The sequence below is a fragment of the Neofelis nebulosa genome, chromosome 4, assembly GCF_028018385.1.
Source record: "Neofelis nebulosa isolate mNeoNeb1 chromosome 4, mNeoNeb1.pri, whole genome shotgun sequence".
NCBI classification, from domain to species: Eukaryota; Metazoa; Chordata; class Mammalia; order Carnivora; family Felidae; genus Neofelis; species Neofelis nebulosa.
This window is the reverse complement of record NC_080785.1, coordinates 108,493,404-108,633,289: the sequence shown is the minus strand read 5'-3', so window position 1 is coordinate 108,633,289 and position 139,886 is coordinate 108,493,404. Positions and strand designations below refer to the sequence as shown.

The window sequence follows — 139,886 nt, the reverse complement described above, 5'->3', positions numbered from 1 at the left end:
CGAAGGGTGGGGTGCAGACAGGGCAGCCCCCCTCGGTACTGCAGATGCCTGCCATGGGGGGAGGAAAGTGCCGCCCAGGACATTGAGTGGGACATGGCTGCAAGAGCCTGTTGGGAGCCTGTCTGGCGGCCAGCGGGCAGCTGGCATTACCGCCAGAAGGCTCTGGTCATCCTGCCTCTACGAATCCATGCCCAGGGACTGAGGGGAGCAGTGTGCACGGAGGCACAGGTGTAGCACATTCGAGGAAGGCAGTGCCTCCCCAGGCCCCAGGGACAGCCTGTGACTGGGCTAAGCCGAGCACAGCTATCCTACGCCCTTTTGCTGGGGATCTGGTTAAGCGTCAAGCAGGTGGCCCAGTTCCAGCCAATGACAGGGAGAGAAGCCTGGCTTTAGCAGGACCGTCCCTTCCTGGAAGGTCAGTGCCCCTCCATTCTGTGAATGCAGGTTTGTAAGGGTGTGATGACCGGCACCAGAGCAGCTGCCCTGTAGCAAGGCGGAGGCGAGGCTGAGGGAAGAGCTGTTGGCAGACCACCCACGGTGGGAAGAGAGGCAGGGCGGCCCCGCCTGAGGGGATCGCGGATCTTGGCTGGCTCTGCACCCACCCACCTCTAGGCAGTGATGGGGGAGCGAACACTGATCACCGAAAGCCGCAGTTAAGGCAGGGCTTTCATTCCCTGTACCCGACAGCATTTCTGATGGACACAGACCCTTGCTTAGGGACCGTGTCTCCTTTCGAGTGACATTCCCTTAGGACCTTCGAGTCTCCATACAGTGGAGACTCTTCGAGTTTGAGCCCAGGGAATGTCACAAAGGGATGGGGCTGAATAAATTTTGTGACTAGACACAGAACCACACACCAGTGTTTGCAGGGCCATTTGCAGCTCCAGGCTGTCCCTGCCCGAGGCTGTCCCTCCAGGGCACAGCGCTAGACGCCCTCACCGCCCTCACTGCCCTCACCGTTTGGGAAGCGATCCAGGCGCGTTCGCAGAGGCCTGGGGCTACAGTCTCGCAAACATAAAGTGCCAGGAAGGTGTAGAAGCATTAACATTCGCAGAATTCTGCCAACACGCCGTGCCTGGAGCTGAGTGCACCACATAAGCTGCCTCCCATCCCATCACAGTGTCACAGCACCACAGTGTCACAGCATCAGTGTCACAGCGTCACAGAGCACGGGGAGCAGCCGCCAGCAGCTGCTCATCTTCCAGATGGAGCAAAGGCTCAAAGAACCTCAAGTGCAGGTGCGTCAGCCAGCTCGCTTCCTGGCCAGCGCCCGAGGCCGCACATGCAAGAGCTGCTGTCTGAGGCCCTCAAGAGGCTGTTGGGTGGCTCCCTGACACAGAATTGTCCCAGGGACCGACGGTAAGACATCGCAGACTCCATCGCAGACGGTAAGACATCGCAGACGGTAAGACATCGCAGACCCTGCGCAGGTCCAGCCTCAGGCCCTGCTGGGCCGCGTCCCGGCCCATTTGCTGTGACACCCCTCCCCACACACACTCGGCATGGCTGGAGCCCGGTACAGGAGGGGCTTTTCACCCTCTGTGTCCAGGCCCACCTGGCTCCCTGCCACTGACATCGGGTGAAACCCCAGCTTGGCCGGCCGGCTTCTAGGTCCTCTAGAAAGACCCTTCTGTGGAACCCCGGAGATCACAGGAAGTCACACACCTCGTCAAAGAGCAACCTGGACTTACTAATGTTTCATTCCACCCAGCAACTTCTGTCCAAGATCCCGTTCTGCAACAGCATGGTGCTTGGCCGGCTGGGACTCTAGAAGACCCCATGTCACCCGGACCTTCCTGTCCCTGCCGTCCCTTCCCAGACACCACACAGCAAGGAGGGGACAGTGCACAGCAGGGAGGGGAGGGGACAGTGCACAGTAGAGGGGACAGTGCACAGCAGGGAGGGGAGGGGACAGTGCACAGCAGAGAGGGGAAGGGACACCACACAGCAGGGAGGGGACAGCCCATAGCAGGGAGTGGACAGCCCATAGTAGGGAGTGGACACTGCACAGCAGGGAGGGGAGGGGACACTGCACAGCAGGGAGGGGACAGCACACAATAGAGGGGGATACTGCACAGCAGGGAGAGGACAGAACACAGCAGGGGAGGGAGGGGGACAGTGCAAGGTAAGGAAGCCCCTTGTCTGAGGGGGAGTCAACCCGTGAGGTGATGTTTGTTCACTACAGATTCCATTCTGTAAATAAAGTTGCATCAATGTGGGTTTCATTTGTCCAGTGCAATATTCTCAAAAACTTAAATTTGCTGCCAACGTTTAAATACAGGCACTTTCCCAGGCAAATCTGGATTTCTGATGGCATTTCTGTAACTGTAGGTCTTGGGGAGGCCACTGCTTGGGCAGGGTGTGTGGTGTGGAGGCCCATGTCTGGCAATGTGGGGCATGTAGGGAACATGGGGTCACCTGCCCTTGCAGCATGCCCTGCCCAAGCTGGGCACTGCAGGGTCCAGCACTGTCCATACCGCAGGACCGTGGACATTCATTCCCCTGCCCACCCTGCTGTGTTCATTCCCTGTTCCTGGGGGTACAGGCTGGGGAGGGATGCTGGGAGGGTCTGTGGCAGTGGTCCAATACTCTGGCTGGCCGCAAGCTGACACTGGCCTCCAGCTGACCTTGCCTCTCACTGTGGGAGGTGCACACCCCTCAGACGTATCAGGGCCCGCAGATGCCACATGTTGTCAGCACCCAACCCTGACAGGAGGGGCTCTGACCTGCGCAGCCCCCTCCACCCTCAAGGCTGAGTGTCTGGGGGACATGGGTGGGGCTCAAGTCATGGGGTGGGAGTCTGCCTCACAGACCCCTTGGGAACATCCCAGACCAGGCCCTGCTCAGAGCTTCTGCAGTTCTCCCTTATCCTGCAAAATCACCCCAGGACCCAGGTACCGTAGGGGTCCCTGTTCTTACAAATGAGGAAACTTTCCCCAGCCCACGGTGCCAGCCGGGGGCCCACCTCCCCACCCCACTGGGCTGCTTCCTGCCCGATTTCAGGGCCCAGACCCCACTACAAAAGTCTCCTACGGGTGTCATGCTGCTGTCAGTCACACTGGCTTAAAAGACTTGCCTGGGAAAGTCATGGTTCTGCCTGAGAAGCTCCAGGAAGCTGCCTGCCCCTCCAGACCCAGCCTTGGGAGAACAAAGCTCACACAGAGCCTGTCCCCCTTTTCCCCACAACTACCACCCACCCCCTGCTTGCGAGGAGGCCACAGGACACATCACTAGGGCTCATGTCTATACCCAAACATGGAGGAGAGGGGGGGTCTCTTGCTGATTGTCTCCCCCACGTTCCAGGCAGTGTTTCTGGCGCCCTGGCCTGGGCTCTGCAGGAAGACAGACTGCCCAGTGTTCTCCGACTCGGGGGCATGTCCAACTGGTTCTTCTGGTCCTCATGGTAGGCCTGGGACTGGCACTGGGGATCCTTTTCCTCAGGAATATGTGGGCAACTGGCCCAGGGTTGCCCACTGTGGGTATAGCCGCCGAGGCCCCACGAACACAGGGGCCAGGCTGCAGCTGGACACGTGGCAGGGCTCCCACTGCCCTCCAGAGAGCTGGGACGGGCTCAGGGACCTCAGTCTCTGACTCTCAGGGGCCTACAGTGGTCTCAGCCTGCTGGCTGAGCAAGTACTCTAGAGACCCCTCCTGGCGAGTCTGCGCCATGGGTGTCAGGATAGGCAGTGACAGGGCCAGTGACAGGCACAGCTGCCTCTTGGCCCAGATGCCTCCTTCCAGGGGCACAGCACCACCTGACGTCTGCTCTGCTGAACCCATTGCCCTGTGTGCCCCAAGGAACCACGCTCGTGGCTCTGGGATGACCCTCACCAGATTCAAGGGCATCTGGGTCTGGCTCCTCGTGGCATCCATTGCCATCTCTCTGAGGGGCCAAGAGGTAGGATTTTGGGGAGGTGGGGACACCCTTACCTGCTGAGGGGCAGGGAGGGCAGCAGCCCTGGAGATTGAGGTCCACCTGGGCAGGTGTGGGCCACCTTGCCAGAGAGCTGCCTTCAGCAGACTGCCTGGGGCTTCTGCACCTACTGAGCCCAGCAGGCAGCTGCTGAAATATTCTGCCCACTGCCACCAGGTTGGTCAGGGCAGAGGGCAAAGGGGGCCTGCTTAGGGTCAAGGCTGACAACAGGCATGGGGACAAGGCCGTGGGGCGGTGTCCACGCCCTCTGCACAGTGGTGTGGGGATTAGCTGCCCAGTGATTCTGGGGAGGGGACAGGACTAGTCCATGTGGCCTCCAGTCCTCAGATGTGCCAGGGCTGGTGGTCAGCACGCTGGGGGGCAGGAAACCACAGTGGAGAGCCCCACACACATGGAGGGGTAGGGAAGAGCCTGGCCCGCACAGGCCAGAGCGGGGATAGGGGATCCCTGGCGGACTTTCATCTGAAGAGGGGTCAGACCTGCGTTTCCTACGCTCCGGGGGGTAGGGGTGGGGTGGGGGTAGGGCGGTGCTGCGCCCCGGTAGGCAGGAGAGAAGGTGGGGACCAGACCCTCGCCTGGCCTAGGCAGACCCCCCAGGGAGCTGGATGCTCAGGGCTCCCCTCCCCTCCTCTGGGGGTGGGGTGTGGGTGTGTCCCTTCGGCCAATCAGCCGCAGGATTGGTCCGTGGGCGTGCGCAAGACCTCATTCGGGCCAATGAGAGCCGAGCCCAGGGGACGGGGGCGGGGCGGGAGAAGAAGTGAGGTGAGCTGTGGAAGAGCCGGGTGGTAGGTGGCAGGTAGAGGGCGGGGAGGTAGGTGGGAGGTAGGGGGCGGGGAGGTGGGGGGACCGTCTGCCGGGTGGAGGGCCCAGGGCCATCCCCCCCAAGTGACAAATACTTGTTTCCTTCCGGGCTTGTAAACCGTAAACTGCCTCCAAACTGTCAAAACTTGCCTCTAAAGGTCAGGAGGTCATTCTTGGGTTTTGGGCCTGCAAGGTCCAGGATGGAACTCGTTCTGGATGCTGGATGGTGCGCAGCGCCCCCCGCCCGCGGAGTGAACTTGTCAAGCCCCGTGGCACCTGCCAGGCCGTGCTAAAATTAGCAGGGGCTCCTAAGTGATTAGGGTTAGGGATGGTGGGTGGACAGAATGCCAGGCTCTCCCACCAATGGCCAGTGCGGTCACCCCGAAGAAAACCTTGACAAGATCGATCCCTTTCCTAAAATAGAGGGAAAGCGCCTTCACTACACCCAAGTGTGACGGGTCACTGACCCACCAGTCCCTGGCTCTGAGCCACTGTTTTTTCTGTGTGTGCGAGGCAGTGGCACTCGTTCCAGGTTTGGATGGGGCAGGGCTTCTGGACCAGCTGCCCTTCTCCTGTGCACAGCACCTGGGAAGAGGCTCCGGGTCCTCTGGCTCTCTCCTCCTGGAGGCAGGGGTGGACAAGGCCCCCACCTTTCTAGTCTGTCGGACTTGCACTGACTGCCCTCTCTAGCTTGCACTCTGACCAGCGTGCATCCTTCCCCAGAGCCCGTTCCTGGGGCCACCTCCTTGCATTCTGGGTGTCCAGTGTGGCAGGAAGAGGGTCCCAAAGTCCCCACACCAGTCAGTCCTGCGGAGCCAGACTCCCAGCCTTCCTATGCACCACCAGTTGCCCCATGTCACTGCTTCCTCTTTAGATGCGGAGGTGACACCAAATGGCTCAGTACTGGACTCCACATGAGGATCTGACCTGTCCAGAGAAGAAGGTCCTGGAAAGGCTGGACCTCAGAGACAATGGCTTATGAGGGACATACTTAGAGCCTTTGGTGTCTCGAGGGTGGTCCTAAAGAGGAGTGGATAAACATAGTTTCTGCTTAAGGGTTCTTAAAAACAACAACAGTGCAGAGCTGGCTGACAATGGGCTCCCCCCCTTAATGGGGAGAGACAGCAGGATATGTGACAGAGCAGGGTCACAGGAAACCCTTCTCATCCCTTGATCACTCAGAAAGCGGAGGCAACAGCACTATTTCATTTTCTTCTTAATTTATCTCTAGGAAATAATCTGACATGTTTAGTGATAGAGGTTCTAGGATCAAAAGTGGCACACACAAACAAAAAGTGGCACGTGACCCACATATCCAAGTACAGGGAACCAGTTCAATCAGTTATGCTACATTCAGGAGTCACGGAAGATGGTAGGACTGATCTGCCTTTGCTGGCGTGGAAAGATGCCTGTGACACGCTCTCTAAAAAGAATGTGCTGGCTCCGAGAGGGCCTCCAACCAGCCCTCCTCTGTCATTTGCCCCCTGTGCAGTCCCCACTGATGCTGAGTAGGCCTAGCCTGTGTAAGTACAAGGATATTGCAGAAATGGCAGTGTGAGTTTTGAGGCGAGGCTGTCAGAGACACGGTGGCTTCCGCCTCACTCTCTTTCTTGGATTCTTCGCCCTTCACAAGCTTGGCCAGTGCCAGCCTGGGAGGACAGGCAGGTCCTAAGGGGAGGTCTCCTGAGAAGAACTGAGTCCAGGCTCTGAAGGTTCACAGTCAAATTGTTCAACTTGGCTGACCCCGTATCCCCATGGGATAGAAAACAGGGCCAGAGCACCCAGCATGAGGGGCACCTGTGCGGGGTCTCTCTGCACTGATGCAATGAGGCCTGGAGGTCAGCACAGTGTTGCAAGTGTTTGCTTACCGCGGGGTAGACTGGCTGTGCCCTCGTGTGAGGGCCGGCCCGGGCCCAGGGGAGGGAGGGTGTCAGGCACAGAGCAAGGTGGAGTTGAGCCTAGATGCCGCAGAACATAAGGGGTCATGACACCGAGCCCCCAGCAGCCTCCACACACCGCCTGCTGTCCCACATGCTTTATGTGGACCACAAATGACCTGTGAACTCAGGGCTGGCACTTTTTACGTGGAGAAACCGAGGCCCATGGGAAAGGTCCCCAGGTCAGCCTGACCCCAGGTGTGCTGGAAGGTCAGTCAAGGCCAAGCACACACCAGGGGTCAGCAAATAGCCTCTGGAGCTGCTTCCAGGCTGGAAATGTTCAGAGACCTCAGCTTCAGCTGGCAGGTGAAGCGTCACAGCCTCCGAGGTCTGCAGTGCCCAGGGCTTGCTTCTGACAGCAGGTGGGGCTGGGGCAGGAGGCCTGGGCAGAAAGGGGCAGAGTGAGAGTGAGGGAGAGGAAGGGTTCTGCACATTGGTAGGCAGAGTGATGGATCCTCTAGGACCCCTTGTGGGGGAGGCAGGGTAGTGCTGGGGTAGAACAGGACTGTGAGGACTGACTGCCTGAAGACTGACTGCCATTCTCTGCCTGTAGGACTTGGGCAAGTCACTTAATTTCCTGAGCTTCAGTTTCCCTATCAGTAAAGTGGAGATAACAATTTCCTTCCCTCACAGGGCTGTTGACAGGACAGGACAGTGCAGATAAGATTCTTGGCTATCCACGCTATTCGATAACTTGTAGCTATTTTTGCTACCAGAGGTTGCTTTAGCCCCCGGGTCAGAGTTTAGAACACAGGCCATCCCATACTCTAGGTCTATGTGGGTCTAAAGCCAATCTTCTGTCCCTGTGCCTGCCGATTATTTTGTAGTGTTCTAAGGAGACAGGCAGGGAGCACAGTCTTTTTGATACCCGCCTTGCCCTAAATCAACGAGGCTTATCGTCTGAAAAGAGAATGATTGGGGGACACCACAAATAATGGTGGAGAGAAAGAGAGAGAGAGAGAGAGAGAGAGAGGAACCATTGGCTCAGGTGTGATCATGTGCCATTTGGCGTCACATACAACTTGTATTGCAAGACATCACTCATTTTTCTTTTTTTAAAAAAAATTTTTTAACGTTTATTTATTTTTGAGACGGAGAGAGACAGAGCATGAGTGGGGGGAGGGTCAGAGAGAGAGGGAGACACAGAATCGGAAGCAGGCTCCAGGCTCCGAGCTGTCAGCACAGAGCCCGACGCAGGGCTCGAACTTGTGAACCACGAGATCATGACCCGAGCGGAAGCCGGACACTCAACTGACTGAGCCACCCAGGCGCCCCTCATTTTCAAATTAAAATTGTTAGAAGTGTTTGCTCGTCTTGCAGAACCCTCACAGAATAAGTTACTCGCAATCCAAGATTCTGCTGTATTTTGGAACTGGGGAGCCTGATCAGACAGTTACAGCAGCCAAGGGAGTGCTAGAGAAGGGAGAGGTTGCTGATGGCTTGTGAGTGAGCAGTGTGCACAAACCAGCCGCCACACCTGATCCCTGTCATGGCATGGGGACAGAGCCCATGTCCCGAGAGCAGCTGGCTGACTGAGGCTGTGTGTACACTTTGCTTGCTCTGGGTTTCCTGAGGGCCTAGTGCACACCTTGTCTTTGTTTCACCTCCAGCCCCAGCAGCTTCCCTGGCCACATGTAGCAGAGGACTTAGAGAGATACACAACGCCAGTTCAATGTTTTTGTTTTTTGTGTGTTTGTTTGTTTTTAAATCCAGATATTTAAGGAATTCTCTGTCAGGTCAGGTTTCTCTGATGCAGAAACATCAGAACAGAAACTTCTCCAGTGACCACACACAAATGCAGACTTTGAAAAACATTAAAAAATAAATACAGACTTTGCAGAAAATAGTTTGGAAAAGTCACTATACAAATGGACAACTGCAGTCCTCAACAAGCAAGAAAACCAATCCTTATGGGGGAGAATCTAGTGTCCAGAGCTGCCACACTATACTACTCAAATGCCAAGGCCTCGGGGCACCCGGGGGGCTCATTTGGTTAAGCTTCCGACTTCAGCTCAGGTCATGATCTCGTGGTTGGTGGGTTGGAGCCCCGCATCGGGCTCTGTGCTGACAGCTCGGAACCTGGAGACTGTTAGGATCCTGTGTGTCTCCCTCTTTCTCTGTCCCTCCCCTGCTTTCTCTCTCTCTCTCTCTCTCTCTCTCTCTCAAAAATAAGTAAACATTTAAAAAAACTGAATGCCAAGCTCTCAACAACAACAAAATTACAAAGAATACAAAGAAACAGGAAAATACGGCGCATTCATAGGAGAAAAAGAATTTAATAGACATTATCCTTGAGGAAACATTGAAATTACCAAAGACATTCAATTAAATACATTCAATGAGCTGAAGGAAACCACAGACAAAGAGCTAATGGGAATTAGGAAAATGATGTATGAATAGATAGAGAATGACAATAATAAGTAGAAGTTATATAAAGGAACCACACAGAAATTCTGGAGCTGAAAAGTACAATAGCTGAAATGAAAAACATAAAATGCTAGAGGGGTTCAACAGCAGATGTGAGCAGGCAGAAGACAGAGTCAGTGACCCCGAAGGGAAGACAGAGGCTATCCAGTGTGCTCGACAGAAAGGGAAAAGAGTGACAGAAAATGAACAGAACCCGAGGAAACTTCAGGGTGCCATGAAACACATCAGCATGAGTATTGCAGGAGTCCCAGAAGGTGATGAGAGACGGAAAGGGGCAGAAAAAGTATTTGGAAAAAACACAGGGAAACAACTTCCCAGACATAATGAAATACATGAATATACACATTCAAGAAGCCTCAAACCATAAAATTCTTTTTTTTTATTTTTTTTTAATGTTTATTTATTTTTGAGACAGAGAGAGACAGAGCATGAACGGGGGAGGGGCAGAGAGAGAGGGAGACACAGAATCGGAAGCAGGCTCCAGGCTCTGAGCCATCAGCCCAGAGCCCGACACGGGGCTCGAACTCACAGACCGCAAGATCGTGACCTGAGCTGAAGTCAGACGCTTAACTGACTAAGCCACCCAGGCGCCCCTCAAACCATAAAATTCTTAGAGGAAAACGTATGTGCAAATCATGACCTTGTGTTTGGCAATGATTTTTCTTAAATATGACCCCCAAAATAGGTAAATTTGACTTTATCAGAGTTAAAATCTTGTACATGAAAGCCCGCTGTCAGGACAGTGAGATGACACCTACGGGCTCTGTCTGATGAGGGTCTGATATGCAGGGTTTAGTACAAAGAACTCTCACAACTCAGCGACAAAGAGACAAACGACCCAGTTGAAAAACGGGCAAAGGATGTGAACAGACACTTCTCCAGAGAAGACAGACCAGTGGACAGAAAGCACATGAGAAAATGCTCAACGTCAGTAACATTTAGGAAACGCGGACCAAACCACAGTGAGATGCCACGTGAAGCCTTCGCGGGCGGCTAGATTACACATCAAAAGGACGTGTGGCTGGGGTTGTGGAGAGAGTGAGACCACACACACTGCTGGTGGCCCTGTGAACTGGTTCAGCTGCTGTGGAAAACACGGGCCGCCCAGCGATCGCAGGCCTGGGTACACTCCCCGCAGAACCCAAACGAGGGACTCAGACACCTATGCGCCAGTATCTGTCACCATGCTATTACCACGGCCGGAAGGCAAACGAGCAAACAGAACACGCGGGCACACACACTGTTCAGTCATGAGACACGATCCGGTCCTGACACGCGCCCAATGGGTGGCGCCCAATGGCTGTGCTCAGTGACCTAAGCCAGACCCAAGGACACATGGTAGGTGACCCCGCTGACGTTAGATACGGCACATTCATAGTGACAGTAAGCAGATCGTGGCTCCCAGGGGAATGTGGGAGGAGGGATGAGGTCTTCCTGACTTTCTCGCTGGGACAACGGAAGGGTTTTGGAAGAAATGGTGACAGTTCCACAATATCAGGAATGTAATCAGTGCCACGGAGTTGTACATGTAAAAAGTGGTTCAAGTAGTGAATTTTATGTTTTACCACAATAAAAAAGGAGAGAATTGGGGGTACCTGGCTGGCTCAGTCGGTAGAGCACGTGACTCTTGATCTCAGGGTGGAGAGCTCAAGCCCTATGTTGGACGTGGAACCTACTTGGAAAGAGAGAGAGACTGACAGCCACGCTGCTTATTTTACAGTAAAATCATGTCTCTTCCTTCCCAGACGGGTCAGCACTCAAGCATGCACTCCGCAGGTGCCTCGCACTGGGGGTGTGAGCAGGGCAGGGAAGTCAGCGTCTTCTGGACCCCCTGGACTGGACATAAGCCTGAAGTGTGTTTTGAGAGGGCCGCTTCAGTTTGTCTGTCTTAACAAAGAGCCTCGGCCCTACGGCAAAGACTCATTTGATGGTAAGGCCCTGTCACCATGACCTTAGATGCTACTAAGCCACCAGGGGGAGGGTTAAGGTTAGGGGTTAGGGGCTAGGGTTAGAGTTAGGGTTAGGGGTTAGGGTTACAGCTGAGGTTAGGGTTAGGGTTAGGGGTTAGGGTTAGGGTTATGGAAGAAGGAAGAAAGTAGATGTGAAAACCATACCTGAGCGAGAGCCTGGTTGCTGTTACTGTCTGTGAGCCTGCAGGTGGTACGTCTACTTAGGTTTTGAGGAACTTTTTTGTGAAAGCCTGATGAGTGTGACCTGAAAATTCCGTTGCTCTCTCAAGCCACAGAATTACCCGTGGGCCTTAAACTTTGTCGTAGAGAAGTAGGGTGTGAAGGGGTTTTTTTCTTGGAATGTTGGCTCACAGACGGATCCCCCCAAGTGTGAGGCTTCTGCCACTGCTTTTTCTCCACAGGGAGCAACCTGAGTCCCTGGAGACACGTGTCCCCACCCGCCCATCTTCTGTGTTCTCTATCTTTCCCTCTTTCAATGTGGATATTTGCTGAAGACACCTGCCTGTGCTCCCCTCACCCACAAGTGTGGAAGAACACAAGCTTCCATGGCTCCCAGACCACCGGTTCACCCTCACTGGTGCGTGCAAGCAGTGGAGATGCCCACACTGGCCCCTGCTATGGGGACTGCGCGTGATTTGGTGTCATTGCCTTTGTAGGAGATGAGTGTGCATTCCATGGTGAAGAACATAGGCATTCGTGGACATGCTGTGGCCGGGTGTCTGGACCGTGGAAGAGGCTGCCAGGTATGGGCCACAATGCACCATGGTAACAGCAACAGGCACGTGGCTGGCCTGCGTTCTATATTCCCAGCCTCCCTGGCAGTGACTCTTATCTGTGAAATTTGAGCAGAAATGATCTGTCCATTTGTGGGTCAGGCATTTCAGAAGTGAATGGTGCTTCCAGGGTCTTTCTAAACTTTATGTGGGCTACTCGGGCAGGGAGATGAGGAAGAGGCCCCAGTGGCTGGCTAACACCTGCACCTGGTTATTAGGGGAGTGAAAGATACAAGTCCACGGAGTTGACATATTTCCTGTTTTGGCGAATCGGCTACAGCAATTAAGCGTGGCCTAATTAATACCCAGAATGATAGCATCAGTGAACAAAAACAGAGATCAGAAAGGGCCTTGGATCACTTTGTAGTTACCATTACCGAGTACCTAATGTGTGCTCTGTCTGAGGTTACGGAAGTGACTCATGTTCAGTTCTGTAGCTGCGAACAATCTGGCAGAAGAAATAAGCAAATAACCAGCTCAAGCTGACGCTGGCAGAGCACGGCGTCTTTCGGGGGTGTGGAGGGGACTGACAGGGCTCTGGACAGGGCCTCTCATGTCTCCTTCCTACAGCCCTTGTGTGTGGGTGGAAAATGGCAGGTAGAGAGTGACATTCCCTGCACAGGGGCCAGCAGACAATGCCAGAAGCATTTGGAGAAACACAGACACTCACAGCGGCTTGAACTTAACACACACCCAGCAAGTGGGGCTGTTGTAAATGGCACTTGGGCTGAACAGGAAGTTTGAGTTTGGTTACTGACCCTTTATAAATGAATAACCATGAGCGTTCTGAACACAAAACGTATGGCTAATAGCCAAAGCAGTGCTCAAAGGGACATTTCATACCCTTACAAGAGTCAGTGAGCTAAGCATGCGCCTCAGGATGCTAAAAACCTTAACATGCAGAAAACAAAGTAAGCCTAAAGAAAATTAGAATTAAAAATTCAATAATGGTAAAAGCAGAAATGACTGATACAGAAAACACAAAAACAAAACCAACAGTAAAGTTGATCTGCAAACCCCAAACCCTTGGAAAAGGACAATAAAATAGCAAAGTCTTGGTAATCTGATCAAGGATAAAATAAAGGCATCCACAGGCAACTTTAGACATGAGAAAGGGAACTCGAAAAGTTTTCTGACTTATAGGTAAGGCTTCCTTCAGGGGCGCCTGGGGGGCTCGGTCAGTTAAGCATCTGGCTCTTGATTTTGGCTCAAGTCACAATCCCAAGGTCATGGGATTGAGCCCCACATCAGGCTGTGTGCTGACAGCACGGAGCCTGCTTGGGATTTTCTCTGTCTCTCTCTCTCTCTGCTCCTTCCCTGCTTGCACACACTATCTCAAAATAAATAAATAAACTTAAAAAAAAAAAAGAAACAAAAGGCAAAACCAAAGACCAATGGTGTCCAGGGCCTGGGAGAGGAAGGGGGTGCTGACAGCCAGGAGCAGGGGCCAAGGGAACTATTTGGGAGACAGAATCTCTGGACGGTATCCTCATGGTGATGCCGGTTACCTGTGTTCATTTGACAAAAGTCATCAGACTGCACACTTAAAAAGGTAAATTTTACAGTCTGCATATCATCTCCAAGAGCAGCAGATGAGGCCAGGGGAGCAGGGGTGCAGCCAGAGGAGAGGAGATACAGGGCCCTAGAGACAGCCTGCCTGCCTGCCTGCACGGCAGGGCTCTCCCCGGGAGGGCCTGGGACCTGCGCCTCATGGTCCCAGCTTCCCCAGGCCTCAGGCAAGCACACGTCCTCGTGGGTTTGTCTGTGTGCCTGTGAAGCCGGCGATGCTCCCCGCCCAGACCTGCGCAGAGGCAGCCCAGCGTTCCGCAGGACTGTCGTCGCCTGGACGACAGCTGAGTCGCCCTGCCCTGGCCAGCTCTGCCCGAGTCAGAGCCATCCTCATCCCCGGGGGCAAGGAGGCCCTGGGTCACTAGGCACGGCTCCTGCCACGTCCCGCTCCTCTTTCTCTGGCTCACAACCACACGTCACTTGGACAGCATCGCTATGAGAAGCCGCTGAAAGGACAGGGAGACCCCATCCATCCTGGGCCCCAGCACCAGGGGACACCCCAGCCCTTCGCAGGTTCGCACGGCTCAGCAGCTACCCCACAGTCAAAGGCCAGAGTGGCCTGGGAGCCATCTCTGCAACCGGGTCATGGGCCCTGGCTCTGGCCAGAAGGGTGGGCCTCTCCTGGGTCATGAGTGGGGCTGCCCATGCTCTCAGGGGTGGGGGCTCACGCTCTTTCCGGCCACCACTGCCCAGCCCCCTTCTTCTTGTCCAGGGAGCCTCTGTTTCGCCCAAGAGCCCGCTGACAATGCACCCGGTGCTGGGGGACGGACCAGCCTTCTGTTACACACCCTCCTTTGTGAGATGTCCAGAGGTGTGCAGAGAGAGGCCTCGGGGGACGATACACGGGCAGAAGTCCTGCCCTTCTTGTTTTTGGAGCATCTCTGGGCATGTTGGACCGAGGCGCTGTGGCCTGCAGGCCAAGATAGTCAGTGGAGCTGACCCAGAGCCTGGCGTCTGGCTGGCACTGTGCTGGGCTGCGAACCACCTACTCCGGACTGTTCATTATATGAGATTCTGAACCCTGCAGACAAGTTCAGTGTTGGCTGGTGCGGCCTGAAGGACTCTCAGTGTTTACACCGGCCGCATGTGGGAAGCAAGGCGTGGGGCTCAAACCTGTAGTTACTTTCAACACGGCAGGCTCAAGAAAAGCCCAGGGAGTAGAGGCAGGAGCTGGACTGGACTCCCTTCCAGGTTATGGCTTTCCGGGAAAACTGACCTGAGCAGAGAGGGTGAGCAGATCGGCCTTCCTGAGACCTGACCCTCTGATCTGCCTGGGCCATGTCTGAGAGCCCGTGGCTGTGGCTGGGGCTCCCCGCACACTGCCCCCTCGCTCTGGCCCTGTCAGCTGCAGACATGGGGGGTGGGGTGCACTATGTCTGGAAGGACCGAGGGAAACGCTGTCTTCGCCCCTCTGACTTGTTCCGGGAGTAACTGCTCCACTGGCCAAACTCGGGAGGACGCTGCTCCCCACGGAGTGTCCTGATTACGGTGCTTGAATTGCACTCGTGACCTGTGCAGCAGCCTTGGAAACATGTTGGGGAACTGACTCCCAACATGAGGGGCCTACACCACTTGTTTTAAGTGGAAAAAAGGATGCCCACCTGAAAACTCCATCTAAATCTCCAAATGTCACTAAAACTCTGTGTAACAGTCCACCTAGGAGTTCTGCACAGTAGCAAGCATGTAAAGCACGAAGTACCTACTTCCTTAACCCTCAGCTCTCAACTGTGGCTGTTTGTGTGGAGCTGCTGCAGACCTGTCCTGTCTGTAATACACTGTGTGGGGCCTGCCGAGATCCCCATCCATCTGTGAAGTCAGCCCACCCGGAAATACCGGCGACATCGTGCACGCCTAGGACCGGCAGACTGGGGACATTTATTCACATTTCGTTAGTGGTTTATCTGAAATTCAAATTTAACTGGGCGTTCTGAACTTTCGTCTGCTAAGCCTGGCCGCCCTCGCCTCCACATGCCGGACCCCGGCCAGCGGAGGACTGCTACAGGGGTACCGCATCTGTCCCTCCAGAGGGATGATGGAGGAACTCATGACGCTGTTCACGCTCCAGAGCTCCTAGCGGGATCAGACCCGAATCTGCGTCCACCCAGTCTTACCCTCTGAGTGTGTTCTCAGAAGCTTCATCGAAGGCCCCCACCCACCCCTGCTGCCCAAGGGAGCCACCACCCACGTGGTCTGGGACCAAGGCTCTGGGGGAGGGGTCAGTGCACCTGAGTGGCCGCTGAGAGGTGGTACGATCACCAAACAGAAGAAGCGGCTGGCTCGGGGCTCTGGATTTAAAAGGAAGCATCAGAGGAAGAGGTTGCCCGGCAGCATTGGTCTCCTGCAGCCAAAGGTGGGCGGAGCTGGAGGGCAGGTGCCGCACGCACTGTAGGGCCCAGAGGAGGCTGCAGGGTGCAGCGGGGTGCCGGCAGGTGGCGGCATCTTCTGATTCGCATGGTGCTGATACTCCGTGGCTCATCTCAGGTGTGTCAACGTGGCATCGAGCAAGGAGTTGAGGGGAGGCACACGTGACTGGTCTTCTCAGCGTGTGGCTAGATGGTGTGAGGATTGCCGGGAGCCCTCTGGGCTCACAGAACAGCTTTGTCGTAGAAGGAGGCTCTCTCACGTGAAGACCAAGCAGAAGTCTCAAAGAGAAAGGTGAGCCCTCATCAGAAACTTCTTTGGCCTCACCTCCTGGCCACACCGAGGGCCACGTGTCAGGGTGGCCCAGCCGGGGAGGCGGTGGACCCACCAAGGAGAGGAGGGGAAGGAAATATGCCCGAGGAGCTGTGAGCCCCGCTGACATGTACCGGCAGGTTCAGGGTCAAGGGAGACACCATGCGCAGGAGGAGAGAGACTGTGCTGACACGGGTGTTCTCAGTGGTGCAGGACTTAGCACCCTGGCAAGGGTCACGAGAGACGGCTCAGTGCGTTGCTGAGGGTAGCTCTTGGAAGTTTGAGAAAAGCAATACTCACTTTAAGTGCTTGAATTTATATTGAAGATTGTGGAGCAAGTGGTCAGAAGAGGAGAAATGGGTCCATCACCACTGTTCTGCTCCATGAGATTAAAAACCCACATGCTGGCCATGCTCTTGGGAGGGCAGGGAGGACAGTCTATTTGCCAAGATGGTAGGAGACATGCCGATGCGGGGACACGAGCCGAGAGGCTCACTGGGAGCTGTCCTCCCTAGACCAGGGCTGGATGCCCAGCCAGTGGCGGTGGGGGGTGACAGATCCCTTAATAGCAGAGACCAGAAGTAAAATGCACATAATCACAGTGCTGGGCGACAAGGTCAGACTCACTGCCCGGGGGCTTAGTCTACAGGGCTCTGAGGAGAAAGCTAACAGGGTGTTGTATCCTTAGGGTCAAGAAAGGATGAGCACAAGGCTGAGGTCGGCCACCCTGGTGGAGAGTCCCAACAGAAAGGCATAGCTTCCAAACCTGGGCAAGTGAGTTCCCAGGTCCAGAACTCGCCGACTGAAGGGGAACTGAGTGCCCATGAGGAAGGAGCCTGTGACGCCACAGCAGGTGCACGTGATAGGGATCCGTGGCTATTTGCCAGTGTATGTCAGAGGTGCTGTAGGCTCGGTTCCAGAGCACCGCAATAAAGTGAGCCAGACAAGCGTTTTGGTTTCCTAGTGTGCACAAAAGTCGTGTTGAAACTACACTGTGGTCTATTCTGCATGCATCAGCATTATGTCTTACAAAACAGCGTTCACGCCTTAATTTAAAAGCACTTTATCACTAAAATGTGCTAACCATCCTCCGAGCTTCCGGTGAGTCGTCATCTTTTTGCTGGCGGGGAGTCTGCCCAAGGCTGGCGGCTGCAGACGGATCAGGGTGGTGGCAGCTGAAGGCCGGGGTGGCCGTGACTACTGCTCAGAATAAGACAACAGGGAAGTTCGCTGCACTGATGGTCTCTTCCTTTCACCAAAGTTTTCTCTTTGGCGTGTGGTGCCGTTTGACAGCGTTTTACCCACAGAACTTCTTTCAAAACTGCTCAGACCCTGCCGCAGCCCCCTCCACGAAGTCCACGTGATATCCTGGGTCCTCTGTTGTCGTTCCCACAATCGTCAGGGCATCTCCACCAGGAATGGACCCCACGTCCAGTAACCACGAGATGCAGCAGTTCAGGTCCACCCTCAGGCTCCACTTCTGATGCCGGTTCTCCTGCTGCTCCTGCCACCCTGCAGTGACTTCCTCCCCGAAGCCCTGAACCCCTCAGAGCCCTCCCTCAGGCTGGAATCAACTCCTTCCACACTCCTGTTCATGCTGAGGTTTTGACCTCTTGCCACAAATCACGGAAGTTCCTAATGGCATCCAGAACGGTGAATCTTTCCCAGAGGCTTTCAGTTGACTTTGCCCAGATCCATCAGAGGGATCACCACCTACGGCAGCTGTGGCCACACGAAATGTACTTCCAAACGATAAGACTCGAAAGTGGAAATGACTCCTCGAACCCGGGCTGAGGAATGGATGCCGTGTCAGGGCATGGAAACATCCATGAGTGCTCCTGGGTGACCAGGCACATCGTCAGTGAATGGTAATATTTTGAAAGGAATCTTTTTTCTCTGAGCCATTGTGGGCTCATCAGTGGGCCTAAAATCATCTGGTAAACCATGTTGTGAGCAGATGTGCTGTCTTTTTTTAAAATTTTTTTTCTTATTACATTTCTTTATTTTTGAGAGGCAGAGACAGAGCACAAGTGGGGGGGTGGGCAGAGAGAGGAGGAGACAGAATCTGAAGCGGGCTCCAGGCTCTGAGCTGTCAGCATAGAGCCTGACATGAGGCTTGAACTCACCAACCGTGAGATCATGACCTGAGCCAAAGTCGGACACTTAACAACTGAGCCACCCAGGCGCCCCATGTGCTGTCTTATCCAGGCTTCAGGCAGAGCAGAGTTAACATAATTCCCAAGGGCACTGGGATCTTCAGAGCAGTCACTGAGCACTGGCTTCAGCTTTGAGTCACCAGCCGTTAGCCCCTCACAGGGGTCAGTCTGTCCTTTGAAGCCAGGCACTGACTTCTCTCTGGCTATGAAAGTCCACGATGGCACCTTCCAGAAGGAGGCTGCTCCATCTACACGGAGATTCTGTGGGTCAGTGGAGCCACCTTCGAGAATTCTCTTGGCCGGACCTCCTGGATGACGGGTGGCAGCTTCTACATCAGCACCTGCTGCCTCGCCCTGCACTCGGATGTCGTGGAGACACTTTCTCCCCTTAATCCCACCAGCCAGCCTCTGCTGGCTCCAGACTTTTCTTCTGCAGCTCCCCCACCCTCGGCCTTCACAGAATCGAAGGGTCAGGGCCTTGCTCTGGATTGTGCTTTGGCTGAAGGGTATATGTTGTGGCCGGTCTGATCTTCTCTCCAGACCTTTCAAACTGTCAAGACTATTTCACCTTCTTATGGTCCGTGTGTTCACTGGAGTAGCACTTGCGATGTCCTTCAAGAACTCTTCCTTTGTGTTCACAGTTTAGCTAATGTTTGGTGCAGGAGGCCCAGCTTTCGGACTGTCTCAGCTCCCAACATGCCTTTCTCGCTGGGCTGAGTCCTTTCTAGCTTTTTTTAAAGTTTATTTATTTATTTTGAGAGAGAGAGTGTGTGAGCACATGCCAGCAGGGGAGGGGCAGAGAGAGGAGACAGAGAATCCCCAGCAGGCTCATCACTGTCAGCACAGAGCCTGACACGGGGCTCAAACTCATGAACCGTGAGATCATGACCTGAGCCGAGATCAAGAGTCAGATGCTTAACCGACTGAGCCACCAGGTGCCCCGTAGCTTTTGATTTAAAGTGAGAGATATGTGACTCTTCCTTGAGCAAGCAGAGGCCCTTGTAGGGTTGTTAATTGACCCGACTTCAATACTGTTGTGTCTCAGGGAACAGGGAGCCCCGAGGAGAGGGAGAGAGACACTGGTCAGTGGAGTGGTCAGAACACATTTAGTGGTCAGGTTTGCCTTCTTGCATGGGCGTGGTTCATGGCACCCCAAAGCAATGATGATACTAACATCAAACATCACTGAACACAGATCACCACAACAAATACAACAAAAAAGTTTGAAATATGAGAATTACCAGAATGGGAACAGGGACATGAAGTGAGCAAATGCTGTTGGAAAAATTGTGCCAGGAGACTTACTCAACACAGAACTGCCACAAACCTTCACTCTGTAAAGAACACAATTATCGGGGCGCCTGGGTGGCGCAGTCGGTTAAGCGTCCGACTTCAGCCAGGTCACGATCTCGCGGTCCGTGAGTTCGAGCCCCGCGTCAGGCTCTGGGCTGATGGCTCGGAGCCTGGAGCCTGTTTCCGATTCTGTGTCTCCCTCTCTCTCTGCCCTTCCCCTGTTCATGCTCTGTCTCTCTCTGTCCCAAAAATAAATAAAAAACTTGAAAAAAAAATTTAAAAAAAAAAAAAAAAAAAAAAAAAAAAAAAAGAACACAATTATCTGTGAAGTTTAACAAAGCAAGGTGTGCCTGTTCTTAAAGACACTGGGTAAGAGTGATACTGGGATATTTTGATGACTATTTCATGGCAGTTGACACTGATATCTAGGGTCCCAAAGTGCTATCATGTCTCCCCCATTAGCCTAGGAGCACATTGGGGTGAGGTGGCCTCTGTCCAACTCACACAGGATCTGCTGGTTCCCCAGCCACCCAGTGCTCCCTTCCCTGGATCCTGAATGTAGAGTTGGAATAGATTTACGTAGCTGCTGCCAGAACCCGCACAGTGGTTCCTTGGCCTACAGAAGAAGCACATTTGTAACAGGGAAGGCCGGGTGCAAGCCTCTGAATGCACACACACTCACACACGTGCACACACAACACTTTCACACACACACTTGCACACAGACCCATGCACACTAACCCACACACTGGCACATATGTACAATCCCACACAAGCACACACATGTGTGCACACACTTGCACATTAATGCACACTCATGCATGTGCACGTGCACGCATACACACGCACGTGCACACTCTCACAATGCACTCCTGCATGCACACTCGTGCGTGGAACATGCACACTCATGCATACACTGGCACACGTACACTCCCACACACCACACACTTACACAGACATACACACACACACACACACACACACACACACCTGCCAGCCAAAAGAAAAGCATCAATACTGAGAAGAATGACAGAAATCGTTGCCGTTCTTAGAGACATGGGGGTTCAGGGTGGTGGGTCACATCTGTCACTGTTAAATTCTCCAGTCTGGTCCCCATAAGGACTGGTGGGACTGGGGCGGAGGACGGCAACCCGCACATACTCAGAGGGGAGCCTGGTTGCAGCTGGTGTGCTGGAGGCAGGACTCCTGGGGCCGAGCAGTGCCATTCACAGCAAGCAGCTACCAGCCTGGCAAACACACTGTTAGGGCCTGTGTCCCCCACCCCCCGGGGCTCATATACTGAAGCTGTCCCCCAACGATGTTGGGAGGTGAGTAGAGTTAGGTGGTCACGAAGCTGGGCCCCGTGAAGCGGTGGGAGCTCGTGTTCTCCCCACCAGCACCTCGAGGTGGCCAGGACCCGGCTCTGCTGGTGCCTCCATGTCAGACCCCCAGCCTTTGGAACTGACGGGAAGGAGTGTCTACGGTATTTCATTATGGCAGCCTGAGCGGACTAGGACATCTGGTTTTTCAATACCCCTCAGGAAGGAAGAGCAGGATCAGTGAGCCTACTTTCACAGTCTTGCCCCAAAGTGATGTGACTTCTCCCCTGTCGATCACAGTTCAGCACCATGAGGCCCAGGCTGTCTGGACACTCCACGGAACCGACGCCTGGCATTGGTGACAGTGGGCAGGACGCCAGGCAGGACGCACCGAGAGCAGGAAGGGGTAAGAACTACAGTGTCCCATGGGGCGCCTGGGTGGCTCAGTAGGTTGGGCATCCGACTTTGGTTCAGGCCATGATCTCACAGTCCGTGAGTTGGAGCCCCGCGTCAGGCTCTGTGCTGACAGCTCAGATCCTGGAGCCTGTTTCAGATTCTGTGTCTCCCTCTTTCTCTCTCCTCCCCCACTAATGCTCTGTCTCTCTCTTCTCAAAAGTAAATAAATGTTAAAAAAAATTTTTTTAAATAAGAAAAAAAAAAGAACTACGGTGTCCTGGTGAGACACACGCTCTCTGGGAAAGATCCAGGGACCTGCCATGTCAGTGAAGTGTGTGGGGGCCCGGTGTTCTGGGACAAGCCAGGACAATCACTTTAAAGTAAGTGACAAGTGGTCGTGCCTTCTCTGTCACCGGACAAGGTGCGTGTTTGATAGAGGCCGCTCTGGATTTTGGAGGCAGCATATGGTGCACTTAGCAATACTGTTCCACCGTATCGATCAGATAAAACAGAAGGCTGATAGTTCAAGTGGAGCCAGAGAAGGAAAGGGCTCTGTGTCTGGTCTGGACCCTGACACCACTTGACCTGGCAGGCTTGACTCAGATGTTACGTATGCAGAATGTGCTAGACCCTGAGGGGAGCATCACAGACCAGTGCCCTGGGCTGTGGACCAAGCCCCTGCCGTCTGCCGCTGAGGACCAGACACCACGTGAAGAGCAGCTCCTGGCGTGCCAGCGGCCCTGGTAGAGATGGAGCATCCGACTGTGGGACACCGGGTGCCCATGTGGCCAGAACTGCCTATCAGGAGCTCAGGGCCATCGGACCCACTGAGTCACTAGAGCAGGCCGGGCCAGCAACAGTCTGTCATTAGATGGAATCAGGCCCTCGCGGGCCCAGAGGGCACAGGTCAGCTGCAGGAACAGGTGGTCCACACCCTCCCGTCACCTCCCACTCTTGCACGGATGCCCCCATGCCCCTCCCTCTGCTCACACACATATGGCCTCACAGCAGGGACTGGAGGAGCTCAGAAACCCACCCCACACGTGGTTCACGGACAGGTCGGTTTGGTGTGTTGGTGCGTTTGTGTGTGAGTGGCAGCGGGACCACTCAGGGGTGGCCCCGAAAGACAGGGGTGAGGCGAGCCCTCTCACTGGTCAGCGATTTGGATGTCGCACCCATTTATTCACCTTATGTGGAGAGAGGCGGCCCGAGGGAAAGACGTGTGTAGGCCCACAGGCAGGGGTGAGTAGTGGCCCAAAGGAGCAGGACCGAGGGCTGAGCGCCACGAATGGTGTGGGAAGGAGGGACACAGACATGTCTGCAGGCACGGGCACGTGTGTGGGGTCTAACGGCTGCTACCGAGGAGGCGGCTCCCAGGGTCAGCTCAGTGTGGACACGACGACCGCTCACAAGGGAGCCTGGAGGCAGAGACGGACGGCATGTGTCCCCCGCACAGCTCAGGGAGATGGTGAGTACCATTTATGGTCTCAAATGACATGGGGGCTGTAGTGCTCACTAGGCATCCACCTGCCGACTCCCCAGCATCCTGTACTGGGATGGAGTGGGCTTGAAATGAGGGGCTCCATCTGAGCCATGTAAGGGTCCGAAGGTCATGCACTGCATTGGTGCCTCCCCCTGGCACCCCCCCATGCCCCGCTGCTGTGAGTGATGGAAATGTCCAGATTATCCAAGGACTCACCCCAGGGGTACGAAAGGCTGGCCCCTTTCCCTCCGTGGCCCCCAGGGGTCAGGCTGCAGCTTCGGGCCAGCTGAGCCCACGTCGCTGCCTGGCTCCACCCGGCTCCTGCTCTGCGTCTCACTTCCACACAGGCTCCATGGATGGCACGCCTATTTAAGCCGCCATCCCCAGAACCCCCATCTCAGCCTCTGAGTCTGGAAACAGACACAAAGTGCTGTTCCTTCGTTCAGCACCCGGCCTGGCATCAGTGGCTCACAACCAGGCCGACAGCAAATGAGGGATGACACCCTGACACCCTCTTGGGAGAAGGGCGGACACAGGACACCCTGAGCCAGGACCCAGCCCATGTGTTATACTTGATTTCCGTCCTGGTAGTGAATTCTGGACAAGCAATCCTGTAAGTTGCCAGAGTGAGTACCGAGACAGTGAGTGACACATGGCAGGAGACCACTGCACGCCAGAGACACAGGGTCCCTGGGTCAGGGCCTGGACAGCAGAGACTGCCGCGGTCCCCTGCACCTCGGCCCCAGCTGTCCGCCAGAGGGGCTGCTGCTGCTGTCCGCCACCGTAGAGGGCCTGGTTCACGCCATCCCTGCTTATCCGCGCTTGTGCAAGGGGACTCTGGAGCCGATACGGGCTCCCAGAGGGGAAGCCTCATTTCCTTTCTCTTTCTTTGCTGTTATAGCGCTTCAAAAACCTTTTGTAATAGAGATTTTCAAGTTTCAAACGTGCACAAAGGTAGAGAGAGTAGTGTAATGAGCCCAACGTGTACCCATCACCCACTGTCAACATTCGGCAGCATTCGGTGGTCACGTATTTTTACACGGGTTTTAAACTACATTCTCCCACAGGTAGGGTGTGGGAAGGCCAGACTGGCCTGTTTACCTGGCTCCCCCACCAGGGCGTGAACACCCTGCAAGGACACAGGCCACAGCTTTTGTGTTTGCTGCCGCATTCCCCGGACCACAGGGAATGACCTCTGCAGGTGACACTCAAGCCACTTCTGAGCGCCCTGGCATCCGGGGGAGGAAGCAGACAGGTCTCCTTGGGGCTGGGGGCTCCAACGTTGTGGCCTCTCTCTAGGTGCTCTTCCTAATTCCATGGCCTGGCTGTTAGGTTGATGACACCAGTCCTGACGCCTGCCCTGAGCCCCTAACCACAGCACCAACTAGCTCCTTTGCAACCTTGTTTAGGGGCTGGCAGACATCTCTCACTTTGCTCTGTGCTGGACTGGCTTCTCTGCACTCAGCCTGCATTCTAACCCCTGCTACCCTGGACACCAGGGCCAGAAGGCTGAGAACTACATTCCTCAGACTCTCTGTCAGCCAGGCTTCTCCTGGTGACCGGCCACCACGGGCCACAGTCCTGGATATTTGGAAGGTCTGTGGCAGTTGGCCCTCCAGCTTTGACAGACAGGAGTGCTTGCAGGCCTGGATGCATGACCCAGCCTCATGAGTGTGAGGGCCACAGTGGCAGCAGAAGCTTCCAGGCCCTGGGATGGTAACACGGGGGCGACGGCGACCCCTGGCTCTGCTCCTTCCCCACCCTTCCAGCACCTTCCGCACTCAATTCCCTGAAACTAAACCTTTCTGCTTAGGATTCCCAGCGTGGGCTCAGTTTCTCCCGAACCCCAATACCTCTGTCCTGAGCCATCATCTTCTCTCAACTTGATCATGGCAAAACCCCTGGCCGTTCTATTTCCATCCTTGCCCCATAAAATCTCTTTTCCACTTGACACCTAGAGTCGTCTTTGAGATGTACAAATTGAGTAATGTAACTACCTGATCAAACACCTCATAGGATCCAGGCTAGGAGACCAGGAGTCTGGAGACCCAGGAGATCAGGATAAGAGGAGACCCAGGAGGCCAGGAAACCCAGGAGACCCAGGACCAGGACACAGGAGACCAGGAGACTTAGGAGACCAGGAAACTCAGGAGACCAGGAAACTCAGGAGACCAGGAGAGCAGAAGACCAGGACACCAGGAAACCAGGAGACCCAAGACACCAGGACACCAGGGGACCTAGGAGATCAGGAGACCCAGGAGATCAGGACACCAGGAAACTAGGAGACCTAGGAGAACGGGACACCAGGAGACCACGACACCAGGACACCAGGACACTAGGAGACTCAGGAGACCAGAAGACCAGGACACTGGGAGACCCAGCAGGCCTGGGAGCATGGGGGAGGAACTAGCTGGAACTAATGTGGGGAGGGCTCTCTTTCCTCTATGGTTGTAAGCAGACAAGCCTAGGGAGGCCGAGAGGCACAGCAGCTTGTCTGTCCGCTCTGAGGCCAAGAGCTCACCTCCCTCAGGGGAGGGTGGCTGTGATGACCAGCAGCTGGCCAGAGGGGTGGACAGGGTGGAGGGCTCCATCCGGCAGGGCCTGGGAGGTACCAGGGCACTACGAGGGGCCAGAGGTAAGGAGGAGCTTGGCCACTGAGCATCCTATGGAGGTAGAGACACGAATAGGGCCATGGAGACGTAGGAGGTCGAACCAGGGATGGGAGAGCTGGAAAGTTCAGGGTCAGATCACCCAGCTACACGCTCTGCCACAGCTTCCCTGGGACATGGGTCAGTGGCCACCTCCTCTTGTTCTCGACTTGGGCAGGTCATGGATTCCTGTCCTAGCCCGTGGGCACACACCACAGACCCAGGAGACCATGGAGAACCCGGAGCCTGAGCTGACGGTGGGGTCCGGGGAAAGCTGATGATGTTTGCATTTCTCTTGGGGAGGAGGGGTAGGAATTTAAAATATACAGACAAGTGTACAGAGGAATATAAGGAAACCCTTCAAGAGGGTGGGGCCCAGGCCTGGAACAGGTGTTAGGAGGGGAGTCCGGGGTGAGTCTCCTGACTATTGGACTGTCTTCTGAAGTCTGCTAGTTTCCTAAAAAGATCAAGTTTGTCTGGGTGTCTGTTGAGTGAGGCTGATGCCCAGCTATGTGGACCCAGAGGCCATTTGCAAAGCTCCCCATTGGCACATGGACCCTATGGTGCCCAGGGGTTTCAGGGAAAGGGTGGGTGTGGAAAGGTGGTGGCCACCCCTGCCTGGGGAAGCACCCTGCCTTATTGTCCTGGGACCGCGGGGGCTCACTCCATGCCCTAGGCCTGCCACCCTGCTGGCCCCTAAGGATGCATGAGGTGGGACTGTGAGGGATCAAGGGGGGCAGGGGGTGGGGGCTCCCAGGAACGGAGGCTGCTTGGGCCTCACCACACAGGAGGTTGGATTCCAGAGGATGCGGCTGAGAGTTTAGCACACTCTGCGTGGGGCAGAACCGGAAGCTGGTTATTGGGAACCCGAGTCCTGCCTGCTGACATTTGCTCACATTGTTGTTACAGTTTCTAAGTAATTAACAGGGGTGCCTCAGTCAGTGGTTGACTATGGGATTGTGTGTGTGTGTGTGTGTGTGTGTGTCAGGGTCATTAGGGGAACACCCAGCATTTCTCTGTAGCCAACTGAAGTCCCCGCCAGTAGTGGGCCTGCTGTGCACCATGTTAACAGGCATCCATCATTCATTTTTATTAACTTTTTATTTGCAACTTCATGCACTTGTGTTTTTCACGCTGTGCTCAGGAACACCATGCCTAAAGGTAAGCGTGGGGGCCGCATGGGCCAGAGACGGGGAGAGGGCTGGTGCCCCCCCAGGCACACCTGCCCTAATGTACGTGGTGAGACTGGCTTCTCACCCTGTGCTCCGTGAAGGGGCCGGGGGCCCAGCAGCTAGTGCGACGCTGCTCCAGGCCATCCGGAGGGGAGGGGGGAGGGGGGCAGGAGGCCGGGGGTCACGTGCTGGGTCCTCTCTGAGCTTGTCTGTGGGTAAATTATGTCATTCATGGGCAGGGGCGACAGGACACAGGATGGGGATCCTGTGTCCCCTGGAAAAGACTGTGTCATGGGTGGTTTCGATTCCTTCCCTCATCTGTCCACTTGCAAGTGCACTGTGGAAGCAGGACTATTCCGGAAAGGACTATTCTGGAAAGGCTATGCGCCCGAGGCTCTGGCCCTGCTCAGACAAGCTAGCCCCCATGAGTCAACCACTTTACCTAGCACTCTACAGAGCGGGGGCCTGAAGCCCGGAGGGGTTTTAAGTGGGGAAGGACACCCTGTAAGGCATGGGAAGAGCAGGTTTGAGACAGAGGCCAGGCCCCAGGAGCCCAGAGCCCCCTCAGCAGAAAGGCAGGGCTGGGAGGAGGAGGCCACTGTTGGGTGTGGAGACGGGGTCCTTCACTTCCACGTGCCCAGGTCAGCTCCATCTTTCGGAGCAGCAAAGGGGGTTTAACTGTCACCCACCCTTCTCCTGCCCTGGGACAAAGCACAGGCCTGCTGTGTCCCTACAAGCAGGAAGCACACAAACCCAGTTCTGTTGCCACTGACCCATGGGGCAGTCAGTGACCTGTCTGGGCAGGGCCGCAGCACAGCTGGACACATGGGCCCTTCCCTTCTCGGACAGCGGTGTCAAGAGCAACTGCGTCTACAAAGACTGCGCCTCCGACAGGGGCTCCTGGCTCCCCAAGTCCCATCTGATTTACCTCTGGCCACACCTTGGAGTAGTCTCCACACCCACCCTATGTGGCTGTGCTGCTATTGTCCCCTTAGGCAGACCCGGTGGGCAAGGCCCAGAGCCTCCAGGGAGCCTCTGCGGGCTCTGTCCTTGCTGGGGCCACCTCTGGGCCACCACTTAAGAGGGAATAGTTGCCCACAGCCACACCTCCAAGATCTACCCTGTGTGACTTCAGCAACAAACCTAGCCTGTGTCTGCAGAGCCCCAGTTAGGGGCAGAACCAGCTGGGAGAACCATCTCTCAACCACGGGGGACTAGCCAGCAGACCCGGCCCAGCAGTGACCTGAGAGCAAGGACCCATCGTTGGGGTTCTTCCCTCTTGCTAACCCAGTGACACTCCTCCTGCCTGTGGCTGAGCTCCAGTCAGGGGAAACCAACATGGTGCCACCCTGGCTGGCCCGGCAGGTGCAGCCCGGTGCCGGGGCAGCCAAGGGACAGAGTGGGGCTGAGCGAGATGCACAGAGAATGAGTATGTGGATGAGAAGGGTTGGTGCTCAAGAGAAGGTCCAGGAGGACTTCGGTGGGGGGAGTTCTCTGAGGAGTGTAGGGGCCCAGGTGAGGGTTCCTCCATCACAGTGCCGCACACAGGGCCCCTCCTTTACCTTCCTGCTGCAGGAGGCTCTCGCTCAGGTCTCTGTGCCTCCAGTGCCCTTCACCAAAGCTCTGCCGTCTGGTGTCAGTGTGCAGCTGGGCTGTGGGCACCACGAAATTCCCTGGAAAGTTCCCATGGCTGGTGGGACCCCCAGCACAGCACCCAGCCCAGTGCCTGAGCCCACAGCCGCCCCCGCAAGGAGCCTGCTCACGGGCCCAGGCCTGAGCACACCAGCCCCGTCCCTGTCCTTGGGACCATCAGGACTCCCTGGCATCAACAGCTAGAGAAGGAGGAGCCAGAGTGGCTTCCTCAGATGTCAGAGAGAAACCTGGGCCAGGAGCTCAACTCTTGGAGAAAGGAGACCCTGGGCCCCCAAGAAATAAAACATGAACATTTTACCAAAGGTGAAAAAGAAGATCTGAGTCGGGGGGATGGGGGAAGGCATCCAAATTCTAGGGCAAAAGGCTCACGTTTCCCCAAGGCAAAGCACTGCCAGTGTCTTTCATGAAGCTGAGTCCTGAGTCTCTCGAAAAGGCAAGGCAGGCGGAGCCATGTGAAACAAGAGTGGCCACACAGAGAGTTTCCTCGGAGCAGAAGCAAACGGAAAAGTGGGTCCTTGTCAGGCAGGTGGAATTGCTGGGAGTTCAGTGCCATCAGGGCTTATCCAGATACCAACAGGGAGAAGCCAGCAGCTACTGGCTGAGAGGGACCTGCTTTCAAGCAGGCGTACCCCCAGCCCCCACACTGGCTCTCAGGGGCCTCCTGCCCACAGGGAACCTTGTCCCCCTGCCCAGGGTCTTGTCACCTCCACACACTGGCCCCTCGCCCGGCACACCTGTTTGGGGGTCACCTGGAGCTTTCTGTCCTGAGTGTCTGGTCTGTCTGCAGCCTCCAAGAGGCCCGGGGCAGGGTGGGGGTGGGGTCGGGCATCTCCTCGGCTCCTGCTGGAGACGCGGACACAGGGGGCAAGAGGGCCAGAGTGGGGCAGTCTCGCTCATCCTACTTCTGAGCTCTCAGAAGGGCAAAGCGCCCTGGCAGCTGGAGGGCCTGAATTCAGGGAGCTCAGCTCTACAGACTATCAGGAGCTTTCGAATTCGAATATGGATATTCCTACCCCCAGAGTGAGGGTGTGAGCAGGCTGGCCTTTCAGAGGTGATTAGGGCTGGATGGGGTCCTGAGGGTGGGGCCCCATGACAGGAAGACACAGAGCTCTCTGGGTCTCCAGCACATGGGTGGCCGTGGAGGAAGACGCCCTCCCCAGGACCTGGCACTGCTGGTGCCCTGATCTGGGACCGGAGTCCCCAGAACAGTGAGAAACCCCTCAGTGTGTGGCATCTTGTTATGGATGCCCCAGCTAAGATGCCCGAAAAGTGCTCCCCGAAGCCACCACACAGAGTTACCTGCATGTGCTGTGGAGAGCCCCTCCTTCCTGCCAATGGGCTTGCCCATGGAGCGTGTGAGATCAGGTTCCCAGGGCCCACTGGCAGGCCACAGAAGTGGTGGCCGCCAAGAGATGGAGCGAAAGGCATGCGTCTGCCATGATGGGGCTCCAGGCGGCCACGGGCGGGGGGTGGGGGGTGGGGGGGCGGTGACACCTGCGGGCACAGAGCCACAGTGAGAGCTCCAGAAACTGGTTCCTGGGCTGGCATGTGTGCAGGGAAGCCACTGGCAATGGTACTGAGGCCACACACTCATGCAGATTACAGAGGGATGATAATAGAGAAGTTTCGAAAGGTCAACACAGGCGAGAGGACTGCTTGTGAGCAGAAAGCTCCCCTCCCGGGAGCCTGAGCGCAGGCACAGCCCCAGCTGGACTGCTGGGGACACCACAGTGCGGCTCACTGCTTCAGGACAGGTGTGGGCTTGGGCGGGGGCGGGGGGGGAGGCACTTCCAAGGGGCCTGACAGCAAAACCTCAGACCCTTAAGAAAACCCCAAAGCCAGCCTACCCTCTCCCACCACACAAGAGCTGGGTCTTCCACCAGGACACATGGAGGGGCCATGGACCTCGCAGCCCCTGCCCCCTGCCCTATCCCCAGCACCCGGCTAACGGAACCCACAAGAACGCGGGGACAGGTGGGGAGTCGCGATACACAAGCCATCTTTACAATGTTGGTATTTTGTTCTTCACACCTTTTTGCGTTAACTTAGATTCTTTAGAATTTGCATGAAAATATTAGTTACTTTGACGAGCCATGTTTTTGGTGCCCCTCTGCACTCAGCCTGGGGCTCTGGCGTCAGCCCTGGCTCCTGCTCAGGGACCAGCAGCCCCTCATGTGGGGAGAACTGTGTCCCCTGGCTTAGACAGGCAGGGCCAGGACTGGCCCCTGAGTCTGAGGACAGACGGGCTCCCTGCAGGTCTCAGAGTGGGCCCCGGGCCCCGGGCCCCAGGCCCCGTGTCTCTGCTTGTGCAGAAAACACCACCTCCCATCTCTGCAGGCAGCCCCCCAGCTCCACTCTGGGCAGGATTTCTCATCCAAGCTCCTGCCGGAACCCCAGTGGACAGGCTGGGTTAGGGCCTCGACCTGCCGCACTGCCTGCGGCTGCAGGCGCCCTGGCTCAGCTGGTTGTTTTTCTCCTATCATCGTCAGCCCTGCCAGGAGCAGAACCTGCCTGTGTTTGTGCTGACCTCGTCACGTCACAGAACTGAAGACATGTGAGGAGGAGGCTGTGCCAGATCGCCTGCCTCCCGGCCTCCCCCACCCCCCACAGCCCCCTTGCAGCCTGACCCCCGACTCGGGGCTGCAGGCGCACTCCCCCGCCCTGGCACAAGCTCTCTCTTCTCGCGCGTGGCCTGGGCACGGGGCTGACTTCAAGGACGTCTGCATTTCTCTTCGTTTTGGAAAAAGTAACTGTTCCCTGCGCCTCGCCAGGAGCAACAGTGCTCCTTCTGGAGGGATTCCCGTGAAGAAGCAGGGTGTCCAGGGCCTGTCTCGGAGCCTGCTGAGTGCTGGCTCTGCCCACTGAGTCCCCAGACTCCACTGGGGCTCTAAAGTCCCCGGACCCACCCCCCTCCAGACCTCTGGGCAGTCTAACTTGCGAGTCACAGGGCTGGAGCCTGATGCAGCGGGAGGGGCCTGGTCTGCTGGGAGGACGGGGCAGACTGGGCTCCCTCAGGGGTGGGGCGGGCAAGGCTTGCCTGTGCCGGTCACAACCAACACTTCCCAAGAGCCGACCGAAGGGGTGCATTACCTTTTCCTTCTTGGTGGCCTCCATCCTGGCTTTGTCGTCCAGCATGTGTGCAGGGGCCAGCCCGCGGGAGCTGGGACCCCCCGGTGCCCCCCAACACCTTCCGGAGCAGAAATACCCCCAGGCCTCTGCCTGCCAGGGAAGAATCCGAAGGGAGGATGCGGGCCACCTTTCAGCGGGTTCTGGCTCGAGGATCAGGCACAGAGTTTCCTCCTTCTCATTGCTGTGCAGCCTTCCCCTCGGGGCTGCAGCCCGGAGCCTTCCCTGTAGAGGCCCGCCAGGCCATTGCGGGAGGTGATGCCAGCGCCGGGCAGCTTCCTCTGCAGGCCGTGCTGAGCTGAGGTGCCCTCCAGACACGCTTGGCAGTGGGGCGCTCCCCTCATGTGGCCGGAGGACAGCCCTCCAGCAATTAGGCTCTAGGTGACCGTGTCCCCCTCACACCCCAACCTGCTTTCGGCCCGTACTTCCTGCTCCACCAGGTGTGGAGTGGGGAGTCCCCCCACAGGCCTTCTGTGCTCCCCGAGAGGGCCCGCACTGCCATGGCAACCAGGAGCAGCTCGCGCCCTCGGCCTCCGCTGGGCTGACAGTCCTGTCATTAGACCTGCCATGCAGAAAACTGGGGCTGATGGCAACAGGCCTCCATCCCCATCACCATGGTGACAGCCCAGCCACACTTGGCCACCTGTGCAGTTCCCAGGGCAGACTTGAGGGGTCTTCTAAGCCCACATCCTAAGGAGCAGAGGGGACAGACGGGGAGCAGTCAGCTTGGCCATCGGCACCGCCACCCGCCCGGCCACGGAGCTCTGTGACCACTTCCCCTGCCTACGGTGAAATGGCCTGAGCAGCGGGCCCAGCCACAAGGAGGCCACGGACCCTGGATGCTCAGCTGGGATGCACGCACCCCCACCCCCACCACAGGAGTCAGCCCTGGGATGGGAGCAGGAGGCCAGGGCGCTGGAGCTGCCCCTGCTGCTGGCTCAGGGCGCTCACCTAACCACCGGGGGCCAACTGTGAAACACCAGGGACACCCGGCTGGCATTTCTGGCCTCAGCCTCCGAGGTCTGGTGTGTTTTACACTTGCAGTGTTCCTGTTAGGACTGGCACACTGCCAGGACTCACGTGGCCGGTGGCTACGGGGTGGGACAGTGGGAACAGAGCAAAGAGGGGCCAGGACCCAGCCCTGGGCCGCTAGCACTGGAGTCCAGCAAAGGGAGCGAGGAGGAGTGGCCAGTGGTGCTCTCCAGATGGGTGTGTGGCTGTAACGATTTAAACCAGCGCCTCTCCGTCATCATCTGGGCAGTTTCGGTTTTTCCCGATGTGGGTGTTTGTACTGCACCAGGGTCAACACATGCACATACTTCTTCAGGGTGGTTCCGGGAGGCTGAACTGCTAGGTCCAATGCTGTGCGCACTTTACATTTGGGTACATGAGACAGCACTGCCCCCCAATGGCCTCACCAATCCCTTAACCCTTCCACGGTCATTAGGAGCTTGGCTACACACTGGCCCATCCTTGAGATGATAAACCTCGATAATTTTGTGCTGATCTGTTATCTCGTCATTTAAACTGCCAAGTTTAATGTCTTATTAGTGGTTATTTGCCTTATTTTTTTGTCTTATTAGCGGTTATATGCATCTTTCTCTAAGGATGATTGGTTTATATTTTTAAACTATTTTGTTATCGAATTATCTTTTACCTTTCAATTTCTATAAAGAATTTTTATGTTCTATCTGTAATACCTACTAATCCTTTGTTAGATGTGCTGTGCTATCTCCCACAATGTATTGCTAGGTTTAGACTTGGTCAATGGTGTCTTCTGTTACACAGAAGTGTTTCCTTTTTATGAATTTCAGTCTTTGCTTTCTTGTTCTGAGGTCCGTGTCTTGTTAAAAAAGACAAGGCGGGGCGCCTGGGTGGCTCAGTCGGTTGAGCGTCTGACTTCAGCTCAGGTCATGATCTTGGGGTTCGTGGGTTCGAGTCCCACATCAGGCTCTGCGCTGACTGCTCAGAGCCTGGATCTTGCTTCGGATTCTATGTCTCCCTCTCTCTCTGCCCCTCCCATGCTTGCACTCTGTCTGTGTCCCCGAAATAAATGAACACTGTGGGAGATGTAGGAGAAAAACATTGAAGGAAAAGACTTCAAAAGGGAAAGGCTGGAGCAGGTGCAAGGCCTTAGGACATGTTTACACAGCAGCTGCAGCTCGGAAGTTCTTGAGCCATTAATTAGCATTGTCCAGGGTGGGATTCTCCTTCAGCCCAACCCTGCCTGGAGTCAGAAAGAACAATTATCTAGAAATTCAACCTTTAAAAGCAAAACCATTAAGTTGATTACTACACTTGCTTAGCTGACTTTATGCACGTACTCTTTAGCAATTTCCCTAATAAAAGAGGCTTCATTCTCAGTCGGGGCCTCTTTCTGAGGACCTTCACTTAACTCCATTTTGCTTGCGGACTCTTCTTTTGCGATCCTGGCCACATCCCTCCAACATCTGGCACAGCGGGCAGGGTACAGCTTGGCAAAGTCTTTGAGACTACTTTCAGTTTTACAGTCTCGAAGGACCAAAGCGGAGCGGTAGGACAGGTAAGTCCCGGCTTTGGGATAGTGAAGTATGGGAAACTCCCAGTCTCATGATCATGAAGCTTCCTCTAAATCACTTTGTACTTTATCACAAAGTTCAGGAGTAAAAGTAAAAAGGGGAACTTCTGATGAGCTCTGGTACCTGGTTAAAAAACATTGCTATCGGTTTACCCCTTCTGGAAAAAAATCTTTTAAACCTTAAACAATGGAGATTGACTATGAAAACGCTTAGACACGCTCATCAAAATGGAGACATCATTTCCTTAAAAGTCTGGTCTTTATGCTCCTTAATTGAGATGGCTTTACAGACTTCACAGTCTGACTCAGAACAAGATGCAGGTTCACCTAAATTAAAAACTCATCAAGAAGGAGACGAGTCAGATTTTACATCCGATAGTTTTGAGGACCAGCCTCCTGCTGAGGGAATCAAGACTATAGCACCTGAGGAAAATACTTTGCCAGAATGGCCTCTGCCGCCACCCACAAATGATAATTTGGAGGCTACTGTCCCCCCTTATAATAAAGTATACCCTCCCCCTCCTTTACCTGAGGATACAAGAATTCCTACTCATATTAAACGAAAAACTGCCCGTCCAGTTACTTTCGATCCTTTTTCTAATAACCGGCCCCACATATTAGTTCCTTCCAAGGAGCACGAGGGCCCTATCATTACACCTCTGATGTGAGGGTTGATGAAGGCTAAAGAGGAAGGAGATTTAGAATTGATACAACCGGCATCAGAAATATTTCCGGTTACTCCGAACGCTTTCCCACCAAAATGCATAATATCCTAATGGAGGCTATAATGCTGAATATTCTCAGATCCCCATAAAAATCTTGACAGATCTTAAAATGGCTTGTGCCCAGTATGGCACTGACTCTCCTTATAGGCAGGCCTTACTTTCAGCGTTTGCTGACACCGAACGCTTGATCCCTAAAGATTGGGAAATGTTGGCTAGAACTGTATTATCCTGTGCTGAATATTTGCAATTTATGACTTGGTGGGAAGATCAAGCTAAGATTCAAGGGGAAAGAAACCTTCACGATAATATTCCTATCGACAAAGAACAACTTTTCGGGCAAGGAGAATATTCTCAACTAAGAGATCAATGTGGTATGAGCGATCAAGGGATACTACAACAAGTACAAAATTGTTGTAAGATGGCCCGGCCACGTATAGCCACTCCAGGCGAGGTTACCCCCTCATTTGTAGATGTTAAACAGGGAAATACTGAGCCTTATGCTGACTTTGTAGCAAGATTAAGAGATGTTTTGGCTAAAACAATTCCTCAAGAGGGCCTAAGGGATTTGTTGCTTCCCATTGTGGCCTACGATAATGCTAATTCCGAATGCCAACAAGCTCTTCGTCCTGTAAGAGCAGCTGCTGGGTCCATAGCTGACTATGTGAGCACATGTGCTGATATTGGTACCCCACTTTACAATATGAACCTCCTTGCCACCGCTATAAACGGGACAGGCCCTTTTAAACCTAGTATCAAATGCTTTGGTGGTGGAAAAATTGGCCCTATGAAAAAAGACTGTCGAAAAATGAAGGCCAAATTTAAAAATGACAGGCATAATGATAATACCAGTACTAATAATCTACCCAAATCAATACCTCTTACTGCTTTATGCCTTCGTTGTAAAAAAGGATATCATCGGGCCAATCAGTGCCGTTCCAAATTTCACAAAGATGGGCATCCTCTTCCATCTCCTGATATTGATCAAAATCAGGAAAACTTCTCCCCGGGCCTAGCTCAGGGCCCAACAAACAAAATGAGCCTTTATCAGCAATGTGTCTCAACATCGCACCCGACAGTTTGTGGCTTTACTGGTAACTGCTGTACTTGGGATTGTAGCTATTACAGCTACAGCAGCAACAGCCGGTTTTGCACTGCATCAGACTGTACAAACCACCCACTTTGTACAAAACTGGCGTCAAGATTCAGAAAGGCTGTGGAACAGCCAAAGGCTGATTGATAGCTGAATAGAGAGCCAATTATCTCACTTGCAACAAGCTGTTCTTTTTCTAGATCAATTGATTAGTTTACAACAACAGGTAAATCTTCAACGTGATTGGAACATAACCACCTTTTGTGTGACCCCCCACGTATATAATCAGTCTAAGATATCATGGGACCTGATGCGTCGACACCTTCTTACTCAAGGCAACACCTCTGCTGATATAGCTCATTTGCAAAAGTACATCTATGAAACATTCAAAAATAAACTTGAGATGATTTCTGGTGCTCCTTCTCTGAGATAACTAATCGAATCTTGGAATTGAATCCAACGCATTATATAAAACCCTTAAGCTTTTATGCGATTGGTATTTTTATATTAAGCTTTGTCTTATTACTTTGCATATACCTAGTCTGGAGAAGAGGACAGCAAGGAAGCCGAGACTATGCCTCACGAGCCGAGCCTCCCGTCTTTGCCCTCCAGCTTCACCAAAGGAAAGGAAAAGGGGGAGATGTGGGAAGTGCGGGAGAGAAGCATCAAAGGAAAGGGCTTCAAAAGTGAATGGCTGGAGAAGGTGCAAGGCCTTAGGACATGTTTACACAGCTGAACACGGCTGAGGCTCTGAGGCTGAGGCTGCCTAGAGACATTAACGTTGTCTAGCTGGATCCTCCTTCACACCTGACCCTTCCTAGTGTTATAGAAACCAATTAACTCGAAATTCAACCTTGAAGAGCAAAACCATTAAGTTGATTACTACACTTGCTTAGCTGACTTTATGCACGCAGTCTTTAGCAATTATCCTAATAAAAGAGGCTTCAGTCTGGAGCCCAGGCCTCATTCCAACTCCTGTAAGAGAGCCTTCACTTAATTGCATTTTGCTTGCAGACTCTTCTTTTGTGACTCCAGCCATACTCCTTCCAACAAAACATTAAAAAAAAATTTTTTTTAAGAGCGTTTCCCCAAAGCTTTATCAAAAGATGTTCACTGCATCATTTCTTAGGATAGGAAAAGGAAAGGGGAGAGGGAGGGAGAGGGGGAGGGGAGGGGAGGGAAGAAAATTGCTACAAACAGCTTAAGTGTTCAGGAAAGGTACGGATTCAGTAGATTATGATACAGCTGTGAAGTAATCTACAAAGTAGTTTTTAAAAACTGTGTGCATGAAGTGTTTGTAACATTGCAAATGCTTGGAATAAGGTTAAATGAGAAAGATCCTCAGTAAACTTGTATCTTAAGCAGGACCTAAATCACCTCGGCTAAGCCCTGGAGTGCAGGCCATTCCTACTGTTCTCTTCCGTGGGTCCCTTATCCAGTGACCTTTCCAGCTAACCACAGCTGGGCCATGGGCAGAAAGCTGCCCAGGGAAAGCCAATTTATCTACAGAATGGCCAGCAGGGAAGATAGTGATGAACTGAATCATGCAGAACTTTCCTTGGCGGAATTGAGGAGCAGAGAGAAAAGAGCAGCTGGACACAGGAGAGAGGTTAAAAGGGCGTTGAGTCCCCAATGCCATGAAGCGGTGCATCAGTTGTCTATCGTGGTATTGTAAGGGTTAAATTGTAGTGTAGGGCTAATGCTTAGCTTGAAAAATTACAGCTTTGTGTTGACACTGAAGGTTAAGAGATAACAGCCTTGCTTTGTTCTGGTAAACCACGTCTCATACCCTTATAAATTAGGCTTCACCAATTAAGAAAACAAAAGTTCAAAGAAAAGAGCATCAGAGGCAGGGTCAAGGAGATCCACTGGTTGCAACTTAGAGGCAGAAAGTCTAAAGTAAACACCTCATTAGGCAACTGTTTCTAACTCATCTGGAACCTGTTTCTTTGTTCTGTTCCCAGGTGATGATAAAACGATGTGATCGGTTATAAAAACTCTGTACCCAGGCTGTTCGGGGCCGCACTCTTATCAAGAGTGTTGGTCCTGATCCGTCGGCCTTGCCTCTCATTGTAATAAACTTTGTTGTGACTGTCACTGGTGCCTGTAGCATTCTGTTTCAGGAGTCGTGTGGATGCAACAGTATAACACACCATCCCCAAACTTGGTGTCTTAAAACAGCAATAAAAATTTACCTTGTTCACACACGAAAAAAGAAAAACGTTTCCATCCAAAATTGGAAAAATGTTTTCTCACATTTCCTACTAATATTTTTCTTTTCTTTTCTTTTCTTTTCTTTTCTTTTCTTTTCTTTTCATGTTTAGTGCTTTGTTCCTTCTGGAATTTATGCATGGTGTGAGGTAGGTGTCTAGTATCTGTCAGGTAGGCGATCGTTTTCCCACTGATCTGTAATGTTGACGGCACCCCGCTCACACACTCTGTCATATTTCTCTTCTGTAAGGGAATGGCTTGGCTCTGGCCACCGTGCAGGTGCACCCATAGGCCACGAGGCCACGTGTGGAACCACAGCTAACCTGAGCCTGGCAGATAGACTTTGCGCTCCTCCGGAACTGAGGACAGATGAGTGAGGACCTGCTCAGAGGCCACTCCCCGCTCTCTTCTCCATCTGCCTGGGAGGTGGTCAGGAGGGTTTCCCCCAGTCTCTCGTTCTGAGACGTGAGGCTTTCTGCCCATGTCCTTCAGGTGTGGCTGCTGTCTAGCTAGCATGGCCCGCAGGGGAGACGCCATGACTTGAGGTGCAGACACCTGTTCCCTTCAGTTTGGATGTTGTCCTTTCTAGTGCACAGGACAAGAATGGGGAGTGGCATCTTGGGGTGCTTTTTTCTGTGCCAGTAACAAATTGTCTGAATGTAAAAGTGGCTCTGGGGACCCTGCCTGATGTGGCCTCAGCTCTGTCAGTCCGCCCACCTGGCAATCCGTCTGTGGTCCGTGGTCACAACATCCCGGCAGAGGAAGGGTTAAGTCTCTGGTGCTGGTTGCCCTTGGGCAGAGAGCAGCCCTTTGTCCTTACCTGACCTGTGTGTCTAGAAAAGAAATAGTGTTGCAGTTTCCTACCCCTTGCAGGCATTTTGAATACTTCTTGAGAAATGAAGTGGGGAGTTGGCTAATTTAATATATGATCCAAGCCAGGCACGCCAGTGTCACCCTAGGACCCGCCCAAAAGAAACAATTGATAGAAGCCTACACTCGGACGTTCCTGGGACCTCAGGCTCCTGGCGCCCATTCCTCCCTGAGAGAGTACTCCCGGGTGGCCACTCCTCCCCGGCGCCCAATCCTCCCCTGAGAGAGTTCTCCCCGTTGCCGGCTCCTCCCTGGTGGCTGCTCCTCCCCAGAGAGAGTCCTCTCCGGCGCCCGCTCCTTCCCAGGAGAGTCCTCCCAGGAGCATACTCCTCTCCGAGAGTCCTCCCTGGCGCACTATCCTCCCCAAGAAAGTCCTCCCCGCGGGCAATCCTCCCGGAAGAGTCCTCCCAGGTGCCCGCTCCTCCCCAGTTTCCCTTTTGCTGCCGCCAGACCTCTATCCTCCCGTCTCACTCGCCCTAACACAGGTCATCATGCTCCCCGCACGAGGCTCTCCTGGCTGCTGTAACTTTAATCTCTCGACGTCCGGTAGGGCAAGTATCCCTTTGCCCTACATTTCACAGCCCTTTCAAATTGAGCACAAACCTTCGAATCTACTCATGCTACATCATAAAACAATGCGCTGAGTTTGTGGATCCGGGGACTCATTTTAGAGAGGAGACATCTCTGTCCCCAAGGGGAGGCTCCTCGTTCGGAAACACAGCGGGCTCCAGGTCCACTCTGTGCCCTTCAGGAGGTCGTTTTCCTCATCAGATCTCACCCATTTCCTGCTAGATTTATTGCGAAAGAAAAGCGATGTATTTATTAGAAGGGTAATTATTTCACTACTACCGGTTAAAACTGTGCTATGCACAAAGCACTGCTGTGTTCAGTGTGCCATCTGGGGAGCCGACCTGGGGACAGCAGGCAGGGCTGACATCATTGCCACTTTCAAATGAAGTCACTGAGGCTGGGGAGGTTGAGGGATGGGGTGCAAAGGGGCAGGACCTGCCCGCTTGTTCGCGGGCTCCTGCTGCTCTCTGTCACACGCACGCGCACACGCGCACAGACACGCACACGCATTTCTCTTCCAAGTTCAACCGTAAGTTTGCTTAGAAACTGCTCTGGGCTCTCGGACTTTCTACAAACCCCAGGCCTTCTCCTGAGGGTCTCAGTCATGGGCTTTGTTCTGATTGGACGGCCTACCCCTGGAAGGCCTGCACTGATTGGCTGAGGCCTGGGTCACGTGGCCATCTGCAAGCCAATTGCTGAGGAAACATGGATGGACTTGTATTGATTGGCTGGGCGCCCACGTGTCACAGTGGAAGGGCTGGGGGGCGGTTCAGAGGGGGCTGGGGGGTGCTCAGCGTGGGGGGAGGGCTGAAAGGCAGTCAGAGGGGGACTCTGGGGGAGGAGTTGCTCCCTGGGGGTGGGGGGCTGGGGGACACGCTAATGGGGGCTCAGGGGAGGGGTGTCAACGGGGGGGGGGGGCGGGGAGAGCTTGTGGTAGCACTCAGAGGGTTGCTCAGGAAGGAGGCGAGCTGGGGGGCTCAAGGGTGCCCAGCGGGAGCAGGGAGGGTGGGTAGCAGTGGGGGCAGCGGGGGGGAGCCAAGAGCCAGGTCTGGTGAGGAGGGCTGGGCCTGCTAGTCAGGAGGGGCTCAGGGGGACTGTGGGACAGGGCTTGGGGTCTTGGTGCACCACCCAAAAGGGGGTTCTAGGAGCTCAGTGAGGGACTCACATGGGGCCTCTGGAGAGCTAAATGGAATGGGGCTTCAGTGGGGGCCGGGGCTAGAGGGTGGGGTTCAGGAGGGACTCAGCGGGGGCGGTGGGCCGGGATAGGGTCTCAGGGGCCCCTCAGGGGGTTGGGGTCAGCATCAACCTCACTCCAGCTTTCAGATTCTACCTCATGACGCTTCGTGATGACTCCCATTCTGCTTTTTGCACTTGGGAGTCCTGCAGACCAGGCTGCTGTGGGGCCCACACTCCCCTCTTGCAGGGCTCCCCCTCCACCTTTCCTTATTACAGATTTTCTCTACATTCCGCACAGGGAGGCCTCACGGTGGTCAGGGCGCCATCCTCAGGAGGTCGAGGCCCCAGCCTAAATGGCCATGTGTCCAGCGTGGGCTACACACCCATTCCTGGCCCCTGAGCTGGGGAGGGGTGTCTCCAGGTACAAATAGAGCTCCTGGGAAGCCCCTGCAAGGGGGGCAGTTCTAAGGGGGCCTGTCCCCCTCCTGATACAGAGGGGGCACCTTTCACGTGGGCTAGTCTCCCACTTAGAAGAGTAAAAGGAGGGGGACAGTGGGCTTGCATCTGCTGTCTTTCAAGTGCCACTGGCTCAAAATGGTCGTCAGTTGGCACATTTAGGAGTGACACAACCTGAAGGCCATAGGCGGCCTGATCACACCTGTGGCACCTTCAGGGCTCCTTTCCTGTGTGGGCTGCAGAGGCTCACCTTACATGCACAGTGAAGACAGCCCGGACAAGGCGGTCCGGAGGCCAAGGCTGCTGCCTGACCAGGATCATGCGCCTGGTGGCTTTTATCCAGCTTCGTGGGGGTTCCACTGTGCAGCTAAACCGGGTAACTTATGGGAAGGTGGGTGGGCACCTGCCTGCCCAGCAGGAACTCAGGCCCTGGCCTCTTGCCATGGGCACATTGCTCCAGTTCTGTTTGCAGGGAGCTCTTCCCCTAGGGCCCAGTGCATGAGGGAGAGTCTGGACTTCAGAGAGCTTTACTCCCTGCAGGTGCTCAGGGACATCAGCGTCCCTTCCCTGTATCTATCCCCGAGGTTTTAGATTTACAGAGCAGTACAAAGAATTCCTGGATAAAACTTCATCCTGACTCCTTAAATTTACCTTGTGTGCTTTACCCTTCATATATATATATATATACGTATATATATATATATATATACATATACGTATATATACGTATATATATATACATACGTATATGTATATACATATACATATATATATATATATATATATATATATATTGAACCTTTCAAGACTAAAGTGCAGACATGATGTCCCTTTACCCTAAGAACTTGTGTGTGTTTTCCCCCAAACCAAGAATTCTCTTACACAACCACAATGATCAAAATCAGGGAATTAAAACAGATACAATAGTATTCTCCAATCTAATGACCTCACTCAGATTTCTGCCTGGCAAATCTCTGCATCCTACAGTCTGCAGGATGCCTTGAACCCATGACAGTCACTCCTGTTTGTCATAAGTGATAACAATACACATAACCATCAAGGTTGTCACTCGTTAAACATCTGTGGCTAGAGTTTGTCATATAAACCTCGCCATTCCCAGCAACATACCTATGGAAAGGGATATGTTCCCAGTTTTACAAATGAAAACAAGAGAGAGACTCAGAGAGGTTAAGAGTTTGGTGGCAGAGCCGGGCTGAATCCAAGTTGGGTGACAGCTGGGGGTGACGCAGTGGAAGGTGGGCTTGCTTTTCAGTGAGACAGATGATGAGGTTGGGGGGCTTGGGAGCCAGGCTTCCTGGGGGGAGAGGGGCCGGGCTGTGTTTGTTGTGTGTTTAGTGTTGACATGTGCCTAGAGATTTCCTTAACCCAAGTCATTCTGTGTCTGCAAGGCGATAGTAACGTCTTCCTCTGTTTCGTGAGGATAGAACAAGGGAGTGCACGGAGAGCACTTGGTGTGAGGCCAGCTGTGGGACACCTGCTGTTATGTGTCAAGTGAATACATGTAAGCCTGTGCCAACCAAGAACTGTCCCCCTGGTCCTTTTGAACAACTTTCAGCGTCAAAGAAAAGGGGAGCCAGGGTTTTCTTCAGAAACAGCTGTGCCCCCTAGAGGACCACAGTGTCAGCACAGCATCTTGAGACTGTCGTGTGCCCGCATCAGCAGGTGACTGGCCTGGTGTTGGCCAATGTCTGTCCTTGGCATTTTGTACCCAGACGGGGGGATGGGGAAGAGCCCCTTCCACGATCTGCATAGGGAAGAGAGCCAGTGAGGAAGGTGCTGAGTGAGGGGCAGGTGGTGAGACCTTCCTTTAGACACAGAGACAGCCTTCTCCACTGCTTGCCAGGGCACATTTGCCAATGGCTGGAGACATTTGGGGTTGCCAAGTGATGGATGGAGTGCTACCAATCTCTAGTGGGTCCGAGGCCCAACATGCTACCTACGCTGCACAGGATGGCCCCTGACACCTAGGAAAATCCCCCAGCATCCAACCACAACATGAATACTGCTGAGCATGTGTAGAGTGATGCTGTCGCTTTGTCACAAGTGCCGTCTCTGTCCCATCATCTCAGACCCAGCTGCTTGTAGCGTAGCGATGATGTAAGTTTGCCATCAGCTTCCAAAGACCAAGGGCCTTTTAGGTGGCCTGCAAGATGATTACAAAATACCATTTAATAAACAAGAAACTGGCCGATGTGGCACCCTCGTGGAACCGCGCCTCACCCATCCCCACCCATCCACAAAGCGTTATGTCGACAACTCAAGCAAAATGAGGTCTTCTAAGTCACTGCACCACTCTGCTGCTCCCTAAGTGTGGGGCGGATTTTCTGCTGTTTTGACGTTTCCTCTCTGTCAGCGGTCTGCCGCCTATATCAGTGCCCAGAGAGTGGGCAGGCCCGAGGAGCACGTAGCCCTGCAGGTTTGTGGTGACGGGTCCTGTGTGACCAGGGGCAGGAGGAAAACGTGACAAGGACGTGTTCAGAACCAATCCTCTGAAATGAGAGGCGTGCCTTCACATCCCTGCAGGAGCCTCGAGAAGAAAACTTTCCTGCCCTTCACTCGAAAGGAGGTTGGATTTACACACTGACAGGAAGGCAGTCCTCCCGTAAATCACAGTCCTTTCTAGGGTCCACAGAGCACTGGCTGCGGGTGCCGTTCCCAGGAGCTGCCCAGGAAGGCTCAGCACAGTCTGGGAGGGAGGGAGAGAGGGCCTGTGTATGGGAGGACTCAGGACACCCAGGACTGAAAGGACAAGCTGGAGGGGACACGACACTTCATGAGATAAGGGGAGGCCCACGAGGGACAGGGCGGCCGGGGAGCGGACGGGGCACGCCCACAGGGAGAGGGCGGGACACCCCCACAGGGAGAGGGTGGCCCTACACAGGCCGGAGGGGGCGGGGCAGAAGTTCTGCGCTTGCGCCTGCCCCGCGCCGCTTGCCTGCGCCCTCATCCCTCAGCCTTCGTGTTTCCGGCCGTGCTTATCTGCATCCGGGGCACGAAATCCCTCCGCCGGGACTGGGGCGGTGGCACCCGGCCGGAACCGGAAGCGAACCCTGCGCCAGGCGGGGAAGCCGGCGTCTGACCCGTCAGCAGCCGGCGGCGGTCGTCGGGGGCGGCAGCCGCGCTGCTCGGTGCGAGCCGGTCCCGCGGCCGGGCGGGCGGTCCGAGGGCGCGGCGCCATGAAGCTGTACAGCCTCAGTGTCCTGTACAAAGGCGAGCCCAAGGCGGTGCTGCTCAAAGCCGCGTACGACGTGTCCTCCTTCAGCTTCTTCCAGAGGTCCAGGTGAGCGGCCCGGGCGGGGAGGCCAAGGGGGCGGGGTGGGGGTGGGAGGCCTGGGGAGCGGGGGAGGACGGGGGGAGGCCCGGAGGGCGGGGGTGGGCGGCGGGGCCCGGCCTCCTTGGGAGGAGCGCAACGATGGCCTCTTCCTCGGTCTGGGGACTGTGCCTTCGAGGAATCATCTTCGTTTCGCTGGATAAAAGACTTATGCTATTCTAGAACATTATTCCCGTGCTCGCTGTTTTACGTATTCTTGTCGTTATAAAATTATCAGGGGCCTTGGAAAAAGTGCAGATTCCCAGGTTCACACCCAGACGTCCCGAACTAGAGGGTTGGGGCCCAGAGGTCTGTATTCCAACCTAGGCAGCTTGGGCGCCACACCTTGGGAGCCGCTTAGGCTATCTGATGGGCTTTCCCAGCGATTCCGTGGGAAGGTTATTGGTATAATCTGCGTACTCCGTTTTGTCAACGGAGTCACTGAGGCCGGGAGAAACCAGCCAGGACTCACTGTATGCTGCTTCCAGTGGAGCCCTGATGGGGCCAAAGGGTCTGCGCTGAGGATTTGGAAGGAAGCGTGGGATGTGTAGGCCTATAGGCTTCTCCTGTTTCTGGACGCTTTAGTAGCAGGAAACTGTGTTGAAGACACAGCAGACACTTGCAGCCCATCGTGGGCGGGCTGGGTGACTCAGGCACAGAAGGGGAAGGACCCTCCAGGGTCCATGTCTGTGGCCACACGGTCCCCGGGGCTAGTGGACGCTATTGTCTGGACTCGGAATTCAACAGTTCCTGTTCCTGATGAGAGGGCTTTGCTGGTAGAATCTAAAACCGTTCTGTTGTTGTTTTGTAAAATGTTCGGCTTGTTTTGGGTCCTTAGTGAAGCACCTTCTTGATACTCGGTTTCCTTTACTGTGGTCTCCATTCTCTGCTTGTCTGTGATGTTCGGTGCCAGCTTGGCCAAGTGGTTCCTTTTTTTTCTCCCGGCCCTTGTCTACGGAGGGTCCTCAGAGATTTCAGTGTGGGACTGTGACCTCACTGGTGAGGGCTCCTGGACCGGTTTCTGGTGGCGAGCACAGCTGCAGCACTCTAGGCACATCCTCTTAAGGCAGTGGATGATCTAGCTTTTTCCCATCCTTCCTGCCTCACGATGACCAGACCCCAGGTTGTGAAACCTTCAGATGGTTCCCCTGTTTTTCTGCCTCTGTGTGCAGACTTTTGCGAGAGTGTAACTTCTCCTCTGTCTGGTGACAGTCCTGCTATGAGCTCTGTCTCTGGTTGGTTTTATTGCAAGGACTTCCTTGTTTGGAGACGTCTTTTCTGTGGGATTGTTTCCATCCTATCACTCTCTCAGGGTGATGGAGCAAGTGCTGCTGTGCGCCAGGCATGGTGCTGTGCACTCGTGTGACCATCATAGCGAATCTGGATTTCCTAGTTGAGGCACAGTGCCGCAGGTAACTTGCTTGGAGGTCACACATCTCGCACATGGTGGAGCTGGGGTCCCAGCTGAGGACGTCCACCGCAGGGTCGGAGATCCTCACGCCACATGGCCCCCTGCATGGCAGTCCCAGTCACAGGCTTCCTGTTGGCCCCTGTCCCTCTGGCTGCACTGTTGTCACCTGTGATTCTTCCATTCCGGCCGCATCTCTCTGTCCGACGGCCCTGGTACAAGTCATTTCCTGGTCTCGGCCAAGCCGTTGTCTCCGAGTAGCCTGGATGACGTACCTCAGATGAGCCAGCGCACCCTAGGCCGGGTTCTGTGCCCTCGGCCGTGTCCACGGCGTGTGTGCATCCTGCCTCAATGTCTGGCGTGTGCGGCAGCCCACCTGGTTGCGTGTCTGCTGCCTCCTGCTTCTCCCTGTGTCCGAGGGCCTCTGCTGACCACAGCGTCAGCATCCTGGAAGCCTGCAGTAGGTGCCCCAGAGGTCTGGAAGTGGGTTGTCTGGCGCGCTAGGAGCAGCAGGTGTGGTGTGAACGGTCAGGGCAATTAGTAACAAAACCACGTTTATCGCTTGTCGCCGAGGCCCGGAAGGCAACGAGTGAAGCCAAGAAACACTAGCTCCTTAGTGTCCAAGCTCAGAGGTCACCTTCCATTGTGCCAGTGACAAGGTGACAGGAGGAGGTAATCTGTGTTATGTTTCTTAGTGTTCAGGAGTTCATGACCTTCACGAGTCAGCTGATCGTGGAGCGCTCGGCCAAGGGCAGCAGAGCTTCAGTCAAAGAACAAGGTAAGAGGACCGCCCCCTCCCTGGTGTGCACCCCATCACGCCTCAGGCAGCCCGTGGCTCTCTGCACACTGCCGGCCTGCCCTTCTTCCCTCCTCTTCCTTCTGCTTGCACACGATGCTGAGCCCACTACTGCCATCTGAGCCGCCCAAGTCAGTGTGCCCCTGTAGCTCACACCTGTTTCAGGTGAGGGTCTGACTCTTGGAGCTGTACACGGCCTTCCTGAATCCTTCTCTTTCCCTCCAGAGCTGGACACATCTCAAAAAAGGATTTGCAACCAGCCCTGTTGAGGTAATACCACGCCCTGTGCTCCTTAGGTTTTGGACCAGGAATCCGAAAACTCATCCTGTTTTTCTCTTGGCCAGTATTTTTACTTGTTCACAATTCAGGTTTCCCGTGAGAGTCTTCAGGCTTTTATCGTAGAGGCATATGTTGTACAGACCGATCAGGAAAGACAGACGTGTCGTATAGACACATCACGTGAACCTCACTGGGCGGAGACGCCCGTCACACGGTGCTGCCCTGGTCTTGTGACCTGGAGGCCCGGTCACCATCCTGGTGGTGCGTCTGTTCTGCATGAGATCCTGGTACCTTTCACGACGCAGGAGTGAAATTGGATCGTGAACATGGAAATGGTCTGGTTTCCTCAGGCCATGTCTGCCTTCCCAGTTTTCTTAGAAATGTTCCATCTGCACTGGTCCAGCGTCTCCAGTTCTGCGGATGCATACATTTCGGTTCGCGTTTGAACCTTTCGGTTCGCGTTTGTCTGGGAGTGCAGACAAAGCCTGGAGAGTGTCGGTGATGGTCCTGTCCCCCACCCCGCTCTCCTTTATCTCTGCCCTTTCTTGATTGCAGAGCTCACGATCTCACCTTCTCCCCTTTTGTTGTTTTTGTTTGTTTGTGCCAGGGTCCGGTGCTTGAGTGTCTTAAGGACAAGAAGCTTCTTATTTGTCAGCTGTTGCCTTCACATCCCTTTTACTGTGGGGTGTGGTTAGCTGCATCGTCTTCGAATCCTTTGTAAAATGACAAAAATTCATATCCTAGTTAATGAATGTTTTGCAGAAGCTCTTGTACAGACTGTACCTTTGGATAACTTGATGGCTTTGGCACAGGAATCCATAGGCAGCAGGGACTCATGTTTTTGTAGATGGACCTTCTCTCCGCTGTCCTCCCCTCTCTTCTCCCTCCCTTACGCCCTCCAGTCCAGCACAGAACACAACAGGCCAGGATTCCCGTAATGAGGAACCTGAGGCCCCGAGAGGTGATTTCCTGATTCGAGGACACTTTTATAGGAATGTTTAAATTTTTTTTATATTTATTTTTGAGAGACAGCAAGAGAGCACGTGCATGAGTGTGAGAGGGGCAGAGAGAGAGGGAGACACAGGGTCCGAAGCAGGCTCCAGGCTCTGAGCTATCAGCACAGAGCCCAACAGGGGGATTGAACCCACAAACCGCGAGGTTATGACCTGAACTGAAGTCAGATGCTTAACCGACTGAGCCACCCAGGTGCCTCTCTTTTTTTTTAAGTTTATTTATTTTAAGAGCGAGAGGGAGAGCAGGGGATAGGCAGAGGGAGACACAGAATCTGAAGCAGTCTCCAGGCTCTAAGCTGTCAGCACACAGCCGGACGTGGGGCTCAAACCCACAAGCTGTGAGATCATGACCTGAGCCGAAGTCTGACACTCAATTGACTGAGCGCCCCAGGCAAGCACATTGGGATTTTTTTAAGAAATTGGAGGCTATTTGTCTCTTCCGGGGTCTCTTCAGCTTGGAAACAGAATGGAGCCTGAGACATGCAGTTCCCTGAGTTGCGGGCAGGCCTGATCTAGAGCTCAGGATGGAACTTAGAAACACACCTGGGACCGTGTTGCCTGGGATGTTTTCTGCTCCCCTGGCTTTGCACACTGGGCCCCTGGGCCTTGGCTCGTCCTAAAGCAGACATTGGGTCATGCTGGTTGCAGAGCTCCGTTATGCACTGTTCGTGCAAGCTTCATTGATCCAGAAGGCAAGGGCTCAGCATTGTGATGCTTTGATGATCAGGGCTGAAAACGTCTTAAGGGCCTCAAGTTACCACATGCGTGTCTGACTTCTCCTCAGAATATCTGTGCCACGTCTACGTGCGAAACGACAGCCTTGCAGGAGTGGTCATTGCTGACAGTGAATATCCGTCCCGGGTGGCCTTTACCTTGCTGGAGAAGGTGAGTTTGCAGTGTGGCTGGACTGGGCTCGGATCGACAAGTGGGGTCAGTGCCCGAGTTACAGGGGATGAAGTAGTGTGTCCCTAATCAACCCATTTGCAGCCGTTTTTTCTTGGCCCTAAACCAAGAGACAGTCTGGCATCCCTTCCCAGTTCTTTCCCTGGCACTGATTTCTGTCTGTCATCCCTCCCATGTCTGGGCTCATGTCCCCAAGTGCCACCTTGACTCACCCTGTCTGCCTCAGCATCACAGCCTACTCCTGGGATGGGCTCTAGGGCCAGCTCTGGCTGTGTTCTTGCCCCTGCCAGTCCTCTGGCCACTCTCTTCCTGCCTCTGCCCTCAGCAATGGTGATTGTGGCTCCTCTGAGCCACACTGGACTCTGTGCCCTGCTCTGTGGCTGCCTCCCCTCCGTCAGGTTGTCCCTGCACACAGTGGGCCCTCCCACCTCCGTGCTTCTGCCCGTGCTGCAGTGATGGGTGCTCCTTCCCCACATGGGTCCAGCACCTGTGTGTCCATCAGTCCTTTAAGCAACACTTACCGTAAACCCCTGTTTACGGGCTCTGGCCCCTAGCCTCCCACAGCACAGTGCACTTACAAGCCTGTGAAATCTGGTGGTCACTTAAATCGGAAAGATCCAGTTCCCTTTCGAAGAACTGTTTTGGAAAAAGAGGGCCAGTACCTTTTCTTCTAGAATTTTTATGGCCGCGTCAAAGCAGAAATCTTTAGTTTAAAATTCAGATGCTTTTATCATTCTCCAGATGAGGTTCATCTCAGGCTGGGTACAGTTCGTATTTAATTACCAGAATACTTATAATTTGAGCTTCAATGTGCCCTTGGCCACTAGCTGTCCTCCTCTTCCCTCCTCCCAGGCCTGCCAGCCTCTCTTGGGTGAGGCTGTCCATTGAAGCCCTATAGCTGTGATGGTGCTGATGCACTCTTCTGTCTTGCAGGTACTAGACGAATTCTCCAAGCAGGTGGACAGGATAGAGTGGCCAGTCGGATCCCCTGCTACAATTCACTACACGGCCCTAGATGGCCACCTCAGTCGATACCAGGTAGGGTGTCTAATCGCCCCGAGGAGAGGCCGTGTGGCACAGGAAAGCCGGCAGCCCTGATGGCCGTGGCTGTAGGTGACTCCAGGCAGCCTTGGTGTCGACATCCCTCTGAAACATCCAGGGGCCCACGTTAAGACCTGGAACCTGAGCCCCACAGCAGGCTTCCATTTCTCTGTCCTGTGTTTAAGCAGCCTGAGGGTTTTTAACTTGGGAAAGTGTTTCTAGCTCAGTTGGGTTGAGCTTTGTTTCCAAATGGTCCTGATGTTATTCTTGGCTCTTCCCCTAGAACCCCCGAGAAGCTGACCCCATGAGTAAGGTGCAGGCTGAGCTGGATGAGACCAAAATCATTCTGGTAAGCAGAGCGGGGGCCAGCATGTCCCAAAGCTGGGGGCAGAAAGCCTGGTGGCCACCGTGCACACCATCAAGGCTTGTTGGGAGTCCTAGTCCAAGTGCTTTTCTTTCTTTTTTTTTTTTTTTTTTTCCTAATATTTATTTTTGAGAGGGGGAGAGAGAGAGAGAGGTAGAGCACAAGTGGGGGAGGGGCAGAGAGAGAGGGAGACACAGCATCCGAAGCAGGATCCAGGCTCCGAGCTGTTAGCATGGAGCCTGATATGAGGCTCAAACCCACGAACCGCGAGATCATGACCTGAGCTGAAGTCTGACGCTTCACCAACTGAGCATCCCAGGTGCCTCCCCAAGCTCTTTTCTGAAGGGGGTGTTTGCCCGCCTCTCCCTGTGCATCCAAGGCCTCGAAGCCAGACTGGCTTAGGCAAGGCCAGGCCTAGCCCTCCTGCCTGTTGTGAGGGGTCCATGTGGAGCACCAGTGTGGTCCCCCGCCCCCCCCAACACTCCCCTCTGGCAGTTACTGGTTGTGATGGCCTGAGTTCTGTGGCTCTCCTTCCCTATGCTGGTGCCTTCAGTACTTTGTCTCCAAGCCCAGCAGGTGCCTCCCTTACGGGGTGTGGGCTGCGGGGACAGTTACCAGTGCTGACTAAAGACAGATGTAGGGTCGTCAGGCCCCAGCCAGGAGACCAGGAATTTGCATCCTGCCTGAGACCTCCTGGTTTGTAACCTTAGCTTCAGCTTCTCCCTGCACTTTTTTTGTTTGTCTTTTTGTTTTTTTAAGCTTTGATCTGCCTTCGGCTCTTGAGGCATCTGTTTTCACTTCAAGTTTGGTCTTGTGGCCTCTGCCTCACACCTGGTCCCTCGCTTCCTGCCTGCCACTAGTCTGTCCAGCAGACGGTGACCATTGCTATGTCACCCTCTGCTCGTAGCTCCTCAGCCCGTCTCAGGACAGCTGTGGGGCCACCTGTAGGCTCCCTGACACGGCCCCATGGTCTCATGGCCTCCCTTTCCTGCCTGGCATCCCTGCAGGTGCCCCTGTGCACAGGCCTCCAGGATGCCACCCGCGTGGTCACTACTTGTTCGTGCGTCTCCTTGACTAGCATGTGAGCTGTCATGACTGGGGGCTTTTCCCTCGTCCTTATCTCTATACCCCTGACCCCAGTGCAGCGCCATGCTTAGGCCACCAATGCCCAGCGGCTCATGATCCCTGACTGAGTGGATGCAAAAGCCCAGAAAAGGTGCCCGGGGAAAACCCTGCCCAGACATAAAACTCCTGCCAACACCAGCTCAGCTTTCGTGCACACAGGTGTCCCCTGGGGCTGGACTCGGGTCTGGGCAGGACCCACGTGTTCGGGACCACGTTTCAAGTAATGTGGTTCTGAGGCTCAGGAAGGAAAGCAAGACATGGCAGTCTTGAGGTGTGTGCATCCTGTACCGCCTGCTCCCCCACGGCTTCTAACCGAGCCCCGGCCCTATTCTGGCTACAAAAATCGTGTCTCTGGTCCTGCCATTCTTCCCTTCCGTGTCTTCATCTGGTTAACTTCCGTGGTGAGAACCTAAGCTGTTCAGCTGCACGTAGAGATGAAGCACATCGTTGCTCATTCTTGGGTCTACGTGTTTCATGCTCGTGTGCCTGGGTTCCTGCCGCTCCCGTTGAAGAGGTCTCCGGGGGCCCTGTGGCCGCTCCAGCAATGGCCATCCGGGCTGGAAGCGAGCCGGCCACTTCCTGGTGGCCCCAGGGCAGGGGGCTCTTGTGAGGGCCTCGTTCCTTCACCCTGAGATCAGGTCTGTGGGTGCGGCCGCTCCCTGAGTGCTCACATGTAAACACAGGTCCCTTCAGGAAGGTGAGGCGCAGTCTGTCTGGTGGGAATACATGTGTGTGAGGGCGGGTGTAAGTGACTTCTGGAGCGTGCTTGTCTCAGCCTGTGCTGTGGGCACCCCGTGGGACAGTCACTAGGTCCTGTTCCATCCATAAGTCTGGGACACGGCTGACGCATGGTAGGGAGGAGCCCAAGGGAGACGCACTCCCCGTGGTTGAGCTTCAGGAGGGACTCACGTCCACCTGCTCTGTGAACATCAGAGTGTTCTCTTCTCTGACCCTGCAGCACAACACCATGGAGTCTCTGCTGGAGCGCGGGGAGAAACTAGATGACCTGGTGTCCAAGTCTGAAGTGCTGGGGACACAGTCTAAAGCCTTCTATAAAACGGTGAGCACCGGCCCTGGCTCTGGGCACCCCTCCCTCGGGCTCTACCGCATGAGTCTTCGGGACGTTCAGTGACGTGTGGGGAGAGCACAGGAGGTGGCCGAGGCCTGGCAGCAGCAGCAGGCAGGCTCATCAGGCGCCGCAGGAGGGTGGGTCTGCTCAGCTCCTGGTCCTGCCACTCGCGGAGCATATCGGTGCTCCGTCTTCTCAAAGAGGCTCTTTTGCCTCCGTTGTCTCCCTGCAACAGAGGTGCTTTGCTGTCTGGACGGCGGTGGGGCTGAGTTTACACATGGGCTTTCCTGTGAGCTTGGGAGGGGCCTGGCCTGTGCAGTCTGGGGGCAAGAGAGGGGATCTATCCGGTCCTCTGAAGACATTCTCGGTACCACCTCCACACGTGTTGTCCGATAGCACCTGGGGACACAGACTGGGCCAAAGTCAGACACTCAGGCTGCCTCACACGGCCTCGCTCTCCCTCCCCCTCACCGACGGAGGCCCGCCTCTCTGAGGTGCCCCCAGGTCCTCCAGCCGGCTCAGCAGTCCAATTCCTGGAGCCCCACGGGGCCCCCCCCGCCGCGTGTGCCCTGGTGGGGCTGCTGGCGGCCTCCATCCTCTCCAGCTCCTGTTTGTTTCTTTCAAGGCCCGGAAGCAGAACTCATGCTGTGCAGTAATGTGACAGCAGTGCGCAGAGGCCCCTGGGCCAAACGCCAGTCATTCGCATCAGAACCACAGTCCCTGGAGAAGCAGAGCCACCACAGGAAGACTCTGCACCCCTGGAGCCCTTGGCAGGGACCGAGGGGTTGCAGAACGGCCTGGGGGTGGGGAACATTCAAATTTACATGCCTGGTGATTTTTGAAAAGATGGTTTGAGGCCCCCAGGGATGTATTATTGGGCCAGATGAAACCATAAACTCTTGAGTGACTCACACGGATGCTGACGGGCTCGTCTCTCACCCCTGGGAAGACCCGTGGGCCCCTGACCTGGGCGAGGCCCCCAGCAGGTCGGAGCCAACCTTGTCGGGCCTTAGTCTGCCTTTGGGTTGTATCTGTGCCCGGATTGTTTTAACTCTGCAGTAGGCCGAGGGGAGGCCTGACTGCAGGGCTGGGGGCACAGACCTGGGGCTCGGATCTTGGGAAACCCACTGTGGGTGGGTGTGAGGGGTCGGGGCGAGCAGGGTGTAGGCCAGTGCTTTGGGCCAAGGTCCACGGTGGGAGGCGATGGTCACCAGGCTTCACGGATTCTGGGGTACCTTTGCACTTCTGCTGAATTGACCTTTTGCTGAGGGCACTACCTATCCGTTACATTGCACAGAAATGCCTGCAGGGGCGCAGGGCATGGGGGGTCATCTGCCCTGAACTTCAGTTGGGCTCTGACCACCAGGTCACAGCAGTATGTGTGGTCTCTTAACCCGTGTTCCTTTGCCTCGCTGGCAACAAGACTGTCCCAGCAACCGCCTGGGGCCTGTGTGCCTTAGCAAGTGGCCTTTCCTGTGGCTACTGTTCCTGGGCACCAACACCAGGTACCGGCCATCCCGAGCCTCCCAATGCCCCATGGGTGTGGTCTGAGCCAGCGCCTCCCCAGCCCGACCCCTGCAGGAGCACTGCCTGAGAGCCCCCCCCCCCATCCAGAGGCACAAGCCCCCGCCATGAGACCTGCCAGCCCCCTCAGGCCCTGCTGCCTCCCCCTGTCCTAAGTACTTCCAGAGCATGCCAGCTCACGATGCACCCTTGGGACCCACTCCCCACAGAGCCCTTCCTGGGGTGGTGTCAAACAAGATCCCGTCCCAGGGGGTCCTTCCCTGAGCTGGTTCTTGCCCTACCCAGGAGGTCCCACCCACTGCCCTGGCAGCAAGTGCCAGCCCCTGAATTCCCTTGCTTGGGCTGGAAGGTGGAACTTCATGGCTTCTTGACGACCCTGCCCTAATGGGTGTACCTGCCAGCTGCCCTTTTGGCTCTGGGCACTGCGTCGGCCTCTAACATAGCCTGCCCTGTGCAATCCTGAGCGAGGTGCCAACCCACCTGCTCAATGGTGCCCAGGGTGCTCTGACTTCCCCTTAAGGACAGCGTGGTGTCTGACACCTCCAGCTTTGGAGGTGGCTGAGGAGGATGGGGTGGGGGTGGGTGGGGCCGGCTCACACCTGTGCAGGCGAAGAGCACTTGGCAAAGAGTGTATTTTATAGTAACTGCTGCCTAACTGTTCTGTTTGAAAGGTTCTTATCTGGATAAACTTGTCTTCTGAAATTCCACAATAGTCCTCTGCTTTGTTCAAGCCTCAGGGGCCCCTTTCCTCGGGAAGCCGGGTGCAGGGTCCTGGGGCAGTTCCTGTCCTTAACCCCCAGGCCTAAGCTGTAACTCCCTTCACCTAGACCTGTCTAGCAGGAGACAGGGGAGGGGGCCCTGGAGCAGAGGCTAGCCCTGCCGGGACTCCTGGATTAGGGGGACTGGCCTGGGGAGTTACCCTGCAACCACAGCCAGGGCCACACACGTGGAAAGTCCTCAGGAGCTGGAGGCAGGCTCTGCAAGCGTGGGGGGTGTCTGGTGCCTCCCTGGGCGCTTGTGGGCCCAGGAGCCTCAAGTCTGGTCCCAGGTTAGGGAATGACATCAGTGGCTGGTGGTTAGAGGGTCTGAGGATCGTGCAGCCTTGTTTCATTGGTGGCCCTGAGCCTTGCCTTCAATCTCACTTGTGACTGTGGAAATGAGAAGTGGCCTTGGGTTTTGGGGCTGGACTGAGGGCATCAGCTTCTGCTTGCGGGACCTGCTGGGTCACAGGGTCTCCCTGAGGCCCAAGGAGCCTTGACCAAAGCAGGTACAATTTAAAAGTGATGAACCCAAGACTGTCTCACTGACCTCGCTTTGTAGTTCCCTGCCCACTCCATACGGGGCGCCCAGCCTGCCGGTCCTGCTCCGCACCCCAGGGCTCAGGGTCCTCAGGGCTGGGCAGGGCCGTGTGAGTGCCCCCAGGGAGGCCTGGCCTGGAAAGCCTCCTCAGATTACAGCTGATAGGTGAGTGGAGCCCTAGATACAGAGTCGGGGACTGACTGCCGCTCGCTCCGGGGCCGTGTCCTAGATTCTCTGAGCCCCACTCTTGGAGCCTCTGTGTGTTCTCTGGCATAAACCTTCCTCCTGAGAACACCTGCCGGGCACCAGGAAGGAGCTGAAGTCAAGGGCCTCCTGTCCTAGTGGGCAGGTCTGGGGTAGCCAGAGGGGACCCCCTGGTGCGTCCTTACCAGAAGACACACGAGTGGGGAATGTTTGGTGTCCAGAATTATTGTGAGGCCCACATTTTTGTCCCAGAAAAGCATGAGGCATACAATACAGACAGGCATTGGCAGGGCCTGGGGACATGGTGTGGAGGGGGGACTGCCCACGTTCGTGTGAGGGTGCACGTGGGCTCCAGCAGGCTGCGCGGGGTCTGTCTGGGAGGGCAGAGGGCCAGGAGGCCTGCAGCAGAACCAGTGGAGCACAGACCACAGCAGCCCCAGCCTGCCTGAGCCCAAGCACATGTGGCCACGCGCTGCTCAGGTGTCCTCAGGCCGTGTGGCCATGTGGTCACGCATTCAGACAGCCCTGGGGCCATGTGGTCCTGCTGCCTTGTGCTCAATGCTTACTCAGGCGGCACAAGCCGAGGGCGGGCGTTCCTGGGGGAGGCCCCACGTGGCTTTGCATCCTCATACCACAGGGGAATGGTGGGCAGCTGGTGACGTGTCCCTCCTGAGTGACAGGCCGGGGTCACAGATGATGGGGTAGAGCCTGCCAAGAAGAGCGGGAGTCAGGGTAGGGCACAGGGAAAGGGAAGGAGGGCCCTGGGATAAAGCCCCAGCTGCAAGTGAAGCCATTGGTCCTGTTTTTCTTTTATTTGCAGTTTCCCGAGACAGAACAAAATAATGGTTTTTTTACACTTACAAGGCTCAGAAAGAAAAGACAATGAAACTCAGCAAAAGAGAGAAGAGGAAGGGCCGGCCGGCACTGCGGGCAGCCGGCCCTCCACAGAGCGGGCCGGCCGACGCCACCACACCTCGGACGCCTAGCTAGAGGAGCAGGTGTGGCTTGCTCGAAAGGGGTCATGCAAAAGAACTATCCCCCAGAAAAAATCCCCAAATTATCCCAGACAGGCAGCTCCGTGGAGATGACAGGTGAAGGGAGAAGGGAGGAGGCCCCCAGAGGGGAGGATGGCCGGGCCCCACGCTGTCCACGGCGAGCACTGCCGCTGCCTGAGGCCCAGGGAGCCCGGCGGATGTTTACCCTGTGTCCATGGGTGGGGACAGCTGTCCTGAGCACAGCCGTGGACGGGCAGGTGAGTGTCCATTCTGAGTGTCGCTCCCCACTCTGTGCCCCTCCCTTGGCTTGATTTGTGGGGGAAGATAAAGAAAACCCTTGTTGAAAATGTGAATTAAGGGGGTAGGTGTTGGGGCGCCAGGTCCTGCGTCTCTTCCATCACAGCCCCTGACCACCCTGACCCGGCCGGCTGCCCCGGGACCCCGGTACTGCCACCTTACCACGCAGCCCGAGCCCAAGCTGCACCTCAGTACCCACCAGCACGAGGGGCACCTCAAGATGGGCCCAGCCCGTGCTCTCCTCATCCCTGGGTCCCCATCACACACACAGCATCCTCCCTCAAGAGGCCTGGCCAGGGGTTCACCGTGCCCTGCCCCTTGGGCCCAGGGCGGCCCTCCCTCTCTCCCTCCCTCGGCTCCAGACCCAGACTCCAAAAGCACTGCCTGGAAACATCTGCCTGGACCAGTCTCGGCCTGGGAGCCCAGAGAGCCATGCACCTGCCTTCTGACCCCTCTCCCCTTCCTGCCTCTTGACCAAGTCCAGAGCCCCTCGTGGACGTGCCAGCAGGGGGAAGGTCGGCAGAGGAAGAGGTGACCCTGAATGGGAGGGAGGCCAACCCAGGGGCTCCCCTCCCGACAGGGCTGCAGCCAACAGTGTCCTCTCCACAAGTCTGCCAGGCATGAGATCTGACATTAAGGGGTGCCTCCCCCCCACCAAACCTCCTCGGCCCTGGAGGGACCAGAACTGGAGCCTTGGGCCTGAGGGGGCTTCTTGGATGGCTTGTCGGGCGCCCGGGGGCCGGCCCGGCCTCTGCACTGCTCATCCATGCTGGGGGCATGAGAGGAAAGGAGGGGGACAGCCGTGCTCAGGTTCCCTGGGCCCCAGGTGGCCAACACTCCTGACAGCAGCCATGCACGGCAGGGAATGCAGACACCTGGGGAGGGGCGTCACCTAACACACACCGTTCCTCGGCCCGGCCCCTGTGGACACGTTCACTGCCCCATGGTCCCCAGGGGCCAGGAGCAGACAGACACATGGAGCGTGGGTGGGGGGGTGCCCGTCGGTCCGAAGCCCCACAAATGCCAGTGATTTTTACAGCTTTTTCCTTTTTTTTTTTTTTTTTTTCCCGTTTCATCCAACATCAATTGTTTCTGTGGTTGTTGTCGTCTTGTTGTTAAAAAGAAATCACATCCGGTCTTGGTTTTCTGTAGACACAGGCACCAGGGGAGGAACGAGGCAGACACAAACATGCGACAGGCAGGCCACCTTGGCGGCCGGGCTCCAAACACAGAGTCTGTCCCGCGACGCCGGCCGCGGCTCTGAAAGGGGGCGAGAGTGGGTGGTCAGCCCCGCCCCCAGGGGGGCATGCCCCCCACCTCGCCCGCAAGGCCAACGCCAGGGACACCCACCTTCACTGCAGCGGGGCCACGGGTGCGCCCGAGCAGTGGAAGTGCACGTTCTGCCACTTGCCGTCACGGCGATGCCACACGCGTGTCTCCTCGGACTGGCTGGTGCGGGGCCGGCCCTGCCCGTCGATGTACTGCGTGAGGCGGATGTAGGCGATGCATGCAGCGTCCTCCCCGATGACGTGCACGTGCGGGTTCAGTATGGTCGTGTGGATGGGCTTGCTGTTCTTGGCGAGCACTATGGCAAGGGGCGGAGACGGGGGGGGGGGGGGCGCTGGGCTCGGCGCCCTGTGCGCCCCGCCCACCTCCCGTATCTGCCCCACCCGCATCCCTACCACAACGCCCCGCCCAAGGCCTTGTTTCCGCCTGCGCCCCGCCCACCGCCTGTCTCCGCCCGTCTCCTGTATCTGTCCCGCCCACCGCCTGTCCCCACCACTCTTCCCGCCCACCGCTCGACCCCCTCGCTCACGGTTCTCGAAGTAGAATCTGTGGAAATCCATCCCTTCCACCAGATTGCCCAGGGCTTCAGGCTCGAACGAGGTCAGGCCTGGGTCACAGATTTTCCTGGGGGGCAGACCCAGGTGAGGAGGGGCCCCGGCCACGCCCCGCCCCTCCCTCTCGCCGCGGGGAAACCCCCCCCCCCCAGCCCAGACGCCCGGCTCACGCGTAGGCTTCGAAGTCCCCGCTGTTGACCGCCTCGATGAGCTGCTCCGTGATCTTGATGACCTCCTGCTTCCGCGCTGCGGGGACACAGTCGCCCAGTGACCGAGGGCCGCCCCAAGCAGCCCCGCTGCGGGCCTAGAGAAGGGCGTCTCCAGCGCCCACCTGCCTCTCCTCCCCGAAGGGACCCAAATCCGTCCAGATCGGGCCGCGCCCTCCGAGGCCCCCAGTGCCCTCCCCTCCCCCCCCCCCCCGCTCCACCCCCCACCGTTTCCAAGTCCAGCTATGCTGTGTCACATACAGCATCTCCACGCGACAGACGTATTCCCTCCAAGGGACCACGTGTCTGGAGACCAAGGGGAAGCCAAGCCTGCCATAACCCACCCTGTGGTACCCCCCATTCCTGGGCCGCATCCGCTGGGCCCTCTGCAGCTGCGGCACTGGGTCCTGCGTCCCGGCTCCTGCCACCTGGATGTGGCTCACCAGCCCTGCTCCAACCCATCACATCTTTAGGAATGTCCACTAAAGGACGAGGCCAGGAAGGCCTGGGGGCTGCAGGGTGAGGATTATGAGCAAAAGCCAGGACATAGGGCCATGCGGGTCCAGTAGGGAATTCGAGTCTGTGGGTCTCTTCCTGACTGCCCGCTGGCCTCCACCTGTTCCATCCTGGCCAAGGTGAGGGCCCCTCCCCACCGTCCCCCCCACATTTCCCGTCCAGCCGGCGCCCCCCATGCCAGAGCTCTGCCTGCTTGGCCTCTGGGCCTAGTTAGGCCTGGCCCCCAAGGTCCCCTCCATCTCTTTAACTACAACTTATTTTCATGCAAACTATTATAAACATATGGAAGAAGTGGACAATAATATAGCCGCACACCCTGCTGATTCAAACCAGCACAACTTTCAAGACAGCTGGGAAATAAAACCTTACAGGTATATTTGTGAGTGGCTGTGTTCCCCTAAATTTTGTTCTTCACCCCCTTCCCCAGAGACCGCCTGTCCTGACGCAGGTGCTTAACACCCTCCATGCAGATACACACCAGAATACACACGCCATGAGCACGTGTGCACAAACATCACGGTGTTCTCTTAAAGCAACAGCGTGCTGATGGTAAACCTCGGATGCAGCAAATGCACTGAAGGCCGGGCCCCCTCCCCACAGGCTCCCTCCCAGCTCTCTGCCCCTGGAGGGGACATCTGTCTGCAGGTCTCTACTCTTCAGTGAGTAGTACCCCTGGGAACAGCACACGGGTGAGCTGACCTGCGGGCCGAGGTCCCAGCACACAGACTGCAGGGTCTAGAAGGGCGAACGTGGTATCCTGAAGCATGTGCCCACAGCCCTGGAGACTGCCCATTCTCCCTGCCACCAGCACCCACAGATGCCCACCTGGAGGGTGGACGAGCCTAGGCGAGCCTTGAGTGCTGCACAGGTTCTGGACTGTGAAGACACGAGGACCTCCATGATACCTGAGGTGTTGGGTGCACGTGTGGGCTTGTGTGTCGTGAGAGGGAGGGCACGTGTGCACATACGTCACATACGTGCGTGTTCGCATGTATAGGTTCATACGTGCGCTGCCTTGCAAGTTTTTCTTGACAAACCCTCTCTCCAGGCCCAGCTGACTTCTGCTAAGGGGCCATTTCCACCAAACTCTGTGCCTGGGGTCCAGGAAGGTGGGCTGCAGGCTCATTACCCTAAGGCCTCATGTCCACCTGTGTCCACCAGCAAAGCTCTGTCCCTACACACGCCACTCTCTGTTCTCAGTCTTGGGATCCCTGGGCAGGGCAACATCGGACATTTGGGGTCCCTCTGCATCACCTGGCTTCCCTCTACTTGGGCGTTTCTGCTGCAAGGATGCTATCCACCCTCCCAGGTTCCCGTCACCTTAATGGAGATGGCTTCCCACTGAGGCCCCAGAGCTGGGCACCCTCTGCCTGTGTGAGGATGGCGGCGCCTGCGTGTCCGGACACCCGACACCCGCTAGCCTCCCTCCCCCACAGAGAGCACCCCACAGAGCCCGCAGCCAACAGCCCTGCCGCTGGGGCTGAGCAACAGTTCCTCTGTCTCATTCCCAGGGTACTCTGATTTACGGTCACTCCATGCTACAAGTCAACCTGATCTCCCACTTAACGAAAGAGTATTGGGTGTTTTTAAACAAACCATAATAAAAAAATGAGAATCCGCAACAGGGAAAGTATTAAGTAAACAGGAGAGAGGGCACGGCACAAATTGTGGAGCCTGGTGTATGGGAAACAGCTGCCAACCCATTCTGCAGACAGGGAAGGCGAGACTGCCGAGGGGCTGCTGCCCAGACCCAACCCTGGCCCGTGGGGCGTGCTGCATGAGGGACTCCCCGGAGGAAAAGCCTCTGAGCAGAGCACAGTCTGCCCGTCAGCAGGCGACTCTGGAGATGGGGCTGTGGTGTGTGGGCAAGGGTCTGGCTTGGGAGGGGTGCCAGAGGTGAACAGGAGCCCCCACACTCCCTCTGGCTCTCCTCGGGCAAGCTCGCAGGCCAGGGAGGCCAGGCTGCTGGCAGAGGGTCTGGGGGGGCCCCAGTGACTCCAGACTGGCCCTAATCCACGTACCCTGGCATCTGCAGAGGTACCGGGAGCGCCAGCCACACCAGGCAGGCAGCTGCACAGGATCAGCCTGGATTGGGTGTAATCCCTGATTATGGAGAACAGGGCCTGGGCCAGTGGGTACCAACCCCATTTACATAGGAACACAGCTGGCAGGCACATTCCAGGGAAGGAGGGGACCCAAGACCCACAGCGGGATGGCCCCTGCAGCCTAGGCCCTCGTGCTGGGAGAGGCGGACAGTGGTCCCAGAGTTGGAGATGGGGGCACCCCATCAGAACGTTGAGAGCCAGATCTCAGCCCAAACAGTCCCTTCTTTGGGCCCATGTGACTCCCGTCCTTCACCTGCAGCCCACCCAATACTCAAAGGAGCCAGGGTGCTGAGGACAGGGGGAAGGGCACATCTAGGAGCTAGGAGCCTGGGGGCACCTGCCCTCAATCCCCCTAGCACTCACCCCTCCCCCACCAGTCCTGCCACACCAGTGGCTGCAGGCCCCTGGCACCCCTTCCTTTGGCTCTGCTCCAGGCCCCTTCCTGTAGTCCCCACCTCTGTAGTTTGGTTCAAGACGGACCCCCAAGATCAGCCTGCCGTGCTCAGACCCACAGCACGTCCTGTCCTCAGAGCCCCCAACCCAGTCTGCCGTGCAGACTCCGAAGGCAGGTGGGCTGGGGTACTGTGGCAAGCACCCCCACCCCCACCCTGTGTGCACCTCTCCACAAACCCAAGCCTCAGCTTCTGTGATCCAAGGCCGGGCAGGCCCAGGGAGTGCACAAATGGGGAGTTCTGACTCCTCCCCAGGCTCTGCTGCGCACCTACCACAGCCCTGCCCCCTCCCCCACGAGACCCCTGGCCAAGCAGGCCCGCAGAGACCTGCACCTGCCCTCGCCCCTCTGGCAAGTACAGAGAGCTCCCTAGGAGAGCCACTGCTGCCCGAAGGCTGCCCCTGTGCCCCCCGACACTGCTTTGCTTGGCTCCCCCTCCTCCCTGCCCTGGCCCTCAGGCCTGGGCTGGGGGTGGGGGAGGTGGGGGGGTGGGATGGGTGGGGTGGGGGCACAGGGTCTGCCAGCACTCACCCAGACACTCCCCAGCCATGCCCAGCCCCTGGCCCGCAGCCTCTCATCCGACAGCACCTCCCTGCATGTCAGTCCCTGGGCAGGTTGGGGGGGGCTGTGGCCCTGGGCTGTCATCCACCCCTGTAAGCGATCCTCACGGCAGTCGGCAGTCGGCGGACGGCGGACGGGCTGGAACAGCCGGCCCCTCCCTTCCTGCCTGGCGGGGGGGGGGCAGCCCAGTGCAAACCACCCCCCAGCAACCGACACTGCGTCACACAGGCCACAGATCACAGGCACGAGCCTCTAGTCCACCCCGACTGTTTCTGATTCTTTACTTCACGACCGCACATCTGCAACCACAAACTTGGTTTCTGAGGCCAAATGCCACCTTCATGGGGAACTCCCTGTGTCCCACTTTCTGCCCCCACAAGCTGGCTGCTCCCCAGAGTGAGGGGGCAGCACACCACAGCCGGGGTTCTCGACACCCCTGTGAGCCCCCAGTTGCAGCCAGGGGGCCACTCAAGGTGCTACTTACACGGGGTGGGCAGGGGGCCTGGGAGAGCCGAAGATGGGCAGGGTGGGGGGCCCTGGACTTCCAGAGCCCCTGAGCCCCTCTTCACTGTGTTCAGGATGTCAGAGAGCCTGGGGGCTGGGGTGGAACAGACCAGACGTGAACAGGGAGCAGGTGGGGAGCATGCAGGACAGAAAACTGTGGGCTAATGAGCCAAGCCAGAGAGAATAGGAGACAGAGTGGGACGTAGAGGGGGCATTGGGAACATAGGGGGACAGAAGGGGCAAGGTGGAGGAACACAGGGGGATGTCGAGGGATGTGAGGGGTACTGGGGGGTGTAGGGGGATGTGGGAGGACAAGGACGGACATGGGAGGGCAGGGAGGGTGAAAGTGGACAGGGGGAGGCTCCAGTAATGCCTGGTAAATGCACCTGTCTGCCCATGGCAGGGCGGTTGCTGTGGGCAGAGAAGGGTGCCCTCTAGGGAGAACAGAGGAAGCAGCCCAGCGTGTGGAGAACCCAGTGGAGAACCCAGGGGGGCAGGAAGCCCAGGCCTTTTCCTTCTCAGTCCACAAGCCTGTGAGCCGGAGGAGCTTCTGCAATAGCTCCTTGTCCCTAGACTCCCTGGGACCCGCTGGGTGCTCAGGGCAGGGGGTGCCATGAGATCACAGTGACTGGGAAGGTCAGGCAGGCGATCCAAAGAAGGCAGGAAGCACAGTGTGACCCCAGAGGGCCTGCCCAGAGCTCAGGAGACCCTCTGGGGCTGGACCGCAGTGCAGGAGGGAGGAAGGCTGGGAGCTGCTGGAGGAGTTAGTGCCAGACGCCCAGACAGGCCTGGACAGTTAGCCTCCGGCAACCTGGCAGGGGCAGCCGAGGCCGTGCATGGTGGGCACAGGGGCCGCTGAGCAGCAGGGACAGCAGGCCTGGGAACACTACTTACACAGAGTGGGCAGGGGGCCTTCAGCTTCCAGGGCCCCCGAGCCCCTCCTCGTGGAGCTCAGGATGTCAGGGACCCTGAGGGCTGGCGTGGACAGGAGGCAAAGCGTGAGGTGGGGCAGAGAAAGCAAGGCCCTGCTCTCTCCCGCCCTGAGACCGGTCTCAGCAGCAAGAAGCTGCTGGGCAGAGACCAGAGTGGGGCCTTGGCCCACATGGAGGGCCAGCTGAAGGGGCAGAGGCAGCCAGAGGGGACCCAGGAGGAGCACTGCTCCAGAGAGACAGGGCCTGCAGCAGGGGCCTCCTGATGCAGAGAGAGCAGGGAGCTAACAGGAGGTGGAGATGAGTTGGGGGTGTGTAGTTTCTGAGCTCCCCGAGCCCCTCCTCGTGGAGCTGCTCCTCACTGTCAGGAATCCTGGGGACTGGGGGAGACCTGTCAGGAACCCTGGGGGCTGGGGCAGACCAGTGAGATGAAACTGGAGACAGGTGGGGACACGCAGGAAAGAGAGGACAGGGAATGGGACGAGGACCCCGGTGGGGTCAGGCTGAAAAGGCCCAGACACAGCTCACAGCAGCCCCAACACCAGGTGGTGGGGTCCAGAGGCAGTGGGGAGGCAGGAGGCGGGGCTCCAGGAGTGCTGGGAGGTGTCCAGACTGATGACCTTCAGTGTGCGGGAGTCTGCCCTGTTTCCTGGGGCTGTGGGGGTCTGGGCTGGGAGGAGGCTGGCCAGGCCAGGCTCTGCCGGACCCTCCTGCAGGCTTGGGCCATCCAGGCCCCCACATGGCCAGACAGAACGGCAGGCCAGAGTGTTGGGAAGGCCTCCGTGCTGACGGTTTAGGCCTGTGTCTGTCTGTCTGGAGAAAACACACAAACAGCCACTCTCCCTTCATCCAAGGGCCTACGCTCACCTCTGTTTTCGGGTGTCACTGCATCCCCCAAACTGACAGAATGGCCGGCCATCAGGCCCTGGGGCAGCCCTGAGGGGTGTGTGAGCATGTGGCTGAGAGGATTAGGTGGTCTGGTGTGGCTGGGACGCCACATCCCCTCCCTGGGGATGCTGACAAGGTGGAGAGCAGAAGAGGGGTGCCTGGGCACACAGGGAGGGCGCTCTGCCGCCCTCTGAGGCCCAGGCATGGTCACTGGCCTTGCACAGAGTGGAAGCCCAACCCACCCACCCAAGTGGTGGAAACATCCAGAACCCAGAATAAGCCCCTTTCTTAGTTATCTACTTATCAACTACCAGCTTAGCAAGATCACAAATATAAGGGAATTTAACAGAAGTTGAGCAAATTCAGCTCTCAAGGTGTTCCCCACAGGAACCGGTCCTCCGCAGGGTGGGAGGCCCCTTGCTGGTCAGGGCGCCAGGGCCGGAGACTGCCCCGGGGGCCGGCCCATCTGCCAGCACGCCCCGGTCAGGCTCCCGCCGACACACCCGCTCGCAGACGCCCCACCCCCACGACTCACCCACCAGCCACCTCGCGGACGCCCCTCCCCCATGGCCCACCCACCAGCCACCTCGCGGGCGCCCCGCCCCCATGGCCCACCCACCAGCCAGCGCCTCGCAGACGCTCCACCCCCTTGCCGGCGCCCCGCCCCCCACGGCCCACCCACCAGCACAGCAGAATGCGTGCGACACTCGTACCTTTTGTGTCTTCGTCCTCTATGGTGGTGTGGGTGCTGTCCGACGACTCCTGGGGACACACAGGGACGCAGCAGGTCAGGACGTGGCCTCCACGGGCCCTGGAGGTGCCCTCCCAAGGCTGCGGGGCCCCAACCCAGAATCCCCAGGGGCAGGGCAGGAGCTTCGTGCCGGCCCCCAGGTCACCCATCCCCTGGGCTCAGCCACTCACGTCCCCAACAGCCCAGGGACGTGACTGCGCCTTCTCCCGACAGCGCACACGCCTGGTGGAAAGACCCTGTGCTCAGATGACTCTCTTTAATAAGCCAGGAAGATGGGTCCTTTAAAATTCCACAATACTGGTGAAGAAGAAAGGTACCCACAGCCTGTGTATTTTGGCAGACAGGGTGGGAAGCTTCCAGAAGGCCCTCAAGAGCCTTGGCCCGGCCCAGGCAGAATGGAGCTGCACCCACACCTCCTTCCCCAGGAGGGGGCCGCCTGCCCCTTAGGCCTCGACTGTCAGCATCACTCCTCAGGTGGCCTTAGAGGGCAGCCGGGCAGCCCCACACTTGGGGGCTTGCCGCCCTTCAGATAAGAAACCAGGTGCTGTTCACCTGTTGCGCGGTTCCCAAGACGCTGGCTTGCTCCTCAGAAAGAACCATCTTAACGGAGTTCTGGAGGGCCCCCTCTGGCCCCCTGACTGAACACACTTCTCTGGGCCCTGCCCAGAAGTGGGGGGTCTGCAGCCTGGAGGACCAGACGGTTGTCTAGAGCCCCTTTGCAGGGAGAACAGGAGCCTCTCACCCCAGACACAGGGTCCAGGGACACCGGTCCACAGTCACAAGGCAGGAGTGTACCCAGGCCCTTCCCAGCACCTGGAGTCTGGCTTGATCCCTCTGATCCCGGCCCACAGCCAGCGTGTGGGGCAGCCCTTTGGGGAACCCAGGCCTGGGTATGTGCGTGTGGGGGCGAGGGGTGCTGGTCCTAGAAACAGCTCAGCCGCCCACGTCCCTCCCGCCACCCTAGAGCCAGCCCCTTCTCTGGCCCGGGCAGGCGAGGTGCCTATGCAGCAGAAATGATGTCAGAGCGGGAGCAGAGAGGAGGCAGGCTGGCTCAGCAGGAAGCACAGGGGGCACAGAGGTGAGCAATGGGGGAAGCCAGGGGCGTCTGAGCTACTCCCTCCCCCAACTGCCCCTTCTCCCCTGGGACCTGCGTCTGAGGCCACCCTGTGCTCCTGGCCCCTGGCTGCCCGGTGGACAACATGACACGTAGACCTTGCTCTGGGCCTTGGGCAGCCCCAGACTTGCGGGGCTCACTGTACACCTGCCCCCCTACTCTCAGCACAAGTGCCCCCCAGGGGTCACCGTCCCAGACATGCCCCCCGCTGGCCTGCCTCCTGCCCGAGCACAGGCTCCTAAGGGGGGACGGGGTGCGGCAGTACCTTGATCCCGTCCACAGGGTTATGAATGACGGTGGTTTGAGGCTCCTACAGAAGAAGGAAGCAGAGGAAGGAAAGAGGGAAGTGAGCAGGGCAGGAGGGGGTAGGGGAGGAGGGCAGCGGAGCCAGGATGGCAGGAGGCGGAGCGGGCTGGGGAGGCCAGGGTGGGCCCAGAGGTGGGCAGAGAGCAAGCGTGTATGCCCACGGAGTGTGGGAGACAGCATGGGGGCCCCGGGCAGGAAAACAGGTCCTCCCCTCCCTTGGCTGCCCCGGCATGGTGGGGGCACGGTTCTGAGGATGTCATGGGGGTGGAGTGGCACATGGGATGGACAAGGTCTGAGACGGGGCTGGCTGTGTGGGACCCTCCCATCCTGGACTGAGGCTAGCCCCACGTGTGAGATGGCCATCTGGCAAACCCAGCCTTCCTGTGGGCATGTGGGGCTGGCTCCCAGAGGTGGGCCTGTGGCCCATGGAAACACCACACGTGCTCTGAGAAAACTCAACCTGTGCACCAGCAAACCCCAACAGGCCACCGTGGGCACACAGCACCCCTGCTCCGCCAGCTGGGGTGTCCCCTGGGCAGGATCCCCCAGGCAAGGGCCAGAGCCAGAACCCCCAGGCAGCCACAGGCCAGCACAGCCACGGACGTGCATCTCCCTGGCCGCTGGGGGACTTGCAGGCCATGGCCTCTGATGGGAAGGTACCCCGGCTGGATCTCCACCAGGGAGACTGCCAAGGGCTCCTGTCTCCCTCAGATCACTGGGTGGGCTCCGAGGCCATGACCAGCCTCACCCATTCTTTCCCAAAGCCCCCACGTCCTGGACGGCGTACCCATGCAGCACCTGGGAGGTGTCTTCCCGGCAGGCCACGCCCCTGCACAGTGTCTGCCTGGGCACTCTGGATGGGCCTGCCTCAGCAGGCGGAGGATCAGAAGTGCCCTCCACCCTGGGCCTTGCCTCACTGGCCGCCTGAAGGCCTCTCATTGCTGATTCAGAGTCCACCCGGGCGGGAGGCTGGGCCAGTCCCTGGCACCTGAGGGAGGCTCCCGAGCACAGCCCCAGGACCGCCTGAAAGGGGCTTGACCCTCATTTCACACCGAAGAGGTAAAGGGGGCTGGAGGACCAGGCGTCCACCAGAGACAGGCTGGGGCTGGACCCCACCTTCACCCCAGGCCTCTGGACAGGTGGCCACCACATGGCCGGGGTGTGAGAGGGCCAGAAGCAGGGGGCTGAGGGCTCAGTACCAGGGCGGCTGGAGGGAGTGTCCCCTTAGGGCTGGTCACAGCTGCACTGTTTTTGGTGCTGTTCGTCTGGGGCTGTGGAGAGAGGGAGAGGAGGTTAGAGGGACAAGGGGAACCTGCCTGGCCTAGAGGGAGGCCCTGCAGGGCGGTGGGGGAGGGCCAAGCGGCAGGGTCAGGGCTCCCCCCAGGGCCTAGCGCACTCACCTTCACCGCGTCCGCTTTCTTGTTGAGTAAGCTCTTGGCTGCTGCATGAGGACAAAACAGGCAACATGAGCAAAGGGCCTGGGGCCAACACCACCCAGCCCTCAGTGTGAGGTGACCTCAGGGACCGGCCAGGCTCTGGGGGCCCCCAAGAGCAAGTGGGCAGGCGAGTGACCCGAGGTCCTGAGGCAGAGTGGCTTCTGTGGCCAGCAGGGACAAAGCAGGCTTGTGGGCCATCCTGGAGAGGCCCACCCAACACCCTCATCCCCAGGACAGGTTCCTTCCCCGGGCCATGCACCATGACCCTGCAGGACACAGAGATCCCCCCACCCACCAGGGCCCCGCCCCAGATAGGAACACAGGACAGGGCACCAGGGTGGGGTGGGGATATCTGTCTGCCCTTCTCTGTGTTCTTGAGCAGGGGTGGTGGGCTGTAACTGGCCACCCAAGCAGGGAGGGGCTCGTCCCAACCCCAGGGGCCTGCCTGCTCTCAGCCTCCTGGCCCCTTCTCAGCCAACAGGACTCGGGCCCCTGGCTGTGCCCCCACCCCCCGGCTGAGAGCACCCAAGGGGCTGCCTCATTCTTCATGAACCAGTCCTGGCCTTGCTCTGGCAACATCGGTGTCAACACGGGCCTCTCCGTCCACGCCTGAGGACCCTAGGCTCTGAGTGGGTTCAGCAGGATGATACCCTTGGGGGAGGGTCCCAGGCTCCCACCACCTGTCGGATGCTGGGCAGGTGGCCTGTGTCACCCCACTTGACCCCACAGAGATTGGGGCAGACTAGCCCTCACCTCACTCTCTCCTGTGCGAGCCCACCCTGCCCACATCTGCGCTCTCCTGAGTGGTTAGTTTTGATGGTAGAACCTCGGAACACAGGAAGTCAACTTACCTCACAGGAAGGGAAAGGTGAGGACAGAGTAGTGAGGAAAAGAAAAAAAACAGGATTCGTATGGTCAGGTCAGGGTCTGGAGTGCGGCCCAGGACTCAGCCTGGTCCTGCCCACCCCACCCATGCTCCCCGGGGGCAGACGCCGGAGGGGTAAGGTCCAGGGTGGTCAAGACCCCCGCCCCCCTCCCCCCCAGCCAGCCCTGAAGCGGAGCCGCCAGCTCAGCGGGACCAGGGTGGTCCCCAGTGGGCCTGGCCCAGGACCCCTCGCTGCCAGGAATGTCCCTGGAGGGACGCCCACTCGGGGCTGTGACATCAGACCCTGTGAACGCTTGGGCCCAGAGAAATAGTGGTTCTCAAAGTGGGGTCTCCACGCCAGCAGCATCAGAACCACCCAGGTCCACCCCAGACCTCTGGGGGTGGGGTGGGTGGGGGGAGGTGGGTGTGGTATCCGTTCAGTTGTCATCTGTCGTGGAGGATCCTAACTCTGCTTCACTTTGAGAACCACTGTCGGGTCCCCAATGCAGCAGCCAAGGGGGGTCCCAGGCCTTGGGCCGCTGCCTGCTAACCACCTTCCTCTCTGCAGTCACCCATTGCTGCCCTCTGGGCTCTGGGCAGGGACACAGGTGACTGTGCTGGGCCAGAGGGCGCTGTGGGACTGTTGGAGAGCCACCCTGGGTGCAGTGTCTGTTCCCAGCCCTCCCCCCACAACCATCCTTTCCTCCCCCAGGATCCAGGGAGCAGCATTGCACCACAGAGCCTGCCTCCTGGCCCAGCTCCGTGTCCGGTGGTCCTCATTCTGTGAGAGGTGTCTTGGAGTCCCAGTAAGCGAAGGGACAACAGGCCACCCCTTTCGTTGCCCCCCAGGCCTGCCTGCTCTGCGTCTCAGCCTCCCGATCCTGGGGAAGCTGGATCAGAACTGTGTCCTGTTGCCCTGCCAGCCGAGACCCAAGAACGTCCCAGCACCAAAAATGCCACCTTCTCGGAGCCACTTCCTGTGGCAGGGATCGGGGAGGGGTGGGCCAGCCCTGCACACGGAGCCCTGGCTCCTGACCTAGCGATCAGCATGGCCCCCTTGACCCACACTGACCTCAGCCGTCCGCTCCCTTGACCCCCCACCCCCACCCCGGCGTCCAGTGCGCAGGCAGAGCCCAACTCCTCTGAAGTGGGAGTCATGCGGGGACCCCTCCTCCTGGGCCCGCCAGCTGGGGGCGGGTCTCCTCCAGGGGCCAGGAGAGGAAGGCCCCCAGCCCCTCTGAAGGCGCGCGCATCAAGGCAGGTGAGCAGGCAGGCAAGCTGACCCCGCACCCAAAGTTAAGCCGGGCCCTGCGGCACCCTGTGGGCTCGGCATCAGAGTGGTGCAGCCCAGGGCTGGCTCGGCGCCCTGAGGAGATGCGGTCGGCACTGCCCCCCCCCCCCCCCCCCCGCACCCTGCCCCGAAGCCAGGCCCTGGGCGGAGGCAGATGGAGACCCTGGGACAGACCTGGGTCTTACGTGGGTACTCCCCTCAGTCCCTGACTCAGTCAAATCCCAGACTGTGCTACTCAACACGGCAACACCCATCCGGGGACTCGGACGGCTCCACCAGGGCCCGGGCTCCGGAAAGCCCGACAGCAGACACCAATCCTCTCACCCAGATCCCAAACCCTGCCCCCAGGAGCCACCTCTAACCAGCATCTGCGAGTGTGGGTGCAGCATGGACTGGAGCTGTGCCCTCCCTGGAAGCAGCTCCTGGAAGAGTTCACGGCTCCACCCGGATCGGTTCCAGGTCCTCGTCAACCCCCGTTTACACCGGCACTCGAAAGCACAGGCTGTTCTCTCTGTGCCACGGAGGCCTGAACAGGCGCCCCAGAGCCCTGATAGATACACAGAGACCTTCTGGCCCACCCACCGGGGGTCCTCAGGCCAGGCCACGGTTGCCCCCTCCTGCCCCCTTCTTGAGGAAGGCCAAACACTCCCATGAGCCTCAGCATCTGTCTCTACAAAGACCCCTAGGGCTCCTCTGGCCCAGGTGCTATGTCCCCCAGGGGGCCGCCCCCGTGGAGGGGCAATGAGAAGCTGAGACCCCCCCCAGCCCAGTGCTGCTGGCTGAGCTGGGCTGACCTAGCAGGGGGCCCTCAGCCCACAGGGCGGGCCCAGCCTCTGCCCCGTCTGCATACCAGTCACCCGGGACAGCCATGCTGGGCTCCGTCCTCATGCATTGACCGCACCCGGGACACAGCGGCCCTCGGCGCCCAGGGCACTGCACATGCACACGGCCTCATGCGGTGCACATCCACTGCTGGCAGGCGGGCTGCAGGCAAGGGCCCTCGGCAGAGAGCAGCCAGAGGTCTCGCTCACTGTGGCTGGACAGCAGCTCTTCCCCAGGAGCGCCTAGGTTCCCTGCTCCGAGCTCTCCTCCCCTCACCCGCTCTAGAAAGGCTCTGGACATTAAGCCAAAGACATCCTTCTGGGTAGGGCCTCGCCTGCTGAACAGGTCTGCTGCACTCACAGGAGGGGCACGGACCCTCCTTCCCCAGGGCGGCCTTCCCCTGAGCATCCCATGGGGTGGTGGCTGGGAAGAGGGGCCCTCCAGCTGGGCAGGCGGGGCTGCACACCCGGCGGGGGGATCTTGAGGCAAGAGCTGGGGTGGACGGGGTGGGGGGTGAGGCCTCCACCCCGCCCCAAGGCAAAGCACAAGGCAATGGCAGGACGCCAGGCCCCGCAGCTCCATCCGGGGAGTCCTGGGATCGGCCCTCGGCTGGCTCCGTGCACCCTAACCCTGCCCACCCCCAGTTCACGCTGCTCCAGCAACAGGTCCTGGGGTCTGCCACCCCTTGGGGCTCTGGCTAAGGTCACAGCTGGGTGGTTGGGGCTGGCCAGAGCGGGCGACAGGGCTCGCGTGGGGCAGGGTCTCTGCCTCAGTGCCTTTTTCCCTGGGGCCCCCCATTCAGGGTTCGGACCCAGCAGCAACCCTGAGGTTTCTTATGGGCAGTCAAGGTCACTGGGAACGGGGGTCTTGACAGACAAGTGGGGAGAGAGATCAGAGAGCAAACGGCTCTGACCAGAGGGGTCTCCTGACCCCCAGACTCAGGGGCCAGGACCAAGATTCAATGAAATGAGTGTGGGCGGAGGCACGGCTTAGGGGTCACCTAGCCCGTCCCCTCCTTTAGCAGGTGGGGTCCGAGACCCTCCTTGTGGGACCTGTGCACAGCGGGAGCGGGGGCTCCCGGGGCCTCTGGGGTGGCCCTGGAGGCCCAGCCGGCAGCTGCGTGCAGCGAGGGGGCTGCGTGCCGACAGGCGGGACCCTGGTCAAGAACATCTACCTTGTTCCACCAGCCCCATGGTGGTGCCGGAGGCCGCGGTGGACATTGTGGCTGGAGCGGTGGTCTGTCTGCCCACTGTTAGCACCGGGTTAGAGACGAGGGAGGGGCGGACACAGACGGGGCGGGCAGGGGAAGGGAGGGGGAGAGACAAAGGAAGCAGAAGAAGATTAGAGTCCACAGTTGGGTGGCGAATGGCTCCAGAGTCCCGTTCACAGGAGAGTGGGAACAGGACCCAGACCAAGTGACAGTTGGAAAGCGTCTGCCTCCTTTCTCCTTAGAAAACCCCCGCGGGGGCTTCTCGCACCCACTGGGTGGGTGTGCGCACAGGACAGGTCCTATTAGTGTTGGTGTGGCAGCATGCCCCCCCCTTCCCTGCAGCAAAAGTAACAGGATGGGGTGCTGAATACAAACGGACAAGAACGGACCCCAGACGCTCCCGCACCCGACGACGCGGGCGACAGACAACCACAGGACAGCCAGAGGGTGACCTGCCCCTCAGGGAGACGCTGTGCCCAGCGGGCCTGCCGGGGCCCCTGGCCTTGGGGTCGCTGACAGACCCCCTAGAGCAGCCGCACGCTCCCAGCCCCACCCACCCTCAGTGCCCCAGGTGGGCGGCCGCCAGCATGTCCAAAGCTCAGCAGGGACGTCCCAGGCTCTCCTCTCCCCTCCCACACACAGAACGGGTGCTCAGAGAGTTCAGGACAACAACGAGGCCACAGAGGTGCCGACCAACACCCGGACAGACACACAGAGCTGTGGCCCAGGTGGCAGGCAGCTCAGACACTGGGGCGTCAGGCGAGGACACAGAGACCCAACACGCAGGGACGGGGCCGAGTGGGGGTGGAGGGCGGACCCCGGGGTGTCCATGGAGCCCAGGCCTCGCTGCCCTCAGAGGACAGAAGGCCAGGCTGCTGAGCAGTGGAGGAGAAGGGCCATCGGGGTGAGAGGGGTGGGCCGTGGGCCACAGGTCGGTGGTGAGCCTTCTCTTCGGGGCGAAGACTGTTCTCACCTGAGAAATTTCTCGTGGCCAGCATAGTGGTGAGGATGGCACCCTGGGAAGAGACATATAGCTGAGACCAGGAATCCCAGCCCCGACCTCAGGCTCTGGGTGCCCGGGCAGAATCAGGGTCACAGCCTTGTAGACACAAGGCTACAAAAGTGCCAGCTGCATGGCCAGGCCTCCTTCTTGCAGAGCTGAGACAGCAGCTGCCCACTGACCACAGCCCTCCTGCCTGCAGTAGTGCTCCGGGGAGACCCACGAGGGGCTGGCCTCCCACAGGTCAGCCCCCTGCCACCTCCCCCCGACCCCCAGGCACCAGCTAGGGTGCTCTCCTCACCAAGCCCACTAGGGTCTGCGGCTGGCTGCTAGCTCACACGAAAGCAAGCAGCAGCGACCAGGTGCACAGCATGCCCTAGGGGGCACCTGGCCCACGGGCAGGCTCTGTGCACCTCCAGTGTCACTGTCATGTGGGGGCCGAGTCCACCTGGAACGTCTGGTCTGGGGCGGTGCTAAGGTCACTGGGACCCCTGTGCCTCCCCTTACCAAGCCAGCCAGGACCCCTCTGGCTTCTCTGAGCCTGGGGCTGTCGAGGGCAACACCCCCAGGGGGGGTGGGGTCAGCAGGCAGGGGCCGGGGTGGCTGGGCCGGGTCTCACCTTGAGCTTTCTTCGGGCATTGAACTTCTTCAGGCACTCCACAGTCTCCTGCCTGTGCATCATAGAGGCCACAGTGGAGCGTTGCTGTGGAAAGAGAGGTGTTAGCTTTGCACCTGAGGCGACTTGAGGTGGGGATCAGGGAGAGGGACAACAGGGCCGTGGCACCTACGGGGGCCAGCAGGAGGCCATCCATCCCAGCTGCTGCCTGGCCCCAGTGCATCACCCCTTACAGCCTGCCTGCCCCCACCTCATGCTCACCCTGCTGGCACCCCAGACAGCTGTGTCCCCAACCCACGACCCCCTGGCTTGTCCCTTGTCAGCCTCCACGTTCTGTTCCCTTACATGAGGGACGGGGCCTCTCTACCCCCAGAGCCCCGTCCTCCCAGAGACTGAGGCCTGTGCCGTGCCCAGCAGACCAGGGGGCCCGTCAGAGGCAAGGAGCAGGGTCAACGCGCTGGGGACACTTACGCAGACCCACGGGTGCTTCAGCGCCTCATGTGCGGTAATGCGCTTGGCGGGGTTGATGGTCAGCATCTGGTTGATGAGGTTTTTGGCTTCAGGAGTGACCGTGTCCCACTCGGGGGATGGAAACTAGAAAGAAAGCAACACGTGAGAGAGCCTGAAGCCCCCACCCCAGGCAAAAGCCCGAATTCTCCGAGGAATCTCATCCAGGTCATGATTCTGGGGAGGTGGTCCCGCCCATTCCCTGCCCCCCGCCCCGACAGGGCGGTGTCCCAGCACTCACATCGTAGGCCCCCGCCTTGATCTGCTGGTACAGCTTGTGCTGGTCCTCGTCCCAGAAGGGCGGGTAGCCCACAAGCAGGATGTACAGGATCACCCCTGCGCAAAGCAGAACGCCGACCTCAGGCTGCCGCGTGACCCGCAGCACCTACCCCTAGAGCCCCCGCCCCCTCCCAACCACCGCCCAACCACCGCCCAGCCCCGCCCCGCCCCCGCCCCCACGCAGCCCCGCCCTCAGCCCTTTCCCCTGCAGGCCCCAGCACCGCCCCCACCACCACGCAGCCCCGCCCCCAGCCCCTACACCTAACACCCGACCACGCAGCCCCGCCCCCAGCCCCTATCCCCGCAGTCCCTTCCCCGCCCCCATGTAGCCCCGCCCCCAGATCCTACCTCCAGCCCCCCAGCACCCAGCCCCTACCCCTACAGGCCCCCCCCAGCCCCCAGCCCCCAGGACCACGCAGCCCCGCCCCCAGCCCCCGCCCCCACGCAGCTCCGCCCCCACCCCCCGCTGCCCCTACCCCGCCCCCAACACCACGAAGCCCCGCCCCCAGCCCATCACCAACCCCGCCCACCACCACGAAGCCCCGCCCCCAGCGCCTACTCCCAGGCCCAAACCACCAAGTCCTTGCTCCCACCCCCTATCCCTGCAGTCCCCAGCCCCTGCCTTCGCCCCCGAAGCCCCTGCCCCCCAGCGCCCACCACCACGCAGTCCCACCCCCAGCCCCTACCCCCACCCCAAAGCCCCCGCCCCGCCCTGGAAGTCTCTGACCCCAGCCCCTACCCTCAGTCTCCACCCCCGCAGACCTCCAACCTCAGGCCCCCACTCATTAGGTCCCCCACCCCCGCAGCCTCCCGGAACCCCTCAGCCCCCACTGGTGCCTCACCCCCAGCCACCCACTAGGCAGCCCCACCCCCACCCCACACTCCCCAGACCCCACAACCCCTACCTGAGCCCCACACCCAGCAGAGCCCATCCCTGTGCCCTTGGAACACAAGTGCAGTGACACACCAGTCAGGTCACACTGCTCTCCCCACCAGGGGACAGGGGGTCAGAGGCCCAGCTCCTGCACTTAACAGCTGCGGTGGCCTTGGACTTGGCTGCGATGGGGACCCTGCCCAGAGCCAGTGAGCCACATGAGGGCACTGGGGTCGTCAAGTGCCCCCCCCACCCCTGAAGTGTCACCTCAGGTGCTCAGCTCTGCAGGGGATCCTCAGGTAGCCCTGCCAGAGTGGCCTGCACAGCCCCCTACCCCTCCAGCACCCTGCCATCTTTGCACCCAGGCCTTTCACTGGGGAGGTGGGCTTCTGTGAGTGGGGAGGGGCCTCCTGGCTGGGGGCAGCCCAGGGGCGGGTCTGGCAAAGCCCAAGTGGCATAGGCCCATGACTCCCTCCCCGAGGCCCCACCCACCCACACAGAGGCCTCACCGCATGCCCAGATGTCCACCGGCTTGCCATATGCTTCCTTGCGCAGGACCTCTGGGGACAGGTAGCCTGGCGTGCCAGCGAACCCTGCAGACAAGGAGGAGAAGTGTGAGGGCTGAGGTGGCAGCTGACCCCCGCCCCACCTCCACCCCCACCCCAGCCCACCAGGACACTCACCAAACCACGCCTGCTGGTCCCCCTGCACCTCGATGGCCAGGCCGAAGTCTGCCAGCTTCACTGCAGCCCCTTTGCACTTGCTGGCCAGGAGCAGGTTCTCAGGCTGCAGGGAAGGCGACGAGCCAGTGGGCGTGTGGTTACACCCGGGGCGTCACGGAGGGAGCGGTTTGCAGGCTGCCCTGTGGGGGCCACCCCGGGCGTGGCTGACACCCTGTGACCTTCCCGGGGACAGAGGGGAGTGGGCTCACACCCAGGGAGGCGACCGGACTAAAGGCACCCTACAAGCCCTAGCAGGTAGCATCCCCACCCCACGCCCCCATCTGGGCGCTGAGACACGGTGGGGGGCTACCTGAGGATGGTGACCCCAGAGGGCACGGAGGAGGACCACGGGCCCCATAGCCCGGGCACCTCGGAACATCAGCCCACCAAGTCCCCCTGGCTTGGCTGTCCCACCCCCAGGCGGGACAGGCCCGTCGCAGGCCCCGTCCCCGCCTGCCTGGCCTCAAGGAGCAGCAGCCTTGCTCAAGCTGAAATGACATTCGTCCCCATCCCACAAGAGCACCAAGGGGGCTGCCGTCCTTGACCTGGGACACGTGGCCCGAGGGCCCAACAGGGTCCCTGTACACTGAGTCCTGTACACAGGGCCCCTTCCGTCCTGGCCCGGCCACCTCCCGCGGTGGTAGCCTCTGGACTTCCCCATCGGTGACCAGGCCAGGGGCTCCTGGGGCCCTCAGCCCCCTCACCAGGCCACCCTCCCAAAAGGGAGGCCCACTGAGACCACACTGCCATTTCAGGGTAAACACCACCCACACAACTGTGTAAACGCTGCTTGTAACCCTGACGTGTTAGATCGTGATAAGAGGCCCTTGGAACCCATCAAGGATGCTGCCCTGTGGCAGGAACCAGGGACCCTCTGGGCTCCATCCCTACAGAAGACACATGACGGGGACATGTGGCCCTACCCACCCAGCACAGCCTGGAGGCCCCTGAACACCTTCATTTTGCCCACATGAGCCGGGTAGGAGGCCCCCCCCCACCTCCTCCTGCACCCACATGAAGCAGTCTGAAAGAGCAGGGGCACAGCTGTGGCCGGCCAGGGGGGTTGACCTGAATTCCACAGATCAGAGAGAACAAAACCGCACTCCTGAGAAGCAAGACTTAAGTGAGCTTGGTCTCAGGGAAGGGCTGGGGATCCCGGGAAAGGAGGGGATGCAGCAGAGCCCCGCCCCCTGCAGCCCCTGTGCGCTCTCCTCCCTCCCTTCTCCCCACCTTGGCTGAGAGCAAACCCACCATGGCAGGGCCTCTGGGGCTCTGTCCCAGTCAGGAGACCAGGAGGCAGGGCCCTCTCCAGAGGAGGGCACTCAGCCCTTCACACGTGGCGGGAGGCTGAAGGGTGCTGTTTGCCCCCGGGGTCACAGCTGGGCTGTGGGGAGCACTACCGTGGCCCCAAAGATAGCTATGAATCATGAACAAGGTGGGGATGCATGCCTCCAAGGGATGCTTGGAGGTCCTGGGCCTACCAAATACGGTGACAGAGGGGAGACTCATGACAAGGCAGGCCGGCAACGCAGGCACAGAGGGCCACAGGACCATGTGGGACATGCAGAGAGGGGGTCCTGAGCCTGCTCCTGGCGGGACCTCGTCCCCAGAGCAGCGCCACAAAGATCAGCTCGCTCTCTCTCTCGCTCTCTCTCTCACACACACACACACACACACACACACACACACACACCCTGGTGGCCCAAGGAAGGTGTGACCCATTCAGTGTGAGCACACATCCCATGGGAAGGCTGGTCTCAAAGGCCACCTGGGGACTCTCTGCAGGAATGACAGGCCCACGCCCACCCCCACCCCAGAGAAAAAGCCAACAGGAACACAGCTTGGACAGACTAGGAGGCAGGGGAGGGGGAGGGGGAGGAGGAGGGCTGCTGTTCCTCCTGAGGCCATGCTGTGCCCTGCAGGTGACAAACCAGTTTGCCTAGAGCTGAGCCTGGGGCAGCAGAGACTTGCAGCCTGGGCTGGACACTGGCAGAGAGCAGGGAGGCCGGCCCCTCACCCCCTGCTCCCTTGGCATCAGCCCTACCTGCGTGCCCCACGCAAGGTCTGAGCCTCACCTGGAGCCCAGAAAGAAACACCCCAAGTAGACATAGGCTGATTTTTGACACCTGCCCTCTCTCAATCCTGGACCCTGGAGGGGTCTGGAGGGACATGTGCAGACACACGCATGCATGCACATATACACACACCTTTGTGCTCACACATGCATGCACACACACACACCTTCATGCACACACACCTCACACACATGCATACACACACACGCCTTCACGCACGCACACACGCCTTCATGCACACACATGCATGACATACACACTTCACACATACCTTCATGCACACACACGTATGCACGCGCACACACGTCTGCATGCACCCACATGCATGACACACCTTCAGGCACACACCTCACACTCATGCACACACACACACCTTCATGCACACACACCATCACACAGACACGCATGCACACACATGCGTGCAAACACACATACATGTGAGCACACGTTTCTCCTGCCTTTGTGCACACATACTCACATACCCACACAAGTACACACATGCACACCTGCACACGTTCTCACACACATCTGCTCATGCACACACATACGTGCACATGTCCCCACACACAGCATTTCCTGGCATGCTCACTGCTCCTCCGGGGTCTCCTTTCGCAAGACATGCAGGTACAGACAACAGACACCTGGCACAGAGCAGGGTGGGGGACTCACCTTGAGGTCCCTGTGGACGACCCCCATTTGGTGGCAATGGAGAACCGCCTCCAGGATCTGCTGGATGCAGTGACTGTGGCAAACAGCAGGGTAATTAGTGAGAGTGGCCTGAGGGGTGGGCGGGTGTGTATGGCACTGGGGTGGGGTCCCCTGCCTGGTGGGCTCACAGGGGAGCAGGGAATCGAGATGTTGCCTGCCATATAAGAGAGGAGACGCCAGCCAGAAGGGGGCCTCTGGGGCTCCTGCCTCACCCCCACAGGTCGGCACAAGGCATGGCCAGGCCCCCTTCACCCCTCGCCCTGCCTTCTCCTCTGACCAGGCTCACGGAAGGGACACTCAGAGGAAACATCCCTGTTCTGGGGGCACCTCCCCAGGCGCATGCCAACCGAGCCTGACCCTGAGCCAGTGGCCCCTGAGAGGGAGGCCAGGGCTGAGCCCACACCCTGTCGGGCAGGCTTGCAGGGGGAGAGGAGGAGAGGGCCTCGCTCTGTCCCGGGCAGTGCCAACACTGCGGCCAGTCATTCAGGTGTTGGAGCAGGTGCCGTTCCAACAGCCCTGAACATCCACACAGCTGCTGGTGGCTCAACTCCATAGCAGCCTGGGGGGGACGGAAGTTCTCCTGGCACAGAGGCAGCCCAGCTCTGCCCGGAGCCCCGAGCCAGGGAGTAGTCTGGGAGGACTCGCTGGAGGGAGAGGTCAGGGCTATTCTCAGGCACCTTGGACACCTGTGCGTCAGCAACACCGCTGCACACCAGCCCCAGGGGACCCCGCCCCCCTGCCTCTGTGCACACAGCACCTTGAGACCTGGGCCTGCCTGCTGCCCCCAGATAGCCCCAGGTGTCCGGACAGTTTCCAGCTGCCCCCAGAGCCAGGCACAGGCCACCGGGAGCCTACCGCCCAGGGTCTCAGTCACAGCCCCTCTGGGTGGGGGTGAGTGAGGGATGCAGATTGCCTCAGAACGCCTCCTGCCACGGCTGGACCCTGACTGAGGGTCAGCTGGAAGGGTCAGCTCTGTTTTCCTGACAGCAAACTCAGAGAGGGGGCAAGGGACCAGATCTGCTCCTCAAATAGTTCTGGCCACCTCTGGAAACCATCCGCCAGCTGCATAAATAGGAAACTTGGGTGTCCTCCTTGCAGAAGCCAGGCCCTTGGACCCCCGATGTTGACAGGTTCATGAGCTTTGTGGGGGTCAGAAGAAGCCAGGGCCAAAGCTGTGGGCCACAGCCCCCCTCCCATGTCCTGACTCTCCTGCCCTTGTGTCCTGGGGCCTCTTGTCTCTATGTCCTGATACTCCTGTCCCCGTGGCCTGGCCTAACTCACTCCCAGAAACTGCCTCCTTGTTCTTGTGACTCACAAAGCCCTCATCTGCCTGGAGCAGTCCCCTGTGACCCTCATCCCTGTCCTGGTGGCACCAGGCCCACATCCAGCCACCACCAGACCCTGTTACTGCAGCCATGGGCTCAGCCCCCATGGGCTCACCTCCCACTGCAAGCTCATCCGGGAGACCTAATCTGCTGGCCAGAGCTTGGCCATGAGGTCTGGGAAGCACTCCTGGGCCCCTCTTCTGAGGTTAGGGCAGGCCACCAGCACTTGCCACTGAGGCCACCTAGCCAGGGCCCAGGCAGGGGAGGACTCTGCCAGCCTCCAGAGACCTCCCACCCGGAGTGTGTGTGCACAGTGCTCGGCTGCAGGCCCCCAGACGCCCGCACAGTGCAGCACCCACTCGGGGCGAGGGAGGCCCCTGCTAGACTGGCCCCATCCTGTGCTGCTGCAGCTCGGCCTTGGCTGTGCGTCTGTGTGCCCAGCTGTGTGCCCTGCCCTCCCCCAGTGCCCCAGCTGAACTCACAGCCCACAGCAGGTGTTTCCTGGGCCCCTGGCCGCTCCTGTAAGCCCTGGGTGACCTGGCTTCAAGCTCAGACCTCTGGGATCACCGCTTGTCTCGCTTGGGGTCTGGCCCATCTTCCACTTTCACCCTCGAGACCCTTCCTGGATCTGACCCTGGACAACACCCTGTGGACTCCCCCATGCTGGTCACCTCCCTGCAGCCACAAGGCAGCTGCGTCCTCTGTGTGAGTGTCTCTGCACTGAACTGTGGCCTCTGTGACAGTAGAGGCGTGGCCCTTTCCTCTGCACTGTGTCCCTCGCCCCATCCAGCAGAAGACATTCCGAAAACATCTGTTGGAACCACGGGTCCATCTGCCATAGGACAGATGGATGATGTTGGTTCGGAGGGGGTAGGCTCACCCCCTGCCCTCCTCCTCGTCCCCTCTTGGGGATGCAGGGCCCAAACCGTCGCCAGAGATGTGAGACCACAGCGCCTGAGCTGGCACAGTGTCTGTGTCACCCCAGGACCATCACGGGTCTGACTTGGCCATGTGGCTGAAATCAAGGCCTACAACTCAGGACAGACCCTGCTCCAGGGGCTTCACGGCCACCCTGATGGAGAAATGGAAGGGCAGGGGTCCCGGGTGCTCAGGAACCAGCTGGCTAAGCACACCGCGTCCCCGAGAGAAAGCTGTGTGGGGCCTCCCTGCCCGTGCAGCCGTGCCAGCCGGTGTCCAGGACCAACGTGGAGCTGCCTCCACGGCCTGCAGACGCCCATTCTGGGCAACCCTGCCTGCTCAGGGTTTCCGGGGACCGCACACCGGCCACCTCACCACTCCCAGCTGAGACCATGGCCGTGGCGGACATGAGGTCACCTGGCCAGTCACGAGGTGCTGTCTGCCTCCTGCCTCGGCTCACATTGTACCGTCTTCCTCAGAGGGCTTTTCTGTGGTCAGAGCTGTTCTCAAGTGCATTCCAGATGCTGGCGGAGTCCTGGCTGCTATATTCTCAGGGTCCAGGCTCTGAGGTCACCCCAGCTGTGCCCTTGCCACACCCCTCCCCCTCGGGAGCCAGAGTCCCAGGGGCTCTCATACATCTCCCAGGAGCCACACAGCTTTTAGGTTTTTAAAAGCAGGGTTCTAAATGTTCTGAACTTTGCTCTCCCTGCTCTGAAAAGAGACCCTTCAGTCCCCCACAAACTACCAAGTCAAGATCTGACTTCCTCCCCGAGACCAGTCTCTGGCCTTCTGGATTAGCAACTCCTCCCGGGCTCCCACCTCCTGCAGAGACTGGACACATTACAAGCCCCCGGGGACGCTGGGCTGTGAGCAGCTCGGCCCTGGAGGCCCCCGGAAGGGCTGCCAGTTAACTTGCTGGGGGCCGGAGCTCCGCGCCCACCCCATGCGGCTGGCGTCTTGGGTCCCCAGCCCCTTTCGGTGGCGGGTCCCCCGAGAAAGGCAGTCGACACCGCTGCCCTCCCAGGACGGGAGCTTGCCTCAATCACGTCTGCCACAGTTCCTGACGATGCCCACGGGTGGCCACCACGTGGACGTCCACGCCAGACTCTGCCAGGCCCTCCTGCCCGAAAACAAAGCAGCAGCACAAAGGTCAGGTGCGGGACACCCCAGGTCAGTGCAGGGCCGGTGCTCCCAGGAGAAGAGGCAGCTGGAGGCGTGTGGATTTTATCAGTGGGGCCAGCCGGAGGCACTCCCCAAGTGTCCCCTGCCCCCCTCGTCCCCTCCTCATAGTTGGGCTATGAGCAAGGCAGGCTTTGTGAGAGACACCTGGGCACCTGTGGGTGGGGTCTCTTCTGGGCCGGTTCCAAGGGGCCCCTGACACAGCGGAGCCCTCCACAACAGCATCCCCAAGAATACCTGCCCTCCGATGGGGCAGGAGAGGTCCACAGGAGTTGAGGGGTGGGGCTGATGGCTGGAGGAGGTGTTGGAGACGAGGCCAAGAGGCAGGCAGCAGGGGCAGGAAGGTAAGGGAGGAGGTCTGAGGCCACAGGTGTTGGGGGGCCTGGGGTATGGGGTATGGGGTATGGGGAGTGGGACCTGGGGTATGGAGTGTGGGGCCTGAGGTGTGGGGTATATACTGGGATGTGGGGTGTGGGGCGTGGGGTCAGGGCCTGGGGTATATGCTGGGATGTGGGGTGTGGGGCCTGGGGTCAGGGCCTGGGGTATATTCTGGGATGTGGGGTGTGGAGCCTGGGGTGGGGGTCCTGGGGTGTATGCATAAAGTGTGGGGCGTGGGATGTGTGCACAGGGCATGTGCATGTGCATGGGGTGGAGACATGGGTGGGCACAGGGCACGGGAGGAGGGCACAGTGGGCAGGCTAGAGGGATCCAGGGGCCCCCAGCCAAGATATGGCTGCAGGCCATATCACCCCTCGGCCACGACTGTCCACTGCGGAATGCAGGGACGGGGCCAGGCCCCAGGCAGTAGTGGGTGCTGAGGCCAGTGAAGGCATACAACCTCCCTGGGAAAGCCAGGCGGCAACGGAGGCAGAACTGGAAGGCAGTCCTCCCTGACCTTGCGCTGCCCCAGGGGGTGGGGGGGGGTGAGACCTGGTCTGGGGACAGCCTGCTGGGACCCTTCTGTCCCAGCCCCAGAGCCCCTCCCGCCCTAGCAGATGCCAGGACAATTGGGCCAGCAGGCAGGCACCCACACTTGGGAAGTTCCCCCCCGAGCTGCTCTGAGGACAGGAGCACAGCTCCACTTCCTGCTTTTCTCGAAAGAGGAAAACGAGGGCTGTGTCTTCCTGCTCCTGAAGGGGATGGGCAACTCCCAGACCCCTGGGCTCCTCAAGGAGCCTCCAGAAAGTGGCCTGTGCCCTGCCCTCTGCCCCTGGGCAGTCTGGCTGGAGGGGAAGCCCAGCCCAACCCTGGCTGTGACTGTGCCAGACCACCTGCCTGCAGCCCCCGGGGTTTTTGGGGGACCTGCTCGCACCTTCTCACCAAGCCCAGGCACTCACCAACGGGCAAGGTCACCCATGGGTGCACAAGCAAGTCACAAAAAGCTACTTTTAAAAATAACATTCATTTTCTTGAATAGAAAAGTAATACATGTTCATTAAGGAAAATTTTTAGGAACAGAAAACACAAAAAATTAAAAATAAAAATCATCCATAGTTAAGTCCACGGCCTGGAGATGGGCACCGTCCCCCTTTATCTCTGTCAAGTGAGTGTCTCCTGACCCTGGCAAGCAGGGTGGGCGGGTGGCAGGGGAGCGGCCTCAGCACTCTTCAAGCTGAGATGCACGGTCAGGGTTCAGGGGGCATGCGGCCACCAGCATGGGCCACAGCAGGTCATGGTGGGGGGTGGGGCGCAGCCTTGCAGGGAGGAGGGCCCTGCAGTCCCCAGCAGCGTGCCCAGATAACGGGGCCCCTCACCTGCTGTGCGGTCTGACCCCAGCAGGAAGGGCTGTCAGGGGCTGCACGGAGGCTTCACGGGGAAGGAGCCAAAGTCCTTCCGTCCCTCCACATGGGCCCTGGCTTGCTGCCTACCGCCCCTCGAAGGAGAGCCTGCAGATGTGTCCCGGAGGCTCGATCCTCCCCTGCTTCCCTTCCTGTCTGAGCCCCGGGGAGGACGGCACAGAAAGGGCTTCCTGCCTTCTTTGGAGAAGCGTTTGGAAACTGCCCAGCTCCTGGAGGAAGGCCTGCTGGGTGCCAGCCGTGGGCCACGGGCAGGGAGGGCATCCTGGGGAGGCCAGGAGGGGCCACCGTCACACACTGCCGTCCACTCTCTCCCTTCCAGCCACCCAGGGAAAGCACCCACTCTGTGGGCCCGCTCCTACCCCAGGAGATCTGGACTCCAGCCACGCCGACTGCCCCCTGCTCTTGGAACCTGCTCAGCCTGCCTGGTGAGGCAGGGCTGGCAAGAGAAGAGGGTAGGGGGAGTGAGGGCTGCACACTCACCTGGCATCCGCCTCACTGTAGTACTCTCTTGCCACGATGTCCTCGAAGAGCTCCCCACCTGTCACCCTGCAGGCAGAGCACACACAGGTCAGTCTGGAGACCCAGTCACCCTCATCACTTCCATCGCTGTCACAGCCGCTGATGTCAACTCCTCTGGCTCGTCCTCCTCCTCCCTCTCTGCCTCCACCTTGTCCTCTTCCTCCTCCTTCCCCCTCCTCCTCCTTCACCTCATCCTCCTTCTCTTCCTTCCCCCTCCTCCTCCCCCTGCCCACTCATCCTCTTCCTCCTCCTCCCCCTCCTCCTCCTCTTCCTCCTCCTCCCCCTCCTCCTCTTCTTCCATCTCCTCCCTATCCCCCTCTTCCCCCTCCCCACCTCCCCTCCTTCCTCCTCCTCCTCCTGCCCGTCCCCCACCTCCTCCTTCTCGTCCTCCTCCTCCTCCTCCCTCCTAGGAGGATTCCACTATCACCACTTCCACCTTCACCCTATTGTCACCTAGGACTGACAGCTTACCGAGTCCTTATACGTGGCAGGATTTGACATTCGCAGCCCTGCTCCAGGACACAGCACAATCATGCTCAGAAAACCGAGTCTCAGATATCTAAGTGGTGCTCGCATAGCGGGCAGCACAGGAGTTTGAGCCAGGCCTCTGCAATATTCCCTGGGCTTTGTGACTCTAATTCCAGACCTGAAGAGATCTGGCTCATTCCTCACGTCCCCCAGAACCAGAGATGTGTCTCTTCACAGAGCAAGGGGCCAGAAGAGACTGTGTGTGGACCTGGCCTCCCTGGTGGGTGAGACCACAAGGTGTTCAAAGTCTGTCTAGGAAGAGAGTGGGATTTCTGCCCACACAGCCACTGTCTGCATGTCCCTGCTCAGCGACTGTCCTTCAGGCCCTACCATCCGGATGAATACCCAGACAGCAGCCACTGCCTGCAGGGCCTCTGGGAACCCAGAAAGATGCCAGACAACCTGGGGTCTTTTGGGCTGGAAAACATGGTGTGGGCAGAAAGGTAATGACAATGGGGTGAGGGACACATACACAGGGAGCAGGGAGGAGCCATCCCTGGGTTCGCCCGAGCCCCTCACCCGGCTCAGCAGGCTCTGAGTCCATCAAAGGACTCTGCCCAGGCTTCCCACCCTCTGCAGCCACACCGGCCCTGGGGGCTGTGGGCTCTCCATCCGCATTTCTGCTCTCGTCGGGCCTCATCATTGTGCCCAGTGCTCAGGGCTGTGGCCTGTGGCAGGGGCACTGTTGGACGGGTGACCCTGTCATGGCTGGGCTCTCCTTTAACAGTGGAGAAAAATGAAAACAGGACATGCTGGGTGTTAGCATGCCCCCACTCCAGCTAGACGCCTGCCTCACGAGCCCACTGGCCACTCCAACGACTCCAGGAGTGGGAGCATTTAGGGCCCCACTCTGCCACCAGGAAAGCCTGAGACTCAGAACCGGTGACCACCTAAGGGAGGCAGAACCCCGAGAACCTAGGAGAAGCGACCTTGTTATCTCTCTGCACACACGGCAAAAAGGTCAGGCTCTGCAGACCCAGAGTCTAAACAGAGCAAAGGCAAGAAAGCCACCAGGTACCGGCCAGGACCCAGCAGGAACACAGGGAGCCACCCTAGGAAGCCTCACCCAGGGCTGGGGACAGGCCCTCTGAGTCCCTGTGTCCACTGGAGCCTGTCTGTGCTGATGGGCACCTGGGGCCACGTGCTCCAGGGCCACAGGGCAGGGAGCTGGTGGCTGGGTGGGGGGTGGGGGGGTGGCATCTCACGCTGTCCAGAAAGGACCTGATCCAGAGGCCGGCATCCCCTCCTGTCCTCCCTCTCTGCAGCTGGACAACGTGGCTGATTCTGAGCTGTCCCCAAGGCCTTGGTGACATTCCCAGGGTGGGAGTGGGGAGACCTATCAACTCCTGAATCCATACGGCCTCCAAACTTGGGGCCTCCTGAAGGTGATGCCAACCCAGGCTCGAAGTGCTTCCCCAATTCTGGCACCACGGACCTGTCGAGGGTCTGCGGTGTGATGGGGGGGTTGTGGAGGGTGCTGGCAGGGCCTGCCCCTATTCTTCCCTGCTCCCGCCCCGCCAGCCCCAGAAACAGCTGCCTGAGGCCCAGGGGCATCCTGGGTGCCCCAGAGCAGGGGCTTCAGCAGGGTCAGGAACCACTGCAGGCTTGCAGACCACAGAGGTCTGTGGGGCAGGCATGCGGGGCCCAGGCCCTTCCCCTCCCCCACCCCCCTACAAACACCAGCCAAGTGCTTCTTGCTGGCCTCCCGTCGTGTGGGCCAAGAGATAAGAACCTCTAACATGTGCATGCACACACATGCAGTTACATACACACGCACATGCACACACATGGATGCCGTGCCCTATTCTCTCTCTCCTTATCTGCTCCTGAATCACACCCACCCACCCGTCTGCCACCAGGGCCTGGGCAAGGCCACCCCCGAGCCCCGTGGCCTCTACATTCCCTGCAAAAGAGGCAGGTGAAGCCGGCTGGGTCTGGGGCACACCGGGTGACAGCAAGCCTGCCCCCTCTGCAGGGGTCACAGGACAGACTTCTGGGACACAGCCTCAGCCTGGTAGTGGCAGCTGTGTCCCCAGGCAGTGCTGGCCACCGGGGGGTACTGAGAGGTAACCAAGCCCTTTCAGGGACAGGAGGACCCAGAGGAGGCTGAGAGCTCTCAGGCCCATCTGTCCTTTGAGGGAGGAGCAGCTCTTTGCGTGGAGGCACTCTGGTCATGCGGCGGTCCAGAGGCCACTAGGGGCCGCCCACAGCCTACGGCCCCTGCCCACCCAGGGCCCTGGTCCCCAGACACAATGACTCACAGACACTAAATATAGCTGTGCGGTGGGAGCTGTCAGGGATGGGGATGAGCTCACTGCTCCTAAATGCAGCAGGAAGCGAGAGGCAGCCAGAGCCCCAGAAGCCTCCCCTCTCGGCCACTGGGCACACATGGGCTCACGGCTGCTGCACGCCCCCAGGAGGACCCAGCGGGCAGACGCCCCCTTGCGGGACCCGATGGTGCAAACAGGAGGCAGGGATGTTAGCGGGAAGGGAGGGGCCCGGGGTCAGGGCCTGTCCTCCAGGGGCTGGGGAGGCCTCGGATCCCACCCCAGGAGCAGCCGTGGGGCGCCCCCCCCCCCACCCCCAGCTGGCACTTACAGATCAAAGACCAGGTAGTGGAACCCCTCTTCAGAGATGCTGTCGTGGAGACGCACTGTTGGGGCAGAAGAGGCCATGAGGGGCTCACCCAGCCTGGGACCCGCCCTTGCCACTGAGCCCCCCTCCACACCTGCCCAGACCCACCTCCCGCATGGAGGAAGCCCACCCATCCTGACAAGGGCCTGGATTCCCCACAGCCTGAGGCTGGGGCGCCCCCAGGTGGGCAGGCTACAGGGCAGAGCCCAAGGGCATCCACGGGGCCACTAGGTGACTGCTGTCCCCTTTCCCCTGCCAGAGGGAGACTGAGGCCCCTCTCAGCAACCCCCCACTCCTGCCTAGGGTGCACACAGTAGCAGGAGGGATGGGGCCACAGGGTGGAGGCTCCCTGGACCGGGCCCTGGAAAGGAGCCATTCACAGGGGAGGTGCACAGTGGGGCCCAATCGCCAGCCTCTCGGGACAAGCTCGGGGAGCCCCGGGAGGCATCACTGGCCAAAGCTCAGGCCCCGGGTTCAGGCCTACCCCTCCTGCCTGGTCTGCCCCGTGTGCTCCCGGCCCGAGTGCTCCCGAGCCCGGGGTGTGCTGGCCAGAGGGCCCACTAGCGTTTGACGGGCGAGCCAGAGAGCGGACAGCAAGTTAGTGCTTCTCAGCCCAGGCGTCAACCACTCTGTCCTCTCTGTCCAGCTGGAGACGCACAAGCTCCGAACGGCACACATTTCTAGGAATGGCCCATTGTGCACACGGCCCCTCACGTGCCAGCTTCCGCCCTCTGTGCTCCGGGAGCCTGCCTCGTGCAGACACCACTCTCGGTGGGTGCGCCAGCCTGGGAGATGCTGCACAGAGAGGTTCAACTACCAGCTGGGAGACACACAGCTCCCGAGAGGTACACACAGCTCCCAGCAGTACAGGGACCGGGGCGTGTTCGGAACCCCGGGAGCTGCTCTCCTCTCCGGGCAGGGCAAGCCAGTGGTGCTCAAAGAGTGGGGCACAGCACCTTCCCCCAGGTCGCAGCCCCTCCCTCATGCCCCTGCTGCTGCCGTAGTTCCTGACAGCCTGCAGGCCTCCTCCCTCCTTGGTTCCAATCCTCCCAGGGCCTGGCCAGGCCGTGTCTCCGTGCCAGGAAGCCCGAGCCAGCCGTGGCGGTGCTGACAGGGGCCAAAGCCCAGCACCAAGAGTGGACTCCGGCCCAAGCATTCGGGGTGTCCAGGCCCCGGGGAGGGGGCCACACGCTGGCTCGGCGGGGGAGGGGGCGGCTGCCCTCCATTTCAGGCTCTGTGTCTCCACTCGAGGTCCAGCATCCAGCCTTTTCCCCTCCATCCTCACCATACTCATGAAGCCAGGTCCTCCAGGGCCCATGGCCTCCGCCTGCTGCCTGGGCTCAGTCACCCTTCCCAGGGACTACGGGCAGGCCTCGGGCCTCCACTACGGGGAAGCCCCTGCTGACCTCCCTCCCGCCCACACAGCAGCCCAGGACCCACTCCACCAGCCTGCCCTGCTTCTCTGCAACACACAGCAGAGCCCTGCTCACTGCACCCTCCTCCCCAGACCCTCCTGTGAAAAAGGCGGGGTGAACAAGAGCTCACCTACTCCTGGCGTGGACTCAGCAAGGGGCCTCCTGAGCAGCCGCCTCTGCCCCCCACCACCCCCACTAAGCTCCAAGCGGAGAGAGAGGCCTGGGGGCCCCTGAAGGCAGCGCCCACTGAGGGACATTCCTGGGGTCCTTCTTGTCCTTCCCTGGGGGGGGGGGCAGGCGTCCATAAAGCTGGGTGGTACTGCCCCCCAGTGCCGCTGAGAGGGGGGTCCCGCCTCCTTGCCCGGGAGACACTGGAGGGGCTCCGTGTGGAGTGCAGACTGTGTGCACGTGGACACTCTTTTTTTAAAAACATTTTTAATGTGCAAAAAATATTTTAATGGTTTAGAAAAATCAGACTGACTTGTGACAGAACTAAGTAAAGAGAGAACCGTCACTGAATCCTCTTAAAAACAGCACGTAAACAACACTGAGCAGGGTGCACGGTGACAAGAAAGTCGACGGCATCTAGAAACTGTGCTTGGACACGGAGGGCCGGGGGGATGCACCCAGGATGCTCCCCTCGCTGGGGCCCGGCACCTCCAGACCAGGGGACTCTCAGGGGGTCCTGCCACCCTCCCAGGCAGGCTCTGGACCCCCTCCCTGGACCCCTGTGCTGAGGTGGGAAGGCCCAGCCCAGATGTGTAACATCATGAGCTGCGGGCCCCAGGATCCGGACCCTGGAAACCTATCTCCTCCCCCCTGTCCAGGCAGGGAGCCCTCACAGCGCACTGTCCTCCATGGCCCCCACCTGCCCAGATCAGGGGTGAACCACCCAGCAAAGGAACTCAGTTCTAACCCCAGAAACCAGGCCCGAGGAGAAAGGGTCAATGTGTAGAGGGGAGGCTGTCTCCCTTCAGCCTTCCCCCAGCCTCCCCAAAGCCCCCAGCTCCACAAAGAAGGGCCTCAACACTGCACCTGCTCTCCACCTGACTCATCCCAGGGCCTGCTGGGCACTCCCCACTTTACAGATGGGGAAACTGAGGCTCCTTCCCTCTCCTTCCCTTCCCTGTCGTCCCCACACCCTGGACACGACTACTCCCTGAGTAAGCGGGCACAGGAAGGGGAGCCCCTCTCAGAGCCCCTGCCCTGCACCAGGCTTCCTCTCCCAGGGGCCAGGTGCACTTCTGTCTAGGGTGGGGCTGGGCAGACCCAGGCCAGGGAGCAAGGTGCTCCCCTCACCTCCCCTTGGAAGTCTGTCCCACTACCCCTCAGAGGGCCTCTCCCCAGTCTCAGCCATGCATCTACCTATTCTGGAATATTCCATCTGCACCCCAGTGTCAGCCCTCCATCAGCCTGTTCTGGAATGTTCCAGATGAACCTGTCTCAGCCTTAACTCCCTGTGTTCTGGAATGTTCCCACGGCACCCAGTCTCACCCTGTGTCTGTCTGTTCTGGAATGTTCCCTCTGCACGCATCTCAGCCCAGCCTCCTCAGTTTCTGGAATGTTCTAGCTTAACCTGTCCTGTCTCAGCCCGGCCTCCCCCATGTTCTGGAATGTTCCCTCCGCACCATGGGCTCAGCTCTGACTCCCCCATGTTCTGGAGGGTTCCCTCTGCACAGTTCTGCCCTGTGTTCTGGAAACAAAGCTGCTATGAGGACTTCCGGGACTGATCAGAACTAACCAGGAACAACATGGGGCATCCAGGCAGGGCAGGGCGACATCTTGTGAAGTGTCTCAGAACACCAACCGGAAGAACACCTGGGTCCTCCCTTCTTAAGAGGGGATTCGTGAAAATTGCTCAGAGTGGCGACCTGCCCTCAGCTGGTGCTCAGAGGATGCAGGGGAGGCGCTGGCAAGGAAGGGGTGTGGGTAGAGTTGGCAGGGTGGTGCTATCTACCAGGAGAACGAGGACAGAGGGAGAGAAGTGCCTGGCATCTGGCCCAGGTACACAGAGGACAACAGCTGGAGTGGTGGGAGATCGGGCTAAAGCCCACCACTCGCCCAAACATCCCCTACCCTCTGTCAGTGAGGACTGGGCTGGGGTCCCTGTGGACGCCTGCGTCACAATCACTTGACAGACTGGTGAAAGTCCCCATTCCTGGGCCGCCCCAGGCCCGAGTCAGGCTTCCTGGTGGTGGGGCGGGACCCTGCATGCCAGTGGGTCCAACACACTCACCTTGAGAATCTGGAAGTAAAAGCACACGGGCCCAGGCCCAGGGCTGCAGGAGCCCACGGGCACAGGGGCACAGGGGCACAGGGGCTGCCCGGGAAGTGGGGGGGGATTTGCCTCCCCACCCCTCCCACTGGTCCGGGCCGGACTTTGAGAATCTGGAAGTAAAAGCACACGGGCCCAGGCCCAGGGCTGCAGGAGCCCACGGGCACAGGGGCACAGGGGCTGCCCGGGAAGTGGGGGGATTTGCCTCCCCACCCCTCCCACTGGTCCGGGCCAGCTGGAGAGACCCAACACCCTGCAGAGCCACAACCAGTGGCGGAGGGCCCCCAGGACCAGCCCTAAGGCCTGGCGAGGCTTCCCAGGGCCTCTTGGGCCTCTACAAGGCTGAGGGCCTGGTCTGGGGATGGTTCCCAAACTGGCTGCCCCTCACCACCTGCTGTTCTTACAGAGTCCTGGGCCCCGTCCTGGAACAACTGAACCAGAATCATGGCAGGAGGGGCCCAGGACTCCACCCTGACAAGCTCCTGGGTGTCCCTGAGGTGGCACACCCAGAGTCCCCTCCGTGCCTTCTGGCTGTATCCCAGAGGGAGCTCCAACTCCCTAAAGGGCCAGACTCGGGAAAGGACAGGCAGGTGCACACACATCCCTGCTCCACAGAGCAGTAAGCAGAGGCCACACTCGAGCCACACTGGTGAAGGAGTGGCGATCGAGTGGCCAGCTGACTCCAGGGTCTGCGGCCCCTACAGCCATACCACTCACAGGGGACGTGATCTGGGCTTGCAGGGCAAAGGGCGTCCGTTCCCCCAGGCTCCCTGGGCTCTGCGCCCCTGCCGGGATCAACGCCCCAGGTCACAGCACCAGAGACCGGCAGGGGTCGGCAGCGGTACTCCAGAACCAGACCTTGGACCTCGGGCCAGGACTGTGCCTGCTATGGTCTCAGAGATGTTTGGCTTCCCAATGTTTTTCTTTTTAATCGGGCTGCCTCGTGGCTCTCCTGAAGCCACAGAATGTTCTCACCAGAATCACACACAACTCAGGGTTACAGAGCGAGGGGAGGGGACCTGTCCAGGCAGAGCTCCTAAAAGGGGCTGCCCCGAACCCCCAGAATCTGACGTTTCCGGGGGCCTCAGGGTAGGACACGTCTATAGAGAAGGAAAAGGGGACCTTCTGGTGACTCTGCAAGTCCGATCGTTGGGGGAGGAAGGCTGCTGGCTGGAGGAGTAGAGAGGGGGTTCCCGGCCCCTCAGGGGGCTGCTCACCAATGTTGGAATGCTTCAGAAGGCGGCAGATTCGAGCCTCTCTCTCCAGCTTCTGGTGATCTGGGGACAGAAAGCAACACGGTATAACCTTGTGCCCCAGCAGCCTATGCCCGGCACTGCAGAGACGGCCGGGTGCCGGACACACTCTTGGCGGTGAGGACATGCCACCGCCTTCTGCCCGCAGAGGGGACGTGTCAGGTTGTGCCCCTGTCCCCGCAGGGGTCCTGTGGCAGCGCTGGGGCAGGAAGAGGCTGCCAAGTGTTTCCAGCTCGAGGCTGCGGGCGGAGGCGGGAGCCCCAGGTGGTTCAGGAAGAGAAGTACGGAACTGAGGGCACCAATTTCATCCTTCACTTGTTTGTCCTAATTCCAAACTCTGCGGAGCCTCCACTAAAGTCCAGTGTGCTCTTCAGCAGCGGCCGTGGGGCTGGCGGGGTGACGCTGTCCACCGTTGGGGTCAGCGTGGGCCTCGGCAGGATTTCAGGGACCATCTGGGGCTGCACAGATCCCCAGAACACAGGCCCGGGACTGTGATGGCCAAGGTGTGTTGACGCTGCCATGGAAGCTGAGTCCAGGCCCAGGGGGAGCTCGCCATGGGCAAGAAGCAGCCAGAACGAGCCCCTGGGAGCCCTCCCTGCCCACCCCCCCAACTCACAGCCAGGGCTTCAATTCCAGAGGCTGCCCCTCTAAGGGCTAGGCAGTTCATCAGAAATGTTCTATTTCAGGGCGCCTGGGGTTCAGTCCGTTGAGCATCTGACTCTTGGTTTTGGCTCAGGTTACAATCCCAGGGTGGTGTGATCAAACTATGAGTCAGGCTCCACACTGAAAGTGGAGCCTGCTTAAGATTCTTTCTCTCTCTCTCTGCCCCTCTCCCTCAATTGTGCGTGCTCTCTCTCTAAAATAAAAATAAAGTTAAAAATAAAAATATAAAAGGGCGCCTGGGCAGCTCAGTTGGTTAAGCATCTGACTTCGGCTCAGGTCAGGATCTCGCGATTCATGGGTTCGAGCCCCACATCGTGCTCTGTGCTGACAGCTCGGAGCCTGGGGCCTGCTTCGGATTCTGTGTCTCCCCCTCTCTCTGCCTCTCCCCTGCCTGCGCCCTGTCTCTCTCTCAAAAATAAACATTAAAAAAATAAAAATAAAATAAAATAGAAAAGAAATGTTCTATTTCAGACAAACAGACGTTACCAGAAAAAATTTTAAAGTTAATGGAGATTTCAATAGCAAAATACTGGAAAAACCCATGTTTCCATTGTCTAGAGAATGCAGCATCAATGTGGCTACAGTCACACAACACACATCAACATGTGCACACCACCCCAACACCAGGCTGAGTGAAAAAGCCACTTATAAAAGAAGACTCACAATGCACTTTTATTCACCGAGGTCAACACGCACAGGTCACTGGGCACACACGTGTGGCCTAACCATCAAGAAAGGCAAGGGGTTTCCAAGTTCAGGATGGCAGCTGTCTCAGTGTGGGACGTGACTGGGGAGGGGGGGCCGGGGGGACCAGGGGTCCTGACCCCCCACTCCAGCCCTGTACATGCTGAGCCCCTCAGAGCAAGGGTCTGGGGAGCACACGACCATGCCAGACAACTGCCTGATTCACCAGGACTCCAGGCAGCACCCGCCTGCAGGGTGCAGTTAACAGGCTGAGTACACAGGGTCCTTGGAGGCAGGAAGGCCGCTGTGCAGGCCTCCTCAGACCTGCCAGGCCCTGGGCCATGCGACAGTGGGGAGCCTGGAGGGGCAGGACAGTCCTGAACACGGACACACCTGCAAACACGCAAGTGTCTTTCCTGAGCGGGACGATCACGCCCGTAGACAGACACCTCTGGGAACAACTCAGGTCCAGCCGGCCCTCCCCTCTCCCAGCACTCAAGCCTCCAGAGATGCTAACACCGCCCTGCCCTGCCCACCTGGCACCCACCTGCCTGGCCGGGCGCCCAGCCCTGGGGCGACGCTGGCGGAACCACAGGGACAGACCCTGCCCCCCACTCCCTCCCTCATGTCCACACCCAGCGAGCCCTGGCGGGAGCTGAGCACCTACCCACAGACAGCGGGCACTGGAAGCAGTCCAGGCATCACCACTGGGGGGATGAATCAAACATGCTTGTAACAGAACACACGCAGCATGGATTCCACTCCCCAGTCTGTGTGCAGCTCAAAATGAGGCAACGATAACAGAACTCGGGCTGGGGCTCCCTGGACCTGAGGCCCACCTCTGGAGGGCAGCGAGGAAGGGGCTGTGGCCACAGCCAGGAGCTCGCTCCCCCTCAGGCCAGTGGGAGGGCTGACGGGGGCTGGGGGTGCATCATGGCTTTGTGTTGTCCTTCATAGGGTTTTCTTTTTCTTTTTTTTATTTTGTTTTTTTACATTTATTTATTTATTTTTGAGAGACAGAGAGACAGAGCACAAGTGAGGAGGGGCAGAGAGAGAAGGTGACAGAATCCAAAACAGGCTACAGGCAGGCTCTGAGCTGTCAGCACAGAGCCCGACGCGGGGCTCGAACTCACAAACTGTGAGATCATGACCTGAGCTGAAGTTGGACGCTCAACTAACTGAGCCACCCAGGCGCCTCTCTTTTTCTTTTTTTTAAGTGTATTTTATTTTGAGAAAAACAGAGCATGAGTGAGGGAGGGGGACACAGCGAGGGAGAAAGAGTCCCAAGCCGGCTCCACACTGTCAGCAGAGCCTGACATAGGGCTTGAACTCATGAATGTGAGATCATGACCTGAGCCGAAACCAAGAGTTGGACGCTTAACCGACTGTGCCCCAAATGCCCCTATAGGATTTTCTCTTAAATTACTATGCTGAACATTTTTCAAACCTAGAGAAAAGCTGCAAACAGTGAAGTCCTCAGAAAATGCACATTTGTATAATTGGTCCTTCCGTGTGCACACGCTTACTTTTTCTGAGGGTTTGACAGAAGCCACACTAGGCATCCTTTTACCAGGGGACACAAGATGTGCATGGTGTGTGTGTAAGAGCAAGGACGTCGTGCTGCATAATCTCGGCGCACGCACCCCGTGCACACCCCATGCAGCAGGTCGAACACCGGTGCAGACCTCGAATCTAACCTACAGTCCACATCCTGGTTTTGCCAACTGTCCCAGTAATGTTTGAGCTAACCTCACCCCCCAAATGTGGATGCAGCTCAGAAGCCAGTCCACGTGTGGGTGGGCCAGAGCAAAGCTCGGGGCAGGGAGAGCTCGGGAGGGTTAGGGTGGTGGGAGCTGGGGCAGTTCCCTCTGGAAAAAAATGCCAGATTTGGGTCAGACATAAAAATCAGGAGGAAAATGCAGGTGGGAACCCACCTGTGGGAAGTAGGTAACTCAGAGGCTGCATTTCATTACTGAAAGCTGTCTCCAAGGGCACAGCTCCATCCACAAGACGGACTGGCTCCTGGGCGCATCTGGGCAGATAAATTATTTGTGTGGCCAGGAGAGGAAGCTTGCCTGCCCGGGCCCACATGCCAGTGGTCCACCCCATGGCCACAGCAGGTGTCCGACCCTCCTGGCTGGCCCCCTTCAGGATCAGGTCAGCAACACGGGGCCAGGAGAGGCCTGATGCCACGCCGGTGACAACACGCGATGCAGGAGAGCCCCAGTGAGCATGCCACATCCAGTCAGTAACAGCACGGCCCCACAGGAGGCAGAATTACGGGCTTATAGTCTCCCCGACGTCGACAACAATCTTGTTACTTTCATAATTAGGCAAAATATTGTTTTTTGTTTGTTTGTTTGTTTGTTTATTTATTTTTGAGACAATGCGAGCGACAGAGTGCAAGCAGGGGAGGGGCAGACAGAGGGAGACACAGAATCCAAAGCAGGCTCCAGGCTCTGAGCTGTCAGCCCAGAGCGCAACGCGGGGCTCGAACTCACGAACCATGAGTTCATGACCTGAGCTGAAGCTGGATGCTTAACCGACTGAGCCACTCAGGTGCCCCAAAATATTGTTTTTATAAAAGGGTTTGATCCTGTTTCCAACGGGCACAAAGCCACTAATGCAACGAGGGCACATCGTGAAAACCGGCCATGGGGACACCCACCCTGAAGTGAATGGACCGTCCAGGACAGGCAGGCAGCCGTGGGAGAAAAGCCAACCTCCTAACCCTGCCCACGGCCTTTGATTTCTTCCCACAATGTTGGGAAAGTTGTTTCTTACCTTCCAGATGAATGTCCTAAACCCCATCTTGGACATAGGGACGTAAGTCAAATTTAAGCCAGTCGGGTTCACCAGAAGCCCGGCCGGCTCTAAACCGTCAGCTGGAGCCTTGAAGGACACCTGCAGGCCATCCCTCCTGCAGGCAGCAGGATGTGGGATGGGCCAGCCACCCTGAACCAGCCCTGAGATGGCCTGCCCAGGGCCCTGCCCCGCTCCTGACCATGCTCACCGCAGGGACTTCCTGGCCAGGCAGACAGCAAGCTACCCCAGGAGGGGCTCACTAGGCACCGGCCAGGGCTGTGGGGCCTGAAGCATCTGAGTGACCAGGCCAGCCTTGAGACCAGGCACAAAGCTCGACAGGGTCCCCCCAGGGCTGTGGCCAGGTGTCCTGAGTGTCCAGGGCACCCGGAGTTGCCCTAAGGCCTAGCACCTGCTGCTTGGAGCCCCACTGCCTCGGCCACAGAGGTTAGCATTTTGTTATGGAATGACAGCACATGTCATAGAACACAGTACCCATTGTGCAGCTTGTGGGTTGAGAGAACCCCAGGAATCTGCCCCACTGACACCCCACACGTGCGGCCCCCTCTCTCCAGTCTTCCATGTCAGACTCGCCTACATCAACCCCACGCATGCACCTCCAGGAACTACACTTTGAGGTCATGTTCCAGGGGAGGGTCTGGGGGTGACTTCTAAACAGGATGGGGACAGAAGGGGGAGCATGGAGTGAGGGAATAGGCCAAGCACCCCCAGCTTCTGGGAACCCCATTCCCTCTGCCCTTTTCCCACCTGAGGACCCGAGGCCAGCTCTGACTGCATCCTGGGGATACACACAGCTCCCGGGTCACAGGGAGCAGGTGCAGCAGTGCCGTGAGCCCTGGGGACAGAGGAGGCCCTGATGCCGCGTGCGAGAGTCTCGAGGGGGACCCCACACCAGAGGGAGGTTCTGGAGGAATGTGCGTTCGTGGGGCAAGATGCGATTCTCACAGCTTCTGACGCGGAACCCTGCAGGGGACTCCTGGGCTCAGCCGTCTCACCTTGTAAACGCTCGCACGTCCTACGCGGAGACAAGCCCAAGTGCGTGCGGGCCAGTCCTGGAGCGTTTGCTCCCGTGAGGAGGGCACTGGGCCGCGCTGGCAGAGGAGGAGCACCCCAGCAATGAAGCACAGCGTTCCTTCACGTCCGCGGGAGAGCGCGTCACACAGAGCAAAGCCAAACTGACACACTGACTGGGCAGTCGTCCCCTGCTGCCGGCTGCCCGAAATCCAACGACACGGATGCCAGCCCCCTGGCTGATTCCACCGCACCCTGTGTGCCAGGCCCGTGCTGCCCCCATGGTGCCCCCGAGCTGGGGGGCTGGGGGCCAGGAAGGGGGGGCTGCAGCAGAGCCCTGCACACCCCACGCGGGGACAGCAGATCCCAGACCCCAGCAGCCCCCGGGAGCGAGGAAGAGGCAGGGGCTGCTCAGGGCAGTCACTGGGCCCTGCTGGGGACCCACCACCATGAGGGAGATGGACAGGGGCCCCAGGGGCAAGAAGAGACAGGCGCCTGCCACACAGCCACACTCGGGCACTGCCTATGCCACATACACAACGGGCCTTCACCGTTTCACAACAGCACCCCGAGGAATGGCAGTGGGGGACGGAAGCCAGCTCCCCACCCACCACACGGCCCTGGCCATGGCACACACGAAGGACCCCAAGTGGGGAGTCCCCATGACAGGGTCCCCCAGGAGGGATCTCCCCAGGTGGGGTCTTCTCCCCCAGGCAGGGGTCCCCCCTAGGTGGGGGCACCCCAAGCTGAGTCAGGAGGCTGAGGGCAGTGGGAGCGTGCTCCCAAAGTGGGAGAGGACATTCGTGGGCCCTGCAGTGTGAGAGCGGCAGTCAGGGTCCAGGAAACAGGTGCACAGAGATACTCAGTGTCCCCAAGGCCAGGACTCGACTCCAGGCTGGGGGCTCCTCAAGGCCCCCTCAGGGACGCAGCCCCCCCAGCCCTGACACCATCCACCATACTTCCCGCCCCCGCCCCATCCCCACCTGCTCCCTGGCTGTGGGTGACTCAGAGCAGAGATGGGGGCGCAAGGAGAAGGAGGACAGGAGGGACGTGGGTGGGCGCCTGGCCCCTTGCCAGCTGCCAGGAGCAGCAGCAGAGCTGTGGCGGGCAGAAGGACACCCACGAGGCAGTGGAGCGGGTGGAGGAGGGATGGAGGGGGAAATGGGCCCACCTGGTGGGAGGAGCTGCCAGCAACCTCCCCAGGCTTGGCCCGGGACTGGACGGATGAGGCCACCTCTTGGGAAGTAGGGAACAGCTGCCAGTCGTACTAGATGGAACATGAAATCTCACAGGGAAAGTCCACACAGCCCGGCAGGCAGCGGGGGCTCAGAGGGCGGCCGCTGGACCCCCAAGGACTCCTGGGACAGGACAGGCAGGCTGTGTTCACTGGGGAGCCCCGCCAGCACAGGGGTCCATTGGCCTCCTTGGCCCCCCTCCCCCCGCCTGGAGGATGGCCTGGGGATGCAGGGACAGCAGGGCCAGGAGGCTGGGACACGTCTGGCTGAGGTCATAGGCCACGGCAGCTGCTGCCCAGGATGCCCCACCAAATCCAGCAGCTCCTGGACAGAGCTTGTGGGGATCTGTGTCAAGGTCATGCCCCTGCCTCAGGGTCACCATCCACTTCTGCATGGACACAGAAAGGTCCACCGAGGTCCCAGGAAAGGAAAATGGCCCACCCTTGGGCTGTAGAGTGTGGGAGTGTGTGTGTGGTCTGGCCCCAGAGGGAGACACGGAACAGTGCTGGGTGGGGCACACACAGCGGTGGGCAAAGTCACGGGGCTGCCTTGTTGTTGGCTGGGGGCCATGCACCAGCCAGAGACAGAGCCCCTGGGAGGATGCCGGGTGCTGACCACCTCAGGTGACTTGGGGGGAGCCACAGCCTTTGGTGGGGGGGAGCAGCTCCCTGGTCGCACCCTGCACCCAGCCTGGGACTCCGCAGGGCCTGGGGCTGCTCAGGCTTCTGCTCCCTCCAGAGCAAACCAGCAATGAACCCAGACCAGTATCACCAAGCTGGGGGACTGCCTGTGTGCCAGCTTCTGGTGGCCACGGGGATGCTGGACCTGGGACCCTGAACCAGGCCAGGCCTCGCTCTGAGCCCATTTCCTACATGTGAAAAGGGTGGGGAGGTCCCAAGAGAGGCCTCGACAGAGAGGAGACCCCAGCCCACAGCCCCCATTTCCACCCCTCCCCCATCGTGCCCTGCAGAGCTGGGCACCTGGGCTGTTTTTCCCACTTCCCTCCTCCCGTCCCACCAAAGGAGACATCCTGGCAGGTGTCCCCGTTCTCCTAGCCAGTGGCTTCTGTTCTTGGGAGGCAGGAAGAATGTGTGCCCCAGGGGACTGGCTGCACTAGGTCCTGGGACACCTTTGGGAGGCTCCTCCCCTTCACTGCCACCCATCTCCACACCTGTACTATCACACCTCAACAGGGAGCTTTCTAGAACCTCAGGAGGCCCACGGATACCCACATCACACATCACTCTGCACACAGGCCAAACAGTGTTCCAAACATCAACCCTGGAACTCTCGTGTCCTAAGTTCTCAAGGTCCCACGCACCGCGGCCAGGGAAACTGGGCCGGCAACCCAGTGGCTCTGAGCCTCTGTCCTGGGCATTCACACCTCCAGAGTCCCTGGGAGGGCTGGGTGGCCTGGGGAAGGACGTGTCATGGAAGATGGGTGAGTTCTGAGCACCTGCTGACACTGGTGTCTCCAACCTCGGCCTCGTCCCGGGAACAACATCCCATCGGCTGTTGGGAGGACACTGCTTTCCGGAAGGATTCAAAGTCGGGGCTTCCACAGCTTGGGCCTGCTGACGGGACTCATGGGGCTGGGACACATGAACAAGGCAGCCAAACCCAAGAGGCCTCGCAGGGTCCTGTTGGTCCCCCCCAGATTAGCACCTGCTGTCTGCTCTGCACAGACCCCTGACTCTGCCGGGGGCTTCCCACAAGGTAGGGCTGCTACAGTTGCCCCAACTTTCAGATGGGGTGTGGAGCACAGGGAGGCTGGGGGTGCGGCTGGGCTACACGGGGTGGGGGGCTGGAGCCTGAGCCCGAGTGGGGGCAGCAGCAGCAGAGGGCCCCCCACCTCGTGGTGTTTCCCGTGATGGTGCTGCCACCATGGCCGGGTGCCGGCAGAGTGACAGAGATGAAGAAAGCTCCCATCGCAGACTTCTGTGCGTGTTTTGTTTTAAAACGGCAACTGGGCACCCAGCAATTAGTGTGCCAACATCAGGCAGCTGCCCCACCCTGCCAGGGCGTCCTCGCCATCCTGCAGCTGCCATGGGGACAAAGATAAGCCACCGGGCCCCACCCACACGGCAGCACTAAGGCCTCTGAGCTGTTTGCAGGCCACGTGGGTCCGTGTGGCAGCTGGGCCCCCAGAGCCCACCCTCCCCGCCTTCGGCTGACCCCCCGATGCACAGAGGCCTTCCTCACTCCTTCCTCAGGCTGGGGGCCACCACCCAACAGGAGCTGCAGCCCAGCTGTGCAGCAAGGCCAGAAACTGAGGCCCCAATGTCCAATGTCACCTAGCTGTGGGCTTCCTGCCCCCTCTGCTCCCAGGTGAGGTCCCCCTGCCCCACGGCCACTGCCCCAGGCAGGCCAGGCATGGTGCCCTCCTACCCCCTGCCAGAGAGCAATTATTCACTTAGAAGTTGACCATGTCCCACAGCGGGGACCAGGGACACCCCGTCTCCTGTCACTGCGAAGCCTGCCTCCCACAGCCCAGGCCGCTCACACTGTTCCCAAGTGTGCCCCACGTGCCCGGGTGACATGCAATGTCCCCCCTGGGCTCTGAGCCGCTGTAATATAGGCTGCCGTCTGCCTGACCGTCCAGGGTCAGCGTCCTGTTTGCTTATGCCCATGACCCTCGGGCAGGGCCCTCACCCTCACCAGTAGTGACTTTCCTTGGAATCCTCAGTTTCAGTGACCGTGAAATGGGTCACTGTCAACTTCCAGAACAGTAGGGCATGGTGACATAGGAGCTCCCCAGTGACCACCTCCTTTCCTGCTTCCTTCCACAGCCTGGGAGACCGCAGGTGCTATTGGGCAGGGTCTCATCACAGCCCACCCCCAACAGCACCTGTGATGCTTCCTGGGCACCACCCCGGGGACGTGCTCTCGACAGTGAAAAGAGTCCGAGTGCCTTCCACACTTGGGCACGGCCCCAAACGCTGCACAGCTCGCCTGCCACCATCCTGCTCAAAGGCGAGGCCCAGACTCTGCAAGGCCTCTGAAACCCGCTGAGCCGGAGGGTTGGGGCCAGAAGGTTGCGGCCACACTGGCCAGAAAAGGCCTTTCTGACCCTGCACCCACCTCCAGGGGGCTCTTGGTGCATGTGTGGTGGGCAGGATGGAGGGGAGGACCCCTTCAGATTTGGGGAGCGGCAGACAGGCCTACAGCCCCTCCCTACAACCCCGGCCAGCCTCCTCACCCTCTCCCAACCCTCCATAACCCAAGGAGGGTGAGCCCTGCGACTGCCTGACACCACTCAGGCCTCAGGTCAGCAGGTCCCAAAGCCCCTGGGATGGACTCAGCTTTCACAAAGGCAGCCACACCCCAGAATCACTGAACCCCAGAACGAGCAGGAGGACCAGGCTCTCCACCTCATCACCTGCAAGGCGCCCAGAATGGGCCAGGGTGTCCAAAAGGACCCCCACTGGCACAGCCTGGCCTCTACACCTTGTCTGCTCCTGCCCTGGACCCTTCTACCTCCTTCCCGCCCCCATTTTTCCAAAACTCTGACTTCACCTACTCAGTTGATAAATTAATCACAAAGACCTATTCTTTCAACAGCTCTGTTTAGTATTGCCTGATGAATCAGAGAATGTCCAGTTAAATTTGAATCTCAGATAACCAACAAGAATTTTTTAGCACAAGTACGTCCCAAATTCAGATAAACAACAAATAATTTCCTAGTGAAAGCCCCATTCAGTTTGGGCTGAGTTTGTATTCAGTTTTTCATGGTCTATTTGAAATTCAAATTTACCTGCTAAATCTGGCAACCCCGCCTGTCCCCTCTCCTCCTCTGGGGAATGAGGGTCCCCTGGCCCCAGGTCCTCTTGCTACTCCCCCCTCACTTGCACAGGGGGCCCGCAATTCCGCATTAACCCAAGTCCCTGCAACAGAACTTCAGGAGATGGGGCTGTGGAGGGGGAGGGCCCAGAGGAGAGCTCCTCCTTCCCACCCACCCTCCAAATCCCTGGGGCGACCCTCTACAGCGCAGGGTCCCTGGGGAATCCCCACGTGAGGGCAGAATTGGCTAAAAGTTGGTTGGGAGTCTGGGACATACTTACTCTAAAAAAAATCACTGTGTATCTGCAATTGAGACCTGCTTAGACTGTGAGACCCGAGCTCAGCCCCTGGCCGGGGAGGAGCCTGCGGACCGGGGCTGAGTGGAGCGGAGGGGGTGCCCGAGGGAGTGCTGGGTCAAGAGGCCTGAGCTGAGGGAGGAGGCGAGAAAGCTGTTCCCGGAGCTGGGAAGGGGAGGGGAGAGGATAGGGGAGCAGAAGGGAGGGGAGGGGTAGAGCCTGACAGAAGGTGGTTTGAAAGAAGGGAGGGGGGGCCTGGACGAGGGGAGGGGAGGAAAAGGGAGGGAGGAGAGGGTAAGGGAACTTGGGAAGGGAAAGGGAGGGAGGGGCTCCGGCCGCGCATGCTCAGTGGCCCCTGCAATGCGGCGCCCGCGCCCGAGTCCTGCGTTAACCCAGTTCCACCGAGTCTCGCCGCCTGTGGGTCAGGGGGCCCGGCGGACCAGGAAAGGCTAAGGCAGAAAAGCCACGTTTCCGCGCCGCCCCCCCCCCGCTGTGCAGAGTGGCCCGGCGCCGGTCAGGTTTCCTGGGGCGGGGGGGGGGGGGGGGGGGGGGGGGGGGGGGGGGGGCCGGGCTCAGCTCTTCCCCCATCACACCTTCCCGTAGGGGTGCCCCCAAGGCACAGAGGCCACACAGGCCCTAGGGAGAGGGTAGTCCCAGGGGACCCAGGCAGGGAGCTGGGGGTGAGCGGGGCATCAGCTTGGGGATGGGAGGCCCAGAGGTGAGCCCTGATCACCTCGGTCCCCTCACCTGTTAGGTCAGCCCCCCGCTATGAGGTGAACCCCACCTGTGAGTCCCACCTGTTAGCTCCTCCCCTGAAGTCGGCCCCACCTGTGACGCCAGCCCCCACCTGTGAGGTCAACCATCGGCCCTCCCAGCTGGGTGAAATATGAAGCTGCCAGTGCCCCAAGCTCTGCTCATCACAACTGTGTGTTACTGAGCAAGTCTCTGCTTCTATGGGACTTGGTTTCCTCATCTGTGGAACGGGATGCCCACCCCCGACCTCAGGGGATGTGGAAGGTCACTGCCGAGCCACGTGAAGACTCACTACTGCTGAAGGTCAGGGAGTAACAGCTGCCTGGGCCCCAGTCCTTGCAGGGTCGTTCCTCCCCCACGTGGAGCCCCTGCCCGGGGTCACTGCTGGACACCTGCTCCAGGGGGGCTCAGGGCTCAGGCCCACATGGTGTTGGCAGTGAGTTGGGAGGAGGGCCCACAAGACAGGTTTTGAGGCTTGTGTGCCCCATGATCTCACCCCAGCCAATTCACTTCCCTCTAACTGCTTTTGTTAACCGTCCTGTAACTGTGGGCTCAGCGCGTTCGGACCCTCCAAAATCACGTACGTAACTTGGGTCTTTGGCACCAGCTGGGTGTCATGCCCAGCAACCCGGCGAATCTGGGCATTGTCAGTTCCCGGACAAGGGCCGCTTCTGTGCCCAGGGCCTGCGCTCCTCCTGGCCGCTGCGTGTGGCCGGCTGCTTTGCTATCATCAGGAGCCTCGGAGGACCGCGGCTGCTCCAGCGGGAGATGGAGCCCCCCCACACTGCACTGCACTTGAGCAACAGCGGAAGGAAGGTGGGGGGCGAGGCCTCTGGGTCCAGTCTCCTACCCCCTCCTCCCCGCCATGGGCCCCCCGCCCTGTCCCTTCCTCCCACAAGGACAACAGCTGGGCACACATTTCTGCCGTGGTCTTCCTAGCAATGGAGCTGGCCACCTAGCAGGGTGGGGGCCCTGGCTCAGGACATTTTCTGTGACCTTGTGACCCTGGGGGGCACAACCACAGAGTGACAGCCAGGCCTTGCCCTGCCCCCACCTCCCGACCACCCTTCGGCTTTGCCTCAGAAACACACTGCAACTCGGACGTCCCAAAGGCTCAGGTGTTCTGCAAGTCTGGACTGACCAGGGGCCTCCCATGCAGACCCAACACGTCAGCAAATGCCCTAGACACTCCCCACTCCAGTCCCCACCCAGCCTCACACCCAGGGGACTACCTGCCCCCAGTATAGACTGTACATGTGCCTCTTCAAATTCACCCACCGAAAGCACATGTTCCTTCCACCAGAAGCCTTTCTGGAGTGCTCACCACCCGCCAGGCCCTGGTAGGGACACAGTACTGAACGAAGTCCCTGCCCACAGGGCCTCGAAGTCTCATGAGAAAGACAGCTGTGGCATAAAAAGCAGGGTACCTTGGTCCCGGACTCCACTGGAGAAAATGTCATCAACAAGAGTTAAGCAGAAGTTCAGGAAAAGCATTTCCAGAGAGAACACACATGCAAAGGCCCAGGGGTACCTGGAAACACTGAAAGCAGCCAAGGGCTGGAGGAAAGCTCTGGGGAGGGAGGGAGAAGACAGGGCCAGACGGCAGTTACAGGCCAGGTGAGAACTTCAGGCTTTCTGGAAGCCGGCCCCAGGAGCTTCACAGAGGCAGCAGAGAGGTGCAGGCAATAAACTAGCCACAAGTGCCCTCCAGGAGTGGGGAAATGCCCACAGGCTTGGGAGTTTCCAGGGCAGCTTTGTGGGGCCCTGGGGCCTGCAGGCTGGGTGGGCAGAACTCTGACCCAGAGCGGGGCTAGGCAGAGAGGGGAGGTCTGTGCCCACAAGCTCCTTCCAAGTACCTTATGTCCAGCCAGGAGCAAGCACACACCAGTTTCATCCCTGTTTTATGGCTGGGGAAACTGAGGTATAGGGTGGGCATGTGCTGCCAAGCCCAAGCCCATCGCTGCCCCACACAGGGCGCAGACCTTGTCCCCTCACCCCTCCCACTGCCCCTCAGCTAGGAAAGCCAGGAGGGGCTGGGGAGGATCCGAGGGTGCCGAGACCCCGGTACCCGGGAGGCAGCCACTTGTCTGCAGACTCCTTTTGTGCCAGAAGAATGTGCTGAACACCATGTGCAAAGTGACAGGCCGTCTGGGACGTGCTGCGAGGTGGGGGTGTGGGGCTACAGATGGAGCTGAGAGCTGACAAATGCTGAAGTTGGGGGATCATTCTGTCACTTTCTCTAGATTTGGGGACGTTTGAAATTTTCCATAATAAAGAGTTAAACAGGAAAAAAAATTGCCCAAGACCTCCACGGTACCGGGCGACACAGAGTAACAAGGCCCCCTTTCCTGCCAGAGAGTGGTTGTGAGGGAACACAGGACGGGTGAAGGCCAGCCGCTCCGATTCCCGACGGCCCTGCCTCCCGCTGCCTGTCCCCAGCAGCGCGCAGCGAGGACACCGGCCCGGCGCAGGGCACCAGCACCAGGCCGGTGCTCGGCTCCACGGCCGCACCGGACACAGAGGCAGAAAAGCAGCTGTTGGTCAGGAAGGGGCCAGCAGGCTCACTGCAGCAGGGGCAGAAGAATGAGCAGTGGTGCTTGCCCAACACATGCTGGATTTCAGGGTTCTGCCGGTCCTGACCCTCTCTGCATGTAGAGCACTTTGCAGGTATAAACCGCAGGTGGGGAGGGTGGGGTGGGTGGGGTGCTTGGGGAGCTCAGTCGGTTAAGTGTAGACTTTAGCTCAGGTCATGATTTCCTGGCTCGTGAGTTCAAGCCCCACATCGGGCTCTGTGATGACAGCTCAGAGCCTGGAGCCTGCTTCGAGTTCTGTGTCTCCCTCTCTGTCTGCCCCTCCCCACTCACGCATGCGCTCTTTTGTTCTCTCAAAAATAAAATACAACATTAAAAAATAAACACACAAACCGGGGAGTGTGAAGGTACTTTAGAGGAGCTGTGTGATTCCATAGAAATATACCCACGTGCTTTTCTGCTTGAGCCTCACAAACTCCTATTCATCCCTCGAGACCCTCCCCTGTGCCTGCACCCAACACAGGCAGTTGTAGTGGCTTCTGTGGATGTGTCTGCTCAGGGCCAGGCACGTGGGAGGGGCTGAGTAAACCTGATGGATAAGTGAGGGTCTCTCTCACTAGTCTGGGGGACATCTGAGGGTGGGCTCTCTCCTCCCATCGTGAGCTAGAACAAGCCTGTGTTCCACCTTAGAGACTCCACACGTGCAGACATATCCCCCAAAACATAGTTAAAGCCGGCACCCCACCAGCACCCCCACCCAGCGTCGGGGAACACAGTAGTAACCGCGTTTAGGAGGCACTCGCAGTGCTGTCTTTAGCATTACCATTACTGCCGTGGTCCAAACATGGGGGCTGAGCTGTGCAAGCACGCATGCCCCAGGGCTGCCCTGGCCCTCAGGCCTCATGGAGTCACCCCCTCTGGGCCCCCTCGCCATGGCCAGGCCCACGGGAGGCAGTCCCCCAAGCAGCTCCCCAAGGGGCCTCACCATCAAGGGATGGTCGGGACCTTGTGTTTCTGGATCCGCCCAGAGCTTCCCCACGCGGAGCTCAGACCCCAAAACAGGCAGCAAACACGGAGGACGTGGGACTGACCCCGGCTGGGTGCCCCAGGCCCCTCACCATGAGCGGGGACAGGAGTGCCCTCCCCTGGAAACTCCCGGGCCCGAAGGCCTGGTACACAGCACAGCAAGTACACAACGTCTACACACAGCTCAAAATATGGCACCAGGTCACCCGCTCGCCCCACTGGGCTGTCCACCGCAGAGCCCACGGACTGAGGCAGCTCTCAGCCCCAGTTCCAGTAGGGACTCAGGCCAGCACTGAGTACGCTCAGTGCCCCTCTGGTCAGAGAAGGAGCCTGTGTCTGGACACTAACTGGAGGTCCCCTGGGAGGCCAGAGAGCACCCCAGGGGCCTCACTTGACTCTCCACCCAGGTGTCACCCGGCCTCCATCTGTCTGGCCCTGGGGTCAGAGGACCCAGGGGACCCCCATGCTGCCACCTCAACAAAGGTCCTTCGGGGGTCCTGCCCAGATCCCAGCCCCTCGCTCCCTTTGGGGCTATCTTAGAGTCACCTGCCCGTGTGCTACTCCATGACTTGGACCTCAAAAGAGCAGGATTCTGTGTGCCCACAACGGGCCGCCACCCAGCAAGGGCTTGGGGTGTGCAGCGTGGGTGGGATGAGGCCACGTGCTGGGGCCAGCTGCAACCCAGCACGACTCCCCGCTGCAGGCCCAGAGCACAGCCCTGCCCAGTGCAGGCGGACGGCCCCCTGGTGCAGACGACCTGGAGGGATTGTGCTGGCAGCCAGGTCACTACAAGTCTTCAGGCCACCGAGGGCTCCCACCTCTAGCCCTCCCTGAGCCCCCAGACCAGGGTCAAGGTGGGATCCGGCGTGAGGGTACAGGTCCCTCTCTCTGCGCTCCCAGGCAAGAGGCACCACTTCATCCGGCCGAGTTCTGTGCCTGCGTGGGCCCGGCCCATGCCAGTACAGCCCATGCCTACACGGCCCACGCCTACCTCTGGCTGACAGCTTCTTGGTGTTGATGATCTTTGCTGCGTACTCATGACCAGTGCAGAGCTTGACACAGCGCCGGACCACAGAGAAAGCCCCCCTGCAGAGAAAACGGGGGACACAGGCAGGAGAGATGATTAATCTCCCTGTGAGCACCCTGCACCCAAACCACAAAGCCCTGCCTGGGCAGACGTCTATTTGAGGAAGAGACACCAAATGGGTCTGCCCTCTTTCCTTGGTGCCAACCTGACAGGGACCCTTTCCCTGGCCTGGGGGACACCCCGGTGTCCTTCAGGGCCAGCTGGGCTGAGGGCCAGGCCTGGGGCCTCCTAGCATGTGCCCTCAGGCCCTTGGCACCAGACCGGGGGGCCCAGTGAGTACTCCCCAGAGCAACCAACTGGCCCCCCTCCAGGCAGTACAGCCAGCACGGGACTCATCGAAGGTTTCAGAGAGAAGGAGGAGCATCGTGTCACTGAGCCGCACGGCCGGAGGACAGGGCCCCTCCCTGGTCCTCCACCTCCACCAGGCCTGTTACACAGAGCAGGAGGGGGCCCAGCGTCAGGGCTGAGGGCCAGAAACCTGAGAGAGCCGGTTACCACTGCGATGCCATCTTGAGAGGCCTGAGGACCAGCCACAGACACTGCCCCTGAGAGGAGGCGGGTCTGCCAGAGAGCAGAGAGCCGGCCTGGGTCCCGTTAGAAGGTCCAGTTTTCTAAGAACACTAGACCAGGCCCATGAGCCGGGGCCAAGGAGCCAGAACAGGAAACGACCCGGGCAGTGTCTCAGGCCAGGTGTGTGGCCACTGGGGACGGGCGGGCGCACCCCTCCGCTGTCCTCCCCACGAGGCCCGTCAGGCGTGGGACCCCCAGGCCTATGCAGCCAGATAAATCCACGGCCACCAAGCCCCGGGTTCTGGGTGATGCCAAGGCAGTGTATTAACGAGAGAATGCCTTTGCTACACAACAGTCCCCGCATCTATGGCTTCCTTCCGGCAGCTGCAGTTACCCACGGTGGGCCAGGGGCAAATACTCCTCCCGACACATGGTCAGGTCAACAGCCACCTCATGCTGTGTCACAGGCCTGCGACAGTCACCTCCGTCACCGCCTCACCGGGCTTTTCACCCCATCGGGCCGGCGTGGAAAGGGCGCATGTGGTGTCTACACGGCTTTCTCACAACGTGTTGTCACACCAGCCTCCCTTCACCATCCTTGCTGTGTCCCTCCCCGCAGCTGACTCAGAAGTGCAGCGAAATCACAGACGTGCGCTTGGAACAGACACCGTGTCCACAGGGCTCAGAACTACACACAATTTCAGGCGTCCTCTGGGAGTCTCGCAACCTACCCCCGCTGACGAGGGAGGACTTCTGTGACCCTTCTTAAGACAAAACTTCCTTAGAATGTACTACTGGTTTCCTCAGAAAAAACTAAATAGTAGGACACGAACCCTAACCAAACGTTTTCTTCACCACCCAGACTGTCATAAGCAATGGTGGCACTTAGGGCCAAGTGTCTGCTGTTTCAATGTCCGCCCAAGAACCGGGCAGTGGCTGCCCTGGGGGGCAGGCAGGTTGGGGGACACTCACTATTCACCCCACACTCTCTGCCCCTCTGATTTTCCTCGCTACATAAGAAAAAATATAAGGAAAGGATGATTATTTTGACCCACAAAGGAGAATAACCACCAGCTTCCTGCCGCCCTAGCTTCGAATTCTACTCTGGGCTTCCTGGCCACACCGCATCACCCTCTCTGAGCCTCAGTTTCCCCATCCACGTAAGGAGTGAGAAAAACTTCCGGGGCTGCCTGAGGGGTGAGCGAGGCATTGTGTGGCCACCTGCCTGAGACTGCCCTGGGCTGGTGCTCACCAGCCTCGCCCCCTGCTGGTGCCTGCACCAGCCTCCTGCTCGGGGGGAGCGATAGCATGGCGTCTGTGGACCTGGGCTGCCATCCACTTGCCCGGACAGGGGCTATGCATGCCTCTGTGGACAGTCAGAATTTCCTGTGCCAGAATGGGACCTCACAGTGCAGGCCTACCCCCAGCCGGAAGTTGCCAACAGCCAGATGGGACGCCTGTTTATGGCAAGCCTGTGGCAGGGCGGGCACCCGGGGAGGCCCCCAAGGACAGAGGTGGGCTCATCCTGGGAGCAGGGCCAGACCCATCAGGCCCTTCCCCCAACTGCTGCCCAGACAGGGTAAGCACAGGAATGAACAACAGGGAGCCAGCAATCCTCCCGGCATTCGGCAGAGTGTGCATGAACAAAAGGACACAGAGCCAATGCCCAGGGCTCTGGACAGTCAGCTATGCAGACCTGCCCGAGACTGCCCTCCACCCCACGTCCTGGGGGCCTGCGTCCCTCCCATGCCAGACGGTGCTTTTCCTTCCCAGAAGCTCTACACCTGGGACAGTGAGGGCCTGTTGTGAGGCCAAGGGCAGGTGGGCAGTGGACAGACGCCGGACATGGAGGAAATGAAAAGGGCAGCAGACACAGTGCTTGCAGCAGGCACTCAATAATCGAGCTCACGGGGAGCTCATTAGACACAGGCCTTTTCATCCTGATGTCCTGCCTGCCAGGTGTGAGGAGGGCACCCCCTGAAGCCCCTCTGCGGGGGTCCTGTTGCCCAGACTAGAGGAAAGTTCTAGAAAGAGCTGCCCCCATCCCTCTCTGCCATTGGTCATCTGCACCCCAATGCCCATCAAAACCCACTGCAGGACGAGTGGCTGAGCCTGGGGCTTGGGTCTCCAAAGGTAGATGCCATGGAAATTGGCGGGAGAGGCCAGCCAGGTGCTCACGGCAGTCCCCAGGCACGGAGGGAGAAGCTGGCAAAAGCAGGGCGCGCCCAGGGGGCCGGTGTGGCCACAGGTGACCACCGCTCCTCGGGCTTCTGGTTATTGTGGACCCCCAACCTCTCCACCTCACGCTAAGCATTGGCCCCTTCACCCTCAGCTGTCCCTGCAGAACGGCCTGAAACCGCTCCTCCCACATGAGCCACCTTCCCTCCCTGCCCCTCTGCCTCCCCTGTCCCTAGCGGCTCTGCCAGTGGGTCCCAGGTGTTGAGCTGTCGCCAGGAGTCCCCCAGAACCGCCAGTAAGGAGAAGCATGTAGCATGTGCCCTTTGGGCCACCTGCTGTGGGCCCCAACATCCAGCTGAGGCCTGCAGCCCCCTCCCTGGGGACTCGTAGCAGCATCCCACCAGAAGAGATGGCGCTGACAAAGGTAGGGTTCGTGTGCGCTGAGCTCCCAGGATGGCCCCGCGGTAACCCGGATTTTTTGTGAGCCTTGGAACCAGCAAGGACGCTAAGCACGTTTCCTTTTCTAATTAGCCTCGCGTGATTTTCAAAAGCCCCGTAACAGGGCTTGCTGCCCTGGGCCTCATGATCTGAACGCTTTATTCCACTCACTTTAAAAAGTGAGTTCAACAGCAGCCGCCAGGCCTGTAATGCGGCAACCTGGAGGTTCAGAGCCAGTCCCCCACCAGGCCCTCCTCACAGGCCCCACCCTCCTGGCTTCTCCCCACAAGCGGCACTGGCAGCAGCCTGCCACGGGGGTCCCGGGGCCACTGGACGGGCAGCACGGGGCGGACCTCACCTGGATGCGGTGCAGGACCCGCGGCCCCAGGACCGTCAGGTCTGTGCCTCTTCGGGATTAAAAGGCACGTCCCGCCCTGTGCTGTAAGGGGTGCGGTGGGAGGTCTGCCGGGCCCCTCACGGTTTGATCAGGGGCTCCACGGCCTCAGCCCCTCAGAAGACGCCCCCCATCCCTCCCCAGATGCCACCGGCCCGGTCTCTCCCTGTCGTTCTGGGGGCCGCCCCTTCCGCTCCATCCGCACAGCCAAGCGCATTCGGCCCCGGGGCAGACCGCGGGGGGCACAGCAACAGGGCGGGGTGCAAAGCTCGCGTGTGGCCGTGCGGTCTCCACCCGCCGGTCTCCCGACTGTCCCCACCACACGCCCGCCCCAAATGCCACCGTGAAACCTGCCGCCGACGCCGCACCTGCAGGGAGGAACTTGCCCCTCCCAGCCCTGCCCGCCTGGCACACCAGCTCAGCTCGCACCCCGCCCCTGCCGGCCCCGCCCGCCTCGCCCCTGCCCCCTCCACCCCTAGGGTCCTTGCATCCCTGCCCCCTCCGGCCTCGCCCGGTCAACCTCGCCCCGTCCCTCCGCCCCGGCCCCGCCCGCTTGCCCTACACACCAGCTTAGCTTGCATCCCTCCCCTTGCCGGCCCCGCCCGTGTCGTCCCCTCCACCTCTCCCGCCCCTGCATCCCCTGCCCCCTCCGACCCTGCCCCATCAACCTCGCCCCGCCCCTCCGCCTAGGCCCCGCCCGCCATGACCCTGACGGTCCTGCCCCCTTCCGTCCCGCCCCTTTCGTCCCCTCCGGCCCCGCCCCATCAGCCTCGCCCCGTCCCTCCCGCCTCTGCATCTCCGCCCCCAGATCCCGCCCCGTCAACCTCGCCCCGCCCCTCCACCCTGGCCCCGCCCACCAGCCCTGCACACCAGCTTAGCTCGCACCCCGCCCCTGCCGGCCCCGCCCGCGTCGTCCCCTCCACCCCTCCAGCCCCTGCATCCCCGCCCCCTCTGGCCCTGCCCCATCAACCTGGCCCCGCCCCTCCCCCTGCCCACTTTCTCCGCCCCCGGGCCCCGCCCCGTCTACCTCGCCCCGCCCCCGCCAGCTTCGCGCACCAGTTCAGCTCGCACCCCGCCCCTGACGGCCCCGCCCCTGACGGCCCCGCCCCTGCCAACCCTCCCTCCCCTGTCAACCTCGTCCCCACCCCTATCGGCTCCATTCGCCCCGCCCCTCGCCTCTGCCGGGATCACCCACCCCTTCTGTGGACCCCCCCCCCCCCGCCCACTTTCTGGGCGGACACTGCGGGCCCGCGGCAGCCCCTCTCTGCTCCCCGCTTCCCGGGCCACTCCCTGTCCTCGTTCGGTCCCGCACGAGGCTCATTTGCGGGGCTCAGTGGCGGACAGGTGTCCCCGGGGCCTTCCCGGCAGCGAGTTTAGCCACGACCCATGTCCCCGTCCTTGGAGGGGCCGCCGCACCCCGGGAGGGTCTCACAGTTTAGAGCCGAGAAAAGCCAATAGCGGCGGAAGCACTTGGCTGGTCCTGCAGCTTCGGTTGCCATCTCACGTTAATAAATGGGTGTTCTGGAACCTTCCTGAGGCTGTCCCAGTCCATCCTCCGCGGCCCGGCCTGCCCCAGGCAGGCTCTACTCGGGGGGCGTCGGGGCCACAGCTGGGCCCACCGACACAAGTCGGGGAGGCCTTCACCCCTTCATTCCCGTTCACCTCCACGATCAGCTGCTATTTAATTCGTGTGTTCGCTCAACGCTCTGTCCCACCTTTGAGTGACATGAGCTCTTGGGGATGAAGGAACAGAGGTCCCCTGATATTTTCAGTCTCCACTGAAGCAGTTGGGTGGCAAACAGTAGCTTCTACATGAAACAGACGACTGGGATTGTGGTTTTTATGTATTTTCCTGCCAATAATAATAATGAAATACGATCCATGCTCATGGGAAAAATGGAGGCAACAAGATGTTAGAGACCAAGCAAACCGCCTCAACTTAGAGGCCAGGAGGGTATGTAAGCCTCCTTGCCTGCCTGCCTCCCCGGCCCTGGGGTTGGAGCGGTGAGGAGATGGTGCTGGTCCCCGACAGGACTTGGGCAAGCGTGTGTCCTGCTGGCCTGGGGTCCTGCTGCGGGAGTGATGTCCAGGGCCGGGCCCATGAAGGCTGCCCACCCCCCAGCATCAGGCTGGCTCTCAGGGCCCTGGGGACTGCGTTCCTCTCCTGTCCAGGGAGGAAACGGGGAAGCAGGCCTGAATAAGCCTGGCTGCAGACCAGTGTGGACAGCATCTCATTCTATTTGTGAACACCCATGCCCCCGCGGCCTCTACGGCACCCACACAAGCCACATGTGTGAGCGCCTGGGTGGTGTACCGCCTTCCATGTTGACCTTCGCTGCACACACCATCCTCACTCTCTGACCTAGATCATGACTCCTCTGAGCAGAGAATAGTCCTTCCATGGAGACAGCGCCTCCTCGACTGGCAGGCATCTGGGATGTTTCTAATGTCCTTCCTCATAAATGGGCTGCCGCGGACACCTCGGTTATCCGCGGAGAGTTTCTTTCCAAAGGCACAACAGCTGGGTGAGTCACAACCCACAACGACACAAGTTCTCGCCATGGTCCCAGTGTCCAACCCTGGCGTTTCCCAGGCCCTCGGAATCCCAGCTGCTCCCAGCCCCGAACTCTGAGCCCAGGTAAGATGCTAAAGCTATGCCTCGTCCCTACCGTGCTAGTGTCCTGGAGCCGCCTTAACAAAGCACCACAAGTTGGTGGCTTAAACAACAGAAATGTATTGTCTCCAAAGGCCAGAAGTCCAAGATCAAGGTGCTGGTTCCTCCTGAGGCCTCTCCCCAGCTACCGGGGGTTTGCTGGGGACCTGGTGCTCCCTGGTTTGTAGAAGCATCACCCTGATCTCTGCCTTCATGGTCACGTGACATTCTCCCTATGTCCAAATTTCCCTTTTTAGAAGACACAGTCATATTAGATGAGGGGTCGTCCTATACCAGGGTGCCTTCATTTTAACTAATCACATCTGCAACCACCCTATTTCCAAACAAGGGCATTTTCTGAGATACTGAGGTTAGCATTCCAACATACAAATCCTGAGGACACACAATTAATCCAACACACACACATGCTGGCCCTTGACTCTACCTTATGGAGTCTGCCACTGGGTGCACCGGGCAAACGTTTCCCAAATTATGTCCCTCAAATATTAGCTCCACAGGATGTTAACACATGGTAGGTACTAGGGGGGCTCTGTGGGCAAATAGGTTTGGGAACCAGTATGTTAAACAGTGTTTTCCTTCCTCCCTCCCTCCTTTCTTTCTTTTTTATTGCAGGACTTCTCAGGGCCTTAGAATGGTCATAATCTGTACTGTGAATTTCCAACTCAGGAGTATGAGACGCAGCCTTTCCCTGACTTATTTCACCACAGAATCTTTATACAAAAAGTCTCATGAAGGCCAGGACTGGGGGCAGAGGAACTTCTAGTCTAAGGCCTCCATACTGACCCCTTTCTAAAACCCTGTGTGGCCCACTGAAGTCCAGCAACAGACGTCTTCTGAACGAGTCCATCCACAAAGAAAGAAATGGCGGGGACATGGCAGAAATGCCCCCCGCCAGCCAGCCGACGCCCCCAGCCCACCTGCGGACACATACCCAAACACGCTTCACTTGGGAGTCTGGTGGGCACATCTCTGAGTCAGAACCCTGCAGGGCCCCCTGACCACGTGTGCTGCACGCCCTGACAAGATCTAGCTGTAAGTAAGCACAATGGTAACTAGTCACTAACGTGACTTTCTACAGTCACATCAAGTTCGCACAGTCCTACACAGATGATGAGAGCCTGGCCTTGGCACGTGTCCCCACTGCTTGATTTAAGTCCCATGGCTCACACGGCCACCTTCAGCACTGCCCAGACCCACCACCCCTCCCCACCACAGCTGGGACCCCTTGGGTCCCGGTCGTACAGACTGCAGACATCCTTGAGGAGTTTCCTGAAGGGCTCAGGCAGCAAAGCTGACGGGAACAAGAGGGTGAGCACCAGCCCAGGGATGCGGGGAGGTCTGAAGTGGGAGGAACACCCTGGGATTATTTAATGGGGCAGAATTACTCTGGGAAGATGAACAAGTTTTGGAGACGGACGGTGGTGGTTATTCGATGCTGTGAATGGACTTAGTGCCGCTGAGCTGTACATTTAAATGGTTACATGGTACATTTTATGTATATTTTACTACAGTGAAAAAAACAAGGGAGAACACTAAGCCACGCCCATGCTAAACCACAAAGGCAGGAGTAGCCATGTTAATTTCATGCAGAGCAGGTTTGAGCAGGACAGTTACCAGGATAAAGAGGAGCATCACACGATGATAAGAGGGTCACTTCTCTAAGAACGCATAACAAGGCTTAATGTGTACACGCCCAAAGAGAGTGAGCCAAACCACGTGAGACAAACACTGAATGAACTGCAGGGAGAAGTCGATGAATCCACGATTATGGCTGGAGACTTCAACACCCTCTATTAGAAGTAGACAGACCCAGGAGCACCTGGATGGTTCAGTCGGTTGAGCATCTGACTTTGGCTCAGATCATTAACTCATAGCTCATGGGTTCGAGCCCCATGTCGGGCTCTATGCTGACAATGCAGGGTCTGGAGACTGCTTCAGATTCTGTGTCTCCCTCTCTCTCTGCCCCTCTCCCCACTCAGGCTCTGTCTGTCTGTCCCTCTCAAATAAATACATAAGCATTAAAAAAAAAAAAAATAGGTAGTAGACAGACCCAGCAGGCAGAAAACCAGGAAGGCCATAGCTGAACTCATCCGCACCATCACTAGACTGGATCTAAGAAGGCTCTAAAGACGACTTCACACAGCAACAGCAGAACACACATTCTTCTCAAGCCCCCGTGAACATTCAATAAGACAGACCACATTCTAGGCCACCAAACACACCTTAACAAGTTGATAAGAACAGAATCATACTAAGAATGCTCTAAGATCACAGTGGGATTTAACTAGAAACACAGAAAGATAGCTGGAAAACTTGACAAACACATGGAGATTAAACAACACACTTCCAAAACTAACAAGGGTCAAAGCAGAAATATCAATAAAAAATATTAAATATTTTTACTAAATGAAAAACGAAAGAAAACTTAACAAAATTTGTGGAACACAGTAAAAGCAGTGCTTAATGGAAATTAATGTCATTGAATGCATATATTAGAAAAGACTACTTAAAATAAATAATCTAAGCTTCCACCTTAGGAAACTAGAAAAAGAAGACCAAGTTAAATCCAAAGTAAATAGAAGATATAATAAAAGAGCAGAAATCAATGACATTGAAAACAGGAAATAGAGAAAATCAATGAAACTAAAACCTGATTCTTTGAAAAGATCAAATCGATAAGCCTTTAGCCAGGATAAGAAAAAAAAAGAGAGAGTACACATTACTAATATCAGGAATGAAAAAGAAGCCAACACCACTGACCCCACAGAAATTAAAAGGATAGTAAAGGAATACTAGGCCCACAAACTTGGTAACATAGATGAAATGGACCAATTCCTTGAAGGACATAGTCTGTCAAAACTCACACAAGAAGATGGGGCGCCTGGGTGGCGCAGTCGGTTAAGCGTCCGACTTCAGCCAGGTCGCGATCTCGCGCTCCGTGAGTTCGAGCCCCGCGTCAGGCTCTGGGCTGATGGCTCGGAGCCTGGAGCCTGTTTCCGATTCTGTGTCTCCCTCTCTCTCTGCCCCTGCCCCGTTAAGTTCGAGCCCCGCGTCAGGCTCTGGGCTGATGGCTCGGAGCCTGGAGCCTGTTTCCGATTCTGTGTCTCCCTCTCTCTCTGCCCCTGCCCCGTTCATGCTTTGTCTCTCTCTGTCCCAAAAATAAATATAAAAAAAAAAAAAAAAAAAAAAAAAAAAACGTTGAAAAAAAAAAAACTCACACAAGAAGAAACAATCTCAATAGGCTTGTATGTATCACAGAAATTGAATCAATAATTAATAACCTTTCCAAACAGAAGGCACCAAGCCCAGGTGGGTTCACTGGTGAATTCTACCAAACACTTATGGAAGAAGTTATACCAATTCTTTACAATCTAGGAAGGGGGGGGGGGAGGGGAGGGGAGGGGAGGGAAAGAAAAGAAAAGAAAAGAAAAGAAAAGAAAAGAAAAGAAAAGAAAAGAAAAGAAAAGAAAAGAAAAGAAGCAGAAGGAATATTTCTTAACTTATTCTGTGAAGCCATCATTACCCAAACCAAAAACATTACAAGAAAAGAGAACTACAGACCAGTAACTCTCATGAATACAGATGCAAAAATCCTCAACAAAATATTAGCAAATAGAATCCAACAATGTATGAACAGAATTAAACACCATGGCCAAAAAGCATTTATCCCAGGTATGCACAGTTGACTGGCTCAGTATTTGAAAACCAACTAACATAATCCACCACATCAACTGATTTAAAAGGAAAAATCACATGATCATATCAATAGATGCAGAAAAAGCACTTGACAAAATACATCCCCATTCATAATAAAAACTCAGCAAACTAGGAACAGAGGGGAACTATCTCAGCTTGATAAACACTGTATTAGCTCAAAATGTGACACAGTCTGGGTGGCTTGAACAACAGGAATTTATTTTCTCACAGTTCTGGAGGCTGGAGGTCCAAGATCAAGGTCCAGCAGGGTTCGGTTTCTTACGTGAGCTCTGTTCTCTTGACTTGCAAGTGGCCACCATCTCACTGTGTGCTGACATGGCCTCTCTTCAGTAGGTGCACATGGAGAGAGAGCAAGTGAACTCTCTGGTGTCTCTTCTTATAAAGACACTAATTCTATTAGATCAGGGACCCACTCTTATGACCTCAAGTAACTTTAATTACCTCTGAAAGATTGAAATACAGTCACATTGGAGGTCAGGGCTTCAACTTATGAATTTGGAGGAGCAGGGCACAGTTTAGTGCTTTTGTAGAAAGCACCTACAAAAAAACCTGCAAATAACCTCAGACTTTTGGAGAGAAAGTAGATACTTTTCCTGTAAGATCGGGTACAAGGCAAAGATGTCCCTTTTTATCACTCCTTTTTAACATCATACTGGAAATCCTAGCTAATACAATAAGACAAGAAATGGAAATAAAATGTGTACAGACTGGGAAGAAAGAAATAAAACGGTCTTTTTTTTTTTTGCAGATGATATGATTGTCTATGGAAGAAGGCCCCCCAAATGGACAAGAAAAACCGTCCTGGAATTAACAATTATAGAAAAGTTGCAGGAAACAAGATTAATGTACAAAAGTTAATTGTTTCCCTACATACCAGCAGTGAGCAAGTAGAATTTGAGATTTAAAACACCATACCATTTACATTGCTACCAAAAAATATACTTGGGTATAAATGTAACAAAATATGTATAAGATCTATAGGAGAAAAATCAAAACTTTCATGAATGAAATCAAACCAAATGACAGGGATAACCAATGTCCATGGATAGGAAGACTCAATACCATCAGGATGTCAGTTCTTCCCAACTTGACCTACAGGTTCAATGTAATTCTTATCAAAATCCCAAAAAGAATCAAACCTGATACTAAAGTTTATAGGGAAACAAAAGACCCAGAGTGGCCAACAAAAGATCAGAGGAGAAGAACAAAGTCCGAGGCTGACACTACCTGACTTCAAGACTTGCTACGAGGTTGCAGGAATCAAGAGAGTGTGTTTTGGTGAAAGAATACATAATGCATCAACGGAATGGAATAGAGAGCCCAGAAATAGCGCACACAAATAGAGCTGATTCTTGACAAAGGAGGAAAGGCAAGTCAATGGAGAAAAGACCGTCTTTTCTTTTCTTTTTTTAATTTTTTTTAACGTTTATTTATTTTTGAGACAGAGAGAGCATGAATGGGGGAGGGTCAGAGAGAGGGAGACACAGAATCCGAAACAGGCTCCAGGCTCTGAGCTGTCAGCACAGAGCCCGACGCGGGGCTCGAACTCACGGACCGAGAGATCATGACCTGAGCTGACGTAGGACGTCCAGTCGACTGAGCCACCCAGGCGCCCCAAGACTGTCTTTTCAACAAAAGTTTCTTCTATAGTCTGAATGTTTGTGTTGCCCAAATTCACATGTTGAAATTTTAACTCCCAAGGTGATGGTACTAGGAGGTGGGGCCTTTGGGGGAGTGATTCGGTTATGAGGGTAGAGCCCCCATAAGTGGGACCAGTGTCTTAGAAAAGAGACCCCAGGGGCACCTGGGTGGCGCAGTCGGTTAAGCGTCCGACTTCAGCCAGGTCACGATCTCGTGGTCCATGAGTTCGAGCCCCGCGTCAGGCTCTGGGCTGATGGCTCAGAGCCTGGAGCCTGTTTCCGATTCTGTGTCTCCCTCTCTCTCTGCCCCTCCCCCGTTCATGCTCTGTCTCTCTCTGTACCAAAAATAAATAAAAAACGTTGAAAAAAAAATTAAAAAAAAAAAAAAAAAAGAAAACAGACCCCAGAGAGACCTCTCCACACCTTCCACAGGTGAGAACACGGGGAGGGCACCTGTGTAGGAAGAAGGCTCTCAGTAGACACTAAATTTGCAAGCACCATGACCTCGGACTTCCAGCCCCCAGGACTGTAAGGAATAACTTTTCATAAGCCCCCAGGTCACAGCAGCTTGAACAGACTAAGGACTGGAACACACACACACAAATGAATCTAGAATAGACTTTACACTTTTCACAAATATTAACTCAAAATGGATCATAGACCTAGATGTAAAAGGCAAAATGACAAAAGTCCTAGAATATATCATAGGAGAAAATCTAGGTGACCTTGGGTTGTCAATGACTTTCTCAGATACGTCACCAAAAGCATTTCCAAGAAAGAAACAACCGACCAAACAGGGTTGGTTAAGATCAGAGCCTCCTGCCCTATGGAAGTGAGGGAGATATCAGATGGGCCAGAGACGAGAGGAGGAAACACATCGGGTGCAGACTTCTATTCCAAATACACAAGGGATTCTCTTCTTTCTTTTTACTGTTTGTTTATTTTTGAGAGAAACAGAGAAAGAAAGAACATGAGAGGTGGAGAGGCAGAGAGAGGGAGACAGAATCTGAAGCAAGCTCCAGGCTCCACGCTGTCAGCACAGAGCCCAAACCCATGAACCGTGAGCTCATGACCTGAGCCGAAGTCAGCCGCTTAACCGACTGAGCCCCCCAGGCGCCCCCCAGGGAATTTTTTTAAGTTTCTTTCTTCCTTCCTTCCTTTCCTTCCCTTCCTTCCCTTCCTTCCTTTTCTTCCTTCCTCCCTTCCTTCCTTCCTTCCTTCCTTTCCTTTCTTCCCTTCTTTCTTTTCCTTCCCTTCCTTCCTTCCTTCCTTTCGTAATCTCTACACCCAACATAGGGCTTGAACTCACAACCCCAAGATCAAGAGCCGCGTGCTTTTTTGACTGAGCCAGCTGGCTGCCACGAAAAATATGCAAAGAATTCTTAACATGGAACAATAAGCAAACAAACAATCCAATTGAAAAGTAGGCCAAAGGCAGGGGCAGACACCTTGTCAAAGAAGACAGAAGACAGAAGTCAGCATGTGGACAGATGCCCCACAAACACGTATCGTCAGGGAAACGCAAATTAAAACGACAACAAGATTGCACTTCATGCGGATCAGATAGCCCGAGATCCAGGACCCCGACGACGACACCCAATGCTGGATGCCAACCAGCAGGAACCTCACATGCTGCTGGCAGGCACACGGCCTGGTGCTGGCACCTGGGGGACAGTTTGATGGTTCCTCACAAACTAAACGCACTCTTACCACGGGACCCAGCCCTTGAGCTGCTTGGTATTTTCCCGAAGGACTGAATGCTACGTCCACACAAAGACCTGCCTGTAGATGTTTACAGCACCCTTATTCACAGCAGAACGTGCAAGCAACCAGGACGGCCTTCAGCAGGTGGACACGATGCACTGTGGTCCCTCCAGACAGGAACGCTATCCAGCACTGACAAGAAATGAGCTTATGAGCCATGGAGACCTGGAGGAACCTGAAATGCGTATCGGGGAGTGAAAGAAGGCTCCACGTGCAAGCCTCCATACCGTGTGATTCACCAAGAAGGCATTCCGGAAAAGGCAAAGTTATACAAACGGTAAAATAATCAGTGGTCACCCGGGACTCGGGGGGCTCGGGGAGAGCAGAGGGCCTGACGTGCAGTCACGACACTGTGGAACTGTACTGTGACCCCACCCCTGCGCCATCCTGTACACCTGCACAGAAGCAAACTCCCCAGAAGCCGCAGACGGTAGTAGTGACGTAGCGACACTGGTCACCACCTGTAACAAGGAACGTGACCTGGGGCCACAGAGGAGGTGGGGTAGGGGGCCCACCTCCCATCCACGTTTCCTGTAAACCTAAAACTGCTGTAAAAAGTACAGTCCTGGGGCGCCTGGGTGGCTTGGTCAGTTAAGTGTCCGACTTTGGCTCAGGTCATGATCTCGGGGTTCATGGGTTTGAGCTCTGTGTCAGGCTCCGTGCTGACAGCTCAGAGCCTGGAGCCTGCTTTGAATTCTGTGTCTCCCTCTCTCTCTCTGCCCTTCCCCTGCTCACACTCTGTCTCTCTGTGTGTCTCTCTGTCTCTCTCTCAAAACTAAATAAACATTAAAAAAATATTTTAAAAAGTACAGTCCACTGATTTTTTAAGGAGAAAGAGAAAACAAACTATCTTTATGACACGGGGTCAGGGAGGGATTCTCCAACCACATGCAGAAAAGCTTATGCCACTGACCAATTAGCCTCATGTTGGAGCCTCAAAACCCCAGCCTGGCCAGGGACCCCCACAACACGAGGAGGCAGGGTGCTATGCAGGTGTCACAGACTCCCTGGTGCAGGCAGCACCCTGGGCCCCCCCACATGTGCACTGCCCTACACAGTTCTGGGCTCCCAGGACCCTGCACTGGGTGGGGCTGGCTGGGGATGCAGAATGCATTGCTTAGGTCACGGCACCGAGAGGCAGGGGCCAGCGCAGACCCCCACCCGTCCTGCACACCCACCTCTCAGGTGCCCTTTGCAGGCTCAAGAAGGATGGGGGAGGAGGTGGGCTTGGATGTGCTGGGGGATGGAGCCAGAGAAGCTGAGTCCTGGGACCACAGCCTAGTAGGGCAGCCCCGTGACCAGCACACACAGGAGGGGCCCTGAGCTGCCCAGGGTCTCTTGGGGTCTGGCTCACCCCAGCTGAATCTCTGGAACTTTACGAGATGGCTGAGGTCACACTGGTGTCTCTACATGCTGGCCGCACGGCAGGCGTATGAACACACAGGGATGGACCACACTGTCACCTGCCCCACCTGGCCCCAGTGAGCGCTTGCCAGCTTGCAGAGGGACCACAGGAGCGGCAGGGCCCCCTCCGCACACCCCAAGTGCCACCACCCGACCCCGTCGTGGACAGCCAAGAGCGGGGGCTGTGGCCTCTGTCCACCTGCGCGGAGCCTGGGGGCTGGCGGGGGCCCAGCCGGGAGAACCGTCGGTGTACCCGAAGCCCGAGTGGGACTCGAGTGAGGTAACACCAGCTCTCGTGTGACGGTGTCCATGCCTCCACGGGCTGCAGGGGCCGCCGGCCCCTTCCCTGTGCTGCCTGCCTCCGCCCTCGCTCACCATCCGTCGGACTGGAGCCGTTTTCTGCAGGAGCTGTTTCCGTTTGAGGGCAGCACCCCCTTGCCACACAGGGCTCTGTGTCCCCACCTGGGGAGCAGGGTCACACGCTTGGGAGACAAGTTTTGTTCTGTCCCTTAAAGTGAACTTGGACGCTTCAAGGACATGCCTGTGTCTCCCCTCCCTGCTCCCTGGACCCAAACTGCGGGACTCCAGCCACCCCGGAAGCTGGTCGTTGGCTGGAGCCACCCAGCAGTGACACTGGGACAGGACAGGAAAGCCCAGCCAGGCCTGGGGACACCCGCACCCCTCCCCACATCTGCTCTGTGAGGACCAGGGAGGGCGGGAGACTGCGGACAAGGGGGTCCTGCCTGTGTGCCGAGGGTGAGCCCAGCCGTCCTTGGGGAGCACCAGTGACCACTGGGCCTGAGAACTGCCTGCACACACTGGCTGCCGGACCCCCGCTCCCCAGTTGAGTGCAGCAGGTGCCGGGCAAACCCCTCATGGCCACGGTCTGAGGGCCGCTCGTTCTGAGTCACCGACACTGAGGACCACGGACGTTCCTGGAACCTACGCTCTTCCTGTTTCCCGCTGGGAGACGCCGACTCGGAGAGAGGGCCCTGGCCCGACAGGGACACGCACCCCACCCTTGCTCCCGCCACACACGTGCCCCAGACAAAGTCAGTGGCACCCCTGGGCCCCCACTTTCCCCGAGGCTCGAGCAGACGGCACAAGCCATTTCACCGACGACTGGAAACACTTACATGTTTTAAAGCAGGAACAGCACGGGAAGGAAGTAAATACCAAGTCACTCATGAAGCTCTCAGAACAGAGTGGCTGTGGAGGCGCGACCTGGCCTGGGTCTTGGCGGGGCTTACCTGGGGGACTGTGGGAGCTGCCCATGGCCTCTCCAAATGGGTTCTCAGGGGGTAGTTTGAGGCGGGGTGCGTGGGAGCCCCAAAAGGCCCTCCCCCTCAGAAGCCGGGTACAAAAGGAAAACTGCGGTGGGGTGTGTCTACCAGGCCCCCTGGCCAGGGTGCGTCCACCGTCTCTGCCCTCCACAGGCCCCGAGGGAGCAGGTGCAGGTGGCCACCCTGCCCGGGCAGGTTGCTTCCTCAGCCCAGGGGGTTCCCGGCACTGCCAGCCGCACCGCAGACACAGTTCTCCAGTGTCACCTCTGTGCCAGGCGCTGTCCCGCAGAAGCAGCCACCAGGCCCGGCCGAGGAAGGAGGGTCTCACCCAGGAGCCACTCAGTCCTCTCTGGAGCAGGAGGTTCAGACAAGGAGCTGCTCGTGCCTGCCTGGCTGCAGGCCTGGGGCCTGGGTCAGCCTGCCCACCTCTCAGAGGGCACTCCCAGCCCTGGCCCACCCTGGTTGTGCCCCCACCTCCCGCCTGCACGCCCAGGGGCTGCCCCAGAGCACGCCTGAGCTCAGCTCGGTGCACCCACACCTGCCCCCACTCCTCCCCAGACAGACGTCTGTGTCGATGCCCCATTAAGTGTGACCAAGGACAGATGCAAAAACCCACTTGGACAAAACAGGACGGCTAGATTCACACACAGCCACCGTGGTATCTCCCCACAAGACGGCACCTGGGACCTTCTTCTAGCCGGGGCTCCACAGAGCGACCTTCAAAGGCAGCTCTTCAAAGCCACAGCCACCCAGCGACCTAGCGCAGGCAGTTGGGGACAGGGACAGAACAGAGTCAGACCGGCAAGCCTGGTCTGCAGTTACTGCCGGGGCAGCTCGTAGAGCAGCCGTCGGAGGAGGGGCAGGAGGTCAGGGAGGCGGGGTCTCAGCTGCCTTGGGGCATGCACGGCCTGTCGTGCATCACACACACATCAGCATACGTCACACACCACACACGCTTCCCACATGCTTCCTACACGCTTTTCACACACACATCACATGTACACCATATGCACAGCATCCATCACACGTACATCACACGTACATGCACCATATACACATCATACCCCTACACACACACATCACATGTACATCCAGACAGCAGAGCACCGTCAGCCTTGACAGGGGAGGAAGCCGTGTGCTCCTTGTGTGGAGGAAGCACACAAGGGGTGAAGGTAATGTGGAGAGAGAGTGTGTGTGTGTGCACAAATGTGTGAGCATCGTCAGCCTTGACAGGAAAGGACGCTCTGACACTGGAGAATTTGACGCCGAGTGGAAGGAGCCAGACACAGAAGGACACGCGCTGGAGGGGTCCACTTCCGTGGGGTCCGGAGAGGGGTCCAGTCCACAGAGACAGAGAGGACACGGGGTTGGTGTCTAATGGGGACAGAGCCTCCGTGTGGATGGAAAAGGTCCAGGCATGGACGGTGGTGGTGGCCGCACACAGCATGAATGTGCTCACTGCCACTGGAGCACAAAGGTGGTGAGGTGGGGGCCCTGTGTCGCATGCACGTCCCCACGCACCTGGCGGGAACGCGGCTGAATCTCTGGGAAATCATTAAGAACAGAGAGAACCTGGTGCTCGTAATGCTCTCATCAACACCAGGTTTTGAAGAAGGGTCTGTGCAGTAACCTGGGCCTCTGCACACAAACATCTGGAGACAGAGCTCCACGAGGGTCCAGGGTGGTGGACCCCTCCCTGGGAGAGCACACCCCGTTTGCCCCTCCTTGGTGTGGGCAGATGAGGGGCCAGTCACGCTGGAGCGGGGCATTCCGGAGGCCCCCTCCTTGGTGCTAAGCTGTCCCCCCACAGCCCCCGCGGAAATGCTGGGGTCACCAGAGGCCTCCGGAGGGCACGTGGGGGACCCCGGGGAGGGCCCGGCCTGGGACGAGTGGCCACGTGGCTGGCTCCCCTCAGTCTGCTGCCACAACCAGGGGTCTGACATGACCCTTCCACACCCTGCCCTCCCCACCCAGAAATGTCCCCCTCTCACCCCTGTGGAGCCCTGCACCCCCTTCACTGTGCAAAGCCTGGGCTCGGCCCTGTCCCTGCTCTGGGCCCAGGACCCCTGGAGGCAGAGCCTGGAGCTGGGCAGGGGGCCTCGTGCAGACCTCACCCCCGTGGGGACTGAGGCTGAAGGCCCCCTGTGCCCCGAGATGGAACAGCACAGAAGATGCAGACGTCCTGCTGCTCAGCACAGAGGCAGGAGCCCTGTGGCCAGCCCTCCACACTCCCTGCTCCCTTCTGAGGGGTGTTGAGGACCAGGGGTGGGATGCAGAAGGCGGGGGGCCCTTCCAGGGCAGGGCTGGAGGGGGAAGAGAGGAAGAATCTGGGCCCCGGGGCCCCAAGCCGATCAGCCACACCGGCAAGAGCCTGGCCTCTAAGGGAGGTGCAGGAGAGGCCCCGCTGGGTGGGAAAGAGGTGAGCACGGACAGGGCACCCCTCATGACACCTGCACTCTGTCAGGGCACCCCAGCCGAGGCCCTGCTCCTGGAGGGCTGGGGGTTCCTGGACCCTCCGTGTCCAGGCAGGCAGGGGTCACACCCATCCCAGAGGTGCCTGCGGGGACGGGGAGGACGGGGGGGGGGGGGCGGGGGGAGAAGGGAGGAAGGCGGGGCGCAGAGGGAGAGGAGCGGGGTGGGGGGGAGGAGCAGGAGGGGAAAAGGCAGAGAGAAAGGAGAGAACCCACTGAGGACTGACCCAGGCGGCAGATGTTCAGGAATAATAGGACCTGGGGGCTCAGCTCCCCGCCGTCTGGCTCCAGCCCTCCCGTCACCACCAACCCTGCTGACAGCCTGTCCCCCTCTGCCGCCCACGCCTGTCAGCCTCCCTGCTACCAAGGGAGCCTTCCAGAACCAGGCGCGTGGGCCTTGTCCCCCATCATGCTGCCACTGTCTGCTGAACCCGCCATGGACCAGCGCCAGCTGGGCTCCGTCTCAGAGACAGAGGAAGAGGCGGGTCTCGCGTTCTGGCCTCTGCCCCTCCCAGCCTCCACCCGGGGCCTCCACCCTCTGCTGCCTCCACAGGCACCCTGGCGGGGGAGGGGGGGGGTGGAGCGAGCGGGCGGGCCACGGCCCTGCCTCTGGCATCACAGCGACAGTGCCAGGGAGCCGCCAGCCAAAGCCACTCTCACTGCTAATCTTACTTCTCAGCGATTCGAGTGTTGAGAGCCAGATGCTAGACTTCTTTTCTTTTTCTACATCGGTTTTATTTATTTTTAAACATCTTTATTGAGATATAATTCATGTACCAAACAATTCACCCACTTAAAGTGTGTAATTCAATGGCTGTTACTATATTCACAGAGGCGTCCGTCCGTCACCGCAGTCTATAGGTTACAACAGCGTCAGCGGCCGCTCCCCCCACCCCCACCCCCAGGCCCGGGCTCTGCCCTCTGTGCCCACAGAGCTGCCAGCTCTGGAAGCTTCAGGTAAAGGGGCGTGCGTTCTCAGCATTCGCCCAGGTAGGACCATGTGTCAGCGGTTATGAGAACTCTTCTGTTTTTACTTCTGAATGACATCCCAGCGTGTGGATATGACACATGTTCCTTACACATTCTGAGGGACATCTGGGCTGCTCCCACATTTTGGCTCTTAGGGACACTGCTGCTGTGAGCAAGTTTCCGTGCGGACCTGCACTTCCCTGGCTCTTGGGCACATTTCCGGGAATGGGACATTTTGAGGACCTGTTTTCCATAGTAACTGCACTATTTTACATTCCCACCGGCCGTGAATGAGGGTCCTGACCCCACATCCTGGCTGGTGCATGTTCTTACCTGCCTCTGTGGGCCTAGCCATCCCAGGGGAGCGAGGTGGTACCACCGTGTTTCCCAAATGACTATCTTTGCGTGCATTTCTTTGGAGAAATGTCTACTCAGGTCCTTCCCCACTTTTTGACTGGTTTGTCTGTCTGCCTTCTTACTGCTTGGTAGTGTGTTCCTGGACTATGCTACATACGAACTCATCATCTGATGAGTGATTCACAAACACCTTCTCCCATTCCGTCCTGTCCCTTTCCTGACAGGGTCCTCTGAAGCACAAAACGTTCTCATGCTGATTAACAATTACCTATTTTTCTTACATTGCTTGTGCTTTAAGCATCATATCTAAGAAACCATTCCCAAACTCCAGGTCACGAAGATTTACTCCTGTGTTTTCTTCCAAGAATTTTATGGGTTTGGCTCCTATGATTAGGTCTATGATCCATTTTGAGATGATGGTGCCACAGTTTTAGGTAGGGCTCCACCTTCACATTTTTTTGCACGTGGATACCCAACTGTCCGTTTGCTGGACAGTTTCCCCACTGAAACGTCTTGTTGCCCTTGTCAAAATCTAATGACCACAGATCCGTAAGTTTATCCCAGAATCTGAGTCCTATTCCACGGATCTATGTGTTTGTCCTTATGCCAGTACCCACACCGTCTTGGTCGCCGTGGCTGTATAATTAGGAGTTTTTTAGGTAATCTCTACCCCCAATGTGAGGCTCAAACTCATATCCTCGAGACCAAGGGCCACTCACTGCACCAACTGAGCCAGCCAGGTGCCTCTAGTTCTAAAATCAGAAAGTGTGAGTCCTCCCATATCATTCTTCCTGTTCAAGATTGTTCTGGCTCTTTCTGGGTCTCTCCTTGCATTTTTCTATGAATTTTAGGAGGATTAGCTTGTCGATTTTTTTTTAAGGCAGCTGGAGGGCGCCTGGGGGGTTCAGTCAGTTAAGCATCAGACTCTTGATCTCAGCTCAGGTCATGATCTCACAGTTCATGGGATTGAGACCCACATGTCAAGCTCTGCGCTGAGTGTGGAGCCTGCTTAAGATTCTCTCTCTCCCTCTCTCTGCCCCTCTCCTGCATGCTCTCTCTATCCTCCTCTCTCTCTCAAAATAAATAAACTTTAATAAATAAATACATAAGTAAAGGCAGCGGGAACCGGGACAGGTGTCATAGGGAATCTGTCAGTCAACTTGCAGCATCCCACCACCTTATCAATATTCAGTCTTGTAGTTCACGAACATGAGATGTCTTTCCATTTAGTGGGTCTTCTCGAATTTCTTCAAACAGTGGTTGTGATTTTCAGCGTCCAAGTTCCTGCACTCCTTTTATCGATTTCTCACGTATTTTGTCTTTTTATATAATATCGTGAAGGGAATTTTCCCAACTCCTAATTTTATTTTGAGACCAAACACTGCTAGTGTAATAAAATATGGATTTTGTATCTTGATCTTGCAACTTTGCTGAACGCAAAGGGACTCTCCCAGGACTTCCTTGGGCAATTCTGTACGCACAAGATCACGTCATCTGCAAACAAAGATATGTTTACCTATTCCTTTCCAATGTGGGTGCATTTTATTTCTTTTTCTTGCCTAACTCTCCTGGCTAGAACCTCCTATAGCGTGTTTAATAGAGGTGGAGAGAGCAGACATCCTTGTCTTGCTCCTGACCTGAGCTTGACCTTGGGACAAAGCACTCAGTCTTTTGCCATTAAATATGACAGCTGTGGGATTTTCGTAGATGCCCTTTATCAAGTTGAGGACATTCCCATCTATTCCTAGTTTGTGGACTGTTTTTAACAGGAAAGAATATTAGATTTTGTTGGATACTTCTCTGTATCTACTGAGATGGTCATATAATTTCTTTGTTTATTCTATTAATATGGTGTATTGTGACCGAATTTTGCATGTTGAACCAACCTTCCATCATCCAGGAATAAACTTTCCTCATTCATAAGGCATAACCTTCGTCTATGCTGCTGAATTCATTTTGCCAGTCTTTGGTCAAGGATGTTGGATCTATATCCACACTGGTCCATGGTTCTCTTTCTTGTGGGGTCTTTGTCTGGTTTTGGTATCAGAGTATTACAGGCTTCATAGAATGAGTTGGAAAGAATTCCCTCCTCTTCTGTTTTTTGAATGAATTTGTAAAGGACTGCTATTAGTTCTTCTTTAAATGTCTAACAGAATGTCTTCATGGGACATTTCAGAATTTCTCACCTATTAATGAGTCTTTGTCATTTTCAGTTGAGTCAATTTCAGTTGCTGTGTCTAAGAATCTGTCCATTCCACCTAGGTTATACAACCTGGCACCCAATTGTTCATGGACTTCCTAGCATCTTTTTATTTCTGTAGGGTCCATTGTATTGTCCCCTTTTCCATTCCTGATTTTATTTATTTATTATACTTTAAAACATTTATTTTTAAAAATTTTTTTAAATGTTTATTTTTGAGAGAGAGAGAGAGAGAGAGGGAGGGAGATAGAGAGTGAGTGGGGAGGGGCAGAGAGAGAGAGGGGAGAGAGAGAATCTGAAGCAGGCTCTGAGCTGTTGGCACAGAGCCCAACTCAGGGCTCAAACCCACGAACCGTGAGATCGTGACCTGAGCTGAAGTGGGACGCTTAACCAACTGAGCCACCCAGGCATCCCTCATTCCTGATTTTAGCAATGAGTCTCCTCTCCTGACTGGCGCTCCTGAGTCTCTGTAATTACCCCCAGGGCACATGTACTGGTCACCTTCCACCCTGTCACGTCATGTGTCTGTAACCTGCCTCCCCCACCAACAGCTCCACAGCAACAAGCGCCGTCTGCTCACTATTGCCGCCCCAGCGCCAAGTGAGCACCTGGTGAACAGGCACGTGTGCGGGCACACTTCCTGAATGAATGAGTCAGAGGAAGGGCAACAGAAACCAGGAGAACTACAAGATAAGTAAGTGAATGAGCTTGAAGCTCTAGACCAGTACTGCTCTCATGGCGGTCTCTGCCTACGAGAACCCGTAAGAACCCAAGACGTGAATGGCCCAAACTGAGGCATGCTGTAATGTAAAGTCCACGACAGATTGCAAATGCGTAATATTTCTAAAAATGTAAGATACTTCACAATAACGCCTGAATTGATTATATGTTGAAGTAATGCTTTGGACACACTGAATTAAACGCATCTATCGTTAAACTTCCTTGCACCTGTTTAAGTACTCAGGGACATTTTTAATTACACACATGACTTATACCTGTGGCTCCAATAGTTTGTTTCTTCTAGAGAGTGCTGCTCTAGACAGACAGGACCAGGAGTAACATGGCTGAGTGTACAGAGAACAGAAGGCCAACTCCACACCCACAGTCATAGAGCCAAGGGAGGGAGGAGGGGCCTGGGCCCGGCCTCGGGTCTGTGTCTGTGCTGCCCACCCGACGGCACTGGGACCTTGTCCCCCTCGTGTCTGCGTCAGCTGGGCTGGGGTGTGGCCCCCAACATGCAGCCGAGCCGGGAACCACCGCTCTGGTCTCTCTTCAGCAGGTGCACCCTTAACTAGACCAGCGCTCTTTCCCCAGAAAGCGCTGGCCAGATGGCCTGGCTCAAACCAGCGACGCTGAGGACCAGACTGCACCTCAACACACAAGAACAAGAGCCACACGAAGAACTTTATCAAGACGTGGAAAGAACACAGCAAAGCTGTGGCGTCAGCTCCATGGCAAGCACCTCAGAGACGCCTGCCCTGCGGCCGCACCTCGCCACGTAACGAGACAGGCGGCCACTCGAGCCAGGTGTCTGCGCGTCGCTGAGGCCAGCGGCCCCTCCTGCCTCCACTCACCTGGGAAGGAGCCGCAGCCTTCGAGGCTGTTCCTCTGGGCGCCTACTGTGCGCCGGGCACGGCTCTCGGTCCTGGAATATGGTCCCGGGTGACACAGAGGCAGGGGTGCCCCTCAGCTTCTCTCTGGACACAGGCACCAGCCTGGACGGGCTGGACCCCGGGGAGGGCGTTACGTCGTAAGACATGGGCCCTTCCAGGAGGACAGTAACGCTGGCGCCTCCTTCCGCCGTCCACGCCCCCGTATGACCACGTGGTTACGTTTCCTCCACAAAATTCTCTTCCATCTTCGCCCAGCTATTGCCAATCTGTTCCAGAATTCAACAAAAGCCTGTATCTGCCTTCACAAAGAACCTGAGCCTTAGTTACATCAGGACCCTCATGTCCACGCAGAAAGAATCATGTCCAGGAGCCGCAGCCACTGACCAGGCCAGCAAGCCTCCAAACTAGGAGGCAAAAGGCCCCGGGGTTTGGCAGCGAGTAATGCCACTCTGACATGTTTTTATTTTAAGTAGATTCAGATTTTTATAGGAATAAAATATACATTTCTATGTAATATGCCAATATGATAATTTTCGGAAAACCAAGTTGATACATAATGTATTTTTATGTTTCGACACTAACAAAGTGACACGCAGCTGTGAAAGATGCTTTAAAAATCAGATTCCATTTTTGTGGGAGAGAAAGAGGGAATTCAGTTTTGTGAACATGTATTTGAAATCTCCAGAAAGGCCACATCTCTTGCCTTGAGCCCGGGAGGTGGCCTTGGAGAGCAGAGAGGGGCACGGGACGTGTCCAAGGAGCAGACAGCCTGCTCATGTCACCTCCGCCTGGACTGTCCTGTTTGGCACCTGTTAAATCCCGGGGGGACAACACGGACTCTCAGGGAACAGGGCCTTTTTAGGCAGAAGAAGACATATGTGTCTCTCCCGTAGGCGCTTGGGCGATTCCTCAAGTAACAAGAGGAGAGGAATCTGTTCTTGGGTTCTTTTTGAAGAGTAGGTGACCCTCGTTCTGATTCATGCACAATGACCGTGCCCTCCCCCCCACCCTGCTAAGCTTGGGAGCCCCAATTTCAAACACAGGGCCCTCTCATCCCTCCGTCATGCCCGTCAGGAAACCGCACCCTCCATGTTCAGGGCACTGCCAGCCCCGAGCTGGAGGGAAACAGTGACTCGGGTCAGCATAAGGTGTGAGGGGCAAACAGAATGCAGAATCACATCTACGGTGATGCCATCTGTGTTTTTAAAATAAGATATACGTGCGACACGTGTATGCGTACACACATGTAGACACGTGCACAGCCCAGGCTCCTGGGGGCACGGAGGAAAGCGGGGGTAAAAGAGTCACTTCTCTTGCACACACTCATGTATTTATTCTCTTCGTAAGACGATACTGCCTTTGCAGTTTGTTTAAGAAAATAAAATTTCAAGCCCTGCTGGTCCCAAACGGGGGCAGAGTATCGGGTGCTGTGGGACCAAAGGAAACAGTGGCTTTTCATAAAGGAGCCAGGGGGCACTGCTTGTGCTGGAAGAACAGCCTGCTGAGGACGGGCAGCATCCTGAAAAGCCGAGGGTCAGAGTAGACCACAAGCGGCTCTGAGTCAGCCGGTGGAAAGAACCGAGCAGGGTCACGAGCTTCCACGGGGAGCAGAAGGTGGCCCACCGCCCGGATCCCCACCCGGGCCCTTGCGGCCTCCGCCCGCCTCGGCTGTGACGGGGAAAGGTCGCCGCACCCACCCCTCGCACGGAGCTGGCTGATGTCACAGCACCACTTCGCCACTGGGCCTGTCACCAGGAGAGAAAGTGCAGGTAGCAAGCGCGGTGTATTCTTAGCTCCCAGCAAAGTAGGTTATGGTATAAAAATACCGTTCAATAGTAACCAAACGAGCGTCACCTTCATGTGCGTCTTGCAGCAACCTCAGCGTGTGTGACTTCTTTCCTAAACACCCTCCACTAAGGGTGAGACTCCAGCTCCGGGCCCAGTTCACTCACCCCTCCCTCAAACGTGCAGTGGCTAGGCCTGGCACTGAAGGGGCCTGGGGCCCAACTGTAGCCTGAGGGTGTGGGGGGTGCTGCCCATGTGTGGGGGTCTGGGCTGGGCAGCAGGGGAGGAGGCTCATGAGCAAAGGCACTGAGGCTGGAAACGCTCACCGGAGGGCGTGAGAGAGCAGACATGTCGTTCCTCCTCCAGGGAGCCCACCCGGCTTCAGAGCTCAGGAGACTCAGCCATCCGTTTGCTCTGAACGTCCTGTCTATCCACGAACCTGCTAGCGGGTCACTTGCTGGTTGAGAGTGTGCAGAGGAAGGCCTGCTGGTGGGGGGCAGGGGAGTGCACACCCCAGGACAGGGGCTGCTCTCTACTGCATGGGGTCAAGGACACACCAAGGTTGGCTCTGGGCCTAGCAAAGTTCAGAGGGTGCTGGGAGGAGTGGGGAACCCTGGCCTGGAGACCGGGCCTTCCTCACCGCTGGGACCAGCCGCCCATCCTCCCTGAGCCGTGTTTCTGTGTCTGTAAAATGGGGCGGGAGGGCAGCTTCCCACTCAACTCGAATCGGGGACATGCACTTGGGAGGTGGCTACAAAGGGGCCGCCCTACCCCACCAGGTAGTGGCCACCCTACCCCTCCAGGGTCTGGAGCGTCCAGACCCTGAAACCAAAACCTCATGGCAGCTACTTCTACTTTTTCTGGAGAGATCGCCTGTATTTTAAAGAAGGTGACCCCCCCGCAAAGTGGCAGATTTGGGAGCCCGAATGCAAAACACCTCTTCCTACCCAACCACCCGTCAAACAGCTAAGATCTGCCAGTGACAAGCGACAGCATGCCAGGAGGGGCTAGACGCACAGGGGGATATAGAGAGTATGGTCGGGACAGATCCTACAGAAGCCCTCCCACCAGCAAACTTGCCGCGGGACTGGACAGAGAGGCCACCGGGAGCCACGCAGGCCTCCGTGCAGAGGGCAGTGGTTATGACATGCCTCCTGCCAGCAGCCATGGCCGGTCAACGCATCAGTGCGACAGGTGCCAGCAGGCCCAAGAGGAGTGAAAACACGTGTCAGAACTGTTGCAGTTGAGTTAAAACACACCAGACAATACTATGCGTTAGTCGTGGGCCTTATACCTGAGTGTAAAGGAGTGAGAAAGTTGGGAAGGATAAAATCCAGATACGTGACTGTGGTTGGAGAACAAATCCCACTTCGTTTGTTTTCTACCTTTATTGAGACGTAATCAACACACAACCTCGAGTGAGTATACGGATCTGGTGCCCGAGTGTGTATCAGGGCGTGACCCCTGCGTTAGGCTAACACAGCCGTCACCTCACGCGGTTACCGTGTGTAGATTTTCGAAGATCTCCCGTCACACCAGTGACCTGGTGGTTACCTAGAATTGCCGTGCCTTTCCGTGAGATCTGCAGAACTCACTCGCGGTTACGGAACATGTACTTGTCATGTTTTCGATTCTCGGTGGAAGACGCACAGGCGCTCGCTTTATTACTCCTGGAATTTTTCTCAATTTTTAAAATCTACACAACATAATAAAACTAACACTGCATTGCTGCCAAGGGCTTGGAGACCCTGCTGTGTGCCTGCCTGGGGCCCCCGGCTCAAGGGGGCTCTTAACCCAGGACTCAGGAGCCCTGGCCCAGTGTGGCCACCCTGCCCAGCAAGGCAGGTCAGAGCCCCAGAAAACAGCTTGTCTTGGTCCTCAGATCCCCAGGCCCCCAGGGAAGGATCCTGAGCACAGCCGGGGAGAAGGGCAGACAGGGAAGGGGCTGGAGCAGGGAGGGGAGCGGCGGTGGCCACGTCACCCGGGCAGCTGTGGGCCTGTGGCCCGGTCCTTCCCGGGCAGAGAGCTCAGCGTCGTCCAGTGCCAGGGGCTGCGGCTTTAAATAAACTTGGATGCATCCACCTGAGGCCGGGAAGCAGCACCAACTGTGCCCTGGGTAGGCGCTGTCAACAACCGGCCAACATGGCCGCCTGGACCCCAGCCCCCCTGCCCCCTGCAGCCACCCCTGTACCTGCTTGGCCTCCCTTACCCAGGATGCCCCAGCAGGGCTGTGACAGGCCCTCACCAGGCCCGGTGCCTAAGGCGCTCCATGAAGGAATGCTGGGCCAGACTGAAACCCTCCCGGACCCAGAGGGTCGGCCCAAGGTCCTGGGGTACATTCCCTTCTCCTCCCAAGCACCTGCCCCCCGCCCCACAACTGGGGTGCTTCACCCACTCACTCTCCAGCCCCTTGGCTGCACACCACGGCAGCCACGTGGCTCCTTTCTGGAAGCTGCTCCAGGTGGGGTGGGGGGGCTGACCTCCACTGTGAGGTCCCCTCTTGGCCCCTGCCCAGGGCAGCCCAGAGACCTCCATTCCCCGTGTGGACGTGGGCAGCAGTGCCCAGGATAATCCGTGGCTGCCGGAACTGCAAGCCTGGAGTTGGGGGGGGGGGCAACCTCCACAATGCCGGACCCTCAGAAGCCACAGAAAAGTGTAGGGGTAGGCAGAGCCAGCTTTGGTTTGAGGAGAGGGGCCCAGGGGCACTTGGTTCAGGGTCCATGTGCTCTAGGGCCAGCACAGAAACAACGAGAAAGTCCCCCAGAAAAGACAGCTTCCTCCCACTGCCCCCCTCTTCCTGGGAAAACAAGCCCTCTGAAGACCCCCTAGCTTGCTGCCTCGGCCCAGCTTCTTCCAGGCCCGTGTTCAGGGCCTCAGGACTGCACACAGTGGGTGTGCTGGACCCTCCCTGGCCCTCTGCCTCTGCTCCGCTCTCCAGGTCCACCAGCCCCAGGGGCCAGGCACCCAAACAGCACCCACAGGACAGAAAGGAGTTTCTGGGCCTTCAGGGCATGGCCTTGCCCCCCAGGGCCAGGCCAGGAGTTTCTTGGCCTGGGGTTTCCTCCACCCAGCTGACCAGCCCTCAGGCCTGACCTGCAACCTCCCCTACATGCAGGGAGCACCGGGTAATCAGCACAGCCCCACTCTCTTCCCAGATCAGCACCCACAATCATCAACCATCGACACCCCTCACCAACACAAGCACCATCAGGAACCCTTTTCAGAGAAGGATCTGCCTTTGGATGTGTAAGAGGAAACCTCGCCAGCGCCCCCACCACGCGGGAGGGCGGGAGAACGACGGAGGAAGATGGGGCTCTGGCCGGCGCGCGGGGCTGGAGCCTAGGGATTCAGGAGTTCCGGAGCCGGCCCAGGGAGGCCGGCTGCAGCCACCCTGATTCACCCCGGGCGGAGAGCAGCCCCTGGGGCACCCCACCTAGAGTCCAGGGACACCCCACCTAGAGTCCAGGGGCCACCTGTTCCCCAGGGGTGAGGCCCCACCTGAACCGAGCCTTCGAAGCCCCTGCCCATTTTACCCACCCTCACCCCCGCACGCGTGTCAATAAGTCTCCAAAATACACCCTCCGCCTACTTCGATGACCCTGAAATCAGGGGGCCTGTCAGGCTCCCCACCGCACCCCCTCATCTCCACCCCAGGGATCCGCCAAGCTCCCCAACCTCAGCCCCTCGGCTCCCCTGCCTCCTCCTTCCAGAAGAATCTGGGGGAAAATCCTCCAGAGCCGCGACTCCACGGGGGCCCCACGGCAGAGGCCGTTCCCACGCGGCCCGGAGCGCAGCGGGCACCCCCCGCGCGCATGGAGCCACGCGGAGGAGCAGACGCCGAGCCGGTCTCGCCGCCCCCGCGCCCGGCCGCCGGGTGGGGGGTGGGGACAGCGCGGCCCGCGTCGGGAGCGACCCTCAGGCCAGGGCCGCCGGCTCCAGGCCCCGCGGCCGCCCCCGCGCGCCGCTCCTCTCTGACCTCCTGCCGCCAAATGCGTCACGTCTGCCCGGCGCTCCGGGGACACCTGCTGCCGCCCCCGCGGCGCCGAGCCCCGCGCCCCGAGCGCCGGCCTCCGGCCGGGCGGCCGCGCCGAACAGGGCCCCGCGGAGCTGAGCGCGCCGAGGTCCGGCAGCCTGGCCCGGGGCCCGGGGGGTCGGGGCCGCGCGGGGCCGAGCGCCTCGGGCCCCTAGCCGGGAGGAGCCGGGGGCGCGCGGGGCCGCAGTGCGCCCCGAGCCGGCGGCGCGGAGGGTCCGGAGGTCCGGGGATCCCTGCCCGGCCCCCGCGCGCCGCGGCTCTTACTTGCCAATATCCTCGTAGAGCTGGTACTCGTCGGTGAAGCGGGTACAGGTCACCGTAGTGGCCATGGCGGCGACAGACGGGCTCGGCGTGCGCTGTGCTGCGCTCGGGCGGCGGCGACTCCGGCTCCCGCTCGCGGGCACGGCGGCGACTCGGGCGCGGGCGCGGGCGACACCTCGGCTCGCGGCGCCGGGCGGGGGCCGGGCTGGGCTGCGCCGGGCGGCGAGCGCACGCGAGATCTGCGCGCTCCGTCCCCGCCAGGAGCGCGCCGCACACCTACGCGCGGGGAGCGCGGGCGCGGCTGTCACCGCCGCCGCCGCCGCCGCGCCCGCCGCCCCTGCACGCGCCCTGCACGCGTCCTGCACCCGCACGGCTCCCGCGCCCTGAACACGCACCCGCACCGCTCCCCTGCACCCGCACCACTCCCCTGCACCCGCACCCGCACCGCTCCCCGAACCCGCATGGCTCCCCTGCACCCGCACCCGCACCACTCCCCTGAACCCGCATGGCTCTCGCACAGCTCTCCTGCACCTGCACCCACATCGCTCCCCTGCACATGCACCCGCACCACTCCCCTGCATCCGCACCGCTCCCCAGCACATGCACCCGCACCACTCCCCTGCACCTGCACCACTCCCCTGCAGCCGCACCCACGCCCTCGCCCTGCACATGCTGGGCCCGCACCCAAGTCCATGCACGCGCACACACAGGCATCACAGGCCACCCAAGCCAATTTCTCTGTTCCCTGCGGAGATCCCCCCTTGAACACACACAGGAGACTGCACACAATGGACCCTGTCCTCTCTCTCCCCCGAGTGCCCACCTCACCCCGGACCGCCAGAGGGAATTCAGACGCACCTGGATGGACGGGGGACACGTATGTCAGCCTCCACAGGGCTCGCTCCTTGCACACCCAGGAGGAGATATTACGGGAACCCTCCTGTCCTGTCTGCACCGCTCCTGCACTGCACAGTCGTGCACCCCCACCCGCAGCCCCCACATCCCAGCCGGGCAGAGCTGCCCTTGCACACCAAGCAGGGTGGGGGATGAGAGGGTGCCTGCAGGCTGTCTGTTTCCCGTGGCCCCAGGCCCCTCTCCTTCACTCCCCGAGGACTGGATGCAGGGGTGTCCCAGCGCAGGAGCTGAGGCAGAGGGCCGGGGAGTCAGGGGAGCAGGGCTGCAAGGGCAGTAAGTCAGGAGGCCTGAGAGTTCACAGCTCTGTGCCCAGTTAGGGGGACACATTCTCCCCTC

At 58.1% G+C, this 139,886-nt stretch overlaps 3 protein-coding genes across 12 annotated transcripts in view; 1 reads left to right on the top strand and 2 right to left on the bottom strand.

Moving 5' to 3' along the window:
* The window catches only part of GCK (glucokinase), a 13,332-nt gene extending 9,453 nt beyond the window's left edge, over window positions 1-3,879 (bottom strand). Inside the window, exon 1 of the mRNA XM_058725686.1 lies at window positions 3,832-3,879. Within this exon, the coding sequence (XP_058581669.1) occupies window positions 3,832-3,879 (48 nt within the window). The remainder of the gene's footprint in view (window positions 1-3,831) is intronic.
* Window positions 3,880-44,032: 40,153 nt separating this feature from the next.
* On the top strand, window positions 44,033-53,227 carry YKT6 (YKT6 v-SNARE homolog). 2 transcript variants are annotated; one of them, XM_058725684.1, is made up of 7 exons: window positions 44,037-44,286; window positions 46,420-46,502; window positions 48,597-48,697; window positions 49,649-49,753; window positions 50,040-50,105; window positions 52,204-52,305; window positions 52,940-53,227. In XM_058725684.1, the coding sequence occupies exons 1-7, from the start codon at window positions 44,183-44,185 to the stop codon at window positions 52,973-52,975; spliced, it is 597 nt and encodes a 198-aa protein (XP_058581667.1). In that variant the 5' UTR covers window positions 44,037-44,182; the 3' UTR covers window positions 52,976-53,227. The 2 variants fall into 2 exon arrangements, with proteins under 2 accessions (XP_058581668.1, XP_058581667.1); XM_058725685.1 differs by lacking the exon at window positions 49,649-49,753 and having other exon boundaries at window positions 44,033-44,286.
* Window positions 53,228-56,138: 2,911 nt separating this feature from the next.
* CAMK2B (calcium/calmodulin dependent protein kinase II beta) lies at window positions 56,139-138,989 on the bottom strand. 9 transcript variants are annotated; one of them, XM_058725674.1, is made up of 23 exons: window positions 138,639-138,984; window positions 108,849-108,943; window positions 93,020-93,079; window positions 88,077-88,131; window positions 84,912-84,977; window positions 79,172-79,244; window positions 76,389-76,491; window positions 76,215-76,298; window positions 74,794-74,888; window positions 74,517-74,639; window positions 74,049-74,132; window positions 73,403-73,445; window positions 72,394-72,468; window positions 68,206-68,243; window positions 68,005-68,076; window positions 66,765-66,809; window positions 65,348-65,396; window positions 63,712-63,792; window positions 62,798-62,911; window positions 58,645-58,720; window positions 58,450-58,544; window positions 57,984-58,218; window positions 56,139-57,893 (listed from the first exon to the last, which is right to left on the bottom strand). In XM_058725674.1, exons 1-22 carry the CDS (start codon window positions 138,701-138,703, stop codon window positions 57,986-57,988), a joined length of 1,824 nt encoding a protein of 607 aa, XP_058581657.1. In that variant the 5' UTR covers window positions 138,704-138,984; the 3' UTR covers window positions 56,139-57,893; window positions 57,984-57,985. The 9 variants fall into 9 exon arrangements, with proteins under 9 accessions (XP_058581657.1, XP_058581659.1, XP_058581658.1 ...); XM_058725676.1 differs by lacking the exon at window positions 72,394-72,468 and having other exon boundaries at window positions 138,639-138,989; XM_058725675.1 differs by lacking the exon at window positions 66,765-66,809 and having other exon boundaries at window positions 138,639-138,987.
* Between the last annotated feature and the right edge of the window lie 897 nt (window positions 138,990-139,886).

Bases quoted from the DNA above. Each gene is read 5' to 3' on its own strand.
- YKT6 (XM_058725684.1), top strand. From the start codon at position 44,183: ATGAAGCTGTACAGCCTCAGTGTCCTGTACAAAGGCGAGCCCAAGGCG. The intron at 46,503-48,596 runs GTAAGAGGACCG...ACTTCTCCTCAG, and splicing joins AGCTTCAGTCAAAGAACAAG to AATATCTGTGCCACGTCTAC. The intron at 50,106-52,203 runs GTAAGCAGAGCG...CTGACCCTGCAG, and splicing joins ATGAGACCAAAATCATTCTG to CACAACACCATGGAGTCTCT.
- CAMK2B (XM_058725674.1), bottom strand. From the start codon at position 138,703: ATGGCCACTACGGTGACCTGTACCCGCTTCACCGACGAGTACCAGCTC. The intron at 108,944-138,638 runs GTAAGAGCCGCG...TTTTCTCTGCAG, and splicing joins CTCTACGAGGATATTGGCAA to GGGGGCTTTCTCTGTGGTCC. The intron at 73,446-74,048 runs GTGAGACCCGGC...GTCTCTTCCCAG, and splicing joins ATGCCCGAAGAAAGCTCAAG to GGTGCCATCCTCACCACTAT.